Genomic DNA, 106,400 nt, shown 5'->3' with positions numbered 1-106,400 from the left:
ACTGATTAACGGACACCAAACAGACAAATCCAGAATCCAAGAAAACAGATGAGGAACTGAGGCCAGGGAGGGGATAGACTAACCCAGGAGCTCTTGGCACAGAGACTAGAGCAAGGCCATTGGAAATGGGTCATCTGAGTCCCCACCCTCCTGTAGGCAAGGCAAGAGCAGTCAGAGGACCTTGGAGAATATGCCATTAGGGCAGGCTCTTTGCATGTTTTGGGGTCAGAGACTTCTGCATAGAACTTGCAAGGTGTCCTCCTCGAGATCAGTCCATGGAGCTCCTACCAACCAGAGCAAACTGGCTGCCTGCCCACCATGAGTGTACATCCGTCAGCATCCAGAAAGAGGCTGCAGGAATTTCCAGCAATGTATCCACCCAAAGCCACCAGTCTCCATCCATAGCAACCAAGCCAGCTCCATCTCTGTGGTCTGGCTGGGCCCTCCAGCATGGCAATGTCCTACAGACCTTTACATGTCCAGCTCTTGGAGGTTGAGGGAAACTGTGTCACACAGTTCACTACCAAACTGAGGGCTCCCCAGACTGGTTTCTTCACTCCCTAAGTGGTCACTACCCCTCTGGTGTGAACCAACCAGAAGAAATATCTCTTCCCTGCCCCCAGTGACCCTGGGGTTCATTCGTAGAGGAAACAAGTGTCCCATCCTGCCTCACAGCAGGGCCCAGTGGTTGGATGCATAAATGGATGCTAAGCAAATGCAATGAGTATGTGAGAAAGACAAAAAGGTGTTTGACTGGGTGGAGACAGGATTCCAGAAGCAATCTGGGGCCAGGCAGAGCTTCAAAGTCTTCTCATTTGCCAAGCTGACAGACAGTGAGGAGCTTTACCTGGTAGGAGTGGATGGGCAGGGGCATGGTTCCCTTCACTCACCACTGAATCTATCTATGCTGGCTGAGTGTGCAATAGACTGGTTCTGTCTGGGCTACAGGATGACACTGTCCACCTAGTGTATGGGATCCTGGAGAAGCCATTCCAGTCGCTGGAGGCCATCAACACCTCAAGCCTGAATACAGGTCTGCAGCGCGTGCAGCTTCTGAAGTCCGAGGTCCCCACTCCAGCCATGCCTGCGGATGTACAAACCATAGAGATCCGAGCCCCTGACATCCTTATCCCCGACAATGAGACCACATACTGGTGCTATGTCTTTGTGCTGCCCCCAGACTTCTCTGAACACCGCCGCCACATCATCAAGGTACACAAGGCTCCAGCTGCTCTGTTTCCCACCAGGGGCCCAAGAACTACTGTAGCCCTCTTAGTGCTTGAATCTGATGTACTGGCCTGACTTCCTTAGAACAGCACATACATACCGGTCCTCTGTGACCCTGTCACTGTCTGCCTCGGGGCCCCTGTATTCCTGTCTTACCTGCCTGGACCAAAGCAATAATGTTTTATTTCTGCAATTGCCCTTGAGGCCAGGCTGATGTCAGTTTTTCAGGCAACCTCTCCTCACGTAAAAGTAGCTCAACTCAATTGCTCCAAAGCTGCAGCTAGGGACTTCATCACAGTGGTACCCAGAACCAGATCCTGTCCCTATCTAGAAGAGGAAGAATAGCCCAGAAAGGTCATGTGAGTACCCAGGGTCACACAACAAAGAGTAGCCTGGTTGTGTGGCTGTGCTTAAGGCCCCAGGCTCTAGCTTGGAGGCCATCTTGCTTCCCAATGGAGTTTGCTTCCCAGGGGCCCAGAGTCCCCCCAGGCACACAAGGACATCTGCCTTCCTAGTTCCATCTTATCAGGATATCGTCTATGTGGGTCCCTACTCCCTTCCCCAGAGCTCTTCATGGGTTCCAGTACCTCCTGGCTCTGGATTGACAATCATCAATACCTAACGCTGCCTTACTTACCCTTCTCATTTATATTTATAGCTGAGCAGATGAGGACCAGCCGATCCAGCAGAGTGGGAGGGTTAGGCAGGTCCTGGGCTCCCAGCTCAGGGTGTCTCTTCCTCTGCAGTATGAGGCCATTGTCACTGACGGCAATGAGGCCCTGGTGCACCACATGGAGGTCTTCCAGTGTTCAGCTGAGTTTGAGAGCATCCCCCAGTACGACGGATTCTGTGGCTCTAAAATGGAGCCTGACCGGCTCAACTACTGTCGCCACGTGCTGGCCGCATGGGCCCTGGGTGCCAAGGTATGTGCATGTTGCTCTATGCTTGTTCTGCTTTGCTTCCTGTTGGGATGAGGGGAGGAAAGGATTTATTTGGCTTACATTTCCAGGTCACAGTCCATCACTGACGAAAGTCAAGGCAGGCCTAACTGATATTCTGTACATCCCCTCTGACCAAGGAACTCATTCATAGCCAAGGAAGTACAGCAGGAACCCTGGAGGATGCTGTTTACTAGCTGGCTTGCAGGCCAATTTATACTCAGATAGCTTTATTACACAGTCCAGGGGATGGCACTGCCCACAGTGGGCTTGGCCTTCTGTATCAGTTAAGAATAAAAACAAACCTCATAGATGAGCTCACAGGCTGGACCTCCTATATATCAAGTAAGAATCAAGACAAACTTCACAGATATGCCCACAGGCTCATCTGATGCAGGTAATTCCACAGGTGATATTCTCTCAGGATGATTCTAGGCCTTGTCAATTTGACAGTTTAAAGTTATTTAGGACATTCCTGTACCACCCCCAGGCCTCCTTTGGCATTCTCAGGATTCTAACTGCCTGCACCCATCTTCACAAAACCACATCTTAAAAGGACCCAAGAGAGAGAGAGATGGAAAGGGGGTGCACCAGGCCATCAGCAGAGCGTAGGCTCCAAACAGCCCCAGTCGCCTCTACGATGCTTAAGCTTCACTGTTCTGTGGGGCCACAGAGGCTCCTTCCAGCCTTCTGTGAAAACGTGCATGAGCATGAATGTATACCTCTCACAAGTCCTGCCATCACTGCAGAGATCTGGGTTCTGTGCACAGCATGATCCTGTGGCTGCCCGAGGCAGGGCAAGTTGTCTAGAGACTATGCCCAAGAGTCTCATCAAACCCCTTCCCTGCCCCAGGCTAGAGGATGGTGAGGGCGGGACTGGAGGGTCTGGGAGGGGGCTCAGCCCAGGCTCAGGGCCCTCCTGATAGGACCGTCTGTGTGTGATAGCAAAGGAGAGCATCCTTCTAACCCAGCCACTTGCTGATATTACTAGTTTCTGCTCAGGCTCCAGAAGCTGGGCTTGTTTGTCCCGGGCTCCCCAAAAGACCTCTGTCTGGTACTTCCGTCCCACACAGGCATTTTACTACCCAGAGGAAGCTGGTGTCGCCTTTGGGGGCCAGGGGTCTTCCCGGTATCTCCGACTGGAAGTTCACTACCACAATCCATGGAACATACGAGGTAGCTATGCATCTTCCGATTCTGCTCCATTTTCTCAGAGACGCTTGGGTGCAGCTTGTCCAGGCAGAAAGTAAACAGGGCGCATGTGTGCCAGAGACAACACGAGAGCTTTACTCTGGTCTGCTTTACTGTAGTCAGCAGCCTAAGGAATCCTCAGTTCTGGGTTCTGGGTGGAACCAAGCCAGTGCTCTAATTGATTAGTGATGTCTGCCATAGACCCTGGGGGCAGGGCTTGGTGCTGTGCTGTTGAGTACCTGAGCACTCAGTGGAGACAGACCTTCACAAATCCCCTGGGGTGGGCAGGATGTCAAGTCCACCTCCTCCCAGGGTGCCACAGCAGGCCTTAGATCCTAAAGGCCAGGGCCCTGCCTGTGGCCAATCCAGCCAGGCACTGACTGCTCTGGACCAGGTTCTTTCCCCAGTTCATGTCATATGTTTAGACAGTCCAAGGTGTCCAGTTAGCTTAGAAATGCCCGGGGCAGGACCACACCTGCCCACCTGTTTCTACTCCCTGCCTGCATAGACCTGGAGAAAAGCAGGGGGTGGCCTGTTGGGCCTGAGAATACTGTGTTAGGCAAGAGAATCTCAAGGTGAACAAGACAGATCCATGCTGCAGAGAGCTTCTAGAAGACAGACGAGGTATGTATGTGTGTGTGTGTGTGTGTGTGTGTGTGTGTGTGTGTGTGTGTGTGTGTGTGTTCGTGTTTGCATACAAGGATTCCTGAAAGGGCTAGAGTCCAGGTGATGTGACTGGAATTTTGGTAACATTTAGTATGGATCTCGCAGGCATAGCACATTCCCAGGTAAGGACAAGGGAAGTCATCGTTATGGCTAGATCACCCCGTGCCTGAAGGTAAGCAACTTGAGTGGGTCATTAAGGGGATTGACAGAGGACACCACATCAGAAACTAAACATTTCTTTGCTCTTGTACCTCATTTTTCATCAAATGTACCCCGTTTCCTTTCCCTTTCTCCCCCCTCCAGCTTTCTCTTCCTCTCTCTTTTCTTTTGAACAACACTTATCTTTATCTATGCGACTGAGGAGCAGAAGGGACCTGATAGACACAGACAGTGGCCGGAAAGAGACTGGAGCCGCTCCTGCACCCAGCTCCCAGCCGGGTGTGGACACTGCTTGTGCAAATTCAATGACGCAAGTGACTTTCCCTCTGGCTGTATAAGCAATGCCTCTGCCACCACAGGAATTATCTACAGCATGCAGGGAAGGCGAGAGGCGGCTGGGGCCTGAGCACCATAGCGGATTTATTGCTCATTTAAGACCTGAGAGCAAATGGATTTTTGAAAACTCCTTAGGCATCAGGGAAGTCTGTCTTCCCTGATTGTCTGCATGTATTTATGGATCTTTTTCCAAATATAAGGGTGCTCCTGTCAGTTGGTGAATTTTGAGATGGGCTGCTTTTCTATTAATATCAAAATCCACGATTATCTCATTATTTAATCCCCATCTAAATTTTAACCAATTGCTGCTTCTTTTTATTATTTGCCTCTGATGTCATCAGCCCAGAGACACAAGGGGCTGTTTGAGTTTGGATGTTGTTAGAGGGGAGGGTGTTGAAAACAGAACAAAAGGAGGTACTCTCAGATTCGATGAGTAGAAGATGGCCAGGGCCCACTAGCAACATCCTTCATCCCAGCCAGCCGGTCCTGGGTTTGGGGCCCAGTTTGAATGCTTTCCAGACCTTGGTTTTAGGCAGAGTCTTCCATACAGCCTCCAGCTTCAATTTCTCCATTGTAAATGGGAACAATGGTCCTTACTATGACAAACTCCCATAGAGGTGACAGGTGACCTGAGAGCAGCTTCTGGCTCCACTCTCTCTTGCTCTCTTCAATCAGAAAGGGTGACCAAGCACACTGTTCCCTAAGGGGTGCCTCAGGGGCTGCTGCTTACTGAATGCCTCTTCCCCAGGCCGGCGCGACTCCTCCGGCATCCGCCTATACTACACGGACAGCCTCCGGAAATTCAATGCAGGCATCATGGAGCTGGGCCTGGTGTACACGCCGGTGATGGCCATCCCCCCTCAGGAGACTGCATTTGTCTTGACAGGCTACTGCACAGACAAGTGTACCATGATGGTGAGTGGACTGGTCCCCTGCTGCCCAGGGGAGGCAACATGAAGGCTCCGGACCCCTGACCTGGAATCAAGGTTGTCTGAGTCCCTGCACCCCCCTCTGCAGCAAGAACTGGGCCATGCCCATGCACCCACACTTCCATGTGCCACTTTTAATTTTTATTTATGTGTGTGATTATATGCTGTCTGCGTGCGTGCGTGCGTGCGTGCGTGCGTGCGTGTGTGTGTGTGTGTGTGTGTGTGTGTGTGTGTGTGTGTGTTCCTGCAGAGGCCAGAAGAGAGCATTGGATCCCCTGGAGCTGGAGTTAGGTGGTTGTGAGCCTCTGGACCAGAGCATTAGGAACCCAAGTCCTCTGGAAGCTCAGCAAACATTCTTCCCAGCTGATCCGTCTCTCCAGTAACCCCATACAACACATTTTAACTGCTTTTGTTATGGGACTATCAAAGCTTCCAAATGAGGCTCACCTTTTACAGGCTGCCCAGCCCTCATCCTACCATATTTTACCACCAGGCAGGGACTAGGGGAGGCAGCAAAGTGCCAGTGTCCCTAAGGCTGTGCAAGCCCTGGTGAAGCTGCAGGGTAAAGCCGATGGGGCCTTGGCTTCTGCAGTCAGTAGGTAGTGACTCCTAGCCATGCCGGAGTCCGACCCTCACCTGGGACGCTGTCTTGTCTGGGCTCACCTCTCACCTAGCAGTAACTGCAATGGATCTGGTATGAGGCATGTCCTGCCATGGAGATCTAGAGGAGCCACAGGTCTCGGTAAAGGTAGTGACAGGCACCAGTGGGGATCTCACAGAGCCCCCTCTACACTGTCTGTTTGTGATGCCTTCCCACCCATGCTATAGGCACTTGTGGCGTTCCTCCATGGTTTGAGAAGCGGGCAAGGGCACAGACTATAGCTCTCCCTTGTCCGTAGCTTCTGTTCATTTCTGTTAATATCTGCCTGCTCTTGCCCCTTGTAAGGATCTCTGGCTGGCTGCCATGGGCCTTACTGTCTGGAGCTCTTTTGCTATCACAGATGTGACTTCACTGTGTTCTCTGCTGGCAGCCACTTCTTACAGTGACCTGTCAGGGAAGTGAAGACAGGCCTGGACCACAGACAGGAAGACCCAGGTCTGCCAAGAGAGGACACAGATCCCAAAGCTGCATCACAGAGCCAGATTGCTTTGTCACAGAGCTCATAGTGAATTCCCCTTCCCAGCACACTCACGGGATGACACCTGTTTTTGGGTCCTCCCTACCCAAGCACCTGGTCTTTCAAGTACTAACTAGGTCCAATGTTCTCAGGCTGAGATGCTGGACACATTGGTTCTTACACTCAATCAAAGACTTTAGCCTGTGACCAGGATGAGAAATCAACTTCCCTCCCCAGTCTAAACAGACAGGTCAGAAAAGTGATTGCTGGCTTCTGAAACCTGTGTCCACATTCCCACACACTCCTGCATCCCTGGCTCATTATCAATGGTCCCTGGCCCAGCATGTATGTTGTCAGAGATGTAGTCATGAATTTGCAATGGTTTTCATTGCAAGAGGGATCCACAATGTGAAGGGCGGGGGCAGTAGCTGGCCAGAGCAAGGTAGAAGGTTCAGAAGTAAAGTTGTAGAGAGCTCAGCAGTCCAGGGTCATCCACTGTCACCTGCCAGCCCTAAGTTCTTCAGTTCTGGCTGTCAGCATCATAGGCACAGAGGACCGTGGCCGGGCAGCAGAAAGTCACCACGCACAATGTGTCTGAGAAAACTTAGTATCTAAAGACATGAACACAGATTAGGAAAACTTCTGTTCTCTGGAAGATTTCCTCATGCGTTAATGAGGAAGGGAGGCCTCCCACGAGGGCTGGCTATCTTTCCCCACTGGCTTAGGGGTCAGCACCATTGCTATTGACCGGGGTCATGTGATCTCAGAACACAGCCTCTTGTTATGCGCAGGGCACTCCAAAGCCTTCTGGGGCCCCTGAACATGATGGGAGTTGCAGAACTTAATTGACAGGGAACCCACAGAGAAGGGAGGTCCTGTCCAGCCAACAGGGAATGGGCCTCTGCTGGCTGAGGAGAAAGGGATCTCAGTCTTCAAGCATCCCAAAGAGACCAAAGGACAGGGTGCCATCCACCCTGAATGCATTCAGGTCTGGCTGCCTGCTGGGGCTTGCTGTGTCAAAGTCTTGGGCTTCTGGCCACAGTACACTCTTAAACAAGACACTGTCTGGCAGTTTTATGATAGAGAGCAGAGAGAATCATCTAGAAAAAATCGAATGTTCTGGTAAGCCAAGGGATGCTGCCTCTGCTCTGGGTCTGACTCTGCACCCCCCGCCCTCACCAGGCACTGCCGCCCTCCGGAATCCACATCTTCGCCTCACAGCTCCACACACACCTGACTGGCAGGAAGGTGGTCACTGTGCTCGCCCGGAATGGCCAAGAGATGAAGGTTGTGAACAGAGACAACCACTACAGCCCCTACTTCCAGGTGGGGACCTGCCTGTCACCAGCCTCCTAGGCCTTCTGCTTCCCAGGGTTGTCCTCTAACCTTTGGTGGACCCTGGCCCAAGCTGCTGGGTGTCAACAATGTCTTGGTGACAACTTGATTGATCTTGTCTCCTGATTGGAGTCCACACTTAGTGAGATTGAGGCAGAACTGATAACTCGGGGTAGCTGGACCAGGGCTCACAGCTCTCTTACATCTCCTCTCTACCCCACTCCAGGATATCAGAATGCTAAAGAAGATTGTGTCTGTCTTCCCGGTGAGTGTCCAGCAGGGACAGAGGGCTGGGACAGGAGATACTTGGGGAACACTGTGCCCAAAAGAGAGACAGAGGAAGAAGTAGGTCAGGAGAGAGTCCCAAGACAGGCATAACAGACCTAGATGAGGTCCATGTGGACTTCACGGTACAGAGGAGGCATTGCCTTTCAGCTTCAGCTGAATTACAGTCTCAAAGGGTCTCACCCCTTGAGAATTCTGGAGAGAGATGGGGGTGCCAAGACATAGTCCTTGCCCATGCAAAGCTGGAGCTCTGACATGGCCAGCCAGGCCACTAATAGATATAAGCCTCAGGGATATTCAGATTGTGGTCCTCATTGGGGAGGGTTCTGGGCTCCTCACGGGAGATCACACATCACAGTGACTTGGCCACCATGAGATTGAGCTGAGCACATCTGTAAGTCCTGAGTGGGCAGATGCTAATGTGTCTGCCACCTCACTCTTCAGGGGGACGTACTCATCACCTCTTGCACATACAACACGGAAGACAGGAAGCTGGCCACAGTGGTAAGTCTCACTGGCGTTTCCAGCCCCCCACCTGGAAAAGCGAATGGCCCAGAGTCTGGGTAAAGCTTTCTAATCACTCCTGTGGTTGAGTGTAGGCTGCCAGAGGCAGGACTGCTCCTCTCGCATTCGCCAAATGGACAGGACACTCTCCGGCTATGCCTCTGGGCCCCTATCTCTAATAATCCTCCTTCCCCTGGTCCCCAGTGCTTATTATCCAAGCAGCATGCTGGGCCCTACATTGGCCCCACTGAGTCAGACATGGAGGTGACACTGTCAATACGGTCCCATCTAAGAGCCACTACAGTGGGTTATCATTGGCAGCCACATACATGCTCAGTGTCTCTGTGGCATGGGAAGGAGCCAGGAAGCACTGTGGAACTCAAAATCCACCTGGGGAGACAGGCCACATCTGCTACAGGAGAAGCAAAGTGACAGGGTTGCAGAAACTTCATGAGAGCCAGGACATCACCCAGAAATGAGAGAAGGAATGTGAGGTCGGGGGAAGGGCCAGAGAGAGATGGAAAAGACTCTGCACAGGGACGTGTGGCAGAAGCCCCGGAATATAAAGGTTCTCAGGATGGGGAGATGTTCAGCTGTGACAGGGTGGAGATGTGGGCAGCGCCAGGCAGGGGGGTATGGCAGGTGGGTATGGCAGGGGGGTACGGCTGGCCAGTTCAGAGAAGTGACATGAGTCTTATTTTGGCTGGACTATGGATAGTCCAAGGAGGAGGAGCACCTCATGGGAGGACTATTTTCAAGGTGAGGTGTGCAGAAAATGTCTCATCCATCTGGGACCCATTGGGTAGGGAGAGGGGCGCTTTCCACAGTTGTCTTGGGTCACAACTATTCCCAGCCATTAATCCCACTTACCATTTTTTTAAACAAATTATTTAACTTGATTTTATTTTATGTGCATTGGTCTGAAGGTTTCAGATCCCCTGGAACTGGAGTTACAGATAGTTGTGAGTGCTGAGAATTGAGCCCATGTCCTCTGGAAGAGCAGCCAGAGCTCTTAACCACTGAGCCATCTCTCCATCCCCTCCCACTGACCTTTTAATTGATCCTTGAGCACCCAATAATTAACACATCAAGTGTGAAGTTCAGAATGAGCCAGACCTGGGGATACACCCCACCCTGGCACCCCTGCACCCCAGGAACTCCCATCAATACTGTAACACTATCTTCTGCACACTGAACCAAGCCTTCAGCCAAGGTCCAGGGTCCCCCATTCTGTTTCACATGTGTTCTTTAAATAGCTTTATTGTGAGATGATTCACACACCACGCAGCTCAAGTGTGTGAAGTGTGCAGCTCGTTGCCTGGAAGCACATTCACAGTTCCATGCACACAGTCAACCCACAGCTGTCACCTCCAGGTCCCCTCGCCCAGCCCAACCAACACAGATCCATTTGCTCTAGATGGTTCAACTCTGGACATTTCTCATCACTGGATTTACCCGATATGCCGCCTTCTGTGACGGGATTGTTTTCCATACATTTAATCCATCTTAGTTTCGTGCCAGTCTCCAAGGCAAGCGTTTGCCCCCGAACTTTCATAGGCATCATCTCCTTCCTGCAGGGGCATCTGCTATGGGTGGTGGCAGGGAGGTGCTTGCCGGTCACGGGTGGAAGAGAGGCCCCAGACCTGCTCTGCCAGAGGCGTTTCTGCCAGGGCTGTATTCCTGTCTTGCAGCTTCAGGGCTGAGAACTAGTGCCTCGTTTGTCTCAGGATGCTCATGGCCATGGCCTAGCAAGCACCTAAGATCTCAGGTCCTAGGTCTTCAGGTCCAAGTCCCAACGACAAGGGATCTCCTTGACTATTTAGGCCTCATGACTTCTTAGGGTGGCTCCATCTGGGATGAGAGGGAGTAGGAGCTCCCAGCAGGCAGGCGGGAGCTTCCCAGCTGTGACCTGTGGATCCAGAGCGATGGTGGCCTTCGAAATGCAGCTTCAGTCCCAAAGTGAGAGAGGAGGGGAAAGCAGCCGGCTCCGACATCCAGGCCCTGTTCTCATTCTTGCGGGGGCAGAGCTAGGTGGGAGAGGGCAGATTGTGGGGGAGTCTCATGCCCACTGAGGGCTATGGAAGTTGGGAAATGAGGGCTGGGGACAAGTAAACACTACAGGAAGACCCGTACAGCACACAGGGGCCAGCCCAACTTCTTATTGGTGAACTTCCTTCTCCCACACCTCTAGAGAGCTACTCCAGGCTCCCTCCACTTAAGGAGGGGCCAGCTGAGCTCTGCACCATCCCTGTGGTCTGTCATGGAGTAGGGAAGGCCTTTCTCCCTCCAACAGTTCTGGCCAGCCAAATAAAATCTCCCTTCCCACATCATGTTCACAAAGAGCCAGGATCCTGGAGGGAGACTGAGACAGCCTTGGGCTGGGCTCTCTGCCTGGTTCCTGACCCTACTGTGGAGTTCTCTCTCCTCCCATCAGGGCCAGTTCACTATATCTACGAGCAGCAAGTAAGTGGTGGGGGTGTCACCCACTCCGTCCCTCCCATATTGTGAATGGGTGGCCGGGGACGGGTGACTGTCCCAGGTACTAGCGCCTCTGAAGTACCAATGTGACTATTGGCCAGAGAGGTTTGCAATGTGAAGGGAAGTCAGCTCCCACTGGAGACCACAAGGACTTGTCCCCTGGTCCTTAAGACTCGGTTTCTCTGACCCATAAAGCAAGAACAGCAAAGCTCGGTTTCTTTGTTTCTGTTTTCTTATCACCGGCTGATGCTTATTTACTGGGTCTCTGTCTCTCCTGCCACTAGCAGATGCCATGAGAGGGTGACCTCCCTCCTGGCTCCATCCTGGGTGGGGGTTTGAATGCCACATTGCTGCCAGCAGATGAATGCCCTGGGGGACAAGTAGCCGAGAGAAAGCTACAGGCAGACTGCCCCTGAGAGCGATGTGCTGAGGGCTGACAGGCTCTTCTCTCACCTCCAGGGGGGGTTTGGAATCCTGGAGGAGATGTGTGTCAACTACGTGCACTACTACCCCCAGACAGAGCTGGAGCTCTGTAAGAGTGCGGTGAATGACGGCTACCTACAGAAATACTTCCGCCAGGTGAACAGGTGAGATGCTACTTCTTGCTTTCTGCCCTTGGGAACCCAGCAGGGATAGTCTCTGCACCCTGCCCCATGCCCTCTCCTCTTAGGAGGCTGGGTGGCCAAACATGAAGAATTCAAGCTAAGTTCTTGGAGCAGAGTCAGCACGCATACCATCAGACCTATGTGTCCTTGGAGGTGCCTGTGGCAGGCATCACTAATCAGTCTCCTGGCTTACAAGCTATCCCCAGAACAGCCAGTATCAACAATCAAAGGTGACATAAGCAATGGAGGCAGGGCCAGGAGAGCTTCTTAGGCAGTGGATAAAGGAGGCAAGGCTGGGGAGGAGGTGACCCAAGGACAGCAGCTGGGAGCCATGTGGGGTCTCCTTCCCTCTGCTAGATCTTTAAACTGAGTGACTGTCTTTCCTTCTAGTTTCAACAATGAGGAGGTCTGTACCTGTCCCCAGGCCTCTGTCCCCGAGCAGTTCACCTCCGTGCCCTGGAACTCTTACAACCGCGATATGCTCAAGGCTCTGTATCGCTTTGCCCCCATCTCCATACATTGCAACAAGACCTCAGGGGTCAGCTTCCAGGTACGACAGTGTGACTGTGAGTGGTGGGTCATAGCAGGCATGCAACACTTGCTCATCCCCTATCCAGTTCCCAGCAAGCCCCACTGGTGCCTGAACCTCCAATCCCAGGTCTGCCCAGATCCTGAGGAGGACCCCAGGTGGGTTGAGGAGGGGCACCCTGAACCACAAACGAGAAGCACTCACATGAGATGGGGGAAATAACCAGATAGTGACAGAGACAGACAGACGGATAGTAAGGGCACAGGCCAGCAATACCGCCAGGAAGGCCTGGGCACAGTGCAACAGGGGCTATGACTGGTGTGTGAGAGAGTGCCAGCATTTTCCACCAGGGCATAAAAATAGAGCTATGGCCAAGCGGGGAGTGGAGGGGGGGGTGGGGGGGGTGGGGAGGTGGTGGCGGGGTGAGAGAAACCAGCATTTGGTGACAACAGCCCCACAGCCCCACAGCCCCACAGCCCTACAGCTCAGCTTCTCCCTCCTTATCTGAGTCCTGCTGGGATTCAAAGGCACCTAATTTATTTCCCAGCAGAGCCAGCCAGCAGCAGTACCATCCCGGAGCGCTGGTCAGCAGACCCAGCCTACCGCATTAGGCAGGGGAGGCAGGCACTGCAGGGGGTGGGGGGGAGGTTGAACAGTCCTTCCTGGCAGCATTTGGGTGCTGGATTAATTGCTAACCCAGACACCCATACACCATGGGGGAGGCTTGATCACCCCAGAGCAATTTGGGGCACTGCTGGATGTGGCTAGACCTAGGCTTTTGTAAAAGCCTTGTTGGAGGACAGTGGCTAACAATGCAACCTGCCTCCAAGGATTCTCATCCTTTCCTCAGGGTAACAATTGAGTGAAGGGGCAGCCATGGAGGTGGAGGAGCTTGGTAGCTCCAGGTTCTTGACCAGAGAACACAATAGCTTGAAAAGGGGACATCGATCCTCGGTGGTGACCCTCAAAGGGTGACTTGGAGGAGGTGGGGAGTGTTCAGCCTGGGAAAAATGAATTTAAGGACAAGAACCCAATCAGCTAGGGAGACAGCACCCTGCCTGGCCCCTCCAGCCTCAGTTTATCTCCTGGTCCCTTCCTTACAGGGTGAGTGGAATCCGCAGCCTCTGCCTGAGATAACATCCACGCTGAAAGAACCTGCCCCGAACTGCCCCGCCCAACAGGCTCCGAGCCACACCAACCCCACCGTGGTCAGCGTCAGCTGGGGCAGAGGCTGAGTCGGGGCCTGTTCTTCAGCCCCTCCTCATGATGTTCCCGTGGGCTCACACCAGCTCTGTGAACCCCCTTTTGAAGACTCCCCTTCCTAGAATAGTGCTGTTCACCTAGAAGGAAGGGGCCTGTCACCCTGGAACCACCTGCATGACTGACACCATCCCACGAGGCCCAACTGGACAGAACAGACCTGGACACGCTGTTGCCTCCATGTGGGGACAACTTGCCACGGCGGTCCAGATTCGGCACTGCAGGACCCACCTTGCTTCCAGAACAGCCTTGCCAGGCTGGGTGCAGACTCCCCAAGCCTCACAGTCCCCACCCTGTGGTCACCCATCCAATGGTGACTTGTGTTGGTGTTTGCCATGACAGCGCTGCTTAAACATCTCTTTGCAGAGTGGCTCATGTTTCCCAGTGGGCGGCTTCGCTGCGACGAGATAGGACAAGGCGTTTAGCTCGTTAGAGACTCTCCGGGGGAACTCGCTTCATGGCAGAGTAAATAGATATTTTCGCCCACCTAGAGGGAAACCCCAGCAAGTGGTTCCATCATGGAGAGCCAAGATGGCTAGAACCAGGCTCTGTGAGGGAACGGAATGGTTAGCGCCGGTTGCTTCTCCTGCTGGTGGGCGAAAGCTGGGCTTAGCCCTTTCATGAAGGAGTGACTAGGGCAAGCCGCTTAGCTGTGTGACCCTCCGTCTTCTTAGACAAGATGAGACTCACCCTCCCCTAGCACTAACTGTGGACACACAGGCAGGGCTGATGATCCTGCCCCTCTGCTGAGCCTTCCTGGGCCCCAGGGCGTCACACACATTGCCCTGTGTGCATGGGGCCTGCTTCTAAAATCCTAGTCACCTCTACCCTCCCTGAGTCCTTCTCTCCCTCGTCTCCTGTTTACGGGCCAGCTCAGCTCTTTGATGGCTTTGGAAGGGAGAAGGAGACTGGACTCTTTTCAGCTATTTCAGCAAAATGCAGGCCAGGCTGCTCAGGGAGGGAGGGTGATGGATGAGCTTCGTGTCCCCCCTACCACAGACATCAGCTAAGCGCGGCCCCCCCTTCAGCAAGGCACTTTATTACTGGGGAGCGAAGGTGCCCGGACTCTGAGTTGTGTAGTATGAATCATGGCTCCGGGCGCCCATAAGTCATGGGCGTAATCGGTGTGAAATGCCAGGTCTGACAGCCCAGAGTAACGCTCAGCCCTCCGTCATCTTTACAGCCTGAGGTGGGGGAGGCAGGCCTTCCCTCTATGGCTGCCTGCCTGAGTAGCCCAGAGCCAGAGAATGCAAGACTCGAGGAGCTCTGACCTTCAACACAGTCACTTTACTCCTAGTGGTGTGCCAACTTACAGACAGGGAAACTGAGGCTCACGGGGACTAAAGAGGATCTGTCCACTGCCCATGTGACATGTCCAGACCCACAGTCCCTTGCTTCCCCTCTAGGCTGTCGTGATCCTTCTCCAGGGAAGCCATCTGCACCCTGCCCGACTTCTGTCACAACAGACCTCACCAGGGTGATCGGGGTGTTGTTACAACTGCCCGTTGAGGCCCATGAGGTCTCCACCAGCTCCCCAAGCCTTTAAGAACTCGCTTTGTGTCTTTCCTAGACAAATGAGAAAGCAGAGGCTCAGAGACCCGAGGTTAGCTGACAAGGTCCCTGGAGAACATAAAGGTACACAAGCGACCGAGACCACCTCCTTCCCATATGCTCTAAGCCAAAGCAAGGCTCCAGAACTAGCCCTCTTCTGAACCGGGGTGGTAGAAAAGGCCTGGGTGCCGGCCATTCCCATTTCGCTGGGTGTATTGTTCCCCTTGCTAGGTTGGGGTATCCCATGGAGCGGAGGGCTCTCTCGCCTCTCAGAAGCCGGGGCTTTTAGGAGGTGCCAGAGGATGGCGTCTGCTACTCTTTAACAGTGTTAAGAGGGTCTTGAGTACAGGTAGGGTGTCCCCAGACCAGGGAAAAGGTCTTTCATGAGCTGGTCCTGAAATGCTCAGGGCAGTACTATTGGGTAGCCCTCAGTCTCAGGTGGCTGTTTCATTTTTATTTATGCCAATTAAAAAATGGTAAGCACCACGGCTAGGGATGTAGCTCAGTTGGTAGAACACTTAGCCTAACATGCACAAAGCCCTCGCTTCTATCCCCAGAACCACATAAACTGGGCACAGTCACATGAGGACACCTGCCATCCTAGCACTTGGGAAACGAGGCAGGAGGATCAGAAATTCAAGGTCATCCTTGGCTGCACAACAGAGTTCAAGGCCAGCTTGGTCTACATGATACTCTGTCTCAAAACTGAGACAGAAGTTGGCTAGGAACACAGCTCTGTCGGTAAGACACTTGTCATGTAAATGAAAGGGCCTGAGTTCAACCTCCAGAGTCCATGTGAGGGTGTGTGTTTATAGTGCTATCCCTGGGGGGTCGTGGGGACACGGGGATCCCTGGGGCTTGAGCCTCGTCAGCCTAGCCTAACCCAGTGAGCCATGGGTCTCAGTGAGAGGCCTTGTCTCAGAAAACAAGGTAGACCACTGCAGAACCAAACCCAAGGTTGACCTTTGGCCTCTATATACTTGGGTGTGTGCACATGTATGCACGCACACCACACACACACACATACGCACGCACACCCGCACGCACACCCGCACGCACGCACGCACACTGTGAAATATTTACAGTTCCCTTTTGGTGTCATTCTTTTATGTCAGGGCTCAGCAACAGTGTGTGACTCATGGCTGCCACATTGGATGGGCCAGCCACACAGCATGCTATCGTCGTGGGGAGCTGCTTGGGTTGTGGCACCAAATGAACTCCACAGGGCCGCCATGGGCTGAAAATACCAAGCCTTTCTCCCGGTACCCCTCAGTAAGCCAATTATCAGTGGCTCTAGACAGAGCCACCCACACAGCTGCAGGGATTTCCTGTGGGCCCCTTGGGGTAGGACCTGTCTTTGAGGCAAGGGGCACCCACCACCTGTGAGGCAGAAGGTGGAGACCCCTCACCCAGTGCAGAACTAGTGGCACCCCACTCGCTGTGGTGACCTCCTAAGATGCTTCCATGAGCTTGCGTGCAGAGGTTCCTGGGCTTGCCAGCTGCCCAAAGCTCCCCGAGTTGGCTGCCCCCGCAGCCTGCTTAGCAGCGGGAACCTAAGAACCTGGGCACCCCGTGCAAAGTGCCTGTTTGCAGGTCGTGACACCATCAGGTCTTTGGTGGAAGAAGCTGGACGGCTTGGTGCCCGGGCAGCGTGGTGTTCAGAGGTGCAGCCATCTCCATGGGGGCTGCTTTCCTGAAGACTGCAGGGAGAATACGGAAGGAAGTCGGAGGGGACCGAAGGTGGGAGGGGCTGCATGCTGGGGTACTCAGGTATTTGACCTGACGGGATCCACAACAACTGCCCAGGAGGGAAGTCGGGGGGGGGGGGGCACCCTGGCCGGTTTGCATCTCGACAGGATGGTCACCTGATGAATGAGTGTTAACAGCTCGAGTTAGCCCTCCTCTGATGCCCTTCACAGATGCCCACCATTGTCTGCCTCTCACTCATCATGAGAACAGCCTGGTTCCCTCTGCCCACATACAGGTTGGGCCTGGAGGGACTCAAAAGGCCTCAGCTCTGCCTGTGAGCTTTTTACAGCTCTCTTCCTGGAGACCCAGAACTTGCCTGCCTGCTCTCCCCTACCCACAAGAGTGACAGGACTGTCACTTGGGCTGTCCTTGGCAATCCCTCTGGCCTCTGAATCCCCATGGGGTCAAGGCAAGATGAATGCAGAGACTCAGCCAGGCTGGATGGAGGTCCAGGGGGCATGGTTGGTCCTCCAGGCAAAGTCCCTACGCTGAGGCAGGAGTGAGACAGCCCCATCTATCAGTCCCCCTCTGCAGGTTGGGTGGTCTAGATACCACCAGGGCACGTAGCATGCTGGTCAGGCCTACCTCAGGACCACGACACATGAGCAGCTTGCTCTCTACCGCCTGTCTGTACCTCCCTCCTCTCCTTTGCCGAATGTTTCTGCTGTCTTCCACACAGACTAAAGGGACGTGGCCCTGCGGCAGCGCCAGAAAGCCCCTGGGATGTGTGGGAGGGAAGTAACTGGAAGTGACCTGGGCATTTTGCCTTCAGTCCTTACCAGGGAAATGGACATCTCACCCTGCCAGGGGCCCCTCCCCGTCTCCCACCGCAAGGCATGTGGTGTGGCATGCATGCTGCTTTGCGCTAATGCAAGCATTTCCTACGTGACCAGGACGGGGGCAGCAAGGCTGTGTGTGCGCCTGTCCTGCTCACCTCTGCAGTGACAGCTCCACCTAGAAACCTCTGAACCCCGACACTGTTGTAGCTCACTGAGGCATCTGAGGGTACCAAGACCCCTGTCCCCTCCCTCCCCTGCCTGCCTCACTCTGCTCCCCACACTTTGGGCATCTTCACATCGGTTTTTCCAGTGATTTCTGATAGGCAATGCTCACCACAGTGGGGGCCATGGGGCGTGATTTTCCAGGAAAAAAAAAAAAGTTTTGAAATATAGCTATGAAATGTGCCTCTAGATTGGCAGTGCGGGAAGCCGGGCCTGAGGTCTCTGTGATCCATCCAGGAGGGGGTGCCCCGGGCAAAGGCACTTCGGGGACTTTCCAGATGAACTTGGGAGGTGATCCTTGACAGCTGCTCTCACTCAGGGACCCAACAGCCTTCCAAGGACTGCATGGGGGAGGCAGGCAGGCATGGGAAAGGCATGTGAAGTCTGGGAGAAATGAGTTCGGCTGGGAAAGCACTCAGACCTCCCTTGTCCTGAGCTATCCCCAAGGACAGGTTGTGAGCCACACGTGGTCATCGGCCTGACCACAGACTTGGGGGAGGGACGGCTGGGCAATCTGGGCAGCTGCCTCCATTCTGTCCTCCCCTCCTCCCCTCCCCTCCCCTCCCTACTCTACTCTACCCCCCCTCCACACACACACACTTCTTCCCCATCCTCCCCTCCTCCCCCTTCCCCTTCTCTTTTCCTCACTCCTCCCTTTTCTCTCCTCTGGCTCCGCAAAACTCATGTCATCCAAGAGCCAGCGCTGTGCTCCCGAGAGACCACAGGTGTTCCTTCAGCCATTCAGAGATTCCTCCACACCCTCCCGCCTCCAGCCCTTCCCCAGACTCAGGGGACCAGATCCGTGTTTGAAAGGCCAACTATACCCCCACACATCTTCCCATGGTTTCAATTTTATTAGCTTGACCTTTTCCAGCTTAGTGTGTGGTGTGGGAGCCTGTAAAGATTCAGAGCCCACCCAGGACAACTGTGCCCAACTCCCCCTTCTGCTGCCGTCTTTGGGTTTAGGAGACCCCAGCTCCATACTGACGCAGCATCTGCCCCCTGCTCTCCTAGACGACAGGGCATGAACTGTAAGACGACATGGTGACCTTTGTTTGGGCAGTCACAGCATGCCCAGTTTCTAAGTCAGGGTATGAGGACTAGATCTATAGAAAAGTGACATTCACCCCCGGAAGGAAGACAGGGTCACTCCCGACACGCAGGCAGGTGTAGGTGGTTACACAGGGTGAGAGAAGGAGCCACTCTGTCTTCTCCAGCAGAGCTAGAGCAGCCCTGTCACCAGAGGCTGGGTGAGCAGGATGCATCTGTGGTAGAGACACAGGTCCTTAGACACGCACACTGCAGCAGGGCCCTGCGCAACAGCAAGCTTGGCGTCCCTGGACCCACGAGCAACGGCATCAGTGGAAACTGAGAAAGAAGCTGGCACTGCTGTGTAAGGAATGGAGGTTCCTGGTCTGACTCCCACGACACGTGCCCCCACCCCCACCCCCACCCGTGTCACAGGCTGGTGACTCTCAGAAGGCTGTCTCTCCTGCAGAACCGGAAGGTTAAGGCAAGCGCTTTCTCTCTGTCCTCTCTGGTCTGGAAGGCAGCCATCCTGAGGAAGGACCGCACCAGTACAGCATAGCTCTGTGCTCTCCATCCTGTACCTGTGGGGACACTGTTCCCAACCCCTGCCTGCTGTCCCCTGATTTCACTACCCTTCAAGTGCTCCAGCTGCACACATGCCAGTGAGCCGAGTGAGGAACAGAGGGGAAGCCTGCCCGCCTGCCTTCCGGCTCCTGTCTTGGCTTAACCATACACCTTCTGAGATTCTCACAAGGACCTTGAGCCAAGACATCTGCAGGGTGCATTTTGGGAGGCCTAGGGTGGATTGGAGACCACTGTGTGGTCCATGAGCAGGAGGAACATCGTGGTCCATCCGGTCCTGGTTAGGAGCTGGGGTGCTTAGCAGGACCAGATGGAGGCTAAGGGTTGGGAAGGCTCTGTTTTGCCTGTATCCTGGGTCTTGGGACACGGGGCCGTTTGTGCAGCGCAGGAGTCGGCAGGCAGTGTGGGAAGTGTGGCAGTTTCCAATGGCCTGAGCAATGGGGAAGTGTGGCAGTTTCCAATGGCCTGAGCGATGTAGCTTCCACCCTACAGCCCCTCAGTAGATGCCCTTCACCCGCTTGTTGTCAGGGTCAAAGGGCGACTTCAGGTGAACCTGGGCAGGATAGGTGACCCCCATTCTCTCCAAGGCATATTCTCCACTCTTCACGAAGTCCAGAGAGACCTAGGAGCAGAGGGAAGTCAGACTCACTAAGTTGTTACTGGAGGGGAGGGGATGTCTAGGGTGTCTCAGTCCTAACTCTGATAAGCCGACCCCTGTACCAAGCCCCTTCCCTGAGATGGAGCTCCCAAGAACAGCGGATCATGTGCCCTGTGCCCATGAGCCCATCAAAGCTTAGGCCCAGTCGCCATCGAGACCTCTCCCTCAGCACAACTTGTTCCTGTGACCCGTTCCAAGCTCCCTGGGAAGATGGGGCTCAGGCAGGAGCCTGGATGCATTTTAGAGCCAGACAAACACACCATTATTATAAGGCCGGGGCCGGTGGCCAGACACGCTATCCTGAGGGACAGGGTGGACAGAACAGCTTTCTGGACAGCATGGCCCCTGTACCCTCCCCCGTCCAGCCCATATCTGGCTCCCTCTTCTCAGCAAGCCCTCTGGAGCTGTTAGTCCCAGGAGCAGGTGCTCCTCTGACAGGGGAGAGTGCTGTAGCCTGACACTCCACTGTGCGGAGGGAGGAACATTCCTAGGCCACCCATGGAGTTGCTTCTTTGTGTACAGTGACGATTCCAAGCCCAGGCTGGAGGGGTCTGGCGCTTGTCCCCCACCCCCCCATTCCAGGTGGCTCAGGACTGGATGAAAAAGAAAAAGAAAAAAAAAAGAGAAAAGGCAACACGCCTTTTTAAGCCACAGGATGTTCGGGGATGAGTCCTCTGTGCCATGCACTTCCCTACATGATGGGAGACTGGTGGATTTCAGCAGGGTAAAGGCAGGTGTTCTGGGACTAGCCTAGTTCAACTGATAAACACCCACGAGCCACAGAATACCCGCTAGCTCCTTAGTCTTACTTAGAAATGTGGGTTACCCAACCAGAGCACTGATAAATAGGGAGAGAGGGGGGTGGTTTGCAGCGTCTGCCCACTCTCATGGCATGAATATTCTAGAAGCTTGATCACAGCGGTGGGACATGAGCCTCTCACTCCTTTGGTCACCTTCAGGGTCGGGCTCCTTGTCTGTACGGGGGTTTATGTTGGGCCCCCAGGCTCTGTTTATCAGAAACCCAATGAAAGAGTGGGCAGGGTGGGTGGCACTGATCTTTGAAAGAAAAGCTGTGGGTTCTCCCCTGCCCACCAGGCCTGGGCACCAGTAAGTGAACTTCTAATTTTGCCTTGGCTGGGACCCAGGTTGTGCCCTCTCAGTGTTAAGAAAGTCCTGTGTAACCACCAAAAGTCCCGGGCTGGTTAGCAATGTGTGATGACTATCAGTCACGTTCCACTCAGTGTGGTGCTCCATACTGGAGTCCTGTGAGGAGGATGGGAGCCTGTACCCTTTCTATAGGAAAAGCGTGGGATCTTAGGGAAAGCCCTGGTCTGTGGCCCTAGAGCAAGAAAAAGCCACAGGCTCAAGTTAAGCCTGTATCCTGAGCCTCCTGCCCTAGCACGGGGCTCCTCTCCACTCAGCCACCCCCATCCTAAGCTGAGTTCCACAAGTCAGGCTACCCCCAGGTCCCATGGGAGCCACTTGTCCTTGCCTCTTCCCCAGCTCGGTAACCCTTTCCTCCATTCAGCTGGACACCATGCTCCAATTTGTCTTGGTGTCAGGCTAGAAGGCAGAGCCAGGTCAGCATCTCTGGGACTGAAGTTGGGGCATAGGAGATCTCAGTGAGACTTCGGCAAAGGTATGTTAGGTAGTGTGAAAATAAATGGCAATACTCTTTGCAGCTCTACACCCATGGCTGGGAAACAGGAAGAGGTAAAGCCATCCCTTTCCTCCTGGGGACATAGCTGGCACCCTTCTTATGACTCTCCAGGCTGCCCCAGCATCTGCAGCCTGGGTTTGGCTCACTGGGGTTGTGGTATCTGGGATAAGGAGGATGGACAGAGATGGTCTGCTAGCCTCTGGGACCAGAGAATGTTGTTCTAGGTGCTGCAACTCTTTTTCATCAAGAAAATCCTGGGGCTGCCCCCTTCAGTTTCTTTTTGAGATAAAAGAGAAAACCGGCAAGACGCTGCTGCTGGAGACCAGGACTAGGCACTCTTCTGCCCTTCCTGGCCTCCTCCTGTGTTCTTTCCCAGCATGCACAGGTATGGTCCTGAGCATCTGGTGTTGAGCCTGGAAAGGGACAGGGAACAGGGCTCACCGGTCCACCGCTGGGGTCTCGGATGTAGCCATAGGCAATGGTTTTGTTTACGGTGAACCCAAAGTCAGCCCTCCGGACGTGGCCCACCACTTGGCCGTTTCTCCAGATGGCCTCCAGGCCAAACATAGGCACCTCCCTGCAAGAAGCAAGAAGATGGCTGGACCCCCAGACCATGGTGGGAACACAACCTGGGAAAGCGAGGCAGCTGGACTGTACCTACAAGAGGATATGGCCCACGTGGGTACAGCTACCCTACAAAGACCTTGCAAGCTCCCAATAGCCCAACACCTGACCTAGGATGACAGGGGACCGAATGGGAGTGAACAAGGGAATGAAATCTAATTAAAGCTGGGCAGAGCCCTGGAGCTTCCGCAAGGCCCCATTCCATCCCCTTTTCATTTAACTGCGTTTTTAAAGGTCTATATTAATTATAGAAAATAATGGGGGAGGCTGGAGAGATGGCTCAGCAGTTAAGAGCACTTGCTGCTCTTACAGAGGACTACAGTTCAGTTCTCAGCACCCATGCCATGTATTCAATCTCCAGAGGATCCTATGCCCTCTTCTGACCTCTGTGGGCACCCATGCATGTATGGCATACACTCACACAGACAAACACATACACATAAATAAAATAAAATCTTTTAAAAAGAAAAAATACTCTATTTCATTGTGAAATCATCATATATATACATACTCATTCTGTTCACATTCACCCAGCTTCTCTCTCTCTCTCTCTCTCTCTCTCTCTCTCTCTCTCTCTCTCTCTCTTTCTCTCTCTCTCTGAGACAGGGTTTCTCCGTGTAGCTTTGGAGCCTGTCCTGGAACTCACTCTGTAGCCCAGGCTGACTTCGAACTCACAGAGATCCACCTGCCTCTGCCTCCTGAGTGCTGGGATTAAAGGCGTGCGCCACCACCGCCCGATTTGTCCCCTCTCTCTACCCTCCCCTTCTACTTTTATGACACACACACACACACACACACACACACACACACACACACGCACGCACGCACGCACGCACGCATTTATATAAACACACAAATAAAGGTCTTTCAAATAACAAAATAATACGTGAACCCCCCCCACACACACACACACAATAAAATCACAATTCTTTTCTTATTTGTGGATAAATAATGAGTAAATTATACAGCATCATGTATGTACCACATTTTCTTTCTAATTCATCCACTGGGCTGTGCATGGTGGTACACACATTTAATCCCAGAACTCAGGAGACAGAGGCAGGCAGACCAAGATGAGTTCAAGGCTAACCTGGTCTACATGGTGAGTTCTGGGCCAACCAAGTCTACATAGTGAAACGCTGCCTCAAAGATTAATTAATTAATTAAAACCATCCATCGATGGGCGTCCGGGCTGGTTCTGCGTCTTGGTTATTATGAACACTACTGCAGCAAACATGACTGTCAAGGACTTCTGTGGCATGCTGACTCAGAGCCCTCTGGTATCACCAGGAGGGCATGGCTGAGTCATGGGGAAGTCCCTTTGCCACAGCGGCTAGAGTGGCTTCCATTCCCAGCAGTGGTGGATAAAGGCTCCTCTTTCCCTGAATCCACACCAGCTGTCCTTCCTTTTCTTGGTGTCAGCCTCTCTGACTGGGGCAGGATGGAATCTCAGCATAGTCCTGGTTTGCCATTTCCCTCATAGCTGAAGACACTGAGCAATTTTTCCTATGTTCATTTGCATCTCTCCTCTTCTTCAGCTGTCTGTTCAGTTCATTTGCCTGTTTACTCTGGATCATTTGAGGGGTTGTTAAATTTTGTTGTTGTTGTTGTTTGTATATTCTGAGTATTTATCCCCTCAGACAGATGTCCCCCATTTTGCAGGCTGCTTCTTCACTCTGACTACTGTTTCCTTTGCTGTGAAGGAATCGCTTTTATTTCAGGCAATCCCACTCATCAGTTCATGGGCTGACTTCCCACTCGGAAGGGCCCTGCCCACATTTATATCTTGAGGTGCCTTCCCTCAGGGTTCCTCCAAAGTCTCAGAGTTTTGAGAGGTTTAGATCTCATCCACTCTGGGATTATTCTCATGTAGGATGAAAAGCAGGGGTCTATTTCTTACTTCTACATGTGGACACCCAGTTTTGCCAGCACCATTATTAAAGAGGCTGCTTTTCTCTGATGTGATTTTGAAGGCACCTTTGTTAAGAATCAAGTGACTGTAAGAGTTGTGTGGTTTCTTTCTGGGTCCTCTATTTGTTCCCTGGGTCTACACGTCTATGTTTGTGCCAGGACTGTGATGGCTTTGTCACTATGGCTCTGTGATATAATTTGAGGTCAGGTATGAGAGTGCCTCCCTCATTTCTCTTTTTTTGCTCAGGATTGCTTTGACTATTCTGGGTCTTCTTCCATGTAAATTTCAGGATTTTTTTTCTAGTTCAATGATGAATTCCATTAGAATTTTGGGAGCGAGTATGCTGAATCTAGTTCATTTTAACAGCCAAGTGGCCTTATTTTACAGTGTTCTGGTCATCTGCTTTTTATAGTACATTTACCTAAAGGAGTTTTCTTTATCGATGTACTATATTAGTACTAAAGTTTTTTATTCAAAATTAAAAATGGTAGACAAAAGGAAAAAGAAAAAGAAACCCACTAAAACCTAGAAATGTCAATGTCCAGCTCATGGTAACGTTTGGTGCCATTTGCAGACTGACCCTCTGGGCTGTCATCAGAGCCACAATGGTGGCTTCTCAGAATGACAAGGGTCAGGGCAGGTTCAGATGCCCTCTTGGGTCTCCAATGCAAAGCCACACCATCTGGGTCCCACCCACCAGAGGATGGGGCCCAGGAGGAAGGCTTGGTGAACGTCTCCTCCCCAGCATCCTCTCCATGGGACAAAGCGGCATTGTAGAGGTTCCCAATTCACCCAAGTCCCCTCAAAGCAGCAGGCACACATCATCGAGTGCCTTGGAGCCAAGCGCTGCAGGGACAGGAAGGAAGCCCCTGAGCAGGACAGGTGTCAACCCTCTGCTCTGGACCGAAACACAGGCCTCAGAAGCGTTATTGAGGCTCAGGGGTGAGGGGAAGGATATGGCAGTTCTGCCCCACCTGAGAGGCCCCTGCCGCCCAAGCTGGGCAGCCCTCAGGGGAGTAGGTGAGATCTCAGGAAGAAGCCACAGTATGATGACAAACCCTGGTGCTGCTCACTGCCTCTCGCCACACTTGACACTCTGAGCCAAGTGGCAGCATTTGTGGTTGGCTGTCAGCTGCAAAGCCATGTCCAACATCGTCTCCCCTTCCTGGAGACAGTTGCTATGAGAATTCCTATGGGTGCCACCGTAGGCCACCAATACTATCCAGTGTGTGACTCTGACCCAACAGAACCCAGGTCTCCAGGATCCAACTCTCGCAGTGACTTGGAGCACTTGAGCCTGAGCCTGGCTCCCAGTGACGTGTCCCAAGCTGTTTCTTGGTGAGCAGAGTGGAGGGTCGAGTTCCCCAGAAAAGGTCTCACCTTTCACTTCTGCTGTGTGACTGGGTATGAGTCCATGTCTCTGTCATTCTGTGGCCCTCATTTACAAATGGAGGGCAGTTCTGCCCAGTCAGGATTTAACTGGAACAGGATGGGAGGTGGTTGCAAAGGGACAGGGCCCCAGCTTGTAAGTAGGGGTCACCCTCCCAAGTCAGGCCTGGCTCTACTCACCACAGAGAAGCCGGCCCGGCTGCGGAAGCTTTCTCTTTTAAATGCCTTCCTTAGAGAAGGTTAAGCCTTTTCCATGTTCCTGGGGCCCTGCCCATGCTCCCATCTCTGACCCACTTCTGGCCCACTCAGCCCTTGAGGGGTCTGAATTTGCATACCAGTTCTGCTTTTACCAACACACGATGTAGATCTTGTGTTGTGGATTTAGATCTCCTGGGCCTCACTTTTCCCATCTGCAAAGGGCCATTGTGAAAGGGGGGCTGACCCGAGGGACATGCCAGTCCCAGGGGCTCTCACTGTAAATGGTAAGCACCACCTCTTCCGTGTGGACAGTCACCCGATGGGCCAGAATACTCACTCTTCCACAGTGAGGCAGACCAGGCGTCGGTAGAGGCCTGTGGCACGCTGCTTCTCCAAAGCCTCACGGCCCAGGAAGGGCACTGAGGACTTGAGCTTACAGGTGAAGGCCAATCCCGCCTCCAGGGGGGTGTCATCAGGCCTCAGGTCTGCATGCCAGTGTCGATAGCCTGTGGGACAAGGAGGACGTGGGTGAGTGTCCAGCTGAGGTGGGCAACAAGTCTTTAGAAGACACATGTGGGTGCTGTCCAAACCCACAGTACCCAGTCCCCAAATCTCCACCTTCACTGTTGCTTAGCAACCTGGGCAGCCCAGGACGGTGGAGCAGATCCTGGACTCCAGAAGGTTCCCTATACGAGTTCCTGGAGCAGACTAGTTCCATGAGCTTTCCGGTCCCTTGTACCATCAAGGTGGGGTGTTTGGTGGAAAGTGGAGTGAGCCGCCCTAGGGGAAGGGCAGATCCCACTCTGAACTTTTATCACCTTTTAAAGGAGGTGAGGTGGCCACTTGTTAGCAGCCCATCCCGCTCCTTCACCTCCCTGCAGATATCTGGGTCTTGCTAGTAGAACCCCACATAGGCATATGTGAGGTCCTGGGTTCAACCTCCAGCACCAAATTCTTAAAAAGCTCAAAAAAAAAAAAAAAAAAAAAAAGTCTCGAGGAGCCAACTGTGCTGAATTCAACCCCTCCCCACTGAGGCCTACTCCCTCAGGATCTAGGCAGTGCCTCACCTCTCTGAGGCCAGGTGTATGCAGGTATTGGGGACCCAAGCATCACTTTTGAGGCCCTGCAAAGGAGACCCCATACATAGATAGTGAGGAGGGTTTGAGAAAATACCCAAGGCTGGGAGAAAGAGGGATTTATGATGTGAAAATCTGGACACCAGTGACAGGAGTATCCCCAGCTTCTTCCTGGTGGCTTGGGTGGCCTCCCGGGACTCACCTTTCTCGATGCTCAGGGAATCAATGGCACGGTAGCCCGCATTGACAAGGCCATGCTTGGCACCTGCCTCCATCACAGCCCGGTACACTGGTAAGCAGGACTCACGGGGCACATGCAGCTCCCAGCCCAACTCCCCCACAAAGGAGAGGCGGATGGCCCGGACCTGAGGAGACAAGGGTATGAATCAGACACAGCTGCCTCAGGATGATGAGGTAGGTCCAGGCACAGACTATTGCTTAACCAGCAGGCCTGGCCTGGTCAGATTGTCAGTGAGAAATGGGGTTTCCCAAGGAAAGTTCACAGAAGCTGATCTGGAATCTTGAGGTGAAGAAAGAAGAATCAACTTAGAGAGCAGGAGACAGAAGTGACCAGCTGCTTCCCTACGGTCAAGCAAGTAACCAGAAACTGGGCGGCTTAAACCGATGGAAATGATCTCCATGTCTATTCTGGGGTTCACAGCCTCGTGGCAGAGCCACACCTGGAGGCTCAGGAAACACCTTCCGAGTTTCTTCCAAAGCAAGGGCTCAAGGAATGTATCTGTGCTCGGCATCTGCTGCTCTCTTCCAGCTGCCAATCTCTGTGGTTCCCGCCTCTTACCAGGACTCTGCTGTCAGGCTTCAGACACCTGGAACCGTGAACACTGACCATCGACATGATGGGATCTAGAGTCACCTAGGAGACAAAGCTCTGGGCATGTTTGAAGGAGGTGCTAGAGTGAGTTAATGGAGGGAGGAAGACCATTCCATAGGCTGAGTTCCCAGATGGAATAAAAAGGAGGAAGTGAGCTGGTGCCCACATCCATCTCTCTCTGCTCCCTGACCATGGATGCAGTATGACAGCTGCCCCAAGGTCCTGCCATCATACCTTCCTTGCCATGAATTGGACCTTCAAACTGTGAGCCAAATACACCCTTCCTTCTTCTTCTTTTTGTTTTGTTTTGTTTTTTTGTTTTCTTTTGTTTTTCAAGATGGTTTCTCTGTGTAACAGCCCTAGTTGTCCTGGAACTCATTTTGTAGACCAGGCTGGCCTCGAACTCACAGAGACCCACCTGCCTCTGCCTCCTGAGTGCTGGGATTAAAGATCTGTACCACCACCACTCGGCAGCCCTTCCTTTTTTAAGGTGCATTTGTCTGGGCTTCTGTATAGCAACAAGATGGTGACTATATAAACACACCCTTAGTTGGTCCCATCTGCCTGGATCTTATGCCCAAGTACAGCCACAGCCACAGGCTCTGCCATCCTGAGCCTGGGCTCTCTTTTTAAAAAGCTTGAAGCTTCTTCCATTCACGGGAAGCAAGTGAGAAGTCATAGGCATAGTTCATGCCTTGTCTGCATCAATTCAGGGTGGCTACATGCCAAATTCATCATTCTAGAAGCCACACGAAGGAGCATCGTGGGTTCCTGAAATTATGGCTCACAAACACAGGAATGGTGGCATCATTTATCGGCTGTCTCTAGGCTGAGAACTTCACACACATCCTACCTAATCACAACCATGCAGGAAGGGCACTGAGACTCAATGTGGAGAGCTAGAGCTGGGTCTGGGCCTGGGGTCCACACCCACACAGCCAATATGAAGGCTACCTTTCCCAGAAGATGCAATCTTTCCATACATTTGGCTTAGGTTCATGTCCCATACCCAACACACCCAGCAACTAATACCTTCTTCCCTGGCCTCAGGAAAGTTCTGGGGTGTGTAAGTGAATGTCCCCAAGGGTACACTCCATCCCAGGATCACCGCTCAGCTCATCAATGGAATATGGGGGGCTCAAAACACCTCACAGGTGGCCAGGCCTGTGCTGCCTCCCCCGTGCTGGGGAGGGGAGGGAACTGGTGTCTGACCACAAAGCCAGCACCTTATGACCCTGACAGTCTAATCAGACAGCCACTGAGAAACTGGATTCTAAACGCTTGGAAGCGGCACCATTTGCCTGGCCTCGTGAAAAACCTCAAACCGATGCAGAAACTGTGCTGTTGACATTCCCCTGCTTCCCAGTGCAAGCTGTAAGCCCCTGACAAAGACTGCCTTGTCACCAGGGTGCTAATTTTAGACAGCCCCCGAAGGAGCTTGGGGCTCAAAGCCAGCCTCATTTTGAAGCAGGGAAAGTCATTTTTAAAGTGCACCCAACCCTGCATCCCTGTTTAGACACTCCTCACCCAGCCAAGCACACAGGTGCGGCGATGTCCATGGGTGCCTGAGGTCTCCTGACCTCAGTGGGACATAAGGTGGCCACTTCTGGGTCTCTACTGCAGACCTGTGTGTCCCATGGCAGGTGCCAAGAACTCCTGAGAGAAGACAGTAGGTTCTTCTCCCTCCTAACAAGGTAAGAATTTGGAGAAGTTCGCGTGCCTTCCAGGTTCGTAGATCCTGGTTACCTGGGTGCCTTACATTTTTTTTTCCCTTGAAGTAGTAGAGCTGAAGGAGGGCCTCATTTCTTCCTAGTATTGACACACAAGGATGGGACATGACTGAGAACAAAGATATCAGAAGCTCATTATCCCCACTCCTATGGACCAGCCACCTCGAGGGCTCAGGTTATGTGCCCTGTCTAAGGAATGTGCTTCAGACAGGGTTCATGAGCAGCGGGGTTACAGAAAGCTCCATGCCCGGCATATATTCGCCTGCCATCAAATGTTGGCTCAGGCACTTGCACAATCGTATTCATTGCTGCTGGATTCACACTTGCAAGGAATTGGAGCCAGCCTAGACATCCGTCACCAGATGAATGGAATTTTACTTATCCATAAAAAATGAAATTATGAATTGTGTAGGAAAATGGGCAGGATTGGGAAATACTGGGTTAATTGAGAAAACCCAGGCTCAAGAAAACAACAACATACTGTCTCAGGTAGCTTTAAAAGGCTTATGAGAGGCCTGAGGATACAGCTCAGTGATAGGGCACCTGCCTAGCATGTGGAAGGCCCTGGGTTTGATTGCCAGCACCACAAAAAGTATGAAAAGGTTAAAGAGGAGGCAGAGCTCCTAGAAAGACGCTGTTGGCAATGGACAGTGCTAGGATTGTACAAGGTTGGCAGGAAGGGCCTTGAACCAGGTTTTGTTAAAACTCTTTTCTCACTCTAAAGATTCCACAATAAACAAATGCAGCAGTTTCAAGACACAAAGCCAACACACAAAATCGTCTGTCTTTATACCCTAGCAATGAACAACCCAGAAACGGAAACTAAGCCAGGAATGGCAGCTTACACCTGCCATCCCCATGACTAGGAGATGGAGGCAGAAGGATTGAGCAGTTCGAAGTCATTCCCAGGTACATAGGAAGTTTAAGGCCAGTGAGGCTGCATGAGAGTGTCTTAAAAATTCAAAAAAGAAAATAAAGAAGGAAACTAAAGCAGTTTCATTCATGCCAGAATTCAGGGCTGAGAAATGCTCTGGATTTGAGTATTAGCTGAACAAATTCATGTTTAGGAATAATCCCAACCAAGAGGTGAAAGGACTCTAAGATAACAACTGAATTCCAAGACACCCATGTTTAGGGGTTGGGAGACATATTCCTAAGATGCTCGAAGTACCCAAGGCAGTCACAGAGGCCACGCAGCCCTGGCAGAGTGTCACTGATACTTATTAAGTTGCAGGGACAGAAAAAGAACCTCTTAAAATTCGTGCAGATTCTCAACCCTAAGAGCCAAGTCATTTTTGAAAACTGACAAAATTGGGAGACCCACTCTTTTTCATTTCAAAGCCACAGCAATGAAACAGCGTGGCGCTGTCACAGTGACATGGAGAGAATCACATCAGTGAAACTCAGCAGAGCATCAAATTCCCACGTGGGTGACCAGGCGAGCTTCACGCACACAGACACACAGGCACATCCTGGATGAAAAAGGAAATCTTTTAGCAGGGCAGTGGTGGCACATGCCTTTAATCTCAGCGCTTGGGAGGTAGAGGGAAATGGATCTTCGAGATCGAGGCCAGCCTGGTCTACAGAGTGAGCTCTAGGACAACCTGGGCTACTCAGAGAAACACTGTCCTTGGGGGGGGGGGGACAAAAAAAAAACATGGCTCAGTGGGTAAAGATGCTTGCTGCCAAGCCTGAGGACCCAAGTTCTACCCCTCGGACCAACATGGGGAAGAACAGAACTGACTCCCACAAACTGTCCTCTGACATCCACAGGCATGCCATGACACAAGTGTCCTCACGCATAAATAAATAAATAAATGTAATGTAAATTTCACAAAATGCAAAACAAAAAACAACAGATGCCGCTGAGGGTGTAGAGAAACCAGAGGCTTTGTACATGCTGACGTGGACATAAAATGGTGCTGTCACCATGGAAAAGTGTGACACCCTCTTGAAATTTTGAAGTAGACCTAGGTGGTGTGGCCCAGCTTGTGTGTAAACACCCCACCCCACCCCCCGATAGGGGAGGCAGAGCTCAAAGAGGAATTTTCACACTTGTGGCACCACAGCTGGAGGCAGAAACAGCCTAAGAATTTATTCACACAGGACAGCAGTCACCGGTATGTCAGGAAGGAGTTCATTCACACAGGACAGCAGTCACCTGTATTCCAGGATGTCCTGACACCTGCTGAGATGAGGAGGAACCCCAAGGCTGTGCCAGGTGACACAAGCCAGTCACAGAAGGGTCTACGCTGCAGGGTTCCACGGGACATCCTTTCCAGGACCAGGGCTGAGAAATGCTCTGGATTTGAGTATTAGCTGAACAAAATAAAACATTCTGGAGGTCTGTCTCATGACAGAGGGAATATGCCCCCACTACTGGACAGAAGGGTTAAAATGGTTGAAGCTAGGTGTAAATCCAGTACTCAGAAGGCTGAGGCAGTATTATGATTCAAGGATAGCCTTGTCTATATAGATGGATCCTATGTCCCTCCCAAAAATTAAGATGGTAAAAACTAACAGACCCCTTCTAGGGAGAGAAAGCTGAGTGCTGAGGATCCGAGTGAGGTGCACTTTGTCTGTGTCTCGATTGCTTGAGACAGAGAGGACAGATGAAGGCAGGAGAGCAAACCCAGGGAGCGGGGCCAGTGGGAGCTCCATGCTGTGCCCAGTGGTGGGTTAAAAGGCAGATCCTGTCAGGAAGAGGGAGAAGCAGAGCTGCTGCGGGTCCCAGAAGCTCTGGGGTGTATCTTGGGAGGAAACGAAAGCTGTGTATTGACGAGAAGCCTACATTACCATGTTCATTGCACGCTGTCTCTCAACATAAATGTGATTCATGTACCCAATGGAATAATATCCAGCCATTAAAGAGGTTAGTCCTTAAACTGAGGAGTGGTGGTGCACACCTTTAATCCCAGCACTCAGGAGGCAGAGACAGGCGGATCTCTGAGTTTGAGGCCAGCCTGGTCTACAGAGACAGTCCAGGACAGCACAAGGGCTAAAGAGATAAATCCTGTCTCAGAAAAACAAAACAAACAAAAAAGTTAGTCCTCGTCATTTGTTAAGTGTAATAAGCTAGCCCCTGACAGGTAAGTGCTGCTTGATCTCACTTGTATATGGCATCTAAAAACTTATTTAGATCTCATGGCATGTGAGATGGATTATCCAGTAAAGGTGCTTGCCACTCAGCCTGATGACCTGAGTTCAGTCACTAGAATCCATGTAGGGGAAGGAGAAAACTGACTCCCATAAGTAGTCATCTGACCTCCCTCCATGGCATATGCATACATCCTTGTAAACACACACACACACACACACACACACACACACACACATACACACATGATCAATCAATAGATATAGATATATGATAGACAGATGATAGATAGATAGATAGATAGATAGATAGATAGATAGATAGATAGATAGATAGATAGGTAGGTAGGTAGGTAGATAGATAGATAGATAGATAGATAGATAGATAGATAGATAGATAGATAAACAGACGTGAAAATAAATGAATAAGTGGGGAAATGACTCAGTTGATAAAGTGTTTGTGATGCAGGCATAAGAACACGAGTTCGATCCCTAGCCTCCATGTAAAAGCCAGGCTTGGTGGTGCATATCTGTAATCTCAGTGCTAGGGAAGCTGAGATTCGAGGATGCCTGGGGCTCACTGGCAGCCAGTCTAGCCCAGCTGTGAGCTCGAGGTTCAGTGAGAGACCCTGTCTCAAAAATAGACAAAGATCAATTGAGGTAGATACCCTGTATTCTTCTCTGAACTCCACATGCATGTACATACTCATACCTACATGCACATACATAAATATATACACTATACATACAAAGAAATAATAGATGCTTGAGAAGACAGATGTGTAGCTGGATGCAAACAATATACCTTTGTGTCCATGATTCAAAATAGCAACTATCCCTCCCCATCATGTGGTACCCTGCCACTACATGGTACCCCACCACCACATGGTACTACACCACTACATGGTACCCTGCCACACATGGTACCCCGCCACCACATGGAACTTCACCACCATACAATATAAAACCACCACATGCTATCTCTCTGCCACACAGTACCCCACCACCACACAGTACCCCACCACCAATGGTACCCCATTACCACACTCTTACATCCCAGCACATGGTGGTGCTCCACCACCAAACAGTACTCCACCACCACACAGCACGCCACACAACATAGTACCCCCACCACCACATGGAACCTCTACCACTACAAAGTACCCATCTGCCACACAGTGCCTCACTACCACACAGTACCCCATCATTACATGGAGGCTCGTTTATATGTAAATTTTGTGTGTCAGCACAGAATCTACAACCAGACCCCAAGGAACACCTCTAGTGTAACTGTCATCCAGAAGCCCACCCCTAAGTGACTGAAGACATTTCCAATGGACCACAGGTTTAGGATGTAGGTCATTTGGGAGGATGTAATGCTATGCCTGGAACTGTAGAGCCCAGACTCTGACTTAACTTTTCATGCAGCTCAGACCCTTGGCCAGGCAGACCACCCTGGGAGTGTTGGGGTAAAACATCCTGTCTGAGGCCAGCTCTGGACACTTTGAATTAGACCCATGAGGGTGAGATTACAGAGAAGTCCCTGTCCCTGTGGAGGGGATTGTACCCTGGAGTTATGCACCTGTTACCAGTGTATAGATTAAGTGCTACAAATAAAGGGGCACCTTTTTAACTCAAGGGCCCCAAAGGGAGGCAACAATCTTCTGCCTGGCCCCAGCTACGACAAGGACTCAGGATCTATGGTCTGTCAAGGACCAGAGTTGATCATATGGCAAGCAGAGCCACAGTAGCCTTCTGGGCTCAGGGCCTTGGATGGCAGAATGCAACGGGTTGAGAATTGTCTCTAAAGAGGCCCGTAGGAGGGCTGAAGCCTTGGAAACCTGCATACCTAAGTCGCTGTCATCATCATTCCAAATAGCCCAGGATCTTCTTCTCCTGGAAGGTCCTGGATACCTGACTCCTCCTGGCCCTGAAGGCATTCTGCAGGGTTCCATTGGTCCCTAAGGATGAGAGGTGAGTTCTTCCGCCCATTACCTATGTTATTCAGAACATCCAAGTGGTACCCTTTGCTCATTACAGCAGGTGCAAGAGACCTCACCTTATCCTACCACCCAGCACCATGTCCCTGCTGGACAGCCAGCAGCCCCCACTAGAGTGGTCAGCAGACTCAGGCTCAGCCCAGGAAGAGCAAGATGAGAACCCAGAATTTCCTAGCAAAGCTTCCAGGCCACCAGCCCAGGGCTCTTCACAGTGGAGGTTTGGCCATAGCTGCTCATTCTAGAGAAGATCACTAACCCAGATGCAAGAGTCAAACCTAGGGCAGGACAAGGCTCTGAGCCCCCATTCCACAATCGCCCACCTTCAAGCACCCCACTGGGTCTAAGACACAGTCCCAGGATCCTAACCTTTGGCAGTTCAGAGTACATTGTCCAGCCCTCCGGCAGTCAATGACACAGGACAGATGAGGAGTCAGCCACCCGACCGTGGCAGATGCCACAAGAGCCAAGATCATAGGATGACACGAACAGAGCTTTGAATCAGAGACTGGATGTTTCTCCCCCAGCAACAGACCTCTGAGTCTCAACTTCTGCTTCAGTGAAACTGCGGAGTAACAGCCTTTGCCTCCCCAGGACTCATAGATGCATGTCACAAGACAATCACCCTGAAATGCAGGCAAGTAAGGAGCCCAGGGAGGACCAGCCACGTGTTCAAGGCCCGGTGACATCTATGTGTGATTGTGAGATGTTGGGTGGGAGGAGAAGATAGCAGTGATTCTCATGAGGATGGCACCGGTGTGCTCATGGTGCTGATGCTGGTGCTGATGCAGGTGAAACTGATGATGGTACTGACAGTGGTGGAGGTTGGTGATAGTGATGGCAATGGTGGTGGTGAAGGTGGTAGTAGTGACGATGCACGTTATGGTGGCCATGGTGATGATAAGGATGAAAGTGATGGTGATGGTGGTAATGGTGGTGATGGTAAAAGTAGTAAAGGTGATGGTGGTGATAAAGATGGTGGTGATGGTGCTGGAAATGATGAAGATAATGGTGGCGATGGTGGTAATGGTAATGACAGTAGTGATGGTGATGGTGGTGGTAATGATAAAGATGGTGGTAATGGCAATAGTGATAGAAATGATAAAGGTGATGGTGGTGGTGGTGGTGATGATGGTGGTAGGTGTGGTAATGGCATTGGTAGTAAGAGTGATGATGGTGATGGTGCTGCTGCTGGTGAGAAGGATGATGATGGTCACCATAGAAATCAACCCGATCATAATAGTGTTGTAGTAAGGGTGGTAATAGTGAAGATGGTGGTAGTAATAGTGGTACTGGTGGTGATGGTGCTGATGACGGTGACAGTGATGGTGGTGGTAATGGTGGTGATCTTGGTGGTAGCGGTAATAGAACTAATGAAGGTAATGGTGGCGACAATGGTGATGGTGGTGATGGTGGCTATGGCAATGACGGCGTTGATAATGGTGATGGTGGCTATGGCAATGACGGTGTTGATAATGGTGATGGTGGCTATGGCAATGACGGTGTTGATAATAGTGATGGTGGCTATGGTAATGACAGTGTTGATAATGGTGATGGTGGCTATGGTAATGATGGTGTTGATAATGGTGATGGTGGCTATGGCAATGATGGTGTTGATAATGGTGATGGTGGCTATGGTAATGATGGTAGAGACAATGGCAGTCTCAAAGGTGGTGGTAAGGGTGGCAGTTACAGTGTGGTCGTGGTGGGATGATAGAGAGTGTGGATCGTGGTGATGAGAAAATGGCAGAAGTGATAGAAATGATAGGTGATGAGAAATGGCAGTGATGTGATGGTGATTTTGGCAGTGGTGGTAATGGTAGTAATGGTGATAGTGATGGCATAGTGGTGGTGGTGGGCACAATGATAGACTCCGGTCTTCTAAGACTAGGCATAAGTGTACTGTACCTAACCTATACTGCTTGAAGTCGCTCCTAGAGTTGCTGGCCCTGGGCAGACTAGATCTGCCAACGACCTTCTTCCAGGCCCTCCGCTGAGGAAATCCCTATCCTAGCAGCTCTAACCTAAGATCCCAGAATTCAAGCAGCCGATAAAGATGTCTGCAGCCACAGCCAAGAGCAGCAGGTCACAGAAACCGGGAGAGAAAGGACGTATACCACTCCCAACTAGTTCTGGAACCTCAGTACACACTGGGGTCATACAGGGCGACCTAACCTCATTCCAGCCAGGCCTTGTTCCTACATTTTCCTGGCAAGCATTTTTGCCTCCACTGACAGCTTGAATAGTGGCAGGAACACATGCCCAGACTGCGGATGCCGTATCTTTCTTGGCTGTGTCACGGAACTAGAGCATAACATACTACGGCTGTCTGAGGGCTCAGCAGGTCTGTGCTGGCTTCTAGGCAGCTGTACTCTGTATGAATGTGTCCTCACTGGTACTCTGTAGTGTATCGAATGCATGCGGTGTGAGCCTGTTCTATCCTGAGCAAATGGAGTCACAACAGTGACAGGCTAGGATTTCTTCACCGCCAGGAAAGAAATCCAATTTCCTTCTGATTTGAAATTAATTTTGAGAAGGAAATTGCTTTATTGTTATGCCTCATGAAGACACCCAGCCTGGGGCTTGCTGCTTTGCTAAGAGGGACCTGGTCTCATCAGCTGGGTGTGTGTGTAGGGGGGGGGTGATGTCCTCAGCCGAGGTGCTGAGAACACCATGTCTGACCCAGTACTGGCTGAGCTGAGCTCTGGGAGACTCGCCGGGAAAGCTCTTCCCCACTGGGGAATCTCACTGGCTTTGAGGCAAATATTTGAGGAGCAAAGACAGCTGGTCTGTTGGCTGCTGAGTGGACACTCACTTTCCCCAGCCCCCTTCTTCCTCTAGGAATCCAAAGACTGTGGATGCCTGGCCCAGGCACAAGCATCTCAGAGAAGCACTATTGCAAAAGTCAGTGACGTGTGGCTGGGCATCTCTGACCAAGTCCTGTCATGAGTGGAGTTTGGCAACCACAGCAGGGTACTGGGCCTCGGTCCACGGGCCTGGGTCTGCAGAACTTGGCACTCACCAACGTCATTGCTCATGTCTCTGCTCGACCTGGGGTTTGCTGACTCTGCAGATGGACACATTCCTCTCCTGCAGCTGGTGGGCTAGAGGCCAACTGATCTATAAATACGTGGCCTGGCTTCATGTTCTGGCCCCAGAGCCTCTACATGCTGATGGACAGTTCGTCAACATAGTTTAAAGCCAGAACAAGATATCACTTAGAATATGAAATTTCCCCTGGATTCCAAGAGGATTCATTATTTGGACAGATATATGTGATGCTCCAGAAGGGACTTTCAACATTGTCTGGACTTGGGACTACAGCTAGGGAAACTGAGGCCCAAGAAGGCTGGTGCAAGACTGGAAGCCAAAGTCTGCCTCCCAGCTCTGAGAGTCAGTGTGGTACTGAATTGTTGGTCTAGACTACCCCTTCATACGTGTGGCCCAGCTCCCTGCTCCCTCCTCCCACCTGCCTCCCACTGGGGCCAGGGCTATGGCCAGCCAGCCTCTGCAGCTTGAAATGCCACCAGAGACTGAAGGAATAGGAGGATTTACGCCACCTTGGATGTATGTCCTGGGCCACACCGAGGGACAGCCTTCCAGATCAGCCCAAACCACAGCATGGGCACCACCGGAACAATCCTGTTCTCTTCAGCCTAACCCTCTCTGGGGCCCTTGGGAGAAGGTGGGGCCGCCGGGACAGGATTCCCAGGCGGGGCACAGTCTTACATGACCTCAGCTGCAGCCGATGCCTGTACTCTTAGGCCAGTCCACATGTTCTGGGAGTTGTTTTCATCAACTACCTGGCCGGCCCTGTCCTCAGAGGTCCTCCCAATCTGTGTGGCCTTGACCTCTGAGGAAGTAGGACAAGAGAGCAAAGCTGGCTGTGCTCAGGGACAAGCATCAAATGTGTCCGGGTGGGGACTGAACCACCCCATGGCAGGCCTTTCCTGTTACAGTGAGCCATTGTGACACTGGTTCTTCTTGAGGAGCCAGGCCCCAGGGTCACAGTTCCTGGCAGCGGGGTGACAAGGGAAGGTCTCCTGTTGCTGTCCCATGGTGACTGTCCCTTTAGTCTTAGGGTAGGCCTTAGAAGGTGAGATGGATGCTGGGGAAAGCAAGGGGGTAGGAAGTACAGGCAGCTGCTGGCCTCATGGGCACTCCTCAGGCAGGGGTGCCCGTAGCATAGGCCTCACTTGGAGACTAGCGTCTCCATGTCAAACCTCTCTTACTAAGACCCAGTTCTCCCTGTGTGCATCTCCCAGGGACTCTCAGTCCATCAGCTCCTGGGCAGCGGCGGCCATTCTCTACTGCCCTGGACTGCAGCTGCAGGCTCCCTTGAGCCCATGGGTGGGGATGCACTCACAGAGGGCGGGCGAGGGCTGCACCTGCCTCCTCGGCACTAGAGCTGGCCCAGTCCCAAGGTGCTCCTAGCCAACACATCTGGAATTCATTCCAAAGACAGGGGAGGGGCTGCTGCGGAGCAGGAGAAATAAACTGTACAATAAGAGTAAAACCACAGATTCAGACCCAAGCACCAGAACTCTCTGACAGTCCACAGTGGTGCCATATGTACATGGCATCAGGAGGTCATTGTCATGGGGCCAGCTTTGATGGTGCAATGTTCATGTCTGGCCTCAAAGAAACGGGCCTATCTGATAGCCCCATTGTGTGACCAGCTAGTTGAAATGGGACCTGGAGTCTCCCCATAGCAAATGTTTTCTCATGTACCATCTTCTAGGCAGAGCTCAGGGCTCTGCAAGGTTCTGGGCTTCCCAGCTCACTACACACCCAGTCTCCTCAAGGCAAGGACCCTGGTCTTGAGAGCACGGTCTTCTCCCATCCTACCAGATCTAGGGCAGCACTGGAAAGGGATGCAGCCAAGAATAAGTGGACAGAGCATGCTGTGTCTCTGGTTCAGAAGGTTCACTTATCAGTTCTTTCTTAGGACAGAATTCACAGCCCCGTGTGCAAGGATATCTGCCACTAGGCTGCTCCTAAGAGCAAGAAATGGAGCCCACGATGTTTGAGCATGGGTACCATTGAGGCAAGGGAGTGGGCACAGGTTCTTGCACACTGCAAACAACTAGCATGGTTACAGACAGGCAGACGTGGTAATGGAGTAGACGCACCAGCCTCTAGGGGTGGATGGACCAGCTTTCTTGAATTTTCTCGTGTTTTATAACATGTCCAAGAGTCGGGCGACATGTGCCTGTCAGTGTGTCCTTGCTATATGGGGAAGGACATCATTATGCATGCAGGATCATGACCCTCCCTGTTCCAGGGCTGGTCAAGGTTGTGGCCCAAGGCTGTGTTGCAGAAGTGGAGGCTGACTTGGGCTCGGTACCTAGCCTTTGCTGCACAGCCATGGTTGTGTTGGGTGGTGTTGTTGTTGTTTTGTTTTGTTTCAAGACAGGGTTTCTCAGTATAGCTTTGGCTGTCCTCGATCTTGCTCTATAGACCAGGCTGGCCTCCAACTCACAGAGATCCACCTGCCTCTGCCCCTGAGTGCTGGAATTAAAGGTGTGTGCCACCACCGCCCGGGCTTTCTCTTTGATTTTTGCAGTGTTGGAGATTGAACCTGGAGTTTCACACATACTAGATAAGCAGAAGTTGACCAGGCTGGCCTTGAACTTTCAACTCTCCTGCCCTGATCTCCTGCATAGCTAGGATGACAGGCCTATGCCAACTGCCTGGGCTATGAACGTGATTTCATACACATTTTATGCCGCCATAGTCAGCCTGGCAGGAGATAGACATAGCCAGTGAGGATGCTCCTCGAACCAGACACCTACTTTGGGCTTGGCCTGTCCATGACCCTGGGCAGTGTGAGCTCTGTGTCGGCTCAGCCTGGGCCCTGGCCTAAGTCCCGGGCCCCAGGTGAAGATTCCCAGGCAGCCTGGGAGGGCTGGGGAGGCGGCCATAGCCAGGATAGGGTCCCACAGGAGGGAGCAGCTGGAGTTGCAAGTCCCATGCGGCTCCCCCCACGGTGGTCCTGTTGATGGGGGGAGGATGCTGGTCTTGACAGGAGGGGATATGTTCCCACCTGGTCTGCCTTCCATGGACATCCAAACCACACACAGACTGAGGCTACGCCAAGCCTCAGCACAGTGGAAGAGAGACACAGCTTTCCTCTCCTCCACCTATCAGAACCCAGCCCTAAGCAAAGCTAGACCACACAAATGCCCCCAGGATGCCCCCATGGACAACCCAAGCTAGAGTCCTGAGATCGGGAGGCGACCATCTCCTAGGGGCCCACTGTGCCACTCTCTCGGACCCTGCCTTCTCTGGGCCCAGCAGACAGCTTTGCACTAACGAGGCAGGAAACAAGCTAGACAGAGAGCCCCCACCCCACTTCCTGAGCCCTGGTGCAGCTTCCAGAGGGGAGGTGGAGAGCAGCCTGCGTGGCCGCCTTTATCACTGTTCTCTCTGGCAGCATCCTCCCTAGCACTCAGCGCCACTTTGTTTATTGCTGACGGGTCCCAGCCTGGTCCCGGGATGTCTGGCCCTGTTGTGGGCAGGAATCTCATTCTCCAACTGATGCTCCTCCACACTCTCCCCACAAAAACCTTGACATGGCCAAGAGGAGAGGACAGGACATCCCCAACAGTGGCCCTACCCTCCTGCAAGGCAACATGTGTGTCACCAGCGTAGATCTGTGTTCTCTGGGGACTCCTTATCTGGGCAGCCTGGGCAAGACACCCGGATTCTCTGAACTCAGTTTAGGGAGGCAAAACTCACTCAGCATGGCCTGAGGTCACTGCAAAGCAGCAGGAAATAACTGATCCAGGATGACCTCAGTGGGCAGCCTTGTCAGGACACACTTCCCATAGCCACCTCCATGGGGTACTGCTGGTGACTGTGAGCAGAGGCCGGGGTCTCGAATCTCCCATGGGCAGGGTGGTGACACTTGGTATATGTGCCGCCAACCTCTCCCTCAGCCTTGAGAAGCCCAGGTGGAAATCAGTAGACTGAGGCCCAGGAAATGGAAGGGGCCAGCCTGGAGCTAGGGCCAAGACTCCCTACCCAGGGTCTCCTAGGGAGCCCTTGCAGTCCAACGGACCCTGATGAAGACGACGTCCATAACCTCAGAAAAGCTGGGCTTTGGCACTTGGCCTTGGCCTTCTAGAGACTGGAATGGAGATTTCCTGGGGGTCTGGCCAGGCTCCCCCACATCTAGAATACCAGGACAATTACTAGGAGGAAGAGTAACTTCCCCAGAGGATGTGGGATCACAGAGAACTGACAGCTGTCCCCAGCCCTGGTGTTTCTAGGGAGGCAGTAGTCACCCTGGCTTAGAAAGACATGCTCTGCTGCTTTGAGGAGAGGGCACAAAGGTATCTGGGCAAGCAATGAAGGCCCTTCCCAGATGAGCCTGGCACATGCCAGGTGCCAAGCAGTGGACAGACGGACAGATGGCCCAGCATCTTGGCCCCTGTCATCCATCCCTCTCTGAGTTCCTCCAGGGTCAGGCTGGCTGCCATAGTCTGGCTGACATTCGGGGCTGAGGCCCAGGGAGATAGGGACTTGCCTTAAGTACCAGGCTCTGAGGCCCATGCGCCTTTGCTAAAAGTTGCTGCCACCACGCCCCCTTGAGGCTGGTGGCCATGGCTACCTACCAGGTGCCCTGCAGCTCTCACCAGCTGGTGGGTGGAGAAGGGGAAGGCCTCATTGCTCAGGTCAGCATCGAGCACATCCTGGAGAACGGCACGGCTGTGAACGAGGACAGAATGGTCAGTCAGCGAGCCGCACACCTCGGGGACTCCCGGCCAGTGGGGCCCACGCTGGAGGGAGGAGGGCAAGCAATGACATCTATCTAGACATTCTGGCAGGTACACACCACAAGTGCCACCATGTGAGAAAGCCACCCGCTTCCTATGGGCTGTCAGAGCCCAGCAGAGTCAGGAAGGCCAGGCTACAGATGAGCTCTGGCCTCAGGCGGGTAAACTCAACAGTTTACCCAACCGCCAAGCGCTCTGGATCTCACCTGAATCCCCATGGTGGTCACTGAGAGAAGCTGGCAATGGCGGTCTCTGTTTTACACAGGAGAAGTCAAAATTTAAGCTGTAGTGAGTAGACAGGAGCCAGCAGGAGAGTACAAGGACACCGTAGTGCACCACACCACCACCACCACCACCTCTAGCTACCACCACCGCCACCACCGCCACCACCACCACCCCGCGTGCATCCTCCAGCCAGGCCCAAGGGTCCTCCTGCCTGCAGTGGGTCTCAGCCTCACAGGTGTCACAGGGGGGAGAGAGATTGCATAGAGTCCCGTCCTCCTGGTGGACATCACCTCAAGGACAGGGACTGCAGCTAGCTAGGATATCCCTGCAGGACTAGACTCCTCTTCCCTAAATGGTCACATCGCAGTGGCTCATACTGTTGTGTCCATTGCTTTCCCAAACCACAACACGGTTCGTAGTCACATGTCCACTGCTACCGGGAACTGTGTCTTGGAGGCACATTCTGCCGCATTCCTCGCTGGTCTCAGCCCTGCCGTCTCCCTTTCCCACCTCCCCACTCCCCTGGAGCCCAGCGCAGGCCCTCCTACTGCTGAACATACAAATCTTGCTGGCCCATGCCCCAAGCTTGCCCACCACCAAGCCCACGTTCCTCCTCCCAGGTCACCTCTCCTGTGTTCCTCCACACGTCCGCCCGGCTCCCTGTCACATTCAGCCCTCTGTCACCCTTCAGCTCTTGACTCAGCCAGCAGTCACCTTCTCTAGGCAGTGCCCCTAGACTTCTGGGTCTGGGCCAGGTTCCCTCCCCAGGGGTCCCACAGGTGTCTCTGTGTGGCTACAGAGGCATCTGCCATTTTTCTCTCCCTTTGCTGTACCCAGCCCTCTAAGCCAGGGGCTCCTTGCCAACAGGACCCTCCACGGCCCTCTGCTCCACACACAATTATCTGGTGAGTGGTACTCATTCTGAGCGTCTGGGCTCGACACGGGCAGCAGGGCGTGTATCTAGGGCTGGAAACGCCCTCACTTCTACCCACCAGGGGTCCCAGAGGGCTTCAGCAAACTGCTCAGAAGTGCAGCCAGCCCAAATCCCCACCGCACAGAGCTGGGAGCTACCACCCACGCCCGCCTGAGGTGCTCAGCCGCTGCCTTCTGCCAAGATCCTTATGTAACCCAGCCCCACGTGGTGCCAGCCCTAGAGGTTGAGCTCGGCTCTGCTGCATCCAGACCTTCTAGAACCCAGGTTCCCACAGCCCTGGGGCAGCCATACAACAAAGAGGGAACCTGGCAGGATACCTACAGCTTGCAGTGTCTTCCTCATGGGGCACAGGTGCTACAGTGGGCCCCTAAAGTGGAGCTTGGAGGATTGTGATCTAGGCTGGGGTGTCAGCTCCGGAACACAGGTCTGCCAAGGCTGCTGTCCTTCCTCGGAGAAGAACAGGTGGCTCAAAGAAAGAGGTCACCTGGAGTCCCAGGGGCAGGTCCCAGCCCCTCGAATGCCTCAGCCCTGGCTGCTACATGGAGACCTAGACAACCCTCACAGAACCACAAAAGCCATGTCCAGTGCCTGGGGCTAATGTTGACAACCGTGACCATCCGGAGAAGCTCGGCATGTCCCCAGCAACCACAGGAAGCTCTTTGAACTGAACAAAGCTCATTAAATCGAAGAACTCAGCTGCCCAAAAGGGTCAAGAGCCAAGTAAAGGTTCAGCAGCTGCCATACTGGCTGGCCCAGGGACAACCAACTTCCAGAAAGTTCTTCCGCGTAGCAGTTCACATTGTACCTTCCATGGCCCAGATGCTGTGCTAAGTGCTCCCCCACACAGCTTAGTAACTAGGCCCTTAGTAACTAGTGACATTACTACACATACAAAAGAGGAGGAGATGGGGAGGAGAGCTGCCAGCCTGGAGGCTGCCACCCGGCTGTCCCCTGGGGCTGCACCTTGATCTGACTGTCTGGTAAACCATTCCTTTCCTCCCTCCTCACCCACCTGCCTCCCTCACTCTAAAAATAGCCAAGCCCTGTCCAAGGTCACCATGCAATGAAACTAGAGTCTCCTGAAGGCCAGGCTGGGCCTCTGGTGCAGCAGGTGGGATTCCACTCCTTCAGGCTGGCATATGGGTTCCAATACCCCTTAGTGGGGGGAGGACTGGAAGCCACATCCACAGCACCACTGGACCCTGCAGCCAGATGCTAATCAAACACTCTAAACACTTGAATAAATGGTTTCCATGTCCCCATGTGGCAGCCTCACAATGCTGTCCTCACCACCTGCCCCTCTTCCTGGTCAAGATGTGCCTTCAGTACGTTGTCCCTGAAAGGCGCTCAGCAAAGACTATGACCTGGTGCCCCTCCTGTTCTCAGAGCATTGGCCAGGGACTGGACTCTGCTCAGCCTATGTAGCATTCCAGGTTGTCAGAGCACCCATTGTTCAGATGACTGGTTCTGCCCATGGGCTGGGCTGGAGGGTCTGGGGCCTAGATGCACCCAGGCAACCCAGGTATCAGGTCCCTGTCTTCTCTCACCTGGCTGGGCCCTGGATACTGAGCATGCCCAGATCTTCAGAACAATCCATAAGCTGGCACTGGAACTTCTGATCCTGTAGAACCGTGGTTATGTGGGACCAGTTGTGCTGGGCCACAGCCCCACCCACAGCCAAGTAGTAGCCATCCCCTGGAGGAGAAGCACCAGGTTTAGAACAGGACCTTGGGACAGGGAACATGGTGAGGGTGAGCCTAAGGGACCCCAGACTCTTATTGCAGAAAGGGTATTATAGCTTAGTTCCTGCGATGGGCAGTGTTAAAGGTTCCGCCTGCTTCTCAGAAAAAGGGTTAAGGCTCTGGTGCCTTCAGGTCCGGGGAGGTCTATCCAGCCTCAACCACTAGGGCTAAGCAGCCTCAGACAAGTATTTTTCCCTCCTAGATTTCAATGTCCTTACTAGTTCCCATCCTTAACATGCCCCATGCCCCTGGGCTCCCTGCCTCTGCCGTTCTGAAGCTCACTGGGCCAGGCTTGGAGATGGGGAGAGTTAGAGACTACAGCCCCCTCATGATGGCTAACCTTGATGGTCAATTGACAAGATCTAAAATCACCTAGAAAACAGGTCTCTGAGCATGTCCAAGGGGGTGGGTTCTAGATTCAGTTAATTAGGGTAAGAAGCCCCACCCTGACTGTGGGTGACAACTTGGATGGGTGGAGGACTAGGAAATAAAAAGGAGAAAGTGAGCTGAGCACCAGCATCCACCTCTCTCTGCTTCCTGACTGGATGTAACGTGACTGGTCATCTCAAGGTCCCGCTGCCATATTCTCCCTGCTGTGCCCTTGGACTGTGAACTGATGAGTCCCTCCTTCTTCAGGAGGCTTTTGTCACAGCAATGAGAGAAATGGCTAATATAACCTGGATCACCCAGGATGTTAACACATTAACTTTCCCCAGAACTTCAGAGAGAAGACACGTATTGGGAATAAGTGGAACCCACCGTCTCTGTGGCCACAGGACATCTGCAGAGCCACATAGGCCCTGGGCCTCCACCCTTGGACACCAGTTCACTCTGCCAGGTGTTTGGGGAAACCACAGCCTCAGAGCTTAGTGGCCTTGGACCCAGTAATCAAGCTCACCAATCGGTGGTTCCCTCTGTGATTCAGGGTTCACAAAATTTGTCATTGGAAAGGATGGTATGACCCGTGGTAGTCGGGTATCCCTGAACCACTGCCTTTACTACTCCCTGGACCAGCTGGGGGGAGGTGCGTGGCACAAGGGAGGTGGGGTGGGAGGATTCTATCAACCCCCCCCCCTTCTTCACTGACTCCCGTGAGGTTCCTCTGCTTCACAGTAAAAGCCCTAAAAGTCCCTGGGCTTCTGGGCCCTGATCATTTGCTCAGGCAGCAGGATGCAACTGGAAACACCTTAGAGGGCTGCTGGGGGGAGGCAAAGCCTCGTCAGGCACAGGAAGCAGGGTTTGGGAGGCAGAATGGCAATATTTACACGCTCTGCCCCCCATCCCGCCCAAGCTTTCCCAAACTTCAGAGTCCTCAGCACCGGCCTCGCAGCCTCTCTCTGCAGGACTTGGTTCTATTGAGGGGCGCTTTGATCCTGCCCAGTTCTCTCCCTCGGGGCTTCTCCACCTCCATGACACATGCAGTGGCATCTCCTCCTGGAACCCCTCTCACCCCCAGAGTTCTGCAATAGGCTGGGTCTATGACAGCCAAACCTAGGCACCCTGCCTGTCCCTCCACCCGGTCTCCTCACACTACTGATGCACCTGAGGAGCATCCTCTGGGCCACGGATGGCAGAAGGCCTGACTCCTCACATCTGGCACCTTTACTCTGGATACACCTCACCGGAACACACACACCCGTGGAAGGATGCAGTCTGGGGAGGCATGTGGGCTTTGGCCAGCCTGTCCCACTGCACTGTCTGCAGCTTGCTGGCCCCAATGTTCATCTTTCTGAGCCTTTCCATTTTCACCTTACAGTGGGCCTGGCCCCAGCACAGGGCTCCTTAGAGCCTCCAGGGCCAAAATGCTAGCAGAGCACGAGTCAGGACACACCAAATCCTCCCTCAGTTCCTCCTCATGAATAGAAAAGAGGGAGGGGGAAGGAGAGGGAGGGAGAGAGACAGAGAGAGACAGGGAGAGAGGGGGAACGAGCAGAAGACTTCCTGATCCCTGGAGTTACCAGAGGATACTTGAATTCTGGACAGTGTCTTCAACCCCAGGCCAAAGGATATCCCACCATCACCAATGCCCCCATGCATACTTCAGCCCCCATTCTGTTACCAGTCTGAGTTCTCTACCCGATGGCCTGAGAGTAATGTGCCTGTTTGCCCTGGGCAGCCATCCCCATTCAGCTGCCCTGCAGAGACAGTACAGGGCCTGGAACATGGTGAAAGGCAGATCCACATGAGCCAAGGGGGTAGAGTCTCACCCCAGACTCCTCTCCGCCATTTCCAGGTGTGGGGTGAGCATTGTGGGTGGCAGGTCTTACATGCCATTTTCATTATGTCAATGTGTTTCAAACAAGCAAGTACATCTTTTATAATATTAAGAAAGATGAATAAAGATAATTTAAAATTGCTTCCAAGATTGACAGCTGCTTAGTACACAGCCTTGATCACATGTAAATTGTCAAATTCTCTTGACTTACTGGAGCGCTGAGTCATATGCATAATTAACATGCATATTAAATATATACATAATGCAATTGCATATGCATCCCAGGAGCTGTGTCAGGGCAGGAGCCATTCCTCTGCTGTTTGGGGGAGTCCCTGGGATCCATGGCCTCCAAGGCATGGGGCTCACTGGGTCATCTGGCCATGCCCCCTGGGTGCAGGCCTCAAGCACTCAGCCCCAGGAACTATGCACAGGGTGGGAGGCACAAGATAAGATGTCACAAAGCACTTTTTTTTTTTTTTTTTTTTTGGTTTTTTGAGACAGGGTTTCTCTGTGTAGCTTTGCGCCTTTCCTGGAACTCACTTGGTAACCCAGGCTGGCCTCGAACTCACAGAGATCCGCCTGGCTGTGCCTCCTGAGTGCTGGGATTAAAGGCGTGTGCCACCGCCGCCCAGCAAGGTCTCAAATTTTTAAAATTTCAGAAAATGGTGGTGAGGCTGTAGCTCGGGGGATACAGTACTTATTGAGAATGTGCTTTCCCTAGGTTCAACCCCAGTACAAAAAAATCAGAATAGCTGTATCACACATAGGTAATGGGACTGGCTCCTTAGTGAGCCCCCTTCCCTCCCCTGTGCCCATGCCCAGACTGGGACTTAGCACCAGGAGGCTTCAGGAACATGGGGAGAAGCAGGAAGCAGCCAGGGTCCATCTGGGCCAGCACTGCCCACTGTCATTCTCTTAAATGGCAGCCAGAGAGCCACACAGTTGGTTCCTCTCCCTCCCTGTAAGCCACCCTTTTAGAAGTATCAATGCCCTCTTGGAGAAAAGGCAGGCCCACTCTGTTCCCTCTCTTTTCCTGGTGGACATAGGCTACAGGACGGGAGATGGAGCTGCCCCTGTGGAAAGTGACAGGTAGGATCCGGGGTTGGGATGACAGGGGGCAGACTTGTCTAGATGTCCTGTGTAAGCAGGACTAAAGTGTTGAGCTGCTTGTCATCAGGGGTGTGCAAGGAGAAGTGGAGGGACATAGAGGTCATCCAGGGGCCAGAGTGGGCTGGACACTGAGCCTGGTATCAGGGGACCTGCCCAGACCTGAGGATGGCAGTGGTTCAAGAACTGAGACCAGCCCAGATGTCAGGAAGGGAAGAGGCTGAGCTCTGAGCGGGAGGTGTGGCCTTCCCCTGGTCTGATGCTGGACAGCTAGGCTGAGTCAGCCACACCAGGGCTGCTCCAACATGCCACAGCACCAACAGGTTCAAAGACATAATTATGGGGTGCTCAGGGCAGCAGAACAGCCGCCCGAACACAGCTAGCATTTAGCCTGAAATGAGACCACTAATCTCCAGGTCCTGACCACAAGTGGACATGACAGGTTATTATATAGTCGTGCCAGACAATTCTCTCTGACCTTCTGGTTACCAGTGACAGCCAGGCCCCTGAGCAGGTCACATCCATGCCAAGGCTTCTCATGGCCTTACCTTCAAAGGCAGGGGCCAGGGGACTGGCCTGGGTGCCTGAGGCCAGGCGGCTGACGGTCAGGTCGCTCTCAGTGCCTCCCCGGTGGTTCAGCATGCACGTGTACACCGTTGAGCCTGACAACAAGGACCCAGGCGTGAGCTCCACCAAAGCTTGCTCTTCCTCAGAACCTAGACAACCCCATGGCAAGTCTTCCGCATAAGACCTCCTGTCCTGTGACTCTGTCTCAACCAACCAGACTATTGATGAGGTCATCCATGGTTGTCATCTGGGGAAGGGCATTCTTTGAAAATGCTCGCCTGGCTCCTCCCTCGTCCCTACCCAAATCGCCCTCAGCAGTGTGCCTGAAATGGCAGAATCGGTATCTACGGGGTAAGTGGTTGTGCGGATGAACAGCAGACAAGCAGAGGAATGAGGGAGGTGAGAGGGGTGGGTGGAAGGGTGAGCATCCTGGGGAGTGAGCAGATGGATGCAGAAGGGGCAGTAGAAAGGGCTGGAAGGCCGCTGGGGGTGGTAGGGGGTGAGCGGGTGGGTGGAGCTGTTGGAAGAGTCACACCAATGACTATTGGAAGAGTGAGACCAGCTGCACATGGGGCTGCCGGCTGCTCACTGGCTGCACACAGGATGTCTCAGGTTGAATCACACCCCACAAATAGACATATTAGGGTGTGGCTCCAAGGACTTGCAGGTGAGACCTTACTTGGAGGTAAGGTCCTTATAACCCTGGTGAGGCACAGTCACTCAGATGGACTCCCAGCCAGTGGGACTGTTTACAGAAAGAAGAAAGCTAAGGCCTGGGGAGTTGACTCAATGCACAGTTCAATCCACAGGACCCATGTAAAAAAAGAGTCAAGTGTGGTGGCGTATACTTGTAATCCCAATGCTGGGGAGGCAGGGATGAGACAATCCCCAGGGCTCCCCGGCTGGCCAGCCTAGGCGACTTGGTGAGCTCCAGGCCAGTGAAAGACCCTGTCTCCACAAAAGCCAAGGTGGTTGGTTCCTGAGGAATGACACCCAAGAATGTCCTCTGATGTCCGCATGCACGTGTACACATGTGCACCCACATCCACACATACAGAGAGACAAGGAGAAAAGATGGGGGGATGCAGCATGCAGCATCAGAGGCCAAGACCGGTGAGGTGGCGGCAGCCAAGCAAGGCCGATGCTCCCGGCCCCACCAAGCTGGAGGAGGCAGGAGGGAGCCCACTCATAACCTTGGAGGGATGAGGCTTAGCCAGCACCCTGATTCCGGCCTCTGACCTACAGGACCAGAAGGTAATCCACGTCCTATTTTAAACCACCTAGCTTGTGGGACTTTTTACAACAGCGTGGAAAAGGAATAACAATGAGGATGAGTGGGTGGATGAGTAAGACAGTGGGGAGTTGGGTGACAAAATGATGAGTATCCCAAATATTTCATGGGCTACACCATAACAAAAAATGCTCACTATTTACTCGAGATTAAAACGCAACTAAGCATTATGGACTTTTAATTCTGGCAACCCCACATGGGGAAAGCACCCCGGTAGTGAGGAGATGTGACTGTGTTCAAGCACCAGGAGGTATTGCTCAGTGTTCATGGCCATGGATCCCTTCTGTGAGCAAAGAAAGGCGGGATCCAGAATGAGGGAAGAAGAAAGGATGGAGGATGTGATGCAGGAGGGGGAAGACTACGAGGTTGGGGATTGGTGACGGGACATGGAAGGCCAGACATCAGACCGGTCAGACCCAGGGGAAGAACAGCAGGCCCCCTGCCTGCTCCCTGGTCCCTGTTGCGCATGGCTATACCGTGGGATTCTTCTGAAACTGAAGGCAGAGAGGAACGGATCTAGCCACCCTGGGCCCAGTACCTGGAGGTCGATTGACATCTGCTGAGAAGAGCCAGTCAGCGGCCTTCTTGGCGTCCACTCCCAGCAGGTAGAACTTCCCAAAATAAGACATGTTGAACACAGCAGCAGCCCGTCGGCAGGTCAGACATTCCTCCCGGATCTGAAAGGCCCAGTGGAGGAAGGCTTTTCAGGGTGCTAGACCTGGGGACATGGGACTGGGCCTTTTTTGACACACTTGCTCAGAGTCTCCCCACCACTGCCCTCCCAACCTCCCAGTCATCCCAGCTCAGGGGCCCACCACAGTGCCTTCTTCTCGAGAATGGGAGCACACAGGGACACCTCATAAACTGGCTTTGTCATTCAAAAGAATTGCCATGAAAACCAGCCATAGTGGGTCAGTCCTGTCATTCCAGCAATGGGAGGTAGAGGCAGGAGGACCAGAGGGTCAAGCTAGTGACCCTGCCTTCCCCTCCAAGAAACTAGAGAGAAGGTAAACTAAATGGAGAGCAAGCAGAAGGAAACCCACTCCATTTCTATGCATTAGCACAGAGCAATCTAAAGAGAAACCAAGAAAACAACTCCATTATTCATAGCCCCCAAAGCCATAAAAATATCTAGAAGTGGGCTGACAACAGAAATGCAAAGTTCTTACCATAAAAAGTTAAACTGCATGCGTGTATATGTGTGCAGGTATATGCGCACGCACGTGTGAAGAGCATGGGTTGATACCTGGTGTCCTCCTCAATGGCTCTTTGTTACTTTTTGAGACAGGGTCTCCTTCACTGACCCTGAAGCCACTGACTGGCTAGGCTGGCTTGGCTAGGTTTTTTGTTATTGTTTTTATTTTTTGTTTTGTTGTTTTGGTTTTTCGAGACAGGGTTCTCCGTGTAGCCCTGGCTGCCCTAGAACTCACTCTATAGACCAGGCTGGCCTTGAACTCACAGAGATCCACCTGCCTCTGCTTCCTGAATGCTGGGATTAAAGGCGTGCGCCACCACCACACAGCAGTACCTGGATTTTTATATCCAGTCTAGGGTTCCAAACTCAAGTCCTCATGCTTGTGTGGCAAGCATTTAACTGACTGAGCTGTCTCCCCAGGCCCTGGAGAAATTTTTTTTTGTTTTGTTTTGTTTTGTTTTGTTTTGTTTTGTTTTGTTTTGTTTTGTTTTTCGAGACAGGGTTTCTCTGTGTAGCTTTGTGCCTTTCCTGGGACTCACTTGGTAGCCCAGGCTGGCCTCGAACTCACAGAGATCTGCCTGGCTCTGCCTCCCGAGTGCTGGGATTAAAGGCGTGCGCCACCACCGCCCGGCTGGAGAAATGTTTTTGAGAGAAAATAATGACCAAAACCAATGGAAAAACACCAAAGTTCACTGTCGGTAAGGAGCACACTCAGGTTGATCTACAGATCTGTCACAGCCTCAGCTGGATCTTTTGCAGAGGTTGACAAGCTCACCCTAAAATCCAAATGGAATTTTAAGGGGCCAGAGTATCCTAAACAATCTTGAAAAGGGAGAATCAAGTTGATGTTTTCACATTTCCTGATTCCAACACTTGCTGGTACGGGGTGGGAAAGGAGGGGCTACAGTAGACAAAATATCCAACACTTGCTGGAGGGAAAAAAACTACAGTAGACAAAATAGTGTTGGGCTGAGCTGGTGATGGAGATGTGGACTAATGGGGCAGAGCCCAGGGTCTGGAAATCACCCCCATGTTGATGGAGACTGGTCTTCAACAAGGACCCCAGGAGAATCCCATGGGGATGGAGTCCTCTCAGCAATTTGGATACCCACATGCAAAAGAAAGATGTCTGAACACTTTCTCATGCCACACACAAGACTCCAGACAAAATGGGTTGTAGACACAAGGGCTGAGGTGACAAAACCCTTAGAAGAAAACAGGGAAGTATGCGTTTGCCGCTCGAGCCGGTCTCTTAGACATGATGTCGAAGGCGCCAACAGCACAAGGGTAAGAGAGATGAACTGGACATCATCGCAACTTTGGACGTTTATACAAAAGGATTAGAGTTTGTATTTCAAATGATTCCATAATGACAGTGAAAAGGGAATAGGAGAGATCTATACAGTACACATCAAACAGGGGACTTGTAACCAGGATGTGTATTTATTTTAGGCTGTGTTTGTATGTGGTGTGTGTGTCTGTGTATTGTATGTATGTGGTGTGTGTGTCTGTGTATTGTATGTATGTGGTGTGTGTGTCTGTGTATTGTATGTATGTGGTGTGTGTATGTGTATTGTATGTATGTGGTGTGTGTGTCTGTGTATTGTATGTATGTGGTGTGTGTGCCTGTGTATTGTATGTATGTGGTGTGTGTGCCTGTGTATTGTATGTATGTGGTGTGTGTGTCTGTGTATTGTATGTATGTGGTGTGTGTGCCTGTGTATTGTATGTATGTGGTATATGTGTCTGTGTATTGTATGTATGTGGTGTGTGTGCCTGTGTATTGTATGTATGTGGTGTGTGTGTCTGTGTATTGTATGTATGTGGTGTGTGTGTCTGTGTATTGTATGTATGTGGTGTGTGTGTCTGTGTATTGTATGTATGTGGTGTGTGTCTGTGTATTGTATGTATGTGGTGTGTGTGCCTGTGTATTGTATGTATGTGGTGTGTGTGCCTGTGTATTGTATGTATGTGGTATATGTGTCTGTGTATTGTATGTATGTGGTGTGTGTGCCTGTGTATTGTATGTATGTGGTGTGTGTGCCTGTGTATTGTATGTATGTGGTATATGTGTCTGTGTATTGTATGTATGTGGTGTGTGTGCCTGTGTATTGTATGTATGTGGTGTGTGTGTCTGTGTATTGTATGTATGTGGTGTGTGTCTGTGTATTGTATGTATGTGGTGTGTGTCTGTGTATTGTATGTATGTGGTGTGTGTGCCTGTGTATTGTATGTATGTGGTGTGTGTGCCTGTGTATTGTATGTATGTGGTGTGTGTGTCTGTGTATGGACTGTGTGTGTGTGCCAATAGGCAGTTGCAGGAGCCAGAGGACGTTGTTCGTCCTTGTCTTACCGGTTTCCATCTTTTTCTCTTGAGACAGGATCCCTTACTGATCTTGTGTGGGGGATAGAATGGGGAATGGGGGTGGCTCCTGGTGACTGTGGGATTTCCTGTGTGGAGAGATGAAGCTGTCCCTCCGTTCCTGCTGAGGAACAGTGAATGGAAAGCTTCAATCGATGGACTGTGTGCTGTGGGAATTACATCTCAATAGAGGTGTTAACAATGAAGAGAGTACATACCCCTCCCTGCCTCCTCCTCACCACTGATCGGCTATGCCAGCCTCACTTTCATTACTGAGGGTACAAATGACGGTGGGAGCAGCTGCCATGGGCTAGACAGACAGTGGGTGTCTCTGGGAGCTGAACCACAGCCTCCTCAACTCATCGCCCAGTGAGATGGCTGTTACCAACTCACTCTGGAGTCCAGAGCAGTACAGCGAAATGCCACAGAAATGTTGTGACCACAAAAAGCCCCTCATCACAAGGGTGACAGAGGAGGTTTCCAACGCCATACCCAGAGCTGAGCAACTGGCCTTTGCAACCTTGCAGTAGGCTTCTGGACAAGCACCACGGACCTGGCTTAGCCGTCAGCCAGCAGGCTGGCACACCACACTGCCTCCTGAGGCCTCCGCTCCTCTGCTTCCCTCCAGACATCATTAAGGCTCACTTGCTGTCCGCCAGGCTTTGAGGTGCCTTTGCTGGCACTGTTAGAGCTGCCGACCCAAACCCAAACAGCTTCCTGGGCTGACACTCGCGTCTGCCTGGCTGGGGAAGCTGCCAACGTGGAGAACAAGTGTGTGTTTCATGCTCGGGGGCCGTCTCTGGTGCATTTGCGGAGGCTGGATGGAGCTGCCAAGCCAAATTGGCATCTCCCCCGAGCTTCCACACCCTCCAGGGCCAGAAGTCCCACAGGCTGTAGAAGCTGCAGGTGCTGAGGTGCCAGACGCAGCCATGCACTCCCTTGAGGAGGCTGTGAGGACTGGGCACCAAGCCGGGCCTGCAACTGCTGCATTTTATGGAGCCCCTGACTCCGGGTACCACTTCAGAAAGGCCTGACCTGCCTTAATAATCATTTCCTTCTCAAACAAGCATAGTGGGAAGAAATGGGCCCTTGCCTTCAGAACTGGCCACAGTGTGCCATGAAAATGAGGGGTCTGGTTCAAGAGTTTGGAGAGACGCAGTCCCCATTGACACTGACTGTGAGGGAGGGGCTTGAGTGATGGCAGTCCCTGCCTCTGAAGCCCTACCCTGAATACCATGATGCCTTCCTGATGCTTTGCCCACAGTCTAGGGCCCAGGCTGAGGACTTGGCTCTGTACCTACCTCAGATGCACGGTGGGATATCACAGGTGCCTCAGGCATAATGACAAGTCCAGAGACAACTGTGGTTCTCAGAGGAGCTAGGGAGGCATGGCGTGGACATCATCATTGCTCATTCTCTGTGAGCTCCCTGTGGGATACACGCTGCCACAGGAATACCTGGTCCCCAGGCCTCAGCACCTCGTCCGTCATAAGGTGGAGAGGCAGGTCCATTGGAGAGGGAACACAAGCTGCCTGCACAGCCTCACCTGCCCACTTTTGAGTCAGTGAACAGGCTTCAATGGTGCAGCCACGCCAGCCTCTTCTGCTTTGGCATTTGGAGGACCCACCCAGTGGCCTTGGGCATGGGGCCAGCAAGCCCACCTCGTGTAGACCCACTCCACTCTGAGTGGAGGGTGGAGGCCTCTGTAGACCCCAAGAAGTGGAAGCCCCATCCCTCATGGATCTTCATAGCCTCAGAACCAGAGGACTAAGAGACAGTACAGTCCCATCTCAAAGCCGTTGTCCTTGTTTTGTTGTTTTTGTTTGTTTGTAAGATTGACACAAACTAGAATTACCTGAGAAGAGGAACCTTAGTCGATAAAATACCTCCATTCAGATTGCCTATAGGCAAATCTGTAGGGCATTTTGTTGGTTAACAATGGATGTCGATGCCAGGCAGTGGTGGCACACACCTTTAATCCCAGCACTCAGGAGACAGAGGCAGGCGGATTTCTGTGAGTTCGAGGCCAGCCTGGTCTACAGAGTGAGATCCAGGACAGGCACCAAAGCTACACAGAGAAACCCTGTCTCAAAAAACAAAAAGGATGTCGATGAGCCTAGCTGACCAAGGGCTGTGCCACACCCCTGGGCAGGTGGCGCTGAACTGTGTAAGAAAGCAGACAGTGTAAGATATGAGAAATGAGCCAGGAAGTGTCCTTCCTCCACGGCCTCTGCTTCAGTTCCTGCCTCCAGGTTCCTGCCCTGAGTTCTTGTCCTTCACGAGGGACGACAAACTGTAAGCTGAAACAAACCCTTCCATCCTCAGGTGGCTTTTGGTCACTGTGTTTTATCACAGCAATAGAAACCTCAACTAAGACAGCCGCCCAGGCCAGCTGCCTCAGCCCTGCCTCTTTGCCCTCCAGCAGCAATATTGAGGGACCCTCAGACCTGACTGCCGGCAAGCTGCTGATGCAGAAGACAGACTGTGAGGAAAACATGACGTGGTTTCCACAAAACTGCATTAACCAGAAAGGAGTGAGCCTGGAGGAAGCAGGAGCCCCCCCGCCCCAAAGCCAAGGCAGCTCAGCAGTGGATTCTCCGTGAGGAACGGAGGGCAGCTGGGGACTCACTGGACCCAGCACCGGCTGCTTACCGTGTGGTGGTGGGGTGGGAAGTCGAAAGTGTACTCATCGCCCAGCAGCCTGCTGTAGGCGTAGTTCCCGTGTGCCTGCTTTCCATAGGCCCCATAGTAATCATAGTCAAGGACCTGTTACAGAAGAGTGAGGTCATTTCCCAGTCTCCCTTCCTCTTCCCTCCTCGTTGTGGCTTGAAGGTAAAATGTCCCCCGCGGGCTCCTGTGTTTGAACGCCCAGTTCCCGAGGTTGTGGACCGTTTAGGATAGGGAACCTTATTGAAGTAAATGGGTCAAGGGAGACCGGGGTTGAGACTTGGCAGCCTAGACCCACTTCCTTTCTGCTCTCTACTTCCTGACTAAAGACACAACGTGACCAGCTGCCTTGCGTTCCTACCACCATGCCTTCCGTCAATTCTGAACATAACAGGGTTGGTCTGTCCTCCACCAACCTCCCTCCTGGACAACGAGTGGGTCACAGACATGCGTGGAGTTTGTTCAGCTCTGGTAACACAAGGATACTTGCTCAGAAGACAGCTTAATCCCTGCCTTGCTGGTTCTGACACCATGACTGGAGGTTGGGGAAGAGACTGGACACCGAGTGAGCTGGAGAGGAACTTAGGCCACTGTGAGGGCATCTACCCGATGCCAGGACATCAGGTGGACGGTGGAGGTGTGGGTAGGAACCACCATAGAGTTGGTTCCAGGTACTGTTGTCATGAAAATTTCCGACACCCTCCAACTCCCACTGAAAGTGCCCACAGTGCCTAATGAGCCACCCACTCTGCAGATGGAAAACCTGAAGCCTGGGGGATTAAACCCACCCCAAAGTACAGACCAAGCTGAGGAGTCAAGGCATGACTCTGGGCGGGTGTGACTGGTGTCTATGGCTGTTCCTGGAAGACTCGGGCGAAGGCTCCAGTGTCTGGCTCTCCTCCATTGTCCCAGCCTCTCCTGAGTTCTCTCACCTCTGTTAGATGCCCCACCACCACCACCCATGACCTCAGGCTCTGAATGGCTTCCTTCATACTGCAGGGGTGAAAAAAGGAGCTGTGGATTTCCTTTCCCAAAGCTCCAATCCCAGGCTTCGCCCACTTCTCAGGAGTAAGAGCTGAGCTCCAGGAGTGGGAGGTTCTACCTTAGTCTCTTACGCCCAGCCCTGCTGCCAGCCATGGCATCTGTGAGGCCCTTCCCAGCACCTCTCCCTCCCAAGCCAGGCATACCTCCCCCCACCCCGCCCCGGCCCCTGAGCCCCAGCAGGAATAACCCATCTGCTTCAGCCCTGCAAGGTTTTCCAGACTGGCTTCTAGGTAGGTATAGTCTCATCTGGGGACCAAAGCACTTCCCGTTCCACTCAGTGCCTCTCCCTGCCTAAGGCCTCCAGGGCAGAGGGTCTGCCCAGCCCATCCTGCCTACTCTGCCTCCGGGGGTCAATGAAAGAAAAGACCCTGGTCCTGGAACAGAGGCCCCTGGTTGCATATTAATGACTGTCACCCCTAAGTGTGCCCTGCAGTGAGTCATGGACCTGGGTTACTGAGGAAATGGAAGGGGGTCACACTGGAATGGGATGGGACATCACATCGGCAGGAAGGGGTTAACTTGCACATACCTAGATGTGGGCCTCAAAGCCTCTGGCCTGCTCCCAGGGGCTGTTGCTAGGATACTCTGGGGAGGCCCCCAAGGCGTCCCAGAGGCCACCATATGGGATGGTTCAGTGGATAAACTGACACACAGAGGCACAGTTCCTCCTACTGACAGCAACTACAGCTGCTGTTGCCAAATATACATTCTGAAGGGTGTGTAAAAAGGGGCCGCGTTCATCCCAGAACCAGGGGTTCTCCGTTCTGTCCACATTGCGGGTCTGTGCTAGTATCCGGTGCTTGCCCACCTGGGCCTGGGAAGCCTGGCCACTTGCAAGCACATTGGGAGCAAAGCCTTTGCAGATGCTGAGGTGCTGACAACCCTCTCCCAGGTTGGTACTCAGTTTCCTGAGTGCAGATGACTGATCTAGCACCACAGCCTGAGGCACACCGGATTGGCCTGACTTGGGTGCCTGGGAGGATGCTGAGATGAGGAAGGGTATGAGAGGCCCAGAGCCTCCCAGTCACATGGACCAGTGCCCAGGCATCGTCACTCACCGGAGCTGTTTCTTTGGGGTTGAACCACCCTGGCCGTTCCCAGCCCTGTCGTTCTTGAAACACACAGCCTCGTTGGAGCAGCTCCTGAAGGAGACAGAGAGGGCCCATCACACAAGGCCAGACACCACATAGGGTGCAGAGCCAGGGCACCACCCACCCAAGAGTGCTCAGGGAAGCAGGGTCCCCAGCCCAGGTCACTGCTCCTCTCCACCAGCTATGAGCTGAACTGTGCCCCCATCAGCAACATATGTTGAAGCCCAAACCACTGTGTGATGGTCTGGAGACCGAGCCTATAGGGAGAGCATTAGGGTTGAATAAGGTCATAGAGCGGGTCCCAATCCCAGAGGGCTGGTCCCCTTCCAAGAAGAGGAGGACCTGCCAGGATGCTGTCTGCTCTGGGAGGACACAGCAAGACAGTGATTGTCCTCAGCCAATTTGCCTCCGTCAGGAACCAGGTCAGGAGCAACTTGATCTTGAATCTTCCAGAACACAGAGACTGTAGCCCAAGAAGATTATGAAGAGAAGTCCTGTCTCTTCATATGCACAGCCTGGCTACCCCTCTGACATATACCGTCTCCCCAATCCCCGAGTCTGGTTTTCAGGACCTCTGCCTCTCTGCTTGGCCTAAAGTCCCTGCAGGGGCTAGTCTCCCCCAGCCCTGGCACAGCACCCTACCCAGAACTCATGGGACACAGGCCTGCAACGGAGTACCGCATATGAATGTTACCCCGACACCCCAAGGCCCTCAGCTTGTGTATGCCTGGTGTACCTCATGCAGGGGGTCTTTCCTCATGTTGCGTCCTGCCAGCGGCTCATCGTGGGGGAAGACAACTGAGTAGTTCTTGGCATAGGACTCGTGGCTGCGCTCGCGGATCCAGCGGGGGTGGTCCGTGAGTGAGTGGTGGAAACGCCTGCCACCAGCGAAGGAGATGGATCACTGCTGTGGACAACCTGTCAGGGATCCAACCTACAGCCTGGGCCGGGGCTAGCCTCTTCACTTAGTCATAAACTACTCCTCTCACAGCTAAGCCAGCTAAGGCTGTCATGAGGAGGCCAGTCCACAGTTGATCTCTGCCAGATTGGGTAAAAAGCAACCGCATGTACAGGTCCAAGATGCCCAGGGGAGGTGGGTGGTCCATCTTCCCATTTCACAGATGCAGAAATTAAGGCTCAGAGAAGAGGAAGGACTAGCCCAGGGCCACACAACTGAGAGTGTTGGGGTGGGCAACTGAGACCCATCCTTTCTGCTGTGAGAGAAGCATCGGCTGTGGTCTGGAGGCCCCTGGTGCTGAGCAAACCCTGGGACCCTCCCTTGCAGCTGGGGTCTAGACATGCCCAGGACCCAGTGCTGGCTGCCTACCCAGACATGTCCCCACTGAGGGGGCCTCCTTATAGATGAGGGTGAAGGAGTGCATCCTGTCCTTGACCTAGTTATAAGCAGGTGACCCATAAGGAAAAATGGGCACAGAAGAGAGAGAGGTTTTGGTTCACGTTGCCCCCTCTGATTTTTTCTTTGTGTCTGTCTTCCTCTGTGTCTGTGTCTGTCTGTCTGTCTGTCTCTGTCTGTCTCTGTCTCTGTCTCTCTCTCTCTCTCTCTCTCTCTCTCTCTCTCTCTCTCTCTCTCACACACACACACACACACACACACACACACACAGGTCTGGAGTCCACAGTGGATCCTCAGGTGCGCTACACAGGTATTGCTAACCCCAGCTGATCTGGTCCGGGCTGAACGAAGCCCTGATGCTGGAAGGGTGGCACTGATGATGGTCCTGTGGCTCTGACCACACAGCTGAAGGAGAAGGTCAGGCTGCCCTGCTCTGTTTGCAACAGGAGGAGTATGAACAGGCCCTTCCCTGAGGCCCCTTGCAGCTGTATCATTTCTAGAACATTCCTCTCTGGGAGGAAGGCATAGGCAAGGCTGCAGACAGTCTCTGAGGGGATATAGCAGACCTCACAGCACCAGAAGCTGGGTAGGGGGTGGCACTCTGGGGTTCTCAGAGTCAGCCATCTGTCTTTGTGGTGGCAGACGTCACCTCCCCCGTGGGTGCAATGTTCTCATCCAGCCAAGAAGAGACAAGCTGGCAGGGCTGTGGGACATCCTGCACTGAGCCAGCAGCCCCTCCACCTGACTCTGTCCCCTTGTCAGGCCAACAGGGCAGCTGGGTGCCCCCTGGAGACGATTGGCCAGGAGCACATACTAACTGCACACAGAACAGGCCGAGAAGCAGTCAGTTCCTGTGCTGCCCTGCAGTGCCTGGCATGGCCCCAGCAGGTCACGGGTATGGACCACACTGCACAGGTCAATATGACTATTCTAAGAAAGGGACATGGAGCCTGGGTCAGACAGAACTAGGGAGTCTCCTGCCTCTTGCCTGGGAGCCCTTGCAGCAGGCTGTGGAGCCCTAGGATGCCTTCAGGCTCTTGTCATCAGCATTCGGCCCAAACTATACGGTTCAGTGCCCAGGTCTTCCTCACAGACCCAAGTCACTCTCTGTACCCACACCAGCCTGTCCATGCTGACTGTCCTGCATCATGGCGCAGAGCCTGCCCAGTGTTGAGTCTGACTCATGTTGGGCCACCAGACAAGGGGCCCAGCTCTTGGTCCTAACAATGGTCCCAGCTGGGCCCTTCTCCCTAGCCTCAGTCTCCCCATCTGTGCAGTAGAATGATGGGATCCTGTTGATGTGGGTCAGGCAAGACCTAGGCCAAGAGATCCTGGACTCCACAGAGGCTGTGGACTGCCACATCCAGGTGCTTCTCCATGACACCTCCCGCCAACCACTGCCTTCTCCCTTCCCACCCTGGCTGCCCCACTTCCAAGAGATCGTCTGGATTTCAAGGTAGGTTCCTTCATAAAACAGCCCTCACCCCTCTGCCCTGCTGTGCCGCCCCATGCCCTGCTCTCTGGCTCCGGCCACCACACTTACCTGATGTCATAGCTGTACATGTCCTTCTCTGGGCGCCCGTGAACAATCCAATTGGCCAGCTCGTGTCCACAGCCACCGCCCAGCATCATGCCTGGTGAGATGGGAGTGTAGGCCTACAGTCTGTTCCCTCCATACCCAACTTTACACACCTATCTCCATGGCACCCACCCCCACACCCTGTTCTTACACCTGGGTGTTGAGGGGCTGCGTGCCTCCAGCAGGACTGCACTCTGCCCCACAGGTCTCCCCGTCTCCATACCACCAGGGCCCTCCCCCATCAGGTGTCCCCTCACCTGCGCTGTTGAAGCCACAGCCAAGGAAGAATCCTCGGAGCTCAGGAGCCTCCCCCATCAGGGGCTTGTGGTCGGGGGTGAAGGATTCTGAAAAGAAGGGAGGCCTCAGACTCCTCCAGGCCTCGGGCCCTCGGGGAAGGGTGCCCTGGGACAGTAGGGATGGGAAAGTAGTCCTTGGACAGCCTTTGGTTAGAACCTTCCATCCTTCTCACCCAAGGCAATACTGCTTCCTCCAGGGAGCCTCCCTGGTGGCTCCTGTCATTGGTCCCCTAAGCACTTGACCTGTCAGCTCTGCCCCGTGGGCCCAGATTCACATCAGGACCATTGTCACTGTTCCACCAACAAGGGACCTTCCTCTGACCCAGCACAGTGCTGCAAGTCCCCTCACCGAGCCACCATCTTTCTGTGTTGTTGACCGCTAGATAGTGAGGGCAGGGCTCATCCTTGCTAACAGCCATGTACTCAGGCTTAGCAGAGGCTAGCCAGGTACTCAATATGTACTCTTGAATGGATGAATTAATTAATCAATGAATGAATGAATGATCACATTTTCTTTGCTGCCAGGGTGCCTCAGGTATCAGAGGACATTACAGTCACAGTCACGGATTCATCCCTGCTTGACTCCTCAGGCAGGCCACTCTGCCTCTCTGCCTTAACTTCCTCCATTGAACAATCAGGATTCCGGCACTGACTCCACAAGGCTGAGTTAGCCCACAAACATTTGTTCCCTGACTGTCACATGCTTGGCCCTGGGAGGCAGCTCTAAGCAAGACAAATTCCACCCAGCAGAGCTGATTGGACAGCAAGAAAGACAGAAACCAAAGAGCTGGATAAGCAAAAATGAGGGCGCCACCCCAAGATCAGCGGGATGCTCCCCACAGTCTTGCATGGCATGAACTACTGCTGCCCCGTGTTTTTTTTTTTTTTTCCACAGGAGAGGAAGCTGTCTGCCTGGGGTCTGCTGTGTTCCAGTCACTCAGCAAAGCTGCCCAGATCCAACCCCAGGTTCTTAGCCTCTGCAGGTAGAGAAGCAGCATGTCCATCCTCTCCAGAGGGTGGTTAGAGCCCAACCTGCTGATGGGCATGGTGTCGGAGCTGAGGGGCAACCAGTCATGGAGCAAGAGGAAGCTTTCAAACAGCAGGACACTGCCGCCACGTCCGAGGGCAATGGCAAGGGAGCCAGGCCACCACTCGTCCCTCAGTTGGACTCCACAGGGGCCCACATAAGGCCAAAGGCAGACATTGTGTGGGACAACAAGAAGTGTTCCTGAAGCAGGCTGTGAGAGGCTAAAAGAGGGGCTCCTGGTCTGCCACACCATACACACTGGCCAAATATGAGCTCAGCATTCCTCTCATGGTTCCACATCAGCCCTGTGTGTGTTCCGGAAGGACTGGCCATTTGAAGGAGCACGCTGAGAGACGGCTCAAAGCCAAGGCAGACCCAGATGAGCCAACTGAGTGTGGTGAAGAGCATGGGGATGCTACATTGGGAACCAGTGGGGAAGGGGAGGAACTTGGTCTGCAGGGCCAATGGCCTTTTACCCTCCTAGTAGAAGGCCTCAGAGAGGGGAGGAAGGCCTGTGGTGGAACTCAGGTGACTCTCCAGGGTCCTGAGTGAGGCTGGACTATATGAGTGAGGGTAGGGTAGTCATCTGGGTAGGACCCGAGTGGCTGGAGAAGGTGATGGGAGCCATGTCCAGGTCTAAAAAGATAAGAGAGGGATCCCAAGCAAATTTGTCGGAGCTGGGGATGGGCAGGTGTGGAGTACAGTTCCTTAGATTTTTAACACAGGCAAGACTGAGAAACTTAAGGACACTGGAGCTCCCAGCACCACGGGTGGAAGGACTCGAATCTGCCATCTCACCTTGGCTATTAATTCTCAGCCTAGGTCTATGAGCTCTGTCTGCCCCCAGCCTCCCCCAAGTCTGGGGCTGGGATATCTCTGAATTCTGGAGGCCCAAACCTCTGAGCTGTTTGTCTGCCAAGGAGAAAAGCTACCCTCCGACCTCCATCCCCAAACTCACCCTCACTGCTAAGAGAACAGACCCAAGTTGTCCTCCCAAGCAGACTTCCCTCAAAATAGGGCCCCATGAGGGAGTGACAGCTTCCAGGCTTAATTAGACAAAGAGAGCCTCTGGGGACATTCATGCCCCTGGGATTCTTCCTGTGTTTCTCACCATCGGTCCCACTCTGGCTGAGCAGGAACGTGAGTCACAGCCCTCGCCCACGTCCCAGATCAGGCGTGCTCTCAGCCTGCTCACAGAGGCTAGCTGCTGACTCCATCTGGTCTCCCTGGGGCTGTACCCAGTGCACAGCCTTCTTCAACACACATGCGAGCACAGACTGAGCCGGCTGCTCCGTAGCCACCAAGCATGCCCAGACACTGAGGGCTGGACTCCCCAGAGGGCCATAGCACCTCCCATCTGGTACCCTTCGTCAGGAGAGATGGCCTGGCCACTTTGCCCCGTGGAAGACCCTTGGCCTCCTGGCTCCCTGCTGTCCCCTTTCATCCATAAGGCCTTACTACCAGTGACTGGCTTGGCCCCAGCCTGTGACTTCTCAGCCCCAAGCCACCTCTGCTAACTGGTATTCTGTCCCCGCCTCCCAGGTCAAATGCTGTGGTGCTCAGGTGCTCCTAGTCCTGGACTGCTCAGCCGATGGAGCCGAAGACAGTTTCCTTTGGGGCTATCCTATATCTTTCTGAGCTTGGTTCTCAAGGGAACTGAACCGGAGGCAAAGTTCACTCTGTAGAAAGCAGGAAACACACCCCTGAAATTCTGCTGAGACCACGTTTCTACCTTGCCATGTGTAGTCTACATCTCAGCCCAGCGCTGGCTGGCTCTGTGATGGCTGATACTGATCTTCAACTCGGCAGGATCTAAAATTACCCAGGAGGCTGGTCTCCCAACTGTGAGGAATCATCTCGATGAGATTAGCCTCGAGGCATGCCTGTGACAGATTTTTTTTTTTCTAGATTAGGTAAACTAAGGTGAGAAGACCCGCTCTAAGAGTAGGCAGCCCTGTTCCCTGGGCAGGGGTCCTAGACTGAGCATCTGCATTCATCTCTCTGCTTCCTGACTATGGATACAATGTTACCATGTAACTCGAGCTCCCCATCCAGGACTGCTCTGCGGTGATGGTCTGTACCTTTGAACTGTGAGCCAAAATAAGCCCTTTCTTTGTTAAGTTGCTTTGTCGGGACATTTTGCTGCAGTAATGGGAAAAGTAACTAAGACAAGCTCCTTCCTCTAGGCAGTCCGGCCTGGGTCTCCCCGGCCAGGCTGGGAACTCTTGCCCAAGAAAAAGATGGGCTTTGTCAAGAATGAGGACACAGGCCTCAGGGGTATGGAGCTACTGGGTGGTTCCACACTCACCTCCAAGGTGCAGCTGCCTGAATCTTACTATCAGTTAGTTGGTCAGCATAGACCTACTTTCCAGCATGGCCTCTTTCCTAGGATTCTCCACCAGCAGCCCTGCATCCTCATTCTGGGATGGAACCTGGGGTCCTCTGTGAGCAGTGGCTTCTCTGTAGATAATCTACAGGGAGAGGGCTGGGAACTAAACTCACTCTTCTTAGCCTCCTGGAGAACAGAGAGGAGGCAGGGGCTTGGGAGCCCCTAGTCAGGCATCTCTCCATGCCCAGCTCATCTCTAACCCTACAGAGTTCTGGCCACCCAAGGACAGGAGGTGAAGCCAATGGTTGGGGACCCTGGCAGGGAAGTAAGAATTGGGGTGCAAAGCTGGGGGCTCCACCAGGAGATCACTGTGCTAGAGACAGAGTTCGTCTTCCTGTTCTCACTCTGCCTCCCATGCTACTAGGACAGGGTCCCACATTCCCATTTTTGCAGACGAAAACCCCACGTTCTGGGAACGAGTAGGGTCTAGAATCTCAGTGCTGGGGTCAGAAGCTTCATGGGCTTCACGCTCAGGGATACACTGCTGCCCTCGCTAGTTTGGGTTTTCTCCTACACCAAGCCAAGCCCAGGTCACATGAGACAGGTCACTCTCAGGAAGGCACTGTCACCCAGATGGACCCAAGGATGCCTCTGCTCCGGCCTCAGCCTCCCCACTCACCAGGACCACAGACAGTGGACTTGATCCCCGTCTTCTCCAGCACAGGGACACGGTTAATGGCACCTTCGATGTGCTGGGTGAACACATCCCAGTCCAGGTCAAAGAGGCCAAAGGCAAATTTGTCTGACACCTGCAGAGGCAGCGTCGGGAAATCTGTCACACTGCCGTGAGAAAAGCACCAGTCCCTTCCAGGCCCACCTCTGACACAGCTCCAGCCCCTAGCCGGGAAGGGCACATGACTGACCTCCATCAGGTCAGAGGAGGCAGAGGACAGGACTCCCCGGTGGGCTCTCAATCCACCCACTCCCCTTCCTTCCTGGCCCCACGCCCACCAAGCTTCCCTGGACTGTTTCTGTGCTCTCCAGTTGGGTACCAGCTTCTAGCCTCTAACCCGTTCCCTCAAACCATACAGCAGCTGCCCTTCTGGGAGCCTCCCATGGCTCCCAGTTACCTACCACAACTCCATAAAACCCTCCACGAACCTGCCCTACCAACCATTCCCCTGTGCTCGGCCTTCTGACCTCCAGAAGAGCAAGCTGAGCCAGTCATGATGGCACATGCCTTTAATCCTAGCACTGGAGAGGCAGAGGCAGGGGGATCTCTGGGAGGTAAAGGCCAGCCTGGTCTGCAGAGTGAGTTCCAGGACAGCCAGAGCTACACAGAGAAACCCTGTCTCAAGAGGGGGCCAGAGCAAGCTGGAGCTGCTCCTAGGCCTGCACCGCAGCCTGGGCAACTGGCCATCTAGTCCACCTGTGCCTTCAACCTGACTTCCAGTGTCTCTGCATGATCCATAAACTGCTAACTATATTGGGGGGGGTGCAGGCACCACCCACATTGCATTACTTACTTAACGTTTTGTTGGACTCCCCTCCTCCAGACATCTTGAGGCAGGGGCTATTATCTTAGTCTCCCCAACACTTTGCAGAAATAAAGTGGCATTTGGTGCAGAATGGCCATCTAATCACTCTGTGTGTGGACATGTGGATGAGACAGCTGGGCAATCCTCTGAATTGTCCTCCAGCCCAGAGGCCCTACTGTGGCCCTGGGGAGGGGCAGGGGAGGGTTTCAGAGGGCCCATCTTTGCTGCCAGCAGACCAAAGACTGAGATCTTTGAAAGCCTCATGCTGAGGGGGGCAGTAATCCCACCCTAGCTTCTGTGTACCTGAGTGCCAGCTCTCAGAAATACTAGGGGTGGGTGGAGCCAGGGCACCTCTGTTTTTCCACCTTGGGACCCTTGTGGGGGTCTTACCTCCTCCCAAAAGATGGGGTTGGCCTCATAGCCACCCACAGACAAGGCATCCCCCTGCAGGCGGAGGTAGACAGAAGCATCATGATCTCGGACATTGGGCATGTTCTGGAAGGCAGAGCAAAGAGGCCACAGGCGTCAAGCAGGGCTGGTAGGACTGGTTCCCATGCCCTGAGATTGGTCCAGTTCGGGGTAGACCTGTGGCACATTCTCCTACAGTGGTAATGAGCAGAGAAGGAGACAGGCAGAGACCGTCAGGAATCCCTTGCAATGGCCCTGTTCATTTGTGAGTGGTAATCAAAATGTCCAAGTTAAGGACTGCGTTCAGGAGCTCGGTGATGCTTTCCGTAACCAAATACTGCTTAAAAATAACAGTTAGCTCTGCCAGGATCACCAACAGCACTAACACTCTGAAGATAAAGGAACCCTGGAGCACTATAGCACGGGATCATGGAGACCCCTGGTGGCCGGGAAGCCCATGTTCCTGTCCCAGCAGGATGGTACCCACCTCGGTACAGACTCTCCCATAGATCCCTACAACTCTAAGAACACAGCAAGTGCTCAGCTCAGCACACACAGGTCTACCCAGCAACTCCACTGCTCTCTACATACACGAGTCCACCTTACTCTTAGTGGACAGTATGGCCCTATTCCCATTTTTATCCCAACTTCTGACCTCAACTGATTCTCCCCTAGCTGCTTCAAACCCTGCTAGCTGCTTCCTCTTGAAAGTCAGGCTGATTGCTCCTGCTCTTCTTAGTCCCTCTGGAGCAGCAGCTGGATAGGTGACTCCATGCTCCTCCGTCACCATCATCGTCACCACAGCTACCCTGTGAGCTCCTACCAGAGGCTAGTACCTTGCTCACTACACCACCTTGCTCGGCCTCAGCAAACCCCCTGCACAGTTAATATCCATGTAGCAGGAAAGGAAACCGAGGGCTGAGGACATGGCTTGGTTGATAGAGTGCTTGCCAGCAAGTCTGAAATCCCAGATTCAATCTACAGGAACTAGATATGGCGGTGCATAGGATGATCAGGAGTTCCAGGTCGTCCTTGGCTACCAAGTGAGTTCAAAAGCAGCCTGAGCTATGAGAGAAGGAGAGGGTGAGGGAGAGAGGAGAGGGGAGAGGGGCAGATGAGCAGGAAGGAGGAGGACAGGGAGGATGAGCAGAAACAAAAAGAGGAGGAGAGAAGAGAAAGATAGCCCAGCAAGATGACTCACTGTGTAAAGGCGCTTGCCACCAAAACCATGCCTTGAATGGAATGGGCCCATGGTCACAGGAGGTCAGAGGAGAGCTAGCTAGGATCAGGGACCTGGGTGGCTCCTCAAAGCTGGGAGATCTCTTAGCCACCACAGAAGGCAGGCACCCAAGCCTTGAGCCCTTGCTATAGCCAGAGCCTGATGCTGTGGGAAGACAATGTCCTGTACCACAGGGCTGCCAGGTCCCTGGAGCTTCCTGAGCTGACATGGGTCAGCAGGGCAGCTGACATGAACCCTGGGGCAGTCTCCCAGCCTCAGGACCTGCCTCAGCACAGAGTGGGACCACAGCAGTGGACAGGAGAGTCTAAGGCCTGGTGCAGCCTCCTGTCCGGCCCCACCATCTGGCAGGTCTAAACTCACGGAGCCCTCCACATGAAGGGATGGGGCCTGGGAACTCTCTCATCACACCAGACTGTGCCCGGCACAGTCTTTAAGCATTGGGGCTGGTGGTCCTATCATGTGCCCCTTATACCTACAGGCACACAGGGACCGTGAGTGATTATATAATGCCCGCAGCTTGCCTTTGATTGACTTGGACATTCCCGGGAGGGGAATGGCCAGCTGCCATCCATTCTATTGCTTCCCAGAAGGCGGACTTTGTCAGGCATCAGGAGAAACTAGCCAGGACTGAGGAGTGGTGCCCCTCAGTGGATACCCTCTCTGCAACCTCAACCCAGGACACGTCCTCTGCCCCCCTTTACATTACACCTTCCCAGCCTCAGCTTGGCCCTCCTGGATCCCTTCATGGTCAGAGAGTGACCCCTGGTGGCCACCTAGGGAGTGGGTTCTCCCACAGCTCTGAGCTTCGGTAAACAGCCTCGCCATTCTTCCATGCTCACCTGATACAGTAGGTGTCTCTGTCTGTGAAAAAGGACGTACTGTGTGTTTGGGGGAGTTGCCCTGGGATTAGTGGCAGGACCCCACCAGACACAGGTTTTTGCTATACCATCTCCTTCATTCACACTAGGAAACAGCCAGGCTTAGTATCTCAGAGGCAGGAAGGAACCAAGCTCATGTAGGGCGGGGGAGGGACAAGGCTTCTAGTATGGGGGAGGGGAGTGACTAGGTGTCCAAGACTCTCATCACTGGTCCCTAAACAAGAGCAGTCTGGCCTCTCACACTCTCCTCACCCCACACAGCCTATGGCTCATCTCAACTGTCAGTCAAAACCAAATGCCATGCTCTGTGTGATGGATCTTCTCTATCACCCTCAACCCCCCACTGAAGCATGGTCTCCTCCTTCTCCAGGTAGCATCAAAAGATCAAACTGGTCCTCCAGTTTTGGTTAGAGATGTCAGGCAGCCCATGCCCAGCCACATTTGATCGACCTAAGGGAAGTCAGTTGAGTGTCTTTGGGTATGGTCCACTGGGACAGGATCTACCTTGCACTAATTTCAGAGGCCTGGAAACTCTGTTTTTGGGGTGTCCCTTTCAGAATTCCTTGCAGCTTCTTTGGATGTTGCTCCTTTGCTTGTCTGCAGGATCCCCCTTTTCTTTTCATGCAAAAACTGGGTCTTTCTCTGTTTTAGCCCCACCTCCTGGATTAGAAACATGAAGCCCCTCCAGTCAGTGGTGGCTGGAGAGAGGATTAGATTCCCATTGTAAAAAAGAATTTGCAAGCAGATGGATGATAGGAGAATCAGAGAAGGGAAAGGTAAATGGGGAGAAGGAAGGATGGATCATGGATGGACAGATGGATGGAAGGCAATGAAGAATAAGGGATGGAAAATGGATGGATGGATACTAAGTAGATGGGTAAAGGGCAGGGTAGATGGAAGACGACACTAAGGAAGAATGAAGGGCGGGGTAGCAAAAAGGATAGAAGGAAAGGAATAAATGGAGAGATAAATAGATGGGAGAGAGATCAATAAGGGGATAAAGGTGTGAAAAGAGGATGGATGCATGGGGGATACAGGGGAGAAAGAGGAGATTAGGGTGGATGGGGATACAGGGGAGAAAGAGGAGATGAGGATGGATGGGGATACAGGGGGAGAAAGAAGAGATGAGGGTGGATGGGGATACAGGGGGAGAAAGAGGAGAGGATGAATACATGGGGGATACAGGGAGGAGAAAGAGGAGAGGAGGATGGATGGGGATACAGGGGGAGAAAGAGGAGAGGATGGATGCAGTGGGTTTAGAAGGAGTGATGGGGGAGGGGGGAGAAAGATGGGCTCAGATGATTGGTGGAGGGAAGCTGGGTGGTCAGTGACAAGGTGTCAGAAAACTACCAGCCACCAGCACAGGAGAGAAGAGCCGAGTAGGACAAGCGAGGAGAGGGAGCAGGAGGCATTTTAGTCCAGGTGCCTGCAGGTACACCAGGTCTGGGCTTCCCTCAGCAGAGGCTTTCAGAGAGGTACTGAGAGCCAGGAACCAGTGTCCTCTGAGACAGGCACGACCTGGAACAAAGCCCTGGCTCCCAGACTAGAGAGATCAGGAAGCCAGGCCCTGATGTCCAAGGTGGCCCACACCATCAAATTCGCTGTGCCAACTCCTGTAAGTCTGCTAGCACCCAGAGGTCTCCATCGCACAGGAGAGGTGCCTAAGCCTGAGGACCGTGCCATTTGTCTGTGCCCAGGTTGGGTCTTAGAGCAAAGTCCTTGACCTCATGGCAGAGAACCTGGTGCCATCGCTTACCTGGATCCCCTCAATGCGCTCAGTGACAACGTAAGCATGATGCATGGCCACCAGGGGGACCTTCACTCCAGCCATCTGACCCACAGTGCTTGCCCACACTCCTGGGGACAGAATGGAGAGCAACTCAGGACATTCCTCAGCATTCTTGCCTGTCTGACTTCCCACCCCAGAAAGAGGTAGGACCAGAGCTGGGGGGGGAGTCAGAGGAACACCATTCCACCTGCACAGTTGACCACGCAGGGTGTCTGGATGGAGCCATGCTCTGTCTCCACCGCTGCCACCCGCCGCACTCCGAAGTCATCCGTCCGCACACGGATGCCAGTCACTGGGCAGTTTTCAATGACCTGAGGTGGAGAAAAACAGCAACTAAAACCACATGGAGATTTCCGAAGACCTGACCTCCATCCCCAACCTACTGAATGGAACCAGGGGATGCTGCTTCTGTGAGGGACACTTTCTGATTGTATTTCCCTCATTTGATCAGAGAAATGGAAGCCACATCACAAGAAAGCAGAACCCACTTCTTTAGTTGGAAAACTTGTACAGATGTGGGAAGGGTGTGGGAGGGGTGAGGGCACTCACTCAGAAGAGGAGAGGACAGCTGACTGTTTTTCAGTGAGATTCATTTGAGGAATGGAAAAATGTTTATACATCACTTTGTTTTTTTGTTGTTTTTTTTTTTTTGTTTTTAAGTCATGAAATGATGTTTCTATTTATGCCTTCATGGAAACAGAGAAACACACTAAAATGCCCACAGTACTGCCAGACTTTTTTACTTCCTTTTTGCTTCCTACTTGTCTTTTTGTGTGTGCATGTGTTATGTGTAGTGTCTGGGTGTGGGTGGGTGGGTCACATGTGGTGTCTGCGTGTATATGGGTGTGTTCAGGTGCACGAAGTGTGCTGGTTAGTTTTAACTGTCAATTTGAAACACCTAGAATCAGCTTGGAAGAGTCTTAACTGAGGCAGTATCTAGATCAGGTTGGCTGTGGATGTGTCTGTGGATGAACTGTCTTGACTGTTCATTGACCCAGCCCACTGCAGGCAGCACCATTCCCTAGGCTGGGCCTGGACTGCATGAGTGAAGAAAGATAGCTGCGGGCACATTTGGAGGCACATGGGTGCCCTCCTCTGTCTTGGGACAGGAAACCCAGCACTGAGGTTACAGCCACCTACCACATGAGTGTTGGAGATACAAGCGAAGGCCTCATGCTTGTACATCAAGTGCTTTAATCCAGTGAGCCATATCCCCCAGGCCCTGTTTATCATTATAACTTTTCTACAATAAGTGTAGGGTTGAGGCAAATGAAGACCAAATGATAAGAATGGATCCAGAGATTTCCTCTGTAACAGAGTAGCATCCTTGAGTGAAGGGGGTTGGGAATGCAGATATCTGAACAGAATGGACCCAAAGGCTAAGAGCTCCGAACTGGTCCAGGACCACATATCAGGCCAAGGATGGAGCCTATTCTCAGGCCTCAGGATTTGTAAGGAAAGTGGATGGGCTCAAAGCAAAGATTCAGGGTTGGTAGTGATGGGTACCTTAGCTCCTCGAGCCGCTGCTGCCCGGGTGAGGGTGGTGCAGGTGCCAGCAGGGTCCATGGTACCATCCTGTGGCACATACAGGGTCCCATAGAGGTCGTCCACATTCATCAGCGGATACAGATCCTTGGTCTCTGCTGGGCTCAGCACATGGGATTCCACACCATAGGCCTTGCCTAACTAGAGGGACCGAGAAGAAAGTACCTGAGCCCATGGAAAGCAGGTCTTCAGGCCACTCACCCAACCCCAACCCTGCCGCCTCTAGAAGTCTGAGCAGGTCTCCATGCCCAGAGGACCCCTTGGGTCAGCTCTAGCAAGAGGGTGAAGGGGTGGAGCCAGTGCAGAGGCAGGCTCTGGAGCCACACCCCTTTGGCTCTAGCATCTGCTCCAGTGCCGCTTTGTGATGGGTTTGGGGGACTGAACATCCACTCCCAGAAAAGGGCTGACAGAAATTTGTATGGTTGATTAAGAACTTAAACAAGAATGAGCTACAAATTGCTTAGTGTGTCATAATAAAATTAAAATGACCCCCGGTCTCATAGTTTGGGTCTGAGGATTAGGTTTCCAGGTTTTTCTCCAAGAAACACCACCATGATCCTGCCTGGCAGCACTGCCAAACAGATCATGTCCCATATTTAATTAGACCAAGGGCAGCCAATCAAGTGGAGGTGATAACCTATTTAGCAGGGTTCCACCTGACTAGTAATGAGATTCTCTAACAATATTTTTTTTGAGACAGTGTCTTGTGTAGCCCAGGCTGGTCACAAGCTATATAGCCAGAGCTATATGCCATTCTTATGGTACTGATGGACTTCACAGAACTCCACAATATAGTCACTGACTCTCAATATGTGGAGAGAGTTGTTTTACATGTTGAAACTGCTGAATTTATTCCTGATAATACAGAATTAGCTTCATTATTCATACAATTGCAGGAAATCATCAGAAAAAGGGAACATCCTATATTTATATATATATATATATATATATATATATATATATATATATATATATATATATATATATATATATAAAACACCTATCAGATCCCATACAGGTCTGCCAGGACCTCTAGCACAAGGTAATGATGAGATTGATCAGTTACTAATAGGTAATGTGCTAGAAGCCTCAGAATTTCATAAGAAACACTATGTAAATAGCAAAGGTTTGAAGAAGGATTTCTCCATTACTTGGCAGCAAGCTAAGGATATTGTGAAAAAATGTCCTACTTGTTCCTTCTATAACCAAACTCCATTACCTGCAGGGAGCAATCCAAAAGGTATACAAAGAAAAGAAATTTGGCAGATGAATGTAATTCATTTTGCAGAATTTGGAAGATTAAAGTATGTACACCATACCATTGACACCTATTCAGGATTTCAGTGGGCAACTCCTATGAGTTCTGAAAAGGCTGATTCTATGATTACACACCTATTAGAAGTTATGGTCATCGTGGGAATACCTGTACAAATTAAGACTGACAATGCCCCAGCATATGTCTCCAATAAAATGAGGCAGTTCTTTGCTTGTTATATATATGGTGTGTGTATGTATGTATATATATATATATATATAATATTACAGGTATACCACACAATCCCACAGGCCAAGCAGTCATAGAAAGATCCAATCGAACTTTAAAGGATATGCTAAATAAACAGCAACAGGTAACAATGACTCCTAGAAATAGATTGCATAGTGCTTTATTAACCTTGAATTTTCTCAATGATGATGAGACAACAGCTGCGGAGAGACATTGGACGACAGACAAAACTCCTGAGCTAAACCAACTGGTTTATTTCAAAGATGTATTGACCTCAGAATGGAAACCCGGATATGTCCTACATTGGGGAAGGGGTTTTGCTTTTGTTTCTGCAGGAGAAGAAAAGCTATGGATACCATAAATTAATAAAAATTTGATTTGAACAGGAGAAACCTCTTGATGAGGAGAAGTAAAAGCTCATCCACCAATGTGACATCTCTACAAGTTGTAAGAAAAATTTAACAATCAAAGGGTGGGGTAGGGTTCTGGTTTTGTCTTTCCAGGATAATGGAAATACCCATCTTCCAGAAATCATAAGGCCTTGGATATCTGGATGTTTACAGCAGAAAGAAAGAATCTATTGGTACCAATCTACACAGGATAAAATCTCACTGTCTAACATCTATATCTCTACCAATCTAGAAAAGGTGTGGTTCCAATTCAATTATAAACCAAGCTGGCTTTGGAGATGGAATTGGCTCACTCCCTCTCTAAACCCAAGCATATTGCTAAAAGAAAAGGTTGAGAGATTCTTCAGTCCCATATCAGAAGAGCCCTCTGGTGTGGGACAGAAGGAAACCAATAAAAAGAGACCATTGTCTTCAAGATACTAATTCTCTCCATGCTTACTCTTGATTTCTCGGAATCCTTTCTTACATGTCATGTCATCCTTAAATCCAACCTTTCCATTTTGATAAAAAAAAAAAAAATAAGTTTTTCCAATAGCAATCTCCGAAGTCTCCAGAAGGAAGATGGGGCCCCAACAGCAACTCTACCCAATTAGAATGATGCCATGGTAATCATCATCATACAACACTTGCCAGAATTTCAGACACTCTTACCCATTACTCTGAGACTTGCTGCAGAATCTACAGTTAGTCTGAGATTTAACTATCTAGCTTTCTTACAGTACCCAACAGAGATACCATTACCCCCTAAACAGCAGGAAACAATTCTAAGAAAATGAAGCCCCTTCTCCCTAAGGTTTCATATTTCTCAGGGTTATGGATGATGGTTATAGGGTTGGGGTTGGAAGAAACTATTAAACTCAGTATTGTCCTTAAGAAAAGAAAAAAATGTCTAAAAAAAAGGGAAAAGAAGAAATGGAATGGATAGGTATAAGATATTATGGTAGATTATTCTATATACTAGTAAACAAATTTAGTAATAGCAGCCTTAGATAATTTGCACTGTTATGGATTCTTATATATTGATACAAATGTAAACTATTTTTATATTCCTGTTTAAGATAATTTGTATATTGATACAAATACAGAACTATATTGTTATAATGTACATATATTTCTACTCTCATTTGAAATATTTGTATATTGATACAAATGTAAATTTATATCTGTCATACTTTATGTATGTTCTACTTCTGCTTAGGATATTCTGTATATTGATATATATTTAAGATTATTGTCATATTGCATATTGCACTATACATTCCTACCTCTATTATAACTATCTTGTGTATTGTCACAATTTTGAAGTTATCATCCTTTACCATACATTTGCTTATATTTACCTTGTTTACATGAAGCCTTAGTCCTTAGGTTATTTCGGTAGATAAGACTTATAGATTTATAGTCACCTATGCTTGTCATCTCTATAGTTACGTTAGTTAGGTTATCCAGATTTACAGACACATAGGTCGGATGGACAGGTAATCTTCAAACAGTTCATAGACCTACAGAATATGGCATTTAAATAACTTAGAATTCTGTTGACATGAGACACAATTGCTCCTGGCAGCACCAACTTGATCCTGAGAGAACTTTGGACTTCTAAGACATTTCCATTTGGAAGTTTTCTTCTTGGCACAAATGGCCTATTGGGCAAAGAACTGCCCTTGCCTCAACTGCTGACAATATGAGTGCTATCCTTCTGGATAAGCGGGACACAAGGAAAAGTGACTTCTGAACTCTGCCAAGACAGGGTAAGATGGTCTTTCAGAATTCCTGCTTCTGAAAATGGTCTGTCAGATACTTTAGGCCTGTAGCCAATTTGAATGCACCAACAATGCTGAGAAACATTAGGTGACTATCCAGGCTGCCAGCTGTCTTTGTCTACTCTTGCAAGATTCTCGAAAGTTGCTTGCATCCATCTTCCATTTCTCAGGTACCATTATATTCTTTCTCAGGTCTTTGATGGGATTGAAGACTAGCAGTTATAGTTAGAACTTAATATATATATATATATATATATATATATATATATATATTATCTTAGATGGAAAATATTAAGTATCAGATTTAGGTTCTTTAGAATAGGACACTTTTTGGAATGACCTTTGTAACACATCATTTACCTACGCTCTAGACTTCTCTGGATTTTAGTATGTTTCTTGCTTGATATTGTTCGCATTGGTGGTAGTCCCATCTTATCTAGGTCATTATCCCTCATTACTCCTTGACAATATTTGATAACATTCCGTTGTATATAGTCTTGTATTAGGTTAGAACCTTCTTATTTAGACAAAAGGGGGAGCCATTCCAGCTTTGATCTGGAAGTTCCAACCCCCATTGAGGCTTCAGTAACTGTCACACCTACAAGGCGGGCCGAGAGGACCCTGAAGACCCGAGATCCGGATGTGCCAGTTCTCTTGGTTCCTGGACCTTGGAAGATGGAGGTAGACCAAGCAGAGTTCTCCAGAGAACACCGCCAGACTGTGCCACACCTTTCCCAGACCCTGTTACCTATCCCTTCATTTGTGAGTTACCCCACAAAATAAACCTCCCTTTTAACTACATGGAGTTAGTTGCCTTAATAATTTCACCAATAAAGGATGACCTTAAACTCCTGATCTTTCTGTTGTAGTAAGAGGCATGCACCACTATGCCAGGGTTTGGATAACTTCATAGGTAAAACTCAGTAACTCTGTATAGGTCTGAATTCAAGGTCAAAGAGCAGGTGAGCTACCACACGTTTCATTCAGAGTTGTGGGTGAAACCCAGGGCTTTGTGCACACTAAGCAAGCACTCTACCAACTGAGCCCCATCCTCCATACTCCCTGGGAATTTTGAATGAAGAGGGTAGTCATGCCTCTCCATCCAGGTAGCCTAGCCAGCAAAGAGCAGCCATAGGGTTTGAACCCAGATCTGTAGGCCCTTGTTTCCAGCGCCAAGGAATTACTGCATGCACTTTCTGCTGGGGCCTCCTTCACCTCGCTGTACCCCCACAAATAATACAGCATCTATGTGAGCTCCCAAAAGGCACACACCCCACCTTTCACCCTAGGGAATATGGTCACCGGCCTGAGCCCCCTGCAGAGAGCATGCCCAGCTTTCCCTAGGAGCATACCCACTGACCTGAGCCCCTGCAGAGAGCATGCCCAGCTTTCCCTAGGAGCATACCCACCGACCTGAGCCCCTGCAGAGAGCATGCCCAGCGAAACCTAGGAGCATACCCACCGACATGAGTCTCTTGTACTCATCCAGGCGCTGCCTGTTAGAGGCAATGAAGAGGCCACCATTCTGGATCCAGCCTGTATGCATCCCAGTCTCCTCCTCCAGATCACGGCTCACCACTTGCCTTGTGTGGGCCAGAAGCTCTACCTCCACATCACTGGGCCGCAGCTGCCACAATAAGCCTGGCAAGAACAGGGCACCATCAGTCTCCCGCAAGGTGCAGTCACACCCACTTCTTCCAGCCAAATAACGGGCAGCAATGGGGAGCCCAGGGAGGTTGAGCGGGACATGGCCTGCCACAGTTGGAGGTTAGGGCCATTCTGGGGCAGCTCCAAGTGACAATATCAAGGGCTTCCATTCACAAGTGCCATCTATGTGCCAGGCCTGGTACAGAGTCTAGTCTAGGGTGACCTCAAGAGTCCTCAGCAGCTCTTGAGAGGCCTCGGCCAGCCTCAAACTGCTGTGTAGTCAAGAATGAACTTCAGTTCTTCCTCTCCCTGTCATGATAGGCCTAGGCCACTAAATCTGACTTTGAGAGGTTATAGGTAAAATTCATAGGCACCAAATAGTTGAGTTCAAAGTCACAGAGCAGGTGAACGTGAGACAGAACACTGACTGGACCCAGATATTCCAGTCTTCTTAAGATTGCTACTTTCAACAGCAGAGGCTGAGTGGTAGAGGCTAGAAATGAGGCTGGTGTGACATGGAGGGGCAGAGCTTGACAGTCCAGCTGGGTCTGGCCTTGGGAGATGGAGTGAGGGCCTAGAGCAATGGTTCTCAACCTTCCAAACGCTGGGACCCTTTAATACAATTCCTCATGTTGTGGTGCCGCCAACCACAAAATTATTTCATTGTTACTTCATAACCATAATTTCACTACTGCTATGAATCATAATGTAGATAAAAGACCCCCCAAAGGGCTCACAACCCACAGGTTGAGAAGCACTGGCTTAGAGGCAATATACTATACGCTGCCAGACTGTACCAGCCCTCCATGCTCCAAGTTCAGCAGCCTCATGTTGACCTCTTGAGAGCAGCTGTTCACACCACATCTAATTGGCTGCTGTGCACCAGGGCTGAGGACTGGGGCTCGAGAGGTGGCCCAGAGGTTAAGAGCACTGACTGCTCTTCCAGAGGTCCTGAGTTCAATTCCCAGCAACCACATGGTGGCTCACAACTGTCTGTGACTCCAGTCCCAGGGGACCTAGTACACTCACACAAATACACATGTGAGCAAAACACCAATACATATAAAATAAAAATAAATTATTTTATAAAAAGGAGTTGAAGACATGCAAACCACGGGTGCTTAATGATTGTGCACAGGGTCAGTTAGGAGAGTTCCACAGAAGGTGCAATTCCTATCACACTGGTCCATCCATCCTCCAGTAGGCATGCCTCTACCTGATGGCTTTTTCTGGGGAAGGGGCTTTTGCTCTTGGTACAGACAGCTACCTGGACCTAGCTTCACCCCTACCCAGAGGGCCACAGGCAGCGCCTACCACTGTCCCTATCACACCCCAACCATACATCTTTGCTCTCCAACTCTGTTGCTCCTCCCAGACTGACCCCCCGCGCGCGGTGTCCACCCACCCACCAGCACCCGGGCTCCCACCTGCTGTGTGCCAGGTGGTCCCAGAGGTCAGCCGCTCTCTCTCCAGCAGCACTGCTTGGCTAACACCCAGCTTGGCCAAGTGGTACAGGGTCTGGCAGCCCAAGCTGCCCCCGCCAATGACCACAACATCAGCTGTGCTGGGCAGAGGCTGGCTTGGTCCTCGAGGCACCGCCGAGGAACCTTGTGCCTCCTCCTTCAGGGTCCGCTGGTACGGGACATTCTTCTCGGTGGTGGACCGGGCCTCCCTGGCTAGGGGCTGTAGACCCAGGTTCCGGGCAGATCTCCCTTGAGAACAGGTGGCAGCTACACGCAGGGCTCCTCGGCTCAGCAAAGCCATGGGGACTCAGGGCTTCTGTACCTTGGGGAGCCAACAAAAGAGTCAGGCTGGGTGGGGTGCGGTGCAGACACTGTAGGGGTTGGACTAAGTGCGTGTCCGTGTAACCGAGGCTCCCATACTACACCCATGGCCTTTCTGCTGCTTCCCTGTGATAAGTATTCACTCACTCATCCACTCATTCATTCACTCACTCATCCACTCACTCATTCACCTACTCATTCACTCACTCATCCACTCACCTATTCACTCGCTCATTCATTCACTCGCTCATCCATTCACTCACTCATTCACCCATTCACTCACTCACCCACCCATTCACTCACTCATTCATTCTACCCATTAACTCACCTACTCACTCACTCACCCACTCACTCACCCATTCACTTACCTATTCACTCACCCACTCACTCACTTACCCATTCACTCACCCACTTACTCACTCACCCATTCACTCACTCATTCATTCACCTATTCACCCATTCGCTCACTCTTCACTCACTCACTCACCCATTCACTCACTCATTCATTCACCCATTCGCTCACTCTTCACTCACTCACTCACCCATTCACTCACTCACTCACCCATTCACTCACTCACTCACCCATTCACTCACTCATTCATTCACCCATTCACCCATTCACTCACTCACTCACTCACTCACTCATTCAGCACTGATGTATCAAGGGGTGGATCACAGCAGGCTCTAGCGGGGCTCAGGGGAGACAGCTCTGGGTAGGGTGTGGATGCCAGAGAAGTGGGGTTGACACAGCTGGCAGATACCCCAAATATCTAAGGAAGAGGGTTTATCCAGAGAGGAAGGGCACATGAGGACTGTTGTGGAATATTCCTTTACACTGTGTGGGCTAGGCACAAGAAAGAGCCCTCAGAGGGGCGCTGAGTGTCCTCACAGGAGCATTAGGGAGCAGAAGGCATGATATAGAGGTGAGAACATCCAGGGCCCGGCGAAAGTTTATCACCAGCTTCCCGGTCATGTTGAGGTCCCTGTCCTGGCCTGAGCTAGAGAAAGGCCCTAGAACTGATGGATTAGGGTTGTGAGAAAACACCACAGCCCCAGAGGGGCCATGACTGCACTGATAGGGATGTGTGAGGTCACCTGCACACAGGGAGAGCCAGGCAGAGGTGGGTAGCTCTGTGGAGGAGGCAGTGGGGTTAATAGCCCCAAACTGGTGCCGGCAGTACACCCAGATAAGGCCCTCGTACAACCCCCCAGGACAGTCCCTTCTCAAGCCCACATAAGCCATTGCTCCTTCAGTGGCTCCCAACAGAAGCTAATAGAGGTTGTGGTGTCTAGACCTCCCCCTCCCCCAGCGCCCCGGCATCTAGTTTTCAGATGGGACTCAGATCCTGGCTTAACAGGTCTCACTTCTCTCTGTTCCATCCACAGTCTTTCCAACTACCCTTAAGGGCTCATCAAAAGCCTTTCCTTCAGGAAGCCTCCCCGCACCTCGCTATCCACCAAAAGGTAATGATAAGAGTGTACCAAGAATAGTGGTACCCAGGGCATCTCCTGGGGAGTGGATCCCTGCCCAGCACAGCAAAGGAAGGGTGTCCCCAAGGTGTTTCTTGTACTTTTTCCTCAGATGAGCAGGAAAAGCAGACTTTGGCTGTGACCCAGAGTGCTGGAGTGAGTGGAGCCAGCTTCCCTATATTAGTGACTGCTACCAAGTGGCCAGTTAACTGAGAAAGTCACCCCATCATCAGGTGTGGGTGACAGGCTCTGTGCATTCACTCACTCCCACAGAATGACCTGAGGCTCATGACTTGTCTCTGTTTCAGGGGGAAGAGACTGAGGCAATGAAAGACTTCTCTGTGTGGCTGCACTGAGCAAAGGGCGGTATGATCCAAAAGCCAAATGTTCCCGGTTCCCAACGCAGAACCCACTATGGCACCGTACCCCATCTGTGAGCACTCCTGAGCCCTCACCGGACACAGCAGGAGACAGAGTGAGTCAGAGCCAAGCCGCTCACCTCAGCACCCCACTCCAAGGGTCGGGCCCAGCAGTCTATGCTGACAGGCCTCCAGGGTGGGGAGTGGTTGGATTTGCAGGCAGGAGCTGTCCTTGGCCTTACAGCCTCTCGGGTCATTCCCATCCCTACGGTGACAGCTGCCGGTCTCTGCGGCTTCCGTGGATGAGACATCCCCCTTGGCAGGAGTCTATACATACCTTAGTCTTTGAATGTCTTTAGTTTTCCAGAAGCTCCTGAGAGGGTCCTAGCAAGGGAAAGTCAGCATGATATGGACCCAGTCGAGGCTCTGCAAGGCCCGGCAGTACCTCCACCTTAGGACACCACACAAGCTACCACACACCTGCCAGAGGCACCTCCCTCCTCTCCAGAATGCCAATGCTGCTGGCCTGGGGAGCTGCCACGTGCCCCTTCCCTGGCAGCCCAGCCAGTCACGGCAGGGGTGGGGGGTGGGGCAGCCAGGCCCCCAGCCTGCTCCTCCTTCAGAACAGCTGTTTCATTAACCTGACCTCTGGCCCCTGCAGCTCTCTCCCTCGGCTTCCTAAGGATCAGGGCACAGGACACATGGAGTGAGAGCCCAGTCATAGGCCTGAGGTCTCAGGCACAGGGCCCTCTTTGAAGGCTGCAACAGGGTAGAAGGGGACCCGGGGGGCAAGGCACTCTGCAGAACCCTCCCATAAGGGAGCCCCCTCCTGTAACCCCACGTCACCCACGGTCTTCCCACCTATTCCATGGTCCCTTCAGTCAGAGGCAGAGAGAGGTCCCAGCTAGCCAGCAGCCAGTTCCAACCCTGCCCATGAAGGGGCTGCCAGGACACTGCCCCTCCCTTCTTTCCCAAGCTGCATCTGGGTCTAGCTGATCAGGGCCACCCACTCCCTCACTGCTGGCCCAATGTCCTCGCCTACAACTGGGGCAGGAATGCACCGCCCACTACCCCAGCTTCCTGGCCAGCCCCGCTGGGGCAGCTGCCAAGTGGGCAGTTCTCCTGGCTGGCCAGCCCAGCAGGGCTGTGAAACCCGAGCCCAGCTCTCGGTGACCTCCCCCTCTCACGTTTCCTTCCTAGCTCAGGAGTCTCCATATTGCTGTGGTGACCCCGGCATTCCGTCTTCCCATGCTTGCCCACCCTGGTTCCCCATCCCCTGAATGAGCTGGCTGCATAGGCAGATCATCCTTCCTTGAACTGAGGCCCCTGGTGAGGTCATCTTGGCACAAGTATGTGTCTCCAGCCCCAGCTTGCTCACTCCTGGGACCAGACAGAAAGTTCACTGTCCAAGGAAGCCAGCAAGGAGCCTGTGCTCACATCGCAGGGGCTGCCCCCGCATCCTGTTCTCTAGATCCCTCCCTGCTTCAGATTCCTACCTCCCTCTGGCTTCTGGGAATACCTGAGTCCACGGGCCGTGGAGGAGGTCAAGCAGCTGCCCTCAGTCTGCCTGTACCCAGGACATTGTGCCCATTCCAGGCAGAAGTAGACGCCTCTAGTGAATCCAGGAAGAAGCAGTTATGTTTTGAAACCTCTGGATGTCCAAAGAATAGAAAGAGGTTCTGGGACCAGATGGCCCCCACTTCTGCCCCAGCTGGGGTAGAAGGACGGAGATTTTGCCCGCAGCCCTACTCAGCACATTGTAGCGCCCAGTCAGGAAGGGGCAGGGGTACTGGGTGCTGGAATTCACAACTGGGGATGCTTGCACTCTTACTCACATGGAGCTGTCCAGCTATCTGCCTTGCTGCCAGCTTGCCTCTCATGTACATTTACTGAGCACCTACTGTATACAAAGTAGCTGCTGGGGACCCAGAAACACCTAAGACCCAGGCCTGGCTTAGAGGGGCTTGGGAAACAGGAAACAAAAATGGAGGGGAGAGGCCCCACATGGCTGACCGAAGAAGAGCTGCTTTGCCGCCGGCCCGAGTGAGACCTTTCAGAGGAGGTGGCAGGGACTCTGACTGGCCTCTGTTGCCACAGATCTCAGTCTATGCCTTGAGGGCGGGCTGGTTTCCTGTCCCACCAGCTTGAGGCTTCCCTGGAACAGTGTGAGATCGTGAGACAGGGAGGGGAGCTACCTGGTCCCTCCAGATGCAGCCTGTTCCAACAAACTGAGGTCAAGCTGTGCTCACTAGACAGGGTGACAGGCTGAGTGGAGAGAAGGAAGAAGGAACGCGGCCCAAGTCTTTTTCTGAGTCCCAGTCTCAGGGGTGGTGAGGGAGGGACACCTGCTTAATACAGCCCTGGGGGCGGTGGCTGGGCCAGGCTCACACTCTGAGACTGACCCTGGCAGTTTCGGAGCTGTCCTGAGGCCAGAGAACAGCACGGTCTCCAGGACTTTGGATAGGGGTGGTGGCCGGAGGCTGGGCCCGGTGGCTGGTCAGCACTGTAGGAGTTGTTGTTGACCCTAGCACGTCACTCTGCTCAGGTCAAGGAGAGGTGGGAGGCTGTGTCCCCGAGTGCACAGCTCACATCCAGGGACTCGAGGACAGGGTCCTGATGACGCTCCCTTCTCCCACCACACAGGCAGAAGTGGTCCACCCCACCCCACAGCTCATTCCACCGTACCCCACCACACACCACTCTGTCAGTTTCACAGCGGTCCTGGAAATTTCTCTCTTGGTTTGTCTCTCCTGGTGTGTGTGAGGGGCGTGGTAAAACCAAATGGCAGCTCTGTGGGTAGAAAAGGGAAAGGTTCGTTCCAAACCGCCAAAGCTGTCTCGGGGAAAGTAGAGAGAAGCAAGAGGGGAAAATCTCCAAGGTAATAAGAATGGGCATCTGGGAGAAGGGAGCCTATCAGCTGGAGGGGGGCCTTGAGGTGTACAACAAGGATTTGTGAGTAGAGCCGGAAGGAGCCTGGAGGCTAGAATGGACTTTGATAAGCTGATAGGCACCACAGGCCCATGTTAATGGGAGAATTGCATGTCCCTTTAGCCAGAGATAACGGAAATGACTCCTTTCGGTAAGTGGGAAGCAGTTTCACAGGTTCCTGAGGAACGCTGGCTTTTATCCAGCAGAAATCCTCCTGTACTCCAGGCTGAGCTCATTTCTGGCCATTTGGACTCCATTTTGAAGTTTGGGGAGCTGGAGTTTCCTTTGGACCTGACACTAGCACACTATGAAGAAGACCACGGTACAAGCAGAGGTCACCGTTGATCCCATTCTCTGGGGTGAGGGATTATCTCCAGGCCATGACCCTTCCCAGCTGTACAAAATCAAACAAGAGTTGTGGCAGACTGACCTCCCCTGCCCTCAAGACCCCAAGACCATTCCTTCTAACTCAGCTGGGTTCCCACTGCTGGCCAGCCTTCCAGGGCAGAAGGGTTGCAGGCCACCCCTACCTCGGTAGACGTCCCCCAGCAGGAAGGTGTTGGAGGGAGGGTCTCCTGCCAAGCTCCACATGTGGTCCTGGAAGAGTCCAGAGCAGAGAGAGAAAGAAGTATATTGAGTGTGGCCAGCAGACTGGACCGGGCCATGAGAGAAAGAGAAATACACAGAGAAAGGAAGGGATGAGGGAGGGAGGGAGACACAGCAGAGCTATATGGGGAATGAGTAGCTGGGGGGAAGGAAGCCCATGAGCTGGAGGGAAGTTAGGGTGGGGAGAAGGTAAGGGGACCCAGGATGCTAGCATGGACTTTGAAATGTGTAACTGGTACCTGTGATACTGAGGGAGTCTGGCAGCCAGCAGGAGCTTTGAGATACTAATGGGCACCAAAATGGCCCTTCTGGCTTTTGGACTTTGGGGAAATGGAGTCTCCTTTGGACCAGACAAGGACCAGGTGCACAGGAGCATGGATGCTCAGCTGCAGTCACTCTGGGCAGTGCTAGTGTGGAGGACCGACAGGGGCCAGTCAGCATGCATCTGTATGTTCAACCTCTCAGAGGTGATAGGAATAGCCTGTCATTGTAGAGATGAGAAAACTGAGGCAGCACAATGTTATTCACTAAGCAGCGCTGTTCACCGTGTGAGAAAAGCCATGAGGTACAATAAAACCCACTAAAAGTTGATTAAGGGAAGGAAACAGAAAAGGGTGCTTAAGCCTAGGGAAAGACCGTGTAGGAAGAGAGGGGCAGAGGGATGAGTGTGACCCGCTTTTGTAGACTTCCCCCACACATGCGCATATGGGCTTTTGTAGCTATGCCATGCATGTGCATAGATTACGTGATCACACTGTGCACAAATTATGTGATCACGCAATGCACAGATTACATAGGATGTAAGGCCCTGGGATGACTAAACATCTTGCCAGCGCATGCACGGTCATGGGGAAGTGGCTAGGAATTCTAACAAACACAGCTCTGGGGTGCCAGATGGCCACAGGCCACTGATAAGTTTCTAGAACATTGTTAGAGGCATTGTTCATGTCCCCAGCATTTAAATTTTCCAAGAAAAACGTAGAGCAAAGGGGCTGGGGGATGGCACAGCCAGCAAAGTGCCGCTGCACAAGCCCGAGTCTGAACCCCAAATCCATGTTTAAAAAGAAAAGGCCAGGTGCAATGACGCATGCTTGTAATTCCAGCACAAGCCCCAGAGTGTGATCCCCAATATCCATGTCAAACAAAACAAAACACCAAGAAACCAGGCTCAGTGGCGCATGCTTGTAGTCCCGGCACCGAGGAGGTGGCGACGACGCTAGCCAGTCTGCCTCACCTATTTGCTGAGTTCCAGGCCAATGAGACCCTGTCTCAGAAAACAAGGATGCAGGGTAAATCCGGTGTTAGTGAAAGGACCAAGCAGATGCCATAACAGGCTGCTCAGTCTTCTCTCAGAGATCAGGCCTCAATTTCAGTTTCCTGAGACTTGAGCAAGCAGTTTCTGGGAGGGTCATGAACAAAAGACATAGTCCTTGCAGTAGCTCCCTTTCTGCACGTACTCTGACCGCTCAAGGTTCAGCCAGTTGTTTACTGTCTGGGACCCCTCGCCAACCTAGAGCTACATTCATGGGTCAATGTGAACGTGCTAGGCCAACCAGCCTCCATAGCATCTCAAGGACAAAGCCTGGGACTTGTCCAGGCCTGCCCCAAAATGATAACTGTAACCCCCAACCAGTAAATCCAAAGGTTACACCCTCACCCAATCATATGATGCCAAGGCTTGTACCACCCTGCTTGAGGTTTTTCCCTTTAAAAACCCCTCACCCTGAGAGCTCAGGGCTGTCTTCCTCCACCCTCTGTGTCGAGTGCTGGACACAGACTAAGCCTGGGCTTGCTTGTTATCAATAAACCCCTGTGTGCTTTGCATCGGATATTGACTCTGTGGTGGTTTTACTCGGGGGTCTTGCAACTTAGGCACAACATTGGTAAACCGAGAACCACCCACATTCCAGAACCAGGTGGTCCCTCCTCCCACCTTCAGTGACCCCGCACCAGCAGTCACGTCATCATCAGCTGCCAAGTGAGACACGTTTCCACTATTGCCACAAGCTGCATACTCAGAGCCCACATAGAAAAACAGTTGTAAAACTTCGCAGTCCTAATGAGCTCTCTGCTTACCGTTGCATCTCCTTTTAGAATAAGGAAGCAACAAGTCTCCAAAATATTTTGGATTGGTATGGATTTTTTGTATGATGATAAAAATTTAAGGTTATATGTGATTCAACTCTGGTTTAGAATACACTGTATATGATGATAAAATTTTAAGGTTAGAAAGATCTACTCAGATTAACAAAAGCTGATTTAAGATGTATGCCTAACTACTTAGGCCTTTGCTAACTGTTCAACACCAAGCTTCCAGAAAATTTAGATAAGTAACAACATATGTTTGATAAATAAGGTATATTTGATAAATAAGATTCATAAATTCCTAAGATCTTCTCAGGACCAAATAATATTTGTCTGGCTTCTTTGTCTTGGTAACTTTGTTAAGCTTGGGCAATTTGGATAAACTGAGCCAATCAAAAAAATTATGACAATCTATAATAGTACACTATAAAAGATCAGTAAAGTTTCCAGTCTCTCCATGGACTAACATTTACTAAATTTATGGTTTATTTTGATACTAAAGGATCTTCAAATCAAAATTTTAAGACTCAAACTCAAACATAAGACTCAAAAAATATAAAATCCTAATCTTATAAAAGCTAATAACTTACTGTAAACTGTTAAAAATAATTAAGACATGCAAGTTAATGATCAGCCACCTTATAAATGATCAAATTCTTTAATGTGTTCAGAACTATACTTGTAGTCATGCTATGTATTAATGTAATTTACAGGAATAAGCACTATTTAGCCTCCTGTATATATATCTCCAAAGTTAAACCTAAAACAAGTAACTAGAAACAAGAAAAGTTTGTTTAATTTAGATACACTTAATAGATAATGATCCTCAAAACTTTTCAGAGGTCTGCTGAATATGGCATTTAAAATGTTTAGTGGAAAAAGCTGACTATAACAGAGACCCCCCAGCCTCTAGCAGTGACCCCAAGGCCTCCGAAGAAGATGATGGGCACAGAAGAACTCTACCTGGAGCTTTCTTTAAATATAAGATGTAAAAATGAAAAACGTTTCAGATTTCCTTCCCTCTCTATGCTATTGTTACATTAAGACTGCAGAAGTTCAGAATTTTAACATCAATCAACAGAATTCTGATAAGCTATTAATCTGGCTCTGGTGAGCACTGACTGCTTTTATCATAGTCACAAGCTCAAATTTTTAAATTTCCTCTGGTTGTCTTCTAAGTATAGACTTAAAGTGCTTCTCATTGTGCTAAAAATATATGTCTAATTTATATACACCCAGTTTTCTGGATAGAGCAAAGTGTTCATGATTTTAAACCAAATCATTTTGGGTCCTCAAGTTTCTACTATAACTCAAAGGCCTGAGTCTACTGCCTTTTCCACAATGTGGATTTCTGTAATGATTATAAACAATGGTGATGCTAATGTATCTAAAATTTACCTCTTTTTATAAACTTAAAAAATTCTTGTGAGCTTCAGGGAATTGACTTGAATCCACCTCTCACTGGTCAAATGGACTCCAGATAAGTACAGTCAGTCCAACAGCCTGTTTCCCCACCTGCCTATTCCACTTATTCCTGAGGCTGGAATCTTACCCCCTTTCCCTGGTCTTGGGACTCCCCTCCACCAACTACCAGGATCATGGGTCTAAAAGTTTCAAATGTACACCTAAGGAAAAAATTCCCCTTATATTTTTTAACTTTACCTTCTGCCCAAATATATATCTGTTCCAGCATCCTGCCAGCTCCAGGTGTTTCCTCAAAATCTGTATCCCAGACACCTTCAGAGCGGCGGCCCTAGGTGTTCTAGCCTCACAAAGTACTTCAATTGCTGCCTGCAAGTCTCTAGCCCCAGAAGGTCTCACAGAGCCTTGTCAGCGAGTGAAGCAGCCTGCTCTCCTAGACTTGGCCCAGCATCCCAGCTTTCTTGGGTCCCCAAAGATGTTGATGCCCCCAGACAACAGGAAGCAGTCTAAAGAAAATGGCGCCCCCGTTCCTGCCTCACCAGTCACCCCTTCCTATTCCCTCACTTTTTATAATAAATAAGAGGGAAGAATGTTAGTTAACTGAGAACCACCCACATTACAGAAGCAAGTGCTCCCCAATCCTGCCTTCAGTGACCCAGCACCAGCAGCCACATCATGCAGGTCAGGAGGCTCACGCGGCAGCGGTTCTTGTAACCACTGCCAGAAACGCGCGTGTTCAGCGGCCGATAGAGCACCGTGTCAGGAAGAAAGATGCCCGTTCTAGGTGTCTTTCAAGTTCTGTGGCTGTAGCAGCCAGATTGGATCACAGCCTTCCGCCCGATCCCTCAGCAAAGCATGCCTGCTCTGCAGTCTGAGCACATTGGCAACATTCCTCCCCCGGCCCCTGGCCCGCTCTGAGTGGGCTCCAGTGGCCGCAGCGAGACCGCTGTGGTTGTTGCTGGGACATTCCGCTTGCCCACCAGTGACCACACTGCAGCCTGTTGGCACTCCCCTTTTTTTAAAATCTGCCCCATGCAGGTCAAACAACTTCACAGCTCCAGCCAGAGCAAGGTACAGTGAGTGCTTCAGGACCTGCCTTGGCGCTACACCTATGACACCTACTGGCAAAACATCAATACTACATCCAAAAATCATCAAATGAACCAGTCATTCGCCCAACCTGGTTAATTACACCTGGAACATCTGGACACTCAGGACAATATTTCGAGGATCTTATCTGAGGTAAATACTTGATAATTTCACACCTTAAACTGATTAATAAATAAAAAATTACTTTACAAATTTTAAGTATTTCTTATATTATGGTGGATAATGTAACCATTCAGGAATTTAAAAACTCCTTTGTTTATACTATGGATGAAATTTTACAAGACATATATGACCTTCCTGGGATGTATACAGTTTTCATCATAATGGTAATTAGCAAAGTAATTCATATCATATCATTAAAAAACTGCACCAAATATGAGACATTAATGGGACTGATACAGACTTTGAAAAGCGGTAATGAGAACTTAAACAAAAGGATTCATTCTTTGGAATCTGCTAATTTACCACATGAACTTCAGTCTGCTAATAATAAATGGACATCCAGATTTAATTCTATTGAAAATAAATGTGAAAAACTAATGGATAACTGAGTAAGTCTGCAAAGCAATCTTAATGTCATACAGATAATTTCTAAGGAGGAATAATCACCATTAATTGATAGAATGAAATCTTTGGAATCATATGTTTATGAGAGATTTAAAGAACATCGAGGAAGCTGTAGTTACCTATGGTATACATTCAACATATGTGAAACAGATATTAAATACATGGTCTTCTAGAAATAGGATCACATCAAATGACTGGAATCAGTACCAGCTGTATTATAATACAGCCACCAATTACAATGGAAAAGCTGGTTGAGAGAAGCTAAGGCCCTTGAGCAGCAAGGTAAGATTAGAGGTTTTCAGATTTCCCAAGATAAAATTCCTGGTGAGGGCTGCTTTACTGATATAGATGCACAACCTACCTTTAATGAGCATACATTATCCATATGCCATGTGGCAGCCTTAAATGCTTGGGAAAAGATTCCAGAACCAGAGAAACTAACTGAGCTATATATGAAGGTCTTCCAGGGGTCAAAAGAACCATTTACTGATTTTTTTTTTTTATAAAGACTGACCAAGGTTATAAAGAAGACAATGTCAGACCAAGAATTAAGATGAGTATTAATTCAATCTTTGGCTTTTGAAAATACTAATATAGAATGCAAAAGAATACGTGAACCTTTAAATATCAGATCAGCACCCATAGAAGAACGGATTCAACACACAATCAGTGCTGAGTCTCTTAACTACGGTGATGAGGCTCGGATAGAAGAGGAGATTTCCAGAGGTATAAAGAGGCATCAAAGTGCCAAATGTTTTAACTGTGGTAAACCAGGCCATATAAGAAGAAATTTTACACAGGGCTCTCCTAGAAGCAATGCTTCTTCTAGAAATCACTCAAACAGGAGACCTCAACCTTCTGGATTATGCAGAAGATGTGGCAAAAGCTGACATTGAACCAATGAATACAGACCAACAAGAGACATACGAGGCAACCCTTTACCAAGAGATCAAGGGAGCAAAGAGAACCAAGACAGCATATGGCCAAAATGGCTGAGTTATATAGGAATCAGAAGCTGGGGGGAAAGATGCAAAGCTCAGCTGGGATGGGGAGGGCTGGAGAGGTTTAGGGTAGGGAGCAGGAGTGGAGGGTGAGTGCTGAGAGGAGCGAGGACTCTGAAACAGGTACTTGAGATGCTCTTGTCCCAGGTTTCTTTGAGACCTAACAGTGGCCACCCTGCCCCACCATGTGCTTGCTGGACACACTTAGATGGGGTATATTTAGTCCAGTTGACAGGAGTCCTTGTACTGGCTAGTTTTTATGTCAACTTGACACAAGCTAGAGTCATCAAAGAAGAGAGAGCCTTAATTGAGAAAATGCCTCTATAAGATAAGGCTGTAGGCAAGCCTGTAGGACTTTTCTTCTCTGTCTCTCTGTCTCTCTGTCTCTCTGTCTGTCTGTGTGTGTGTGTGTGTGTGTGTGTGTGTGTGTTTCCTGTCAGGGTTTCTCTGTGTAACAGTCCTGGCAGTCCTAGAACTCCCTTTGTAGATCAGGCTGGCCTCAAACTCAAGGGATCCAGCTGTCTCTGAATCCCAAGTGTTGGGATTAAAGGTGTGTACCACCATGCCCTGCAGGACATTTCTTAATTAGTGATTAATGGAGGAGGGCCCAGTTCATTGTGGGTGGTGCCACATCCCTGGGCTGGTTGGTGGTCTTTGGTTCTATAAGAAAGCAGAATGAGCAAGCCACGAAATGTAAGTTAGTAAGCAGCACCCACCCCCCAGGGCTTCTGCATCAGCTCCCACTTCTGCATGAGCTCCTGCTTCTGTATCAGCTCCTGTTTCCAGGGTTCTGCCCTGTTGGAGTTCCTTTGATGATTAACTATAATGTGGAAACAAGCTGAATAAACTCTTACTTCTCCAAGTTTCTTTGGTCATGCTGTTATATCACAGCAATAGTAACCCTGACTTAAGACAGTCATCCATCATTTCATCCTCTTACATGTTCCACTAGCCTGAGGAGCTTTGCTTCTCAACTGTTTTCCAGGATTCTGGGGCTGATTTCTCAACAAGCACCCAGGGCATAGATACCTCTGAAGAACATCCCTTGGGGGCCCAATCATCCAGGAAACTGTACCTCACAGGGAGGGAAGATCACTAGCATTGTAAAGCTCACTCCCTACTAGGTTCAATGTCCCAGGGTTCCTAGGAAAGGCCAGAAGTACCAACAGCTGGTGGCCCCAGCACTCAGCCCTTCCTGAAGAGGGCTCTTGGCAGGAAATACTGCACCCTGGTGGTTGTTTGTGAGTTCTACAACCTGAGAGAGCTGAATCCTGGCCCAAGAATGGGGCCATGGGTAGGCAGGACTGATGTTCCACTGTTCTGTCAGCCTGGGCTCTCATACAGCCCTGCAGACACTACTTACCAGCCACCATCTCAAGGAAGTCCTGTTCACCAAGCAATAAGAGAGAGGGCCAATGGGACAGGAGAGGAAGAAGCAGGGACCCTGTTGTGAGGAGCAGGGAGCCCACCTCCTTGCTCGTTTCCCTCAGCTCTACCATCCCCTAGACCACTCACTGGAGACTTGTCCAGCATGCCATAACTCCATCTGTTACACTGCACACATTCCAGGCTATGCTGTGGCATGTAGTACAGCCCTGGGTTATTACCACTATTGTTCTCAGCCTTTGTTCACATTTAGTAATGAACTTTTGAATCCAGTGGGAGATGAGGGCTGCTACCTGCTTCAGGCTCTGACCTGATGCTATTTCCACGGTGTGAATCCTCCCACTACAGCCAATTTCAGGCTACAGTGGGGAGGACACGCTATCACTAACTGTGGATGCTGAGGACACAGCTCTGTGGGCTGGCCTGAGCAAGTCCTTCTGTCCCTGTAGAATGCTCTGTCTTGGGGCACAGCCACGGTGGCTGCCTGTCGACACCTGCCTGGTGAGTCTCCTCCCACACATCTGCTTTTGGTGCCTCTGCGGCACCCAGTCCCGTGCCCATATTTAGGTGTGGTACTCGGCCGAGGTCTTCCATAGATAGTGGTTAAAAACTCCTCACACAGGTTGACTAAGCAGAACTGGAGGCCTGTCATCCCTCTGAACTGCCTGCCTTCGTCATCTGTCTCAACCCTGGGATGGCACTGATTTTTGGCTTTTCTAGTGAATAAACTCATCAAAGAAAAGTGGATATGTGCACTCGGGCATGCTGGGATAAGAGCCCAGGGCTTAGAAATGAGGCCATCAAGCTTATCTATTCCATAAAACCTCGGGCTCAAAAGGCACTGACTGGGTCTGCTCAAGTTAAAGGCTGTTCTCCCACTGAGAACAGCTGGCTTAAAAAAAGAAAAAGGAAAAAAAAAAGACGCTTTTTTCCTGGTTTGAATCAAAAGCTAGTCAGACTAAGGTGCATGCTGAGAGGGAACCAAGGCCATTCACACAGCACAGCTTTCTGATCTGGAGCAGCCTGGATCTTGGGGAGTCAGCCCACAAGGCACATGTTCTTACAGAGCTAAGGCTGTCTCAAGACATGACTCTGAGAGACTGCTCCCCCATTCTGGTCTGTGGACTCTGCCAGGTCACCTGGTCTCTGTGACACAGTCTGCTGCTCATGTCCCCCACCCCATCCATTCTTTCCTCTTCTGTGGCAACAAGACCCAGAACAAAGTCGCAGCCTCCCTAGATGACCAAGTTATAGACTATGGAAGGTGGTGGGTGAAAGTTCCAGAAAGTATCCCGAAAGAGAAGGCATGTTCTTTTTGTGCCCCTTCTTCCTAAGGTAGATTAGCTGCTTTTCTCGCTGCTATGATGGAACACCCAACAAAAGCAACTGAAGGGAGAGTTTATTTCAGCTGATGGCTTGAGGTCCCAGTCCACCACAGGGAGAAGGCATGGCAGCAAGAGCAGGAAGGGCTGGCCACACTGCATCCAGTCCTGAAGCACCGAGAGATGAATGCTGCGCTCAGCTCACTTCTTCAGGGTAGGATCCCAGCCCAGGGGATGGTGCTGCCCATATTCAAGGCAGGTACTCCTATCTCAACTAACCCAGTCTAGAAACGCTCTCCCAGACATGCCCAGAGGTTTGCCTCTTAAGTGACTCTAGATCCCATCAAGGTGATAACTGACATTAACCCTTACAGGAGGTCACATGGAGAACCTAACAATAGAGACAATTCCCTGCACCATGGAGCCCAGACCTAGCCCTGGGTTGCTACCTTGGGCAGAAATAATGTTGTTCTTGTCTGCTGGGTTGTCTGTGGCCCTTCTCAAGCACACCATACTCCCAACTGACCAGACTGGCTTTCCTATGGAACTGAAGGGGAGGGGTTCTCATCACATTCCCCATCAGGAGAGCATGTGAGATGTGGGATAGCACCAGAAGAGACCCGGATGAGTACTGCCAGTGAGCTCCCTTGTGTAAATATGAGTTTGATTTTGTTAGGACACATAAAAGGAGCAGAATGGAACCTTGAAGGAAAAGAAACACACATCAAGTCGTGAGGGAAGGGCGGGGGGGGGGGGGAGATTACCCGAGCAGCAGACAGTGCAAGATCTTGCCTTGGAGAGGCTTGAGAGCTGCCCGGCTGCCACTTCTCTGCCCTGAAACACAGCCAGTCTCGGTGAGACACAACCATTACGACCAACGCCATTTCAGAGCCCTGGCATTTGTTCGCAGCAAATACATTTGTTGCTCAAATTCCTTCCCTGGAGAAACGTAAACGTCTTCACCCTAAAGTTCCAATAACAAACCCAGGTACAAAGCCACCAAAGCTCACAATCAGGAACCAAAAAGTTTAATGGGCTTCCTTACCAGAATGTGGGTGCTCCCCACAAAAATATCTTTACCCAGTAGGGATGAGGGCTTTCCCATAGCCATATACATGGACCCTCTTTTTCCCTAGGCTCTGGCCTATATACTCTAGCCCCTCTCCAAGACTACACATGGTTGGGCAGAATTGCATACAATAGGTGGTAGAGTACATCATACTCAGATGATGGTACCTGCCCCTCTGTGGTGGTCTTTTGCAAGAGGGCACAACTGAACTCTCAAAGGTGGCAGCTGTTTGGCTCAGAGGATGGTCTAATACTTAATAGAGACTACACTTTAATATATATATATATATACATATATATATATATATATATATATATATATATATCTTGATCTTGTTGCTTACTTGTGTGTGTGCACACACATGCTGCTCACAATGTTACTCTCCATTGTACACACTGTAGACACAATGTTGTAGACATAATGTTACTCTACATTGTAATTTTATATCCGTTAGCTTTACTGAGGTCTAACTGATCAAAATGTATCTATTCACAGTACACATGTCTTGATACTGTATACACTAATATCCAATTATACACAAAGCAACAGGTTTTGAAGGACACCCCTAAAGAGCATCAGGGAGGAATTTTTATTCCTGTGGGAAGTCAGCTCCCACTTTTCCCCCAGGGTACTCTTAAGGACAGAGGGATAAGATGTGTTAGATAGAAAACGAGTGTGGACTTCCAGCCTCCCTCTAGCTGCTATCTTGTGTCCCCACGTGTGTGTGCCTTATCTCAGCTGGTCTGCCCGAGACCCCGAGTGCAAACCCTAGTTCCCCGTGCGTGTGAGGCCCCATTTCCACTCCGACAAGATGAAAGAAACGATCATGAACCAGGAGAAACTGGCCAAACTGAGGCGACTTCTGAAGAAGGTGACACCTGCAGAAGTTACAGGAGCTGCTATTTTATATCATGACTGCTTTTTAAAATTCTCTTGTTTATGGATCTGATAAAATCTAGATCGCTAATATTTTTAAGCCCGAGCCCCTTGGACTCCATAGCTCTTTCAGTTTTTGCTTAAATACAATTCATTCTTTGCAGCAAATTAAGCTGAAGAAGCCTGGGAATAAAGTTTGGAAAAGGGTTAATAAAATTCTTTGCCTAGTTAGAAAGAAAGAAAGAAAGAAAGAAAGAAAGAAAGAAAGAAAGAAAGAAAGAAAGAAAGAAAGAAAGAAAGAAAGAAGGAAGGAAGGAAGGAAGGAAGGAAGGAAGGAAGGAAGGAAGGAAGGAAGGAAGGAAAGGAAGGAAGGAAGGAAGGAAGGAAGGAAGGAAGGAAGGAAGGAAGGAAGGAAGGAAGGAAGGAAGAAAGAAAGAAAGAAAATGAGTGTGGAGAAGAGACAGACAGAAACACAGGATAGTTTCAGGAGGGCCTGGATCAATATCCACCAGCCCCTTCTGTTTCTTCTAAAGGGCTTTTTATAGGAATGCCAAGGGATAGAGCAAAAAACCTCCCCTCTAGCAGCCAAGTGTAGACCCTTCCAATCACCAGGTAACCACACACATGGTCAAGCCATCCCTTAATGTAGCCCTCCTGGGTAAAGCAAGCTCAGATCTCACTAGGAAACCTTTGTGGGCCTCCACAACTCCCCCCTCTTGATATAATAAAGGACCCCTCAGATAGACTGTGCCTGTATTAGGTCTTCCTTCTTTACTAATCTTCCTTACCCATCATGGAGATACACTTTCCATCCATCATACTTTGGCTTAGGTTGGAAGCCAGCAAGAAGAAAGTTCCCAATCTTTGGCTCACAACCTCTGTCAAGAGGTGGTACAGAGCCTAACTCAGCTCTGACTCAGGTCCCTACTAAGAGCTTGCAATAGTTGGAACACCCACAGCGATCCCTAGGCTGCCACACCCTCAGTAAAGGAGTAGAGGATGCTAAAGACAGAATGTTCTTTTTGAATGGGTCTAAGATATCTGTAACATCCTTAGCTGTGCCAAGGTGTTTCCTAAATCAAAACTCCCTCCTAACAGATATTCCCCACAAAGGCAAGACTTTCTACATGGTTATATTCATTAAGAAATTGAGTACAATAAAATCAGAATTAAACTTCACTAATTTAAAAATTAGAGCAATTAACTTTTTCATTGTCAATACACAAAGAACCTAGGAGGCTAATTATTAGTGTCGATAAAATTTTCAAGAGACTATTTTAATTTCCAGGAGAAAGCACTCATTTTAAAACACTTCAAAGTATCCACTCAAGTAAACAAAAACCCATGCTAATTATAAAGACACTTTTAGCTCTTTAAATAGCTCATGGATACATGTGTTCCTACCACAGCAGTAGAATTTCTGTACAAACTAACTCAATTGTGGGAGGCCTACCCCTTTCTGAACAGAAACAGATGAGGAGTGGAAACTTCTAGGAAGAAGACAGAAAAGCTCCTCTAATTATAACACCTGTACTTAAGTTTTCCAGGGGACACCAAGACTATAAAATTATATATAAAATTATATTTTGGGCTATCATAAAAGTGTTCAAATATATCTGAAGGTAAAAGAGAAAAAAAGCTTCAGGATGCTTCTAATGTGATTGATTTGGTTTATAAATCATATTCCTTTAAAAATTAATGCTTCCTAATTTGTCCAGACTAGACAGATATTGATGGAGTAATAAAAACAATTCTAGTATGAACATTACTACATATATTTACAACTAGCATGAATATCACTATACATATTTACACTTTTTACAAACTTATATTCAAAAGGAAACTCTGAGGACTATTTTACAAACTTTAACAAACATCTAGAAAAAAATCTAACAGAACTATTTACATTTTCTTCCAACAAGTCAGAGTTCACAAATTATGAGTTACCACAGTTAAAATTGTAGGTGAACTCAAAACTTCATTTCTAAAGTTCTGAGTTCATGGTTAGCTTTGATAACATCCTGAAAGTTTTCCTGACAGTTTGAAGTCAGAGCCTAATTCGTCAGTGGCTCTACAGTCTTTGTATACTCCAACTGTTTCCTAAAGGGGCCACACATTAATTTGCCACTAGCAGTTGTATGGCTCCAGGTTCCGTTTCATTCCAATAGTGACAAAGTCTTTGTCCCAAACTCCTCAGCAGTTGGAGGTCCCCTTATTTTCCTACTTTCCCCAGACTGCAGGATGGAACCTCAATATCAGGAACAGTGGTTCCACTGCTCTTACTCCAGTTCTTCTGGAGGAGCGTCATTGGAGCTGACATTCCTTTGTTCTACACACCTCACCAAACTCAGGCAGCCAGCAAGCTTCACTTGGTGACTGAGGGTAAAATTTAGCATTTAATTGCCTCCTGACAGTCAAGCTTTCACCTGTTTCCGGTTTTCAGGAGGTAAGCTAAGTTTTCCAAGAGTGCTTGGGTGTGTGTGTGTGGCATTTTGAGCTGAAAAAGCAGTTTGGGGGCAGTGCAGTACCAGCAGTATTTCCTTGGACATTTTGCCGCTATATCTGCTTATACCTGCTTACACCACCACGCTGTTACAAACTACATTTCCCAAGCTGCCTTTCTGGGTCCAGAAGAAAACTTGGCTGTGGCTGATTGCGGCTGCTGCTCTCCGGGTTCTGTTCACATGGTCTGTATTCAAGCTTTTGCTCTTTTTGCCGCAGGAAGTTTTTTGTCTTCCCCAAACTCACATTAGGACACAGATGTACCTCTCTAATCAGTCTTTTCACCTGGCACTGTCCACAGAGTGGGTTGCACCCATCTGCCTGCACACATTCAGACTAGTGCTTGGTGCCAGAAGCAAAAACCCTTCACAGCTTCATTCCCCTGCCTCATCGAGTCAGTGAAGAGTGCTCGAAATAACAGCTTTTTCAGAGAGATCCCCCCCCCAATAGATTCTCTTTGTCCTGGCTTGTTTCCTCCCCCAGATTCAGAGTTTCTGACGTCACCACCACTGCTCAGGCTCTCTGCTAGCTGCGTTCTGTTCTGGGGGTAGGGGCTTGAGTCCCTGTTTCTGTCTCATTTGTATGGCCAAATCCTGCCTCAGCTTTCCCTGTACTGCCATTGCAGCTACTGCTAGGGGCTTATTTCCTTGTCCTTTTCGCTGCAGAGAGGATTTCAAAGCCTCCACTGCTTTTCTCCACACCAGCAGCTTTTCCCTGGGTCCACAGCACTACCTTTGCTGCCGTTCCACCCTGGGGCGATGCTGCCCTGTTCGGCTCTCCATCTGAGCTCTGCCAGGCATCTCTTGCTAGGCTCTGGCCGGTGGGGACTCTGGCTAGGGTCCAAAGTGTCTGCTGCTTTTCTAATACTGGCTTGAAGGAAAGACAGGACCATCAACGAGGGTTTGCCATATTCTGAGAGGTTTTTTGTGCTAGGGCAGTTATGGGCGATCTTTCCATTCTAATAGATGTTCCTTCCAGGTGAGTCTAATTTTACCCTTACAGAAAGAAAAGAGATCTGAGAAGGAAACACCTGAGAAGCTTCCAGTTTTTTGAGAACTAGATTATTAAGTTTTCCCCAAGACTTCTGTTCCCTAAACTTGGCTTCATGGCCAAGAGAAAACTGACTCTGATGGTATGATGCTTTCATTCAGTGCACTGCCAGTGGAGCGGGGTATTCTGTCTCGTCCTCCTCCACCTCAGGGAAAACTCTCCCCTGCCACTCAGGGCTTAAATTTAAGCTGTCCACAGGTCAAAAGCTTCCACAGGAATCTTTTTCTGCCCATTTTCTTCATAGTATTTTTGCATGACTCCGATTCTTCCCCAGGAGTCTGCATTAAGAGTTCCAAGAACACAGCTCCTCTGTCTTGTTGCTTTTCTAAGTTTTTTTTCTATGCTATGTTCCTATATTCTACCTTACCCTAAGTTTTCTCCTACATTATATTCCTATATTCACCTTATCCTGAGTTTCTTCTTACCCAATATTCCTAAACCTAATCCTATATATTTTTCCTTAATTTTAATAGAAATTAAGAGAGAAAGAAACCTAAATAGAGAGATACTCACTGCAGTCTAATTTTTCACTTTGGCATTTCTTTCAACCACTTCATCTATATACTTCCCAAATAGAATACCGTCACCTTTACTTTTAATTCATTACCAGGCATGCCCCCCTGCTCCGTGACACCCCCTAACTCTTTCACCAAGTCCTAGTTAAATTTCTGTTCTGTGGGGGTCCCTGAACCTGGGCCCCACATTCTGACGCCATCTGTGGGAGGCCAGCTCCCACTTTTTCCCCAGGGTAATTTTGAGGAGAGAGGGATAAGAAAGGTTAGATAGAAATGTCTTGGGGAGGGAAACAGATAGAAACACAGGATAGCTTCAGGAGGACCTGGATCAAGATCCACCAACCCCTTCTATTTCTTCTAAAGGGTGTTTTATAGGAATGCCAAAGAGCAGAGCAAAAGACCTCCCCCTAGCCCAGCCACGTGCAGACCCTTCCAATTACCTGGTAACCATGCACATGGTCAAACCATCCCTTAATGCAGCCCTATTGGGTAAAGCAAGCTCAGATCTCACTAGGAAACCTTTGTGGGCCTCCACATATTCCTATGGAAAGTTGTATCCCATCCTGAGAGGGAGGGGAAGAGGAGATGAAAGGAAAGAACCATAACAGGGCATTTTCCTCTGGCTTTCTGCCATGGCCTAGTGCTAGAATGTGGTGAGTGCTCACTAGTACCTGTAGAGTTGGTAGACGAGTGTTCTGCTGGCCACTGAGACCTTCCTTAATACAAATACAACTCCTTCAGCAAGTCTCAGGAGCAGGTACCTCCAGCTGGCCTAGAAAGGGGAAGTATCAATTGACTCACAAACAGCAAAGGGGCCAGGGTGGCAGGCCTGGCACAGGCCAGTAAGCAACACTGTGGGGGGGTCCCTCTGGCCTGTTCCACTCTGTATGGTGCATTCCTGGGCAGCTCCTACCACTATCGCTTCCAACTCAGCCCAAGGGGCAGCATTTCCAAGTGGTCCTGGCTCCCAGCTGCCCACCTCAGGCCACTATCTTCTTCTTCTTTTCTTCTTCTTCTTTTTTTTTTTTTTTTTTTTTTTTTTTTTTTTTTTTTTTTTTTTTTTTTTTTTTTTTTTTTTGGTTTTTCGAGACAGGGTTTCTCTGTGTAGCTTTGTGCCTTTCCTGGAACTCGCTTTGGAGACCAGGCTGGCCTTGAACTCACAGAGATCCACCTGCCTCTGCCTCCCGAGTGCTCCACTTAAAGGCGTGCGCCACCACCACCTGGCACACAATCTTCTTTCTAGCCCATGGATGTAGGTGGAGTGCCCTTTGTGGACACATAAGCTGAGGAGGTAGAAAGAAGGCTGCTGTCCCCAGTAAGGTCTGGAAATGCACAAAGCCTCTCTGTATGGGGTTGCCTGAAATAGGAGTGTCTTAGTTAGGATAAAACACCATGACAGACGAAACTTGGAGAGGAAAGGCTTTATTTCAGCTTACACTTCCACAGCAGTCCATCACTGAGGCAAGTCAGGGCAGGAACTCAGAGATCAGAACCTTGAGGCAAAAACTGATGCAGAGGCCATGGAAATGCTGCTTAATGGCTTGCTTAGCCTGCCTTCTTACAGCATTCAGGACCACCAACCCAGGGTGGTACCACCCATAGTGAGCTGGGCCCTTCCACACCAATCATCAATCAAGAAAATGTACCATAGATTTGCCCATAGGCAAATCTGGTGAGGGAATTTTCTCAATCGAGGTTCCCTCTTCCAGAATGACTGTAGCTTGTGCCAAGCTGACATAAAACCAGCACAGGGAGGTTGGGCTCTGCCAGTCTGGAATGTGCATCATCCAGTAAAAGGACAGCGTCCCTGCTCATGGGTAGGTAAAGGGCTCGGAGATAAACCACCCCAGAGACGGTTTCGGGGAACAGTGTCTGCTTTACGGCATGTGAGCGACCACTTATATAGTGGAAGCCTGTCAACTCTGGTTAGCACATTACCTCGGACTGGATAATGAAATGCTCATACCACCAGGGTCTCTGTGGAAGAAGCACATTAAAGGAGACGTGGAGAGTGCAGACTCATCCCAGGTCAGCTACCGGCTACTCACGAGACTTCAGAATTCAGTGCTCTGACTTCAGGAGCATGGTGTGCTACTCATGAGACTTCAGAATTCAGTGCTCTGACTTCAGGAGCATGGTGTGCTATGCTTCTTGTTTAGAAGCACAGTATGCCATGTGAGCTGGCCACCATGTCACTACTGTATTTTCTCTGACAGGCGACCAGAGGATGTGCATGCTCAGTAGCTGTGATGTGGATAGGGCTAGGGATGGACTGTGCAACAGAAACTCATGAACTCTAGTTCCCAGGGACAGTCATAGCTGGGTCTTATAAGAGGCAAAGTTAGCAAGGTCCTTGCTGGCTCTTAATCCAACAAGGCTAAGGTGCTCATGAGAAAAGGAAGAAACGTGTGTCAAGGAAAGGTCACCAGAGACCACAGCAAGAGGCTTCCACTGCAAGCCAAGGAGGAAGTCTGCAGAAAAAAAAACACCTGATGGCCTTGACCTTGAGGTCTGGGACCACAGGGATATGGGCTTCTGTACCCACATCTTCAGTCTGAGGTTTTCCTCACAGTAGAGGTAATGGAGATCATTTGAGGAAAGATGCAGAGCCCACTGGGAATCAGGACTCTGCCCCTTAGGGCACAGTGGCCCAAGAGGGACAGCCTAGGACCCAAGAATATCCCAGAAAGGGCTGCAGGGTTGAGGAAGCTGCTTCCTCTACCGCCTGCCCACATGGTGGGGACTTAGGCCACCAAGGCAGAAGAGACCCAGAGGAGGTGAGGATGGGAAGTCCTGGACCCAATCAGCAGGAGCTGGCTGATGGGTGGCTGAAGGTCCTGGGATCCTTCTGCTCTCTACTTCCCAGTGGCTTCTGGTTACAAATCGTGCAGAAGACTGCAGTGGCTGACGCCATCACAGGCTGGGGAGAACATGTCCAAGCAGCTGTGGGGAGGTGTGTCAGGACAAGGGTCTGAGCATACACAGGGTGAACACCACACTGCGTGGACTAGATAAAGGCAGGATGGACATAATCTTCATGCTTACCTGGCCTGGGCGCATGGGAAGGAAACATGACCACAGTCCTGGACACACAGTGCTAGGGCTGAGATGGAGTAGTGTGGGCTCCTCCACTCTCAGTAGTGAGATCACAGCCACAGGGGACATTTGTAAGAAGAACCCACACTAGCCAAGTGCCTCCGAGTCTCCTGTCACATTCCCAGGAACCCACAAGGTGCACCTTTGTCAAGGGCAGCCAGCTGCCCGCTGTGGTGGCCTTGATCCATCTCCTTGGTAACAGGACACCACGCTCTGCAGGTGAACATGTGCCTACCTCACTCTGTGCACTTCCGAGCATCACTAGCCACGAGTGGCCCTGCAACAAGGTGCTGGCTAAAGAGCTAACAGGGGCCTCTGCTTCCTTCCATAGTTATACCATCAGGAACCTCAGGAGCCACACTGGGCGGCGAGGTAACCATGAAGAGGGAAGGACAGACTAAGGATGGGAAACCGGGAGGGAAGCCTGGGATCCTGAGGCATGGGCTGCCTTTTCCCTATAGGGTGATGGGAACAAACACTTGATTATTTAGGTTTTCTTTATCAAATCACACAGGACTCTGCCTGAAGGAGAAAGTGCTGTCTTTTATCTCTGAAGACGGAGGTTCCTGCTCTAAGGTCACCTGGTAGACTCTGCTGGATGCTGTGCCAGCCCAGGCAGAGGTGACCATCTGGCAGCCAGGCTTTGGGTAGGACAAACCCTGCTGGACTTAGGACGCCAGCTACTCCCTCCCAGGCACAAAAGGTTAACCACGGCTGCAGAATAGAACGTAGGTTTATTTGTAGTAAAAACCATAGTCTGGGGAGGAAAACCCATTGGCAAATGTACAATTGTTCCATTAGGGGGTGCTGCTGGCTGTGGGACCCCCTCATCCCTGACTTGCATGCACTGCACTGCAAATGTTCACAGCTGATCTCAGGCCCCCAGTCCTCAGCCCTCAAACGGTGCCCAGTCTCTCGAAGAGGTGCCTGTGTACCAGTTTGCCCAACCTTCCCATCACCCTGCTCAGTGTGGCGCAAAAAAACAAAAAACCCAAACCAAATACAAACGTCAAAACAAACACAAAACATTCACAAAACCGGGGCTCTAGATCATTCTTTTTCTCAGTGTCCTTCATTATCATGACTTATATCATGACAAACTAAAATATACATCATTTTGCTATTATAGAGTCTCTTATTCACAGATATATAATGGGAGATTTAGACGAAATAATTACAACTTTCCCCCCCTTTAAAACACAAACAGGCAAAACAAAACACAACAGGACAAAACAACAACAAACAAACAAAAACCAGAAAAAAAACTAAAGCACAGGGCATTCATATAGAAGGGGCGGACAGAGCCTCCCCACAGCCTGCATTGGCCCTGGGCAGGCCGGGCTGAGGAGCTGTGCAAAGCGGCCCGTGCCCCCGACTCTCTCCAAGCCAACTCTTCACTCCCAAACCAGCTTCTCACAGCTTGAGCCTTTCCATGGTGTCTCACTTTCTGTTGCTCCCCATCTTCTGAATTCCTCCTTGCCTCCCCACACACCCCAGCAAGCTGTATGTGGGTGCCAAGCTGGAGGACATGAGGCCAACTTTGGAAAGTATCCCCAGGTACAAGGTGGTGCCCAGTCCCACTCCAGCAGGGACAATGACTCAAACCCTAGCCTTGGTTCCCTGCTCACCCAGGACTGGGCGGCTAGATGGAGAAAGGGCCCCAAGAAGTCTGTGTCTTGACATAAACTTTCACATGGAATTCTGGGTAGGGAGAAAGTAGGGACTGGCCAAGCCAGAGGTCAAAGGCCAGGAAGCACCAGGAGAGAAGTGGGGTAAAGGGGTGGAGACACCCCAAGAGCACTTATTTTGGGTTGGCCACAGGTCCAGTGTGTGGGCTGCAGGAATCATCGTGGGGACACCTGTCAAGGGCTAGAACCAACATCGAGTGCAAAGGCCAGCAGACTCCTAGGGACCATGGTTTGGAATGCAGAAGACCCAAGAGTGCCTCCTGGAGAGAAGAGAGGCAGTGGGGAGGGGAACCTAGGTCTCCCCCCCCCCCCGCCCTTTGGGGTTCGCAGGTGCGTCCCCTGGCAGCAGGACAGGGAAGACCTCGGGAAAGAGGCGTCGACGAGCAAAGCGCAGTACCACTGACTGGGGTGGGCTGGGGGTGGGTCAGCAATGTCATCGTTCCAAAGGCCCCTCCAGAGAGAGAGGGGCTGGCCAGTTAGTGCTCGGCAGGACCCTGATGGGTTGGGAAGGGAGGCGGTCAGGGAAAGCTGCAGAGCCAGGATGACCCGGTGGTCCCTGTGCAAGCTCTCTGATCCTGCACCCCAGACGGGCCTCGTGTGTGCTACAGCACGGTCTGGTCCTGCCTGCCCCCCAAGACCTGACACCCACTCTAGAGAGCAGCAGAAAGACAGGCAGATCAGTGCAGGGCCGAGCAGATGGGGCTGGGAAGGGCCCTCCCTGCTGTCCCCAGCCCTCCCTGGCACACAATGAGTTGAGTTCTGGGCTCCTGAACATCTGAACCAGAGGGTCAGGTGGTGGCTTCTGACCTTGGCTGTCATCCACACCCACCTGGCCACATTGCCTGAGCTCCCTCTCCTTGGTGCTCTGGGTGTGGCCAGCACAGGTTTCCTCTATGTACAAGGAATGTACCCAGGGACAGGCCACCCAGGGCAGGTGACGGTGGAACACCTTCCCCATCCCTGTGGGCTGTAACAGCTGCAAGCTTGGCAGGCAGGCAGTTCCCGGAGCCATGGAGAAGCCAGAGGTGGACTTCAGAGCTGGGGAGACTCCCAAGAACATCCGTGCGTCCGTCCATGTCTCGCCCTCACTGGACACCCTCCTCTTCCACGTACGTCGAAGGAAACCAACCGATCTGAAAGAGATGGCGGGCCATGTGTGTCTGCATGTGTGTGCACATGGCAAGGGTGTGTGTGTCAGGACAGGGACAGGAGGAGCTTGGTGAGAGGAGAACTCTCCTACATGCCAGAGATCTCAACCAGGCCTCACCGAGCCTTGAGGAGAGACTGAAAGCCTGGACCTAGTCTATGATCTGCCAATGAGAAAAGCATCAGACCCTACTGAGAAATGCATCTTCCCACATCTCTTGACACATAACCTGGTCTTCAGCCTTG

At 51.2% G+C, this 106,400-nt stretch overlaps 3 protein-coding genes across 12 annotated transcripts in view; 1 reads left to right on the top strand and 2 right to left on the bottom strand.

The window, feature by feature from the left end:
- Positions 1-13,899, top strand: part of Dbh (dopamine beta-hydroxylase) — a 17,835-nt gene extending 3,936 nt beyond the window's left edge. The window contains exons 3-12 of the mRNA XM_028858728.2: positions 949-1,212; positions 1,974-2,150; positions 3,239-3,341; positions 5,266-5,432; positions 7,747-7,890; positions 8,126-8,164; positions 8,629-8,688; positions 11,626-11,753; positions 12,162-12,321; positions 13,404-13,899. Of these exons, the coding sequence (XP_028714561.1) occupies positions 949-1,212; positions 1,974-2,150; positions 3,239-3,341; positions 5,266-5,432; positions 7,747-7,890; positions 8,126-8,164; positions 8,629-8,688; positions 11,626-11,753; positions 12,162-12,321; positions 13,404-13,535 (1,374 nt within the window). The 3' untranslated portion in view covers positions 13,536-13,899. The remainder of the gene's footprint in view (positions 1-948; positions 1,213-1,973; positions 2,151-3,238; positions 3,342-5,265; positions 5,433-7,746; positions 7,891-8,125; positions 8,165-8,628; positions 8,689-11,625; positions 11,754-12,161; positions 12,322-13,403) is intronic.
- Positions 13,900-18,692: 4,793 nt separating this feature from the next.
- Sardh (sarcosine dehydrogenase) lies at positions 18,693-82,787 on the bottom strand. Of its 4 annotated transcripts, XM_037204649.1 has the most exons (23): positions 82,647-82,787; positions 82,123-82,169; positions 79,600-79,957; positions 77,988-78,166; positions 72,810-72,989; positions 71,491-71,614; positions 71,271-71,371; positions 67,379-67,483; positions 66,130-66,259; positions 62,056-62,142; positions 61,763-61,853; positions 59,602-59,743; positions 58,833-58,916; positions 56,716-56,829; positions 51,045-51,183; positions 49,197-49,310; positions 45,132-45,279; positions 42,264-42,357; positions 27,192-27,354; positions 26,251-26,419; positions 22,232-22,367; positions 19,938-20,094; positions 18,693-19,902 (listed from the first exon to the last, which is right to left on the bottom strand). In XM_037204649.1, the coding sequence occupies exons 3-22, from the start codon at positions 79,934-79,936 to the stop codon at positions 19,969-19,971; spliced, it is 2,763 nt and encodes a 920-aa protein (XP_037060544.1). In that variant the 5' UTR covers positions 79,937-79,957; positions 82,123-82,169; positions 82,647-82,787; the 3' UTR covers positions 18,693-19,902; positions 19,938-19,968. The 4 variants fall into 4 exon arrangements, with proteins under 4 accessions (XP_037060544.1, XP_037060543.1, XP_028714572.1 ...); XM_037204648.1 differs by having other exon boundaries at positions 18,693-20,094; positions 82,123-82,463; positions 82,647-82,786; XM_028858739.2 differs by having other exon boundaries at positions 18,693-20,094; positions 82,647-82,786.
- A 21,248-nt stretch (positions 82,788-104,035) lies between these two features.
- Vav2 (vav guanine nucleotide exchange factor 2) overlaps positions 104,036-106,400 on the bottom strand; it is a 167,686-nt gene continuing 165,321 nt past the window's right edge. For all 7 annotated transcript variants that reach the window (XM_037204643.1, XM_037204645.1, XM_037204644.1 and 4 more), the window contains one exon: positions 104,036-106,141. In XM_037204643.1, coding sequence (XP_037060538.1) covers positions 106,094-106,141 — 48 coding nt within the window. In that variant the 3' untranslated portion in view covers positions 104,036-106,093. The remainder of the gene's footprint in view (positions 106,142-106,400) is intronic.

This window comes from Peromyscus leucopus, chromosome 4, assembly GCF_004664715.2.
Source record: "Peromyscus leucopus breed LL Stock chromosome 4, UCI_PerLeu_2.1, whole genome shotgun sequence".
Taxonomy (NCBI): Eukaryota; Metazoa; Chordata; class Mammalia; order Rodentia; family Cricetidae; genus Peromyscus; species Peromyscus leucopus.
This window is presented reverse-complemented; position numbering and strand designations above follow the sequence as displayed.

Bases quoted from the DNA above. Each gene is read 5' to 3' on its own strand.
- Sardh (XM_037204649.1), bottom strand. From the start codon at position 79,936: ATGGCTTTGCTGAGCCGAGGAGCCCTGCGTGTAGCTGCCACCTGTTCT. The intron at 59,744-61,762 runs GTAAGTGTGGTG...CGCTGGTGGCAG, and splicing joins ATGTACAGCTATGACATCAG to GCGTTTCCACCACTCACTCA. The intron at 49,311-51,044 runs GTACTGGGCCCA...CCTTGTTGTCAG, and splicing joins AGATGTCAATCGACCTCCAG to GCTCAACGGTGTACACGTGC.